This window comes from Vanessa cardui, chromosome 8 (assembly GCF_905220365.1).
Source record: "Vanessa cardui chromosome 8, ilVanCard2.1, whole genome shotgun sequence".
Taxonomy (NCBI): Eukaryota; Metazoa; Arthropoda; class Insecta; order Lepidoptera; family Nymphalidae; genus Vanessa; species Vanessa cardui.
In genome coordinates this window covers 3727564-3831638 of record NC_061130.1, presented here as the reverse complement: position 1 = coordinate 3831638, position 104075 = coordinate 3727564, and the positions used below count along the sequence as shown (strand labels likewise).

Below are 104075 nucleotides of genomic sequence, written 5' to 3'. Positions count from 1 at the left end.
AACGAGGACAAACATCATGTTATCATACAAATTATGGTAGAATTTAAAATTATAAGTTAATAATTTCCGCAAACTAATATAGATAAATTATTAATTGTTCCAAAATATTCATTTTTTTAAGAATCACCGGTGCTACAAATTTTAAATGTACGTCAATGTCAAACACTTACAAAAAGATAAACAGACAAAATTTGAAAAAAAAAAAACTTTTGGTATGTGTACCGTGTATTATACATACAAACAGACACTCTAATTTTATTGTATGTGTAGATATTTACATCGTTATCATTTTCAATATAGCGTTTATCATATCAATATTTTTAAGTAAAACGATTTAATCATTTTTTTTATTTCATTTTAAAAAAGTAAATGTATTGTAAAATAAAAATGAGGACAGGAAGTCCAAGTATTTAATGCATTGAAAATACACTACATAACAGTAGTTTTGGAAATATTATTAATCAATAACAAATAATATGTCGGAATTCAGAATTGCTAATGTAACATTATAATATATTAAAATCTCTTTACTTCCGTCAAAATTATATTTACATAGAAAATATTAGCGAAATTAATTATTTCAAATTCCATACGTCAAATGCTAACTTTTTAATTTGAAAATGAAAACATTTTAGCGTATTCATGTCTTTTATTATCTGTCTGATTTAAAACTGGCAAACGTTTTGTCTATTTTTAACTTATTAAACAAATTAATGTTAACAAAGTAGTTTTATGCAGGAATGTTTTAATACAACATTATACTTAAATAACTAAATTATACTATTCTAATTTATAAATGCAAGATACAGTGCTTTAAAAGCACATTAGTTACAAGTTCAACTGACTTTATTTACAATGTATGTTTTTTTAATCTATCCAAAATATTATACTATTGTATTTTTAATAATGACATTCATATTGAATTTTTTTATTATTAAGACCATTTTTTTATACAATTTGTACGACACAACTTAGATGTCACATCGGCAAGATTCGTAAAACCGATCACATCCGAATTGAGTCCGCTATCCCGAATTATCAACATTTATTTCTCATGTGAATATGATCTTTGCACAAACGTAATAGCTTGTAATATCATATGACCTAATATGTTTGTCAATTTGACGCGTGGATTTACATGCACTTGCTTTCTCTGACGTGTGAATTTATAGACACGAATAGCCTCGAATGGCGCGATAGGGAGCGATAGATATTTCTATTGGTTGCGTCGGCAGTGATCGGTTTTAATTTAATTACATTGCATTTTCCGATGCTACATCTAATTTGTGTCCTACTATACGTCCATAATAGAGATATCTATAATCATTTAATGATCAAAATTGCATAAGTATACCATCAATCATTGACGTATACGTACATCTTTGATTTTTAAAATTTTTGTGACATTTTGCAAGTATTCCTTATTAAAAAATATTTAATGATTTTTTTTTATCATCTGAAGAATTTTATAATAATGGAAAGCGGAGAATTCCCTAAGTTGCGTCGTCTTCTCGACTGGTCTGGCATCATCCCCGACGATCCTTTGCTGAACGGAGTTTGTCCATTCGTTGAGAGAAAGTAGTTTCCACGGGCTCTGAAGACATGTTTAAATAACTATTACGCATTTATCCTTAAAAACATATAATAAACTATTACGCATTTATACAGATAAATAAAAGCCAGATTTTTGAGACCATTCTTATTTATTTGTATCGAAAGAGGTTGGAATACCATTTATTTTAGCACAAAATCGACTCATTATTACATCATTTGCGTTAGAGTATTTTTGAAAAAAAAAAAAAAGGTTTAAGTTTTTTTAGTTTCAATAAAATCTCTCTTAGTGCTATATTTCAGTATATATGTATTATCTATGGTCCTATATGGGCTGAGCAGAAAAGTTTATAACGGATTTGAATCGCGTATGTTAATTATTTTTGGCATCCCGCCGTTTCGAGCACTTTACAGCGTTCGTGGTCACGGGTAGACTGTTATAACTAGTTTTATTTCAATGTGTAATCGCGAAAATTTAAGACAACATTAAGAAACGTTTATCTTGAGTCTTGACCCGCGAGTAAACGCGCGAGGAGCAGCTTATATAGATTTACATATTAAAAATATAAACAATATTTTTGTTGCCAATTTTTGAAAGTTTCTCTGATTTATTGGGCTTACTTATACATATTGTATTCTGATTTATTAGGAAGGTTGTATAACATTGACATCATTCCACGCGAACATGATTTGTGCAGATGATATCGAGTTATCTTCAATTTGATTTGCATAAACTTATTGTGAAAAATGTATGTATGTAAATTACGATAATGACGTAGTATTTGTTTATTATTTATATAATTATCTAGATAGACTGTAAAAGCTGGGTAAAGCTGGGTACGTTGGCGGCGAGCATATGGGCCACCTGATGGTAAGTAGTCACCCATAGACAATGACGCTGTAAGAAATGTTAAATATTCCTTACATCGTCAATGCGCCACCAACCTTGGGAACTAAGATGCTATGTCCCTTGTGCCTGTAGGAACACTGGCTCACTCACCCTTCAAACCGGAACACAACAATACTGCGTACTGTTAATTAGCTGTAGAATATCTGATGACTGGGTGGTACCTACCCAGTCGGGCTTGCACAAAGCCCTGCCACCAAGTAAATTACGTATATAACTGCTGCGTCCATGTTCAAACACATTTATTCGAAAACCCGTAATGAAGATCAAGAAAAGTGTTTATTTGGCTGTTGTACTCCTATGGTTAGAATAAACTATGGATATATAAGTAATCTGAATTTAAATTTAAAATAAACCGTATATGACGTATAAATATTTAATTCAATTCAAAACAAAATCACTAATTAAAAATATTATACCTTTAAAATGGGGGCATATTAACTCCGGTTTTTTTGTTCGGAGTACGTAGAAGTCTATTTGATTGAAATTCGAGCAAGGTGATTTTTTAGCAATTAGCTAACTTATGCGGGATAAATTATAGTTTACTAGTGTGTGTATAACACACACTTATATTTATAATCAAATCGCATGGCCACGCACACACTGACATATTACGTGCTTTCCGTCGTAATGGCATTTAACATTAAACATTTTGACCACTCTCATAAAAAAACTTGCTTAACTTAGAAAACGATATTTTTTGTGTTTTCTTCTAGTATTTTATAATAATTAAAGTTAATGTTTTACACGACACCCAATTACATGATTTATTTTTACAATCAATTTTCCCGCCATGACGAATATCTGTCAATGTTTATGTTGATTAAAAAGACAATACTTTAATGATTTATACAAAGTGACAGACACTCGCCTGTAGTTTTTACATGATAATAATTCATATCAAATTTAATATTATATTATTATTAATGAAGTCTTACAACCAGGAATATGTCAAATTATTATTAAAAAATCGATAAAATTGTCTAAAACTGAATAATGATAATATTAAAAGTTGTTTTGAGCTGATGTTGAATATTTTTAAAATTGACTAAAATATTTTACCTATAACTGTTCATTGACCGGCCAGGATTTAGGGCCAGGGCAATAAGATCTAATAGCAAAGCAACTAGGAGCATCATATTATTATCTAACTTTTTTGATCATATGTATATAATTGTAGGTTATAAAAATATTTGTAACCTACAATGTATATCAATATATACCTACATAAATTTGTAACAATAAATAATCAGACGTTCTTTTTAATAATTCCTGTCTGAAAAAACGACTGTATTCTAAAAAAATATACACAAATCTTATACCTCTCAGTTTCAATTGTTTTTTAGATTTTTTAGAATTTATGACTCAAGGCGTCCTTCATTTACTTACTTGGTATTGGTTAAATCTCCCATGTAATTAGTGACGGCGGGAGGAGTTTCCATCGCAAGCCACGTGTTGTAGTTCTCAGCCGCCGCTGCTGGGAATGCTGTCCCGTAACGGATGGACTCTACGAGGTAACGCCACGCGCGATCGTGGCTGCAGAGATCTAGAAACGTTATTCCATGACACTAATTGATAAACGAAATATTTTGGAACAACAACAACAGCCTGTAAATTGCCCACTGCTAAGGCCTCCTCTTCCTTTGAAGAGAAGGTTTGAACCACTTTCCACTATGCTGTGCCAATGCGGGTTGGTGGAATACACATATGGCAGAATTTCTATGAAATTAGACACATGCAGGTTTCCTTACCATGTTTTCCTTCAGCACCGAGCACGAGATGAATTATAAACACAAATTAAGGACATGAATATTCAGGTGGTATTCATTGGTACTTGCCTGGGTTTCAACCCGATATCAACAGTTAAGGTGCAGGCGTTCTAACTATTGGGCCATCTCGGATCCTATTTTGGAATTTTCTTATAATATTTATTAATATGTAACAGCTTACCTTCCGGTGTGAACATGTCGAAATTTCCACTGGGACATCCGGGTTGCACGCCGTCATCGGGAGAATAGTTCGGCCACAAGTCCACGGTGCCAGTTGACTTACTGGTCCCGTACGATCCAGGGTTTGTGTGGATAATATCCACAAATTTGGCACATGTGCGGTCCAAGCCGGTCTGTATCGAGAATGTACCCTCAAATAAAGCACGGGCCGGATCAAGACCTGTGATCCTGAAAATATAATATAATATATAAAAGTTTTTAATAAAACGCATTTATGATAAGTTTTGTCATTAAAAACAAATGTTAAAACATTTTTCTATAATAGGGACTTTTATTTATTCAAAGATCGCCAGGATTTGATCCAATTTTGCAATCGGAACCAAAATTATCAATGTTTTCTAAAATGTGTTGATTAGTTAAAAATAACATTAATTTCGTTTCACGGTCGAGTCCTTTATGCTTTTGCATTCTCACTGCTATTAAGTTTATGCTGTTAAAATAAAAGTGTATATTTTCACAAATGTCATATAATTATATGTACAACACACTTTTAATTGTATCTATCTCACGGCAAGACGGAAGATAATGATTATTTAATTAACCTTTTTGGGTATGTTTTATTGACTGTCATAAAATTAAGTAAATAAAAGAAGAAAATATAAACGAATACACGTGAGGCTCAATTACGATAAATTTTATAATAATATCTTAAATTCTTAGTACTTTAGTACCTGGCTATAACTTTTCCCCTTTTTCTCGTCCATCTGCCAGCAAATGCCATGACATGGGCCCCCAAGGAATGTCCCACAAGATGCACCTCAGTCATATTCAGACCTACTTGGGAAAGAGTTACTAAGGCGTCGCCGAGCTCGTGCCCGACCTGGAAATATGAAAAATAATACTTCAAGCGACAAAAAGGGACAAAAAGTGACTCGTTTTTCGTTCTTTCTCTTTTATTTATTTGATAATCGTATCTCATTACGCAAACTTATAAACAAAATTGCAAAATACTAACGATAAGCAATAAGTGTAATAAAATATGCGCAAATGTTCGTTTATTTATAATAGGTTGGGGAAAAAGTCTTTTCGCATATTGTATGTATGAACTTGTAATAAAATCTCTTTGGCTATACCATTTGTATCTGGTTGGTTTTGGTATCATAAAAAAGTTTTAATTTTAAAAAAGGCACTTCCAAATTCAAATTAGGAATTTGTGTGATTTTCATTTGTTTTTGTTGTTGTTAAAATGAGTGAATCTAAAGAAGAAATTCGATATATTTTAAAATTTTACTATAAAAAAGGTAAAAATGCAACTCAAGCCGCGAAAAAAAATTTGTGATGTTTATGGACCTAATGCAGTATCTATGAGAGTAGCGCAAGTTTGGTTTAAGCGTTTTCAAGCCGGAAATTTTGATATCAAAGATGCATCTCGCTTTGGTCGCCGGTATTACGGACAAAATTGATGCCATTTTTAGAAAAAATGGAGCAAGAGGCATATTAGTAGTTACGATGTAGCTGAAGAACTGGCAATTGACCACAAAACGGTTTTGACTCATTTGAATAAAGCTGGGTACACAAAAAAGCTCGATATATGGGTGCCTCATGAACTCACTGAAAGAAACCTAATGAACCGTGTACTCATTTGTGATTCTTTATTACGACGTAATGAAACCGAACCATTTTTGAAGATGCTGATAACTGGTGATGAAAAGTGGATCACATACGACAAGAACGTGTGAAAAAGATCGTGGTCAAAGGCCGGTCAAGCTTCACAGGCTGTGGCAAAACCCGGATTAACTCGCAACAAGGTAATGCTGTGTGTATGGTGGGATTGGAAGGGCATCATTCATTATGAGCTGTTACCGTCCGGCAGGACCATCGATTCAGAACTGTATTGCGAACAATTGATGAGATTGAAGCAAGAAATTGAGAGAAAGCGGCCAGAATTGATCAACATAAAAGGTGTGGTTTTTCACCATGACAACGCTAGACCTCACACATCTTTAGCCACTCAACAAAAATTACGAGAGTTTGGCTGGGAGGTATTAATGCATCCGCCGTATAGTCCTGACCTTTCACCTTCAGATTTTCATCTGTTTCGGTCTCTGCAGAATTCCTGAGGCAGTGTCAGGTTAACATCACGAGAGGACTGCCAAAACCACTTGTCGCAGTTTTTCGATCAGAAGCCCCAAAATTTTTACAGCAATGGGATCATGTCACTACCAACAAGATGGCAAAAAGTTATGGAACAAAATGGCACCTACATACTTTAGTCAAATGTAAATAAACTATAAAAACAACTTTTTGAATTTTCATATAAAATACGAAGAAACTTTTTCCCCAACCTATTATAAATGGTTTTTTATTTTACTGCTATTAAAATAAATTGACACTGGAGAGACTCCAGTGGTTAGAACGCGTACACATTAACCGATGATTGCGTATTCACACCCAGGCATGCACCACTCAATTTTCATGTGCTTAATTTGTATTGAGATGGCCCAGTGGTTATAACGCGTGCATCTTAACCGATGATTGCGGATTCAAACCCAGGCAAGCACCGCTGTTTCATGTGCTTAATTTGTCTTTATAATTCATCTCGTGCTCAGCGGTGAAGGAAAACATCGTGAGGAAACCTGCATGTGGCAAATTTCATAGAAATTCTGCCACATGTGCATTCCACCAACCCGCATTGGAACAGCGTGGTGGAATATGTTCCAAACCCTCTCCTTAATGGAGGAGGAGGCTTTATCTCAGCAGTGGGAAATGTACAGGCTGTTACTTACTTACTTACTTACTGATTTGTATTTATAGTTGATCTTGATTTCGCCGGTGAAGGAAAACATCCTGGGGAAACCTGCATGTGTCTAATTTAAACGAAATACCGCATGTGAATCCAACAATCCGTATTGGAACTACCCCGTATATCTCAAAGGAAGAGGAGGCCTTAGCTCTTAAATTACAGGCTATAACTAAATAAATTGCATTCAATAACTCATTGTAAAAACTATCAAGATTAAACTTGTTAATTATCATAATTTTTATTAAATTTCCTTATGTTCTAAGTTTGAATTAGAGAACCGACTTTTTAGTGACGAATGACACTATTTTTATTTAGTATCGCATGCTAGTTTCGAACGGTCATAAGACATTTAAATGAATTTACAAGTTATTCTTATACGCAAGTCGTACTTGACCTGCTTATTTATATAACATGGAAAACAAACTCACTCGCTTAGCATTCGGTACAGCGTACAGCGCATATCCAAGGGGTATACCCAAAACTCCGCTCTGAGCCTCTTCCTGCCAGTCCAAAAGTATCACATTTCGTTTCTTGGTTTCCAAGTAAGTGTTGAGTACTGCCATTGTGGCTGGACCGTCGGTCTTCCCTCTATACCCAAATGTATAGATGACAGTTCGGAGGTTTGGGTCTAGGCATGGATCTCTCATCAACGGTGTTGGGTCACTCAGTGACGTCACTGCGTATTCGTTAAGAGAGCTGGAAGTATTGTTACGTGTTAATTATGTATAAGTAATTTTAATGATATAATTGCAATGTTTATTATCAATTAGTAACTTGGTTTACTTAGCTACTTTTCTCAATTTACTATTTAATTATTTGATGTACTCCTAACAGTAAAAAATCTTTTAACAAAGGTATTTTAAACTCTGTATAATTATGTAATGTTATGTAATCATATAGGTACAAACAGAAAACCAAAATAGAAAAATATAACAATATTAAAAATGTCCTTAACGTTTACGTAGCTGAGGCTATTAGTTGTTAATCATATAATATTATTAACTAGTTATAGCCTGCAGATTCGCGTCGCGTCGCGTGCGTTTTAGGGTTTGGGCGTCAAATGTAAGTAGCCTTTGCCTTTCATTGGAGTTCCTTGGACTTCACACCAAATTTAATTTCATTGTCCTTGAATAGTAAACGTCAGACGGAGGTATATTCGCGTTTGTAATATTTGTATAAAAGTATAAAATTATAATATATGTATAACGCGTGCATCTTAACCGATGATTGCGAGTTCAAACTCAGGCAAGCACCATTATATATATATGTGCTTAATTTGTGTTTATAATTCATCTCGTGCTCGGCGGTGAAGGAAAACATCGTGAGGAAACCTGCATGTGTCTAATTTCATCGAAATTCTGCCACAAGTGCATTCCACCAACCCGCATTGGATCCGCGTGGTGGAATATGTTCCAAACCCTCTCCTTAATGGAAGAGGGAGCCTTATTCCAACAGTGGGAAATTTACAGGCTGTTACTTTGCTTACTTAAATACTGTTTTGTGATTGTAATCTATCAAGCATTGTTTAGCCGTAAATTGGTTGTAAAATTTATACAATTGTCAATGCGGGCGTGAAGGTTTATGACAGTGCCGTGAACGGATAATTATTAGGTGACGTGTGAGTCGTTATAGATAATTGAAACGCCAGCAATGTCAATACTAATTGCTAATTAAAATTGTAAAATGAAATACAATTCTATTGAGATAAGTATAGCGATAATCTATACTAATATTATAAAGAGGTAAAATTTTTAAGTTTGTAAATTTGTATGTAGAGGGTAATCTCTGGAAGTCATAATCCAATTCTAAAATTTTTTTAATTGGAAAAAAGCTACATTATTCCTGAATGCTAGGCTATAAATTGTTTCTATAAGATGTATATTAACCGAGCTATCACAACTTTTGTTCTAGCAAGTTGGAAAAAATAGCTCATAAAACAGAATTATTTGCGTGCGCTGTCTAAACAGTTGCTTAAAATTAAAAACAATGTATGGCTACCTGGTTCGTCTGTAATAGGCGAGGGAAGCGGCCGCTAGTATATTAATAAAGAATTCATTTTGTTAAACTTTCTGAAGAAATATATGCGTTAGTTTTCTGTCTTTGATTTTTTTTATTTCGATTTTAGTGAATGATGCACATGATGTGTTTGCCTCAATTAAACAATATTATTAAAAAAAAAAACAATACGCAAGAGGATGGTTAGTAACACCAATGTCTATTCATTGCGAAAAAGATTTTCCTTTACTATTTCATTAGAGCTTGTAATTGTAGATTGCATTTATAAATTATTTCTTTATTTAATGATATAGGTATATTTTTATAATGATTAGATATAACTAATTACTTCTGGATTTATATATGTACCTATGCGCAAAATCGAAAATTTTGCATATTTTTTTTCTATCGCTTGAACCAGGACCAGTGGCGATTCCAAAGAATCCTTTAATGCTAAGTTTTGTTATTAAGGAATTCGATATGTATTATTTTTTATTATTTAAATTCATAGTAAATATGTTTTTATTTAAATTCATAGTAAACAATAATTAAATAATCATCAGAATATAAATCTCGATCCAAGGCTAGTTGCGAATGCAATCTTCTTTAACGTCTTGATTACGAATTTATAATCAGCACTTTAGAACATAAAATAAAAAAAAAACAGAATACATTTAAATTTAGAAAAAAAAAACAACAGGAACAGGAACAGGAACAGGAACTTATATATTTCAATAAAGAATACTCGTTGTTTAAAATTAGTTCGTCGTATTAACATAATTGTTTTAGTAATAGTTTTATATTGAATAATCTCATTTAATTTTTATTCATAGAACAAAAATCAAAATATATTGCATATTTAGTGAATGTAACCTGAAAATAAAAATGCAAATAACCAAGACATACTAAAAAAAATACAGTCAAAATAATCTATAGTAGTTTATAAATGCAAAATTAACTCTGTATTTTAAGCCTCTGAATCGATTTTGATGATATTTTACACGCATTAAATTAAAACCATAAGAAAATACTAGTTCGGCTAGTAGAATATAAGTTAAACCATTTTTTATTACTAGAAGTAAAGTTACTACTGATTTGTACTGACGATTCTACCAAAAAGTACCCAAAAAAAAAGTTTCTAGTGATTGTTAAGGCACAACAAGAGTGTGAGTTTATTCTTTATTAAAAAAAAAAAAACTCAATTTACGTTGCAATCATTATCAAGTGCTATCTTAATATGTATTTGATAAAAGTGAAATGGTTCAAAAACATTTTGCTGTCTTTAATTAAAGGGACCTTGTATAAAGACATTGTCAAGTCTGAAGTGCCCAATAACCATCGAGGAAATTAATTTATCAAGGTCTTATCATAATGTCCCCGTTACGAACGTGAAATTGAACGCATAACTTGTCTGTTATGCGTGGAGACGAAAAACCGGTAACTTACGTGATACGCTAACAATTTGGAGTCAATAGATCGAAAAGAAAGCAGTCATGTTTATTTTGATGAGTATGTTATGCAATACGTTTGGATAATATATAATATGAATGGAAATATTAATCCACTTTGAAGACCTTGATTATGAAATCGTCGGGCTGTTCTGATGTCAGATTTAACTGCTTGGGTCATTGGAGTTTGAGGAAAATTAAAATAGATGTCATTGAATATGTTTGGAACAAAAATAATTTGGGATTCTGTTAGATATATGAATATATTGTCTCCAAAACAGGGCAACAGGTCAACTATAATGCAATTAGAAAAAAAAAGTTTAATTGCGCTATTTTTTTTAAAAAAAACATCCGTCAGATGGATTCTGTTGGATTAATCCTTAATCCTAAAGGCAATTTAAAAAATTACTTTATAAAATAACATAACAACCCTAGGGAAAGGCTTATTTATAATTCATAGATGTGTGATATACATGCATATATGTCAATGTTATACATTTTGCCGCAAATATATATGTATATTCTCCTAAACGCATCAGTATGAGATTATGACCAATAGCAAAATCGTCCCTGGATATCTAGGAGTAAATCTGACTCTGATATAAAGGAGAGGACACACCTCCCAATCGTATTACACGAAAATTACATTTTTACCATGAAACATTAAGCAATTGATTCCGTAAGAACATTATATATTGTCTATTTTCAATAGTTAAATACGTTATAGATATTAATCTATATTAATGTTATAAATATGACAGTAACTCTGTATTTGTCTGCTCTTTCAAGGCCAAACCGCCGAACCGAATTCGATGAGATTTGGTATGAAGCAAATTAACTCCAAGAATGGACGTAGGCTAATTTTATGGTTAACACATGACTGAATAAAACTGTTTAAAACTGTGTTTTTTAATTATGATAACTTGTTCAATTGATTTTTCAGGTAGTTAAAAAAATATGTGTCATCTTTGGGCGCCCGACAGAAGTAATAAAATAAAAGTGTCTGTCTGGGCAGTAACGCGTTACGTAACGAAATTCCTATAAGAAGTTATCAATTCAAATACTAAAATTGTTTTGCGTTTTTTATAACTCTAAGGATATACCATCACTGAATTGCATGTAATTAATTGTTGCGCAATTAATTAAACCATAATTGATTAATAACTGTCTGTTTACATTATTAGAATTATTCATGAATATAAACCAATATTTTTTAATTATATAGAAAAATGATTCGATAGATTTTAATGACGATCGTAAAATAATATGCAAATGAACGAGATAAATATTTATAACGAAATGATAAGTATAGAAAGTAGAAATATTACGGAAATTAATCATTCGATAAATATCATTTTTATAAGTAAACTTTCGGCGGTGCTCAAGCTTCCTCTGCATTCAATTTATTAATAAGGAAAATCAGAAGTAAAGCAAGAAAATATTTTTTTCTTTACATATTTGAAGTAGAAGATAATTTTTTCTAACGCATTGTAACTCGAATATTATAGTACGTAAATTAATTTATATCAGCACCCAAAACGAATTGGACTTTGGCTTTACAAATAACTCATTTTTTTACTACCTTGTATCTACCAAATACAAAAGTTTTTATTTGTGTCCGCGGTAGCATATGTGTATCTAAGAAGATACACATATGCTCCCGCGGATTTATCTTTATAAAAACCTTTTTAAAGAATTTTCTAGTACATTCTTAGTTGTATCTTAGATATATGAATATACATAGTTACTGCGCGCGTTACACGTTACTGCTCCAAACACATGGATCGTAGTGTGATGTTATAGTCTATAGCCCAAAAATTATAGACTACATGCACATTAATACCATAGGAACAACAAAAAATACCTGAAACTAAAATTGTAATACTGTCGGGAAGTGTATTTATGCAGGCACACTAAAATAACAAATACAATTGAATGATTACAACAAAAATGGCCGAGATGGCTCAGTGGTTAGAACGCATACATTTTTAATTTCATAGATATTCTGCCACATGTGTATTCGACCAACCCGCATTGGGTCAGCGTGGAGGCCTTAGCCCAGCTGTGGGAAACTTACAGGCTATTGTTGTTTTTGTTGATTACAACAAAACTACTGACAACATATCTATGGAGTTACAATTTGTGTATATAGAAAATAATACACCGCAAAGTATTCAACACAATAATATATACGTACATACGTCAGAGTCATGACTGGTCATTTGTATTTAAATGTGTTTCTTCTATAAGATTGCACGGTTTTTTACTGACCTGGCCTATTAATAAATATAAATCTCAACAACACAACGTTGTTTAATTTGGGTTTATTACTCATGTAAAAAGCGAGCATTTAAATAAAAGATAATTAATGAATGTGACTCTATTTAATTACGATATATATAAGTTAGATACTACTTATAACTCATTATTAAACAATTTATGGAAACATAAGAGAAGTTCTTATTCTCACATTGGTGGTGATTTCATTGTCTTGGTGGTGGTCTTTGTGCAAGCCCGTCTGGATAGGTACCACCCATCAGATACTCTACCGCCAATCAACATAATTTAGTATTGCTGTTTCGGTTTGAAGGGTGAGTGAGTTATAACATCTTAGTTCTCAAGGTTAGTGGCGCATCGGTAATGCATAGAATGGTTAATATTTCTAACAGCACCATTGTCTATGGGCCGTGGTGACCACTTACCATCAGTTGGCCCATATGGTCGTCCTTCAACGTATAACATAAAAAAACACTCAGTTTTTTTGGCAGTTCTTTTCGCTACAATTTACATTCGCAACCGGTGATAGCTTAACGATTCAAAACTGTTCTAATAAGCTTGAATGAATAAAACATTTGATTTTATAAGATACAATTGATTTAATTATAATATCCTAAATTATAAAATTAAAAAAAACAATTGCGTAACAGTTATAGCACACAATTAAAAACTATTTGAACGAGACCTTTTTTCTCTGAACGGCCATGACGTAGGTTCGACGATGTAGTTCATGATTTTTTCCATCCTTTTTTTTCAAATATCATTCAAGAATTAGATGGTAAATTTCCATATAAAAAACTGGTTTTGAAGCAATTACTTATATCAAAATCAATTAACCGTAAACTTATGATAGAAGCGAATAAAACAATGGTCCAAGGCTTTAGGTTCGGAATGAATGAAGAATATAAATTCTATTAGTGGCTTAACTTCTGATCTCTCTAAAGGTTATAATGAAGTGTAGTATATATACGACTAGTAGATATATATGATAGGGTGAAGATCCTGATGTTCTGGGTTTATACCCCAAGTCAAGACCTTTGAGTTGGGTTTTTCTATCGAATAATTTACAACAGCGAAAGTAACTACTTTCGCCTGTGTTTCTAGTGTCAGGTTTTTTTCAGAATCATCAGAATTAGTGTTTAATTTTACTTTTTAATTTACTTTATTTAATTTTACTATTTATTAGTTGTTCTAAGCAGTCGTTGTTGTTGTTAATTTCTTGTTTAGTTAATATCTCCTATTTTATTATATATATTTTATGTATTTATTTATGTATGTATGTATGAAATATAGTATATATGTATAATATATATATTTATTGTAATTTGTGTATTGTGTACATTTACGTCAATATTATGATCCTTTACCCAAAAAATGCCTGGAAGAGATCGCTGATTAGCGATTAGGTCGCCTGTTGCACCTCATGCAACTCTTGTGTAACAAAAATGTTATTTTTTATATTTAAAATTGGGTGCAATAAAGAATAAATAAATAAATAATTCAACCATCAGTAACTTTATAGTAACTTTATGAGGTAAAAGAATTTCATCTGATTTGAATTGGTAGTGTGTTCTTTTTCGTGCCTCAAAATTTTGTACAATCTTTGGTCTTGTACCTGTACTCTATCCGATCGAGTCAAATTTGCCATCTCATCATATCATGACAGTGAGGGTAAAGTGCAACTGTGCATTATAATATGTTCTATGTAATGTAGCTTGACTAATTTCAGCGTCGTGACCGAAAGGGTGGGTCAGTTCTGAACTATATTTCATAATTTTGATTTACTTTATTCTACAGGATTTTTTTTCCTTTGTGGCTTTTATTTGTGACATAAAGACACAGATTATTTCACCAATGTGATGTGCAATGGAGAAGACACGATAGAGATTGATCGGTACGATACAGGCTTAAATTAATTTTGAAGGATTACAGGATATAGTCCTAATGATGATTATCTTCAACAATGTAGCTGATCACGAAAGATAGCTGTCAGTTTTATTTCTTTCGTCAAATCTGACTAATAAATATTCATAAAATTAAATACATTTCCCGTGTTGCAGTTAAGAATACAATTATGTTATAAAATTATATAATATTGTGGTTAATGTTTTATACATGATAGTTATGTATATAAGTATCCAAAGGTAAATAATATCTGCTGAAAATTAATATACAAATGATTATATGCAGTAAGGGTTATTGTTTTATTAATATTACTCAAGTGACGACATTATGATTATCATAACGAAATTTTCGAATGAAAACGGACTAAATTGCTGAAAAATTTTCAAGTTATGGTCTTTTTACGATCGATTGACCAATAAATGTTTTGGCTCATTGTAAAGTTTTATTTATGTTTACGTTTAAATCAAGTATTGAAAAATACATAATTAAATTATGCTTACAACGCTATGCAACCTATTTATTCTTCTGCTAATTAACACTAGTAAATAATGAAAGCATAAGACTTGCCGAAATGATGCGTTTTCTTTTTTCAATTCAATATATTATGGAAAAGCATATATGATAGGGACGTCATATTATATAAGAAGAGTATTTGAAACAGTATATAATATACATTAGCTATTAGATGGTTTCCGAAACTCGATTTCTAGGGGAACGCTTGTATGGCATTTACTAATAGTTTTATGGTGGGAATTTAAGAATCTTAAACAAACATTTCACTTGTTATTTAGTATATATGTGCCGTGCCTTACCCCTATGGTATTTTATCATTAGATATATCTATTGAAATATTGTAATATACAAACATTATGTTAACTTTAAACGTTGTATGCGATAACACACCCAAATTTCTTTCGAGTATTGCTTAAACACTAAACCGTAATATTTTCAAATATATTTTTTTAAATAAATAATAATACTCGATTTTAAATAGTCGGTACTAAAATTTTATGAATGTTTACTGGGTTATATACAAATTATGTGTATGTAATTTAAATACATAGGAAAGTACTCGCTATACTTTTACCATCGTATGAAAATTCTCCTACACATATAAATGTTTGTTTAAAAACTGTAAGCCTCTGTACTAAGATTATATGTTTTTATGCTATAGTTTGGACGAGTGTATGGGCCATCTGATGGTGGTTACTACCGTCCATAAACAATCGAACTGTAAGAAATAGTAACCATTCCTTACATCCCCAATGCGCCACTACCTATACTAAGATGTTAAGGCTTACTCAGCTTTCAAACAGGAACACAAAAATAGTAGTGTACTAAAAGTACTGTTGTTTCGCGAAAGAATATCTGATAAGAAGGTGTTATCTACCCAAATGAGCTTGCACAAAGCCCTACCACTACCTAGCACATATGTTATTGTTATATAAAATTTAGTGCATTATTTATTGCTTTAATCCACAGAGATGAGAAAAATATTTTTCTTTCACAGATTACTATAACAGAGTGTTTATTTTAGCTGATCGTTTATATTTTACCAAAATCTGTACCTGTCAAATCTATACTATTATAATATAATTAAATATTTATTGTATGTACTGGTTAATCTCGGGAACTGATATATTAAAAATAACACTGTACAAGTGTTTTTACTATTACTACGTTAATTCTTGGGATATAAAATTAAATATGTAATACTAAGTCATAGTCCATATAGTTAGTATTATATAATTTATTTTATTCATCAAATTCCCTAGTGTAAAGCTGACGTCGCTAGTGAATTATAATCAAGATTCAAATACAGTCTCATAGGCCATTTTCCTCTCAAGCTATAATCGTTAGTGTAATAATTATGCCAATCATTTTTAGTCGAATAATTAATATAGTATTGTAATATGTACACAAATATACTTGTTACTGAATTATAAGTTGTTTGTGTAAAAAAAAAAAACCATTGAGTTGAAAAAAAAACAAACACTTACCTTCTATAACACCTTAGCCAGGCTGTTTGCGTATTGTCTAGAAAAAAAGCTGAAAAAGTTATTTATTATATTAAGGCACTTCGACATAGTTCCATCGTTCGAATTTTGAAAATTGACAGATTAAAAACAAATGAATGTGAATTTCGATTAACTACAATAACAAGTTTATATTTTGTTGTTTATTATATTAATTAGAATAATAAATTCGTAAATTTTTACCAATAATTACAGCGAATATCCAAACATATGATTGTATATAATACATTTTCACAAAATCGTGCGAACGCGATATTATGTATACAAATAGGATTGCGCGACCGCTGATACCAGCGTCTTCACAACCGCACTACGCTTCGAAAACTATACGATAAAGCAGTCACGATCTATCTTACCCCATAACCGTCTTCAATGTTATATACGGAAAAAAACCTTAACACATGCCAGGAATTTCAATGAAAAACATTTCGAAGAGAATCGAATCGAATTTGAATTTCAAAATTATTTGTTTTTTTTTTAACATTGCGTTTGAATTACACTTTCTTAAAAGAATTCAAATATTGAACGCGTTCTTAATTACGATCGTGTTACGTCCGCCTTTATTGAGGTTGATAGATATTTTTATTAAATACAGACGAATTATATTCTTATGACATGCTGTATAAGTTATAACTTATAGCTTAAGATGATGATCTTGTCATTTTAAAAATCGAATTTGATGAAAGTTCGTCTGTTATATAATACGGTAAATTATTTTCGTTTGCTATATTAGAAATATATTTAAAATATTATTTCAAAATAATATATGATCCAACGGCTATGTAAATAACACGCAATTTCAAATTTAAATGTTTATAATACATTACATACCTACTTATTTTTTTTTATAAATTAGTCAAACGATCATACACATTAAAGTTAATTCGTTAATTCATAATAGTGGCCAGTATGGATTGCATCATTACTTTTGTTTCGTAAACACTAAAATTTTATATGAAGAATAATAACTGCTTACATTTAACATTGAAAATATTATTTGTTAATTCTTGATTACGTTAGAATAAATAAAAATAAAATACGTTTTACGAGAGAAATCTAATGAATAATTATGCATGTACAAGAAATTTTAGAAGAATGAATAATTTTTACAACAACAAACAGTAATATGTCAAATAAAAATTTAAAATTTGACACATACTAGAGAGTGTGGGCAACATTGACAATAGGATTTTTTTATGTAATAGCTTGGCGGATTAGCTTATGGGCCACCTGAAGGTAAATGGTCACCGTCACCCATAGAAAATGATGCTGTAGGAAATATTAACTGTTCCTTATATCGTAAATGTACCACCAACCTTGGGAACTAAGATGGCATGTCCCTTGTGCCTGTAGTTATACTGGATCACTCACCCTTGAAACCGGAACACAACAATACTGCGTACTGTTGTTTAGCGGTAGAATATCTGATGAGTGGGTGGTACCTACCCAATCGGGCTTGCACAAAACCCTACCACCAAGTAAATAGATAAAGGATAATATAATATTGACTACAAACAGTATATATATTTATTTTTAATAATAAATATATATTGGACAACATCACATACATTGCTCTGATCACAATGTAAGTAGCTAAAGCACTTGTGTTATGGAAATCAGAAGTAACGACGGTACCACGAACACCCAGACTCAAGACAACATAGACAACTAAAGAACTTCTTCTACATAAACTCAGGAGTGTATCCATGAAAACCGGTGCACACACTGAACCACGGAGGTCGTCTTTATAGGTATTATTCCTTAGTAAATAGGATCGGTTTTATTAGCTTGCATTGGCTGGTTACAAAATTCATGAAATAGCAAGAATTAGTTGTAAATTCGATCGGTACGATCTTGCCCAGTGATTATATCCTAGCACAACAACAACAATAACCACAACAGCCTGTAAATTCCCACTGCTGGGCTAAAGGCCTCCTCTCCCTTTGAGGAGAAGGTTTGGAACATATTCCACCACGCTGTTCCAATGCGGATTGGTGGAATGCACATGTGGCAGAATTTCAATGAAATTTGTCACATGCAGGTTTCCTCACGATGTTTTCCTTCACCGCTAAGTACGAGATGAATTATAAAGACAAATTAAGCACATGAAACAGAGGGGTGCTTGCCTGGTTTGAAACCCGCAATCATCGGTTAAGATGCACGCGTTCTAACCACTGGGCCATCTCAACTCAATCCTAACACACTTGTATTTAAATATTTCAATATGCTTCTGGAACGATTTGGGAATTGTATATTAAACATAAGTAACGAATAAGGTTACATTAATTCATTGTCATTCATTGTGTTCGCTCACAATGAATTAATATAACCTAATTAATTGTGAGATTAAATATGTCGCCACTTTATTATTATTAACAAAAATTGTATTTAAAATTTGTATTCGCTTATAATTTTGAATTCTTTATTTCTTCAATATAATGTTTCGCGTGTTCCGTTTGCCTTTTTTTATAAGCTGCGTTTAAAGTTATGTAAAACTAAGTGTGGCCTTAGATTTCGCAAGTGTAGAGTGGATTAAAACAACTTAGATTATTTATACATATCTAGATAGTGTCTACACAATCATGTATAGTACGACGCAACTTAGATTTAGCATCGGCAAAATTCGTAAAACCGATCACATCCGAATTGAATACGCTATCCCAAATTATCAATATTTATTTCTTATGTGAATATGATCTTTACAAAAACGCAATAACTTTTAATATCAAATGACCTAATATATAAGATTTTAAATTAACATGGTTATTTTTACTACTAAAGTTATTAATTTCGGGACATTTAGCATGCTTTTATCTACGAATGTCTTGTTCACGAGTCTCGTGTCGAAATATCGAGCTCCACCCAATAAAAATGAAAAACATGGTAAATATGACGAAATTAATAACTTTAGTGACCTAATATATTCGACAATTTGACACGTCGATTTACATGCACTTGCTTTCTCGGGTTGAACTGACGCGAGAATCTATAGCGACGAATAGCGTCGGATAGCGCGATGGTGAGCTATTTCTATTAGTTATGTAAATCAGCAGTAATTGGTTTTATTGAATTTTCCGATGCTACTTCTAAGTTGTGTTAGCGTACTAAACGCTATACAATAACAGCTTTTAAATTCCCACTGCTGGGCTAAAAGCCTCCTCTCCCTTTGAGGAGAAGGTGTGGAACATATTCCACAACGCTGTTCCAATGCGGGTTGGTGGAATGCACATGTGGCAGAATTTCTACGAAATTTGTCACATGCAGGTTTCCTCACGATGTTTTCCTTCACCGCTGAGCACGAAATGAATTATAAAGAGAAATTAAGTACATGAAACAGCGGTGCTTGTCTGGGTTTGAACCCGCAATCATCGGTTAAGATGCACGCGTTCTAACCACTGGGCCATCTCGACTCCTAAATGCTATACAATAACTAAAACAAAAGAAACAACTTTGTTATCTTAGTGTGATAGTTACTGTAGATACTCGCCGAATGTAATACTTTACTAGTATGCGTGTACTAAGTGGCCAAATGTTGGCTTCTACATTTTGACGCATTTTCAACTTTGATCGCCTATAATAATATTCATAAGAATAAATAATAGTCTGGCAACCAACGAATACGTCAACATGAAAAAAAATGGGCTGTCATAAAATTATATCAATAAATTAATTTAAAAATATCTATAATAATCTAAAAGAGTGTAAACATATATTTTTAGACCATTAATAATAAAATACAACAACAAAATCCTACAAAAATGAACAAATATACATATAATAATAATTCCACCGAAAATGAAAGTGACACTGTCAAACTAAAATAAATAATGTATAAAACCCAAGAAAAATGTTGACAAGAGCCAGAAAACGAGCGCACAATTATCCATCCCCGGACCCGCCGCTCAGCTCCGCCTCGCAGGCACAGGAATCCGCACAAGGAAGTAGTCTGGTGTCTGCAGCTGCGTCGAGCTCGAGCGACGAGTACTTCTCACCGCCGACGTCGCCAACACCTGTACGTCGAGCGGGGAGACGCCGGCCACCGACGGGCTTGGGAGCCAGAGGCCAACCGGTCTCGAACAGGGTCCCCGCTTCCGGTGGTGGTGTGCAGCGCATGCGATGGACACAATCCATTAATGAAAATGTCATGCGCGCATACTATGGGGCTACAGAGGGGGGAACTAACCTCACGGCGTACCGTGTTAGGATGCTCTCTCTGTTTCAGGCGCTTGAACCAGCTATCAACGTCTCGGCTCAACGACTGTCGGATCAGGTGCGAGTCATTCTGCGTAACAACAGGCTGAGTGCCGTAAGTGCCGAGTATCGTAACACTCCCGCTGAGCTTAGGCCACGATTGCCACGTTTGCCCATGTCTAAACGGAATAGGGACCTAGTGTGCACTTTGGATTCACTGCTCGCAGATTATTTTGAGAGCAGTGAAAATCTCGAGGATACGCACTCAATTCTGTTTTGTGCGGCTGTTGCAGCATGTCGTGTAGCCGGTGTTACATTTGAAGACACCGAACGAGCTACACGACCATAGGCTGCTGCACCGGCCTGGCAGAGCAGGATTGAGAAGCGAATTAGTGAGACCAGGGTGAGCATTGGAAAACTATATTGTTTTAAGGAAGGGAATACGCGTCCACGTGTAATGCGTTTCGTGGGGCGGGCATTCTTGGGGACTGGTATCGGTCCGCAAGAGTATCCATCCCATGTGGTGGAGCGTATTGACTTCCTTAAACAAAAAGTGTATGCATGGGCAAGCCGCATTCGTCGGTACAGGCGGCGATTGGACCGTTATTACTTGAATCGCAAATTCCAGAGCGATCAAAGGTGGGTGTACAGAACATGGGAGCGACTCGACCAGGATGTGAGCGATGGGTGTCGCCCAGATGATGATGCCACGAATACATTTTGGCGCAACATCTGGTCGGTACCCGTCGACCACATTGAAGGTGATTGGATGCTGGAGGCCAGGCAAGCGTGCGAGCCTTTGGAAGTGATGGGAAAAATTTCCATCGCTTCTGAAGATGTAGCCGCCGCAGTTCGCTCTGTTCCCAACTGGAAGTCTCCGGGACCGGATGGACTGCATAGCTTCTGGCTAAAATGGCTGCGCAGCTCGCATGAATGCTTGGCATTTCAGTTCCAGTCAGCTCTAGAGTCTGGGTCGCTACCACAGTTCCTTACCACCGGAGTCACCCACCTGCTCCATAAGTCAGGTAGTGCAACGGATCCTAAAAATTATAGACCGATTACTTGTTTACCGACGGTCTATAAGCTCCTTACCTCCATTCTGAGAGATAAGATTAATAGTCACATACAGAATAATAGTATTTTGTCTGTCTCTCAGAATGGATGTAGGGGTGGATCACGAGGCACTAAGGAGCTACTCCTCATTGATATGACCATTAGCCAACAGGTTCGTCGTTTTCGAAAGAGTCTGTCGACATGCTGGATAGATTACAAGAAGGCCTATGATTCCGTGCCGCATACATGGCTCTTGAGGGTGCTGGAGTTGTATAAATTAGATACAACTCTATGCAGTTTCTTGAGATCATGTATGAGTCAATGGCGGACAGTTCTTCGCTATCCAGGATGCCGAACGATTCATGGTGATGACGAACCAATAAGGATTAAGCGGGGAATATTCCAGGGCGATAGTTTGAGTCCATTGTGGTTTTGTTTAGCCTTGAACGCTCTAAGTACTCTGTTGGAGGGTTCAAGGCTAGGCTATCGTTTGCGGAGAGCAGGTAAAGTAATATCCCACCTACTTTACATGGATGACTTAAAGCTCTTTGCACCTTCAGGTTCACAACTAGTGGAGTTACTAAAGGTAACAGAAACTTTTAGTAATTCTATTAGAATGGAATTTGGAGTTGACAAATGCGCGGTTATGCATGTAAAACGAGGAGAGATTATGGAATCTGACGGATTACAACTTTCAGATTCCATAAACTTTAAATCACTGTCCGCAAACGAATCATACAAATACTTGGGTATGTCGGAAGCGTTAGGCATCAATGTGACCGACATGAAACAATCATTGCAGGAGCGTTTCTTTGGTCGCCTGAAAAAAGTACTCAAAAATCTTTTATCAGGTGGCAATAAGGTTCGCGCCTTCAATGGTTGGGTCATGCCGGTCTTGATGTACTCTTTCGGCATACTCAAGTGGACTCAAAAAGAACTAGACGCCTTGGATAGGAGAGTCCGTGTCCTGCTGACTGCATATCGAATGCATCATCCTCGGTCTTCGGTGATGAGATTGTATATCCCACGGAGATATGGTGGCCGTGGCTTTTTAAATGCCAAGACCCTACATAACCGTGAGGTATACAAACTCAGGGAGTATTTCCTCCACACTGACTTGGATATGCACCGAGATGGAGTTATAATGGACAAGGGGCTAACTCCGCTCTCCTTAGGCAAAGAGAACTGGCGCAAGCCTGTAGTACTAAGTACTGAGAACCGCAAGGAGGTATGGAAGAGCAAGGAGTTACACGGAAGCTTCTATCGGGCCCTTCATGGACCCGATGTGGACTTTATGGCGTCCGTATCTTGGCTACGGTTCGGTAACCTATTTGGTGAAATCGAAGGTTTTGTCTGTGCGATTATGGACGAAGTTATCATGACGAACAATTACCGGAAGTATATTGTGAGGGATGGCACGGTGGACATATGTCGGGCGTGTCACACTCCGGGCGAATCCCTTAGACATATTATTTCCGGTTGTTCTCGTCTTGCTAACGGAGAGTATTTGTACAGACATAATCAAGTGGCCAAGATTATCCATCAACAACTTGCACTTCGATACGGTCTTGTGGTATCAGAGGTACCATACTACAGGTATGTGCCCGACCCAGTTCTCGAGAATGGTCATATCACACTGTACTGGGACCGATCTATAATCACTGACAGGACTGTTGTCGCCAACAAGCCTGATATAGTGGTGATAGGTCGGTCAGAGCGCCGCACGATAATTGTTGACATCACCATCCCTCATGACGAGAATCTCGTGAAGGCTGAGAAAGATAAACAAATAAATATCATGATTTAGCTCACGAGGTTGTCGACATGTGGGATGTGGATACAGCAGTTATTGTGCCGATAGTTGTTTCAGCGAATGGCCTAATGGCCAAGAGCCTCGACCAACACCTTAAGAGGCTCTCGTTGGGTAGCTGGGTAAAAGGCCTGATGCAGAAGGCAGTACTCCTCGGCACGGCTCGTATTGTGAGGAAGTTCCTCTCTCTGGAGCCCTGACCACCGGTGGCTTGGACCCTGTTCCCGCCACTGGTTGGCCTCTGTATTTTATATTTTTATATATATTTTATATGTTTGTATTTTATATTTAAAAATATAATATTATATGAGTGAAAATAAATAAATAAATTCATAAGAATACATACCTTATTTATATTATTGTACAAAATTTAAATAGTAATTATTTTATTTTTATACAGAAAAATAATACATATATAGAAAAAAATGGATATTAATTAAAGAAAATGTTGTTAGGTTTATAAGTTAGTTAAGTAGGAGCGTTTTGGTAGCATGTCAACCGAAGAAATGAAGTGGGTCCGATATACCTTCCCAACTTTATGTGTGTGTGTGCGTGTTTGTTCATGTGTGTGTTTTTTTAGATAAAAAAGGTTGTCGAAATGAATAGACATGTATACTAACATATCGTATAATAAACAACTCATTGTAGAAATAACAACATCTGTTTGTCGTGTCCGCATGTTGGTACGATTTCAGTCGGGCGAATAGATTTTCTAGCAACAACTGTTCAACGAGATTGGAACAGATTTTAGACTGTGTTATATCAATATTTCTAAAATAAATTATCGACTTATATTTGTATTTCACCTTCACTTGTTCACGGGTCCAGGCTGTGAACCCACTGCGCCTAATCCATATGGCGATGAGGAGTTGGTCCGTAAATAATAGTTGCCACGCGCCCTAAAAACAAATATTACTTTAGTGCAATCGACTGAAATTGTTAATAATAATCACTATATTATTTCCAATTCTGCTAAATAAATAATAGGACACTTGTTACCTCCTTAAAAAAGGTAAGTGTGTGTCTATGTTTCAATGTTCCAAAGACTAATTTTTATTTTTCGAATGGATTCAAAACTCTATATGTCAAATTATATTATAAACAAAATATTTGTGTATGCTTTATTATTAATGAAGTTGCTTATATGCTGAGGTAATTCTATAAATATTAAAATGTACAATATTTTCATATAAAAATAAATAACTTGCGGCACTTATTTTGGAAGTATTTACAGTTATTATTTATAATTTCCTTATCAATGCTCAAATACGGGACTAAAAAATAAAAATAAAAAAATAAATATTATTAGATACAAACTCTGTGTCAATATTGTCTCCCAAATATATTGTTTGATTCCTGCCTTCTCCCTGCTTCCAAGCGTCGCAGTCACTGGCAGACCGCGCTAGGAAGGCGGTCGGTCGCTCCAAAGCTTCCGCGAAGTACTTCCACGAGAGATCGTGACTGCACAGATCTATAAATGTTTACATATGGACCACATAAGTAATACCAACATGATAAAATTAATATTTATACGTATATATTTAATTATCTATATCTAAATCAAATTTTGGAAGTTGCATTTTTGACAAATTTTGAACAAATCTAAAAAACGTGATAACTCAAAAACGGTTCACTTTTGGATTATGCATATGGGCGTTAAAATTATTGGAAATAGTCACCCCAATCCCCTCCTAACGGATATACGTCGATATACCAATAACCCTGTATATAACATAGAAAGGTGGACGGCTAATGTCACCTGATAGTAAGTGGTTACCACTCCTCACATGTATTAATGCTTTAAGGAATACTTATCATTATTTACATGGCCAATAAGTCTTGGGAAGTTTGATCGTTCTGATGCGTGGGTGGTTAGGAGAGTGAATCTTAGATAGTGTATTTTGCACTCTATTTAAATTTTAATATTTATTTTTATGTTTAGAATTTATTATCTAGAGAAATCTCTTATCAGAATTCGTGTTAACGCTAAATATCCATAAAACCTTCTTTTCCGTAATCGTGTCCCAACCCATTCGCAACTAACATCCATAAAAATCTCCGATTATAAAATAAGGCGGACGAAGTGTGCAGAACGTTTAAGGGAAGCCATAAAAGTGAGTAAGTACGAAATCAAAACTGAATGTATATTCCCAGTAATTTTTGCAGTTAATCATCTTTTAATATGTCAATAATTAATAATTGAACTACTACTTTTGAAGTATTAACAAAGAGATTCTCACAACCCGGAAATTAAATTCCACTGTTGATTTTTATTTACTATAATGTTCAACGCGTTTCGTCTGTCTTCTGTTTTAAAAAGTTGTGATGTGAATATTATTATATGAACGCTAATGAACAGTTTTTATTTAATTATAATTTAACATTAAGTCCTTAAGTATCTATATTTAATATTGTTTTTGTATAAATTTTGACCGCGTAGAATGTTCTCAGTAATGCTAATAAATAATAGGCTATTTGACTGGTTTTAAAATCCATTTTATATTATTTAGTAGAAATTAAGGAACCCAGTAAAAGTTGAGTTTTTTATTTCTCGTACATATTTGCCGAAAAATATCATATTAAAAATTCCATATTTAAATAGCGCGCAAAAACGCTCCTTGGACAATATGGGGTCGGTGAAGTCACTTTCCTGTATTTTAATATGTGGTACATATAGTAGAAAAGCAAAGTTTACAAGAAAGTGACTTCATCATAAGCCCGGTCAATCAGGAGCGTTTTGTGTCACGTGACAAACGTTTGAAAATTTGCATTTTTATTTATGGATTTTTGACTAAATTAAGTACTTATTATTTTTAATTTTCGTTAGTAAATAACCATTTTTAAACTCATAATATACGCTGATTACAATGATTCATACTTTATTTTTCGCGTTGTCAAATAGCCTATTGTAAAAAAGTTATTATAAATCTGCTAAAGTGTACAAATTTAAACCAGTGTCATATAAGTATAAAAAAAGTGAGCATGCAGTGTAAAAATGTTATGCCATTAATATTTATAATTAATATATTTATATATTATTAATATTTTATGCCAGATTTATTTCGATAGAGTTAATTCTCCAGTTTTTTGATAATGTGTATACCGTGTGTTCTCTAAAATATGATCTATATATTTTAAATAGTTTGAAAAACATAAGGTACGGTCTCATGAAGCTTTTCAGTTCCCATCAGATTTGGTCTCCCATAAGATTATAGAGTTCATAGAATATAACTTGCACGTGTTTTCATAGGGCAGTATAACATGTCATACTTAGATGGTAGAGAGCACAGCGGTTGATTTAATTATCATTCTAAAAAATTTATCAACAACAACAACAACAGCCTGTAAATTCTCACTGCTGGGCTAAACGCCTTCTCTCCCTTTGAGGAGATGGTTTGGAACATATTCCACCACGCTGTTCCAATGCGAGTGGGTGGAATAGAGATGTGGCAGAATTTCTATGAAATTTGACACATGCAGGTTTCCTCACGATGTTTTCCTTCACCGCTGAGCACGAGATGAATTATAAAGACAAATTAAGCACATGAATCAGCAGCGTTTGCCTGGGTTTGAACTCGTAATCATCGGTTAAGATGCACGCGTTCTAAAGACTGGGCCATCTCGACTCTTTTTAAAAAAAATTCAATATGGTAAAAAATATAATTACTTTCATTCGAGAACAATCCCAAAATACCAGACTCCTCGCAGCCTGGTTGCACGCTATTCCCACAGTTCACCCATATATCGACGGTGGCTACAGCTTCATTTGTGCCCAGCCGACCAGGGTTAGTGTGTATCGCGTATACATACTCTGCAACGGATGCGTCAACTCCAGGCAGCGATATTATACCATCATACAAAGGGCCTGCTGGTTCCAAACAAGTAATCCTGTGGAGAAATATAGTATGTTAATTTAAAAGTAAATATTTAAGTAAAAAATAATATATTATTATTAATCTATTCATAGAATAAAATTGGAGTGTCTGTTTGTAATATTAATAGCCCGTTTTTTACTCAATGCATATGTATGTATGCACTGTACACATACACACATAACTTTTTATTTATTTTTGTCTGTCTGTCTGTTTGTTCCGGTTAATCTCTGGAACGGCTGGACCGATTTTGACGGTACTGTCACTAGCAGATAACTGATATAATACGGAGTAACTTAGACACAATAATATTTTTTTTCGGTCGCGGGCATAGGTAGTGTAATATATTAGTAATATGTAGATATTCTACTGCCAATACAATACAATACTTGGTATAGTCGTGTGCCGGTTTGAAGGGTGAGTGAGCCAGTGTAACTACAGGCACAAGAGACATAACATCTTAGTTCCCAAGATTGGTGGCGCATTGGCTATGATGGGAATGGTTAACGTTTCTTACAGCGCCATTGTTACTGACAGTGGTGTCCAGTTACCATCAGGTGGTCCATAGGTGGTCAGTGGTGTCCAGTTACCATCATCCATCCGTCTTTGTGTTTTTTTATTATTTGAATTTTTTTCTCATCTTTTCGTTTCAATTTTTTTTATACTGAGTAATTATAATTACAGAGAATTATAGTTAACAATGTAGTAGAGTTAACGAAGAATTTGAACGTCTGTTTACAAGGTTTAGTTTTTACGGTCAAGTTATTTTTATTTTATGTTTTTTACATTATTACATCACTGAATGTTCAAATACATAATTAAGGAATTTAATAATAGCTTAGTAGCTAATAAAAGTAATATATGTAATATGACATTGAAAGATGCAGTTTTTTTTCTCGTCGGAAAAACGTATTACACGTTTCCCCCACGCGCAGTGGGGGGGAGGGAGATATGTGGGATTCGCCATTGCCCTGGACTATTATATTATTTTTATCGAGATATTTTGTATTTATTTTTAATTATGACTTTTGCTGTTGTAATATTATTGATGAAATAAAAACTTTTTCATTCAAAACTCTATCCTCACTCAAGTTACCGAGGCGTGTTTGAACAGTTGACTTATCATTAATTGTGTTAGTTTATCAGTTAGTACATTTTAATGAGTGACGTAATCCTTTCGAAGGTTTCTTTTATTACTTATAATGTATATGCTTTCTTATTTTGCTGTAGTTCAGTTTTTGATAGCCTCATTGGTCTAGTGACTAGCTATGCTCAGCAGTGGTGACGAGGCATGCCCCTGCGAAAACGTCATATCAAAGAAGGAGGCAGCGGAACGAGAGCTGGAGTTTAACCCTGCTGCAGACCCGTTGCGCCGAAGAAGACCATGGAGGCGGGCAAACCTTTTTGGCGCTATGGAAGCATGCGAAATTATCCCGCCGAAAAGAGGAAGAGCGTACCGCTGGTGTTTAGTGGGTATTTCGGTCTAGTGGCTAGAAAAAAATCTGCAGATCCCCAAATGCTGGGTACAAACCGCAAGACAAGCCGATAAAAAGTTAATAAATAAATAAATATGAGACAACATCACATACATTACTCTGATACCAATGTAAGTAGCTAAAGCACTTGTATTATTGAAAATCAGAAGTAACGACGGTACTACAAACACCCAGACCCAAGAAAAACATAGAAAACTAATAAAATCTACATTGACTCGGCCGGGAATCGAACCCGGAACTTCGGAGTGGCGTACCCATGAAAACCGGTGTACACATCACTCGACCACGGAGGTCGTCTAAGTTTTTCGTCTGAGTTTAAAACCCTGCTGCAGACCTGTTGCGCCGAAGAAGACCGTGGAGGATCAATCGTTTTGGCGCTACGGGAGCATGCGAAAGTGATCCCGCCGAAAAGAGGAAGAGGGTACCGCTGGTGTTTAGTGGGTATTCTGGTCTAGTAGCTAGAAAAAATTCTGCAGATCCCGAAATGCTGGGTACAAACTGCAAGACAAACCGATAAAAAGTTATTGGATTTGTCTATCGAAAATTTTTCAATAACTGACCTGGTTTTGGAAATCGGAAGGGTACTTTTCCGTTCCTCGGAAAGCAGGTAAAGTTATCGGTCTTGCATCTGAATTCTTTCCACTTGTCAAAGTATTATGAAAGAGGGGGGGGGGTGTAATAGGGAGTAGGCCTGTGTTTGGTCACTTCGAGATTCGACGCAGAAGCCAAAATCGGCCTGGATTACGTCATCATCGTAATCATTATATTTTTTTTTTTGTTTAAGTGAATGCTGAATTTATTTAACTAGTTCTGGGATATCACTATCCGAATTGGTGGGGGATTTTTGAAGGGGATGGTAAGTAATTGAGTGTATGCTTTATTATTGTTTGAAATCCTTTGCTCGATAATCTTTAATCTTAAGAAACTTACTTTTTGATTATCTTTCCTTGTTTTATGACCTCCTCTCCGGTGTATCCAACGAGTTGACCTCCAAGCGAGAATCCAATCAAATGTACATCTGACAGACTTAAGCCATTATTCGAGAGTATTATCAATGCATTGGCAAATTGTACACCAATCTAAAAAAAAAATCACATCACATCACACATCAACAGCCTGTAAATTATCCATTGCTGGGCTAAGACTTCCTCTCCTTTTGACGAGAAGGATTACAGCATATTTCACCACGAACGCAAATAAGTCACATGCAGGTTTCCTCATGATGTTTTCCTTCATCGTCGAAGAATTACAGACACAAATAGAGCACATGAAAAGTCTGTTGTGCTTGCCTGGGTTCGAACCTGTAATCATCGGTTAATATGTACGCTATCTAGCCACTAAAAAAATAAGAATATTTAAAATAAAATAGCTTTTCTTTATGCAGAGCAACTTCATTAAAAAATACAGACCCTTTTCGCATTGGGGATAGCCGTCACAGCGTACGATATGGGACCAAGTATGCCGACCGCAGCTTCTTGTTGCCAGTTTAAAAGTAAAATATTAACTTTATTCAGGTATACGGTTATCATTCTCTCTACAGACGGCCCGGTAGCTTGGCCATTATACCCAAATACGTAGAAAACTGTGATTCTGTCGGATTGGAAGCAGGATGAATTTAAAAGGGGGGTAGGGTCGTCCAGTGAATACTCTTGGTAATTCTCGAATGACCTGAAACATTGGTTAAGCTTCTTAAATAATTATTTTTTTTTTTTAAAACTAGATTTGTATTAGCGGTATTTATATTGGCAACTTTTGATAGCCCTTTTTTGTACCAATGCTCAGTAACGTTCAAAGATAATTATTCGTGATCCTTGGTGGTAGGGCTTTGGATAAACTCGTCCGGGTTACCGACTCCTTACGTATTCTACCGTATGAAACATTACTTGGTATTGTTTTGAAGGGTGAGTAAGCCAGTGTAAGTTCAGACACAAGGATTCGTCTTAGTTTCCTAGCCAGTTCGCTGGTTATATTCATAATGGTTAATATGTATAGTTTACCAAATTATTATATAAATATAATGGATTTCAGAGAAATATTAGTTACAAGTTTTACCCGTCATAGCAGCGTAGGTCAGCACAGCTTGCAACCGCAATGTAACCTGTAAAATAAATGAAAGTAATATTAGAAAAGGATAAACCGAAGTCAATAATCTCTTGGCCGTTTTTTGGTGCGTGAATGGAATGGCGATGGTGGAATAGCGTATTTTTTTTAATAATGATTTATTTCTATTTTACTTCTATTAATTATTTTAATTACAAAATCTAGCTAGTAAAACAAACTTTACTTTTACAACAAATAACTTATAAATTATGAAAGAAATTTTAGATGGTCGTCATATTAGTCTGGTCATCATAGATAGATTATAAGAATAATCTATGTTAAAGATGGCCGGTCATCCAAGTGCGAATAATTGGTTTATACCAAGTAACGTTTGTATCACTCATAGCAACCAACGAAGTTGTAGTAAACAGATATGTTATTAACGCGTAAAAAGTGAAGACTAGATAACGTCCTAATTGAGACGTTTGCCTTTAGTTGCTTTACGTAGTAATACGTTACAATACATCATAATTACGTAGTAATACGTTTTGCGTAATTAAAACATCTAGTTATCCCTTTTACTTATTGTTTTTATCAAGCTATCCTTTTTACTTTTAACGAAATGTAAAAATAAATTAAAATAAACGGTCCCCGGCGCGGCACACTTTTTTCTGTTGTTTAGTATGGATATAACATATCTGTTTATTAGAATATCATTGATAGCAACAGTAACAATGTTTACAAAAAGCTTTCGAAATATATCTTCAAAAATGACGTGCAATTTTGTTTGTGTTGAATGTGTAGTATATTTGCATGTATGTGTGCGTTTCTTTAATGTAAAGACTATATAAGCAAATAGGAATACACAACATACAACAGATAATAAAAATTCTTATGTATCGTAAACGATAAGATATGGAGTTATTGTCTGTACAAATACTTAGAAATATTTTTTTTGCAGATAATTAAAACAAAAAGATGCCACTTTTGTTTTGCAAAAAAGGGCCAAGGTAGAAACATTTTCGGCTTAAATAAGTTGCACAGTTTTTTTTATTCCCCGGATCACGTTCATTTAAATTAATACCACTTGAAAAAAAATTATAATTTATCGTAATATTTACCCAAAGCTATAAAAACCTTTATCACAAAAGATTTTCCAAATAGCACCATTTTGTAAGCGTCTTTCACCACTTAAAATTTACGTATTTTTTTTAATTAGGTATTTTCGTTCGATTCACAGACATTAAACGGTTTTCCTTAAACTTAATTCACATTTTTATAATTCTTCATTGTGTCAAGCTTGAATTCAATTAAAAAATAATGTTCCGTACATGTATCGTTTTAATGAAAGATTTCATACTTTGTTTCAAAAAACATGACAATATACACTATATGAGCTTCTGCCTGTATTAAAATTTTTTTAAATTAAATGGACATCCGTGGACACTGGAGCTGTCAAAATTATTAACCATTCCTTATATCACCAATGCCCTATCAACCTTAGAAACTAAGATTTGTGTCCCTTGCTGATTGTAGTTAGACCAACTCACTCACCTTTCAATCTGGAAAGCAATAGTAGGTATTGCTGCTTCGCCCCGGCTTCGAACGGGTGCAATACTGATACTAAATGTACTACAGAATTTGTTTATATACGACATCACATTACCAACTTCTAAAATTACTCTTTACTATATTGTCTATGTATTATATACAAAAACCTTCCTCTCGAATCACTCTATCTATTAAAATAAACCGCATTAAAATCCGTTGCGTAGTTTAAAACATTTAATCTTACAAAGGGACATAGGGACAGATAAAACGACTTTGTTTTATACTATGTAGTGATGTAAATGGGCTTGCACAAATCCCTACTACCAAGCAATTTGTATCGTTTGCGCGTTCACACCATAAACTCCAAAAAAATGTTGTATAAGATAAATTGTGAAAAATATATTGGTTATGGCGATGCCGTTTTCCTCAATTGTTTCCTTAATTATGTACATCTATTGTACATTAATATTGACTTACATTGCATCCGATAAATATATTATACGAATGAATAATTTGGAAGATATCGTCGATTCCAAATTAAGTGCCATCAAAAATGTTCGTTACGTAACGGATAAATAAAATTAACAATAAAATATTTACCTTCGAAATTAAAAATATTCCAATTTCACTCTATAAACTATTATGATCAATGTTTCACAAACGAATTTATATTTCATTGATTTATTGCTACGAATTTCACATTTTATTTATTAATAGATCACGCGGCTCACTATTATTGAAAAATAATTGATAGGGTAATTAATTTATTTATTCGTACACGTTTTTACTTAAAATTAATTAACTTATATGAATTAGTTATATATAAAAAGTAATGATTAGATAAACGTAAATTAAAAAACATGTAATTTATATGTATTATAACGAAATTTGCTTAGTGCGCCATGGCGGTGACTCCTATGCCTTGACCGATACCAACAAGATGCTCTTTTATGCATTCTTCATTTCTTTTTAGTAGAGCATACTTCCAGTTGACAGTGAATTTCTTCTATCGCTATGTTTATGACCACTGTGTGGTCATAAACATAGCGATTGGAAAAGTAATTTTTTCCAAGATAGTTAGAATTTGTCGAGATCAATTTTCTTTAATTTAAACAGACGTGGTACTGCTTTCTAACCGGCCAGTATTTTTTCCAGCTCTCTAATAAGTATTAAATATTTGTTAAATTGAAATCATTTAGTAAATCTTTATATCTATGGCTCTTTAAAATTAGGTTTTAATATGTGTTATTTGTAAAGAAATTTGACATATGATTTATTTGAACAGAAAGTAAAGAAGTCTAACGCTTATGTTTTATTTTCAGTCAAAAAAGAATCTATAATTTTTTTTTGGTGTAGCCCTTTCCCTTAAGGGCACTTCCATACGCGGATGAAGTCGCAGGTAAAAACTATTCATCATATCATACACATAAATAAATATCTTATTATTTATTCACGGAACTCTAATGATTGATATAAGAAAGATATATTGATATAAGACATATACGTGCCATTTGTACAAATATATCATAAAATAATAATCCATTTTATAATACTCGTTGTCATACAAATTACTGCTAGTGAGGTCGTCTGCTTGGTGATTTTGTTATTGTTTATAAAAACAAAAGACTTTTAAAGTTTTGATATCGTGAAGAGATTTTGTAGAAATCTGTCAGAATCTATCAGTAAAAAGTGTTTGCGTCAGCCTGTAAATTTCCCACAGCTAAGTTAAGGCCTCCTCTCATTTTGAAGAGAAGTATATTCCACCACGCTGCTCCAATGCGGGTTCGTTTATAGATGATAAAAAAGCGTGGAGTTAATACCTGTTGACTTCCAAGCAGGATACATTTATTTAAATATTTGTATTTAATTAACATGACGTTGTATTTTTTAAATGTTAAAAAAGAGTAACTACTGAGTTTCTTGTCGGTTCTTCTCGGTAGAATCTACTTTCCGAACCGGTGGTAGCTTCACTTAATTGTAAAATGACGATTCAAAAGTGCTTGTAATAGCCTACTTGAATAAAGTTTATTTTGATTTTGATTTTTTTGATTTCGTGAATCGACATATGGCGGTATTTCGTCGAAATTAAACACTGCCTGGTTTCATCACAATGCTCTCCGTCACCGCCGAGTACGACATGAATTATAAACACATATTAAGCACATGAAATTTCAGTGGTGAAAATGCAGTGTCTGGGGTTTCAACCGTCAATTATCGTTTAAGATGTACGCTCTCTAACCACTGGGTCATCTCGTATAGTTAGTATGTATTTGTTGATGATGACATGATATTTACATTTTAGTAATTAAATCAAATGACCATTAAAAGTCTTGGAATTTATTCCACCAATCTGCCTCCTATTGTTACATGTATGTACATATAAGTACAAAGTGTCTTCCTAAAAAAATGGTCCCTTCTATATACCCGATTGTATTTTTTCCTTATTACAAAATAATTCTTAAAAAGAGATTATATCTTCATTTCATTTGTAACATCACTAACATTAAAATAATCATGCACAAATTTTCTTATCAACCTTAAGATGTTATTCTCATGAATAATAGCTATTTCGTGTAATATCCAGTTCACAAATAAGCTATTACTTTCGTTTTGGTGAAATAATTATGTTTTATCTTCGTATTTAAGAACATCTCGATAGAAAAGTTCTTATGGCATAATTTTATTATATGTTATGATATTTAAATTGTCTATAATATATTTTTTTATGTTCATACTATATATAATTATATTTGCATGGATAATTATAATATTAGCTAATAATAATAGTCAGTTTTAGCAATGAATTGCTACTCGTTTTTACTTCACTACATTTAAAATTTTGGGTTATTTTTTTTAATCTGAACCTACGGCGTTATCTGCGCGAAATTTAGGAAACTCAATTCTCCAATCCCTGTTTTACCTTCTTGGATGAGGAGTTTAGTAAAATAAGCAGCTGACCTGACAATTTTTAAGTTTGATAGGTGCTATAGTTTTTGAGTTTCCTTAATTAATCAGTGAGTATTTCGCCTTATGTATATTTATTATCCCTGACAATGGAATACATATATATTATATTCCATTGTCAGGGTCATTCACCTTTTTCCGCTTACATAATAATTATAAATACGTGACCGCATGTCGTGTTTTTGTCGACTTTAAGGCAAGGAGGAGATTATGCGTATTTTATATTAACTGTTGTAATTTCAGTAGTTCGGGATGGCCAAAATAATATTATCGTTTTACAATGATGCTCCATTCTCTCAATCTTTTGTTAGAATGCCACGCTATCGTCCAATTGTTTTCTAATGACAGCTCAATCATATTTAAAATAAGAAATAGTGTTACATGCCAGTAGTAAATTCTATGCCATATAAAATAATATTAATTACAGTTTTACAAATTATTGATCGATTAATTACTACAATAATTGTGTGTAATAAAGTAAATTCAATAGCTCATGTAACATTGATAACATGCAATAATAATGTGATATAAATTATGATATAGAATCAAATGTCATAAGACCGTATTGAAGGCTAAGGTTACTCTCGTAACATTGTATTATATTGAGGTAAGTCCATACTAAAACTGTCGGGTGCTAGTCATCATGACTGTATTGGATATCGATCAGGTAATATTCACTTATTTTACAAAAGGAGAATATATTTAAACTATGAAATAAAAATAAAATTATTTGGTATATATAATACATATGTATTTATTAAACTTATATATATTATATGTATTTTGTTATATATTATTTGTATTATTTAAAGATTAATTTTTAGTTGTTTAAGAATAAAACATGCTTGTTTGCACCATCCCGTTTCCCACGGACAAATTCTTACTCTAAAGGGTTGTCTGTAAGAGATTGCTTTAAGCAATAAGACCGCCTTTGCACACTTCTTTTTTCTGTTATAATATGTTCTTGTAATGTTATGTACACTGTATCTTTTGTCTTTTGTGTGTAATAAAGTGTTTATAAAATAAAAAAAAATAAAATAAAACGATTCTCTCTTTTGTTATTTAACCTTTTAAATAATATGCTCAGAAATGCGCAATTACATTTAGGACAGAAGGAACTCATATACGTCTGTATTTGAGCAGAGATTTGTAAACTATAATTATGTATTATGTATCCTGTACGCAATTGCCCTATTTATAAAATGATTCATTGTCTAGTAAAGTTTGTCAAGAAGTTCTTCCCAAACAAATCATATGTTATTTTCCTTTCGCATATAGAAAATAATATTTAGAATATGAATATTTATTGGTGTTTTTCAGGAAAAAAAACTATACAAAATGCTCGAATTTTATTTGTTACAATTCAGTACGGAAATACACAACGTTTATTTACAAAAATATCATTACCCGTAGCTAATTAGCCTAACACTCGTCTCTAATTGTTAAAACGAAATATTTACAAAGGCTATCGTATTAAATGGAAAAATATTCTGTTAAATTCCCACTTATAATGTACTGACTAAAAGTAAATCTACCTTAAACTATATTTAAATAAATAAAAAGATCTCTTAATAAATGACTAGATTTTAGACTAGGATTAATCGAGATTAAATATATTTAATAATAATACATTTACAAATTAACTTATTACTTTATATTAAAGTTTATATTTAAGATTTAGGACACAGTAATCCACGTAAAAAAATGTATTATACAAAAAACTTTAAGCTGATTTCAAGATGCTTAAATACTGTTAACAAACACAAAAATGTTCTTTGCGTTCACTATTATTCACTTAAGAAATTTAAGACACGACAGACGTTTAATTACATTAAATTAATTATTTCATTGCCATTATTATCATTTTGTAATACTGTTTTAAATCAGTCAAACAAAAATCACATGAATATTATTATTAATACTGTTAAATATTTGGTTTATTTATTAATAAGTCTTAAGATTGCAATGACTAAATTATTAGAAAATAATACTGATATAAACACGCCATCTCTGTAGATATGTAGATCTTTGGGATTTATCACCAATGTCATTGAATTGATGTTTCAATTGTTGAGACTTTGAATATATACTTCGTAGACTCTATTTTCTTATAAACCGTGTAGTCTGCTTTTCAAAACAGATACATCGTTGTTTCAAGGTGGCGCCGCAGCGACATTGTTTGGTATTATTTCTGATTCATCATCAACTGCCTCCGTTTCGCTGTCCTTGTTCACCGGTTCATCAGGTTCGTCTCTCATCAGTGCTCTATACTTCTTAGCGATTATCTCCCAATCAACGACGTTTTCGATTCTCGTCATATTGCTGAAGCTCAGCTGTGAACCCAAAGGACTGAGGTGGACCACCGAAAGACGCGTCGAATCTGGAAAGACAGACATTTGTCAGTACTTAGTATTAATTGAAAAAAATAATTAAAACTAATACCTATCAGATAACTAATTATTAACGTAGCTTTAGTGTAATATACTATCCGGGCTCGCGACATTGCACGCATATGAATTTAACAAAAATACATATATTGTAGGCTAAGTTACTCCTTGTTATATCAGTTATCTGCTAGTGAAAGTCCCGTCAAAATCGGTCCAGCCATTCCAGAAATTAGTCGGAACAAATAGACAGACAAAAATTATAAAAAACGTTATTTTGGTATATGAACCGTGTACCTATACATACATATGTATTGAGTAAAAAAGGGCTATTTTAATATTACGAACAGAAACTTTAATTTTATTATATGTTTAGATTAAAAATATATCAAGGAACCTTTTGGCACAACTTGTCCTCTCTTGACCTTGGACAGCCACTTGGCGCCGGCTTTCGATCTTGCGCTCATCTGATCTTGTCGCTGCATCCCGATCATGTGCACTAGGCTAGGTCGCTTCTTTTTACTTAAACGCTCCTAAAAAAAACAAACTTCTTTACAAGTAAGTTATGTTAGTTTACCGATTATAAGGCTAGTACAAAGTTACACAAAACGGAAAAAGTGTTGTTCTGCTTGGACCAATATGATTCGTCTTATTGTTACATATTTTAGGAAATTAGGACATCAAATGGTTACATTGTCATTATGTATAAACTCCATAAACCACCAATGAGTGATAGAATTCGAAATAATATGATTATGGACTATTGAAAATGATATCTATGCATAGTCCAGTGGTTTAGCAGGGTAACTGGTAACACATAAAGGTCATTGGTAAATCCTGTAATTTCATCAACATCAGTAAATTTCCCACTGCTGGTTTGAGGCTTCCTCTCCCTTTGAGTGGTCGGGTCGGTGGAATAACATATGTGGCAGAATTTTGTATTAAATTAGGCACAATCTCACAATGTTTTCCTTCACCATCGAGCACGAGATGAATAAACACAACCCTTTGAAAGTTTGAACCCGCGATCATCGATTAAGACACACGCATTTTAACCATTAGGTCATTTCGATTCCAATCTAATCAATCCAGCTTGAAGTCTTACCTTACACCTATGTATCAACCACATAAGCCACGTCGTCACGAGATTCAGAGGCGACGGAGCTGTGTTCGTGCGATGCATGTTACGAATTAACTTCGACAAACCATACTTCCACTCTATGTCTGATTGTGCCTGAAAGATTGATATTCTTATAACAAAAATGTTATTATTAATTTTTAGTTTAAGTCTTAACAGATAATAAAGCAAGAGTTATACATATCAATAGGCTAATTACTCCCAAATATTGCTCTGAGCAGGTTTAAATCCTGAGGTTTTACTAAAATAATTTCTTAGATGGATGAAATTTTTAGTACAATTGCATAAATTTACTTAATATTACTTAGCTTAACGTAAAAATAAATTATAATAGATAAGAAAAATAAATTCGAAAAAAATATACATGACATTTTTGGTATACATTGTATATATTTTTCAAATTTTACTCGATCGTATCGCATACACATGCTAAGCCGTTTGAATGAATTTGCTTTATATGAATATAACATTTAGACATTTTTTTATTTACACCAATTGTTCTTAGTCACAATAAACGTTGAATATTTAAGTTAAGTATCGTTTTAATTTTTTATTAGCGTTTGCTATTTATAAATGCATACAGCGTATAGTTGCACACCAATGGTAGTTTGTTCACGTTTACATTACCTGTATCCTCTGATACGTGTCTGACATCATGGCAATGAGTAGATTAATCAGTACAACCACCGACACCAACATGTAGATACCGAAGACGATTTTGAATAAATAATTCGTCCAAGCCGGCTGCGTGTTGCTGTCGTTGCGGTGAACACGCGTCTGCTCCGTCGTCGTCTGACCGAAGACCGCAAAGAACAGCAACTCGAAGGAGTAAAATGGATTCATGGTAACTGTGAACAATCGATTTGGAGTTGACAGCAAAGTTACCTGGATGCGTTGATAAGTGTCCGACATCATCGCAATAAGGAGCGTTATGAGCACCACGACGGACATCAACAAGTAGGCGCCGAAGACAAACTTGAACAGGTTCTGCGTCCATAACGGTCGTACACTGGATACGTAGTTAAGGTCTGACAAAGTAATCTGGCCGAAAAGGGCGAAGAACAATTTCTCCAAGGCTTCGATCGGTGTCAACGTCGCTAGAAGACAACACTCAAATGGACCTTGTTCTTTTCTCTATGTCATGTAGGGGTATGTTAATGCAGACAGAAAAGTGTAGATTTAATTGTTGATTCTGTTCAGTAACTTGTAGTGTAATGTAAAGAAAGTTTAATCAGCATCAATTTACCCCTTCATTTTGGACAATATGTTCATAAATTATGTTACATTACTTGATTGAGTTTAATCTAAAACATTTAAGGCGGTGCTTTATATTTAGAACAGAACTCTGGACGTTAAAACGCAAAGAACCACAACTATCATATTCCACAACTAAGTTGCTAAGATTATTTTTAAATGTGCGCTAAAGGGGTAGATTGATATGTGTGTGCATGTATAGTGTATCCAATGATGTACCTACCTCTTTTGGAGATAAAAAATATTAATTTTGTTATGACTTTTAGTGTTTAACTTTTTGGTTCCTATATAAATTTTGACAATCAAAGAATATCCAATTATGTGAATGCAATCATCAATCTACCCCCATCCCCTAATGGTGTCAAAGATGACGGCGTGGACGCAACAATGCGCCACATCGACGACAATCAGCCAAACATGTTGAAACATAGGATACCTCAAAACACCGGTTTCAAACGCAGGACAAAAGCCAGCCACGGCATGCGCAAATCAAACTTGCTCCATTGAATGCGGTGAAGTCGGCCACTCATTCCACTAAAACTAGTTACGTGATGCACAAGGCATTTTCTGTTATCGTTTTAATTCCTGCAAAATATTAATAATTGTTACTCATTTTTATGAACAGATCAAGCCTGTTATAAGTTGCTTTAACAGAAAATGCAAAGTACAATACACTGTTATTAATCTAAACGTAACATTTAAATTATGCCATCGTTTATCGGCACTGTTCACACTGTATGAAAACATGCCACAAATATTTAGCGAAATATGTGTATATATACTATGGTTCGTAACCACTTATATTGTGTTACTTGCATTTTTTTTTTGTTCAAACAAATTAACTAAAACGGACGGACGATGATAACATTCTCGACATGGTGGCAAACATTCAAGCTTGCAAGCAGATGGAATAGAAATAAAATAAGCACATCGATATAATGCAATCATCGTGTAAATGACTATTTCTTATAACTAAATGATATATTGAAGTACGTTTTTTGAACGTTTTTACGTCTATCGCTAACATGAACTTACGACCCGATATTCCCTGTTTCCTTCGATATGATTCACCGGAAATCCAGAATTGAGAATCATAAGCTTGTCGTTTTATCCGAAGATTATTATCTATTATATAAGAATTTTAGTTTACATCATTAATTATTTAAATACAAATCACGGAAGTCAAATTTAAAAAAGAAATATTGTCAAATAGAGTCATTTAGTTTCATTCATGCTTGATGGAAAAGTTAAATGATAAATTCAATTATAACAATAGTATAACAAGTTCCTTACCGTCTGAGAAAAGTTTTCTTCTGGCCGTTCTGGCGTATTTATTGTCTTCCGGTTTGTATATATTCCTAAACGGTTGATTCAGCGCCACGATATGCATCGAGAATCCGAATACAAATATCGCTAAGACTGCAAGAAATCGTCCCAAGTCTTTCATGAGATCACCAATAATAATCGCCCAAGGGCCGAACAAATGGTGGAAGGATAAAAAGTCTAATATCTGTACACACGCTAGCAAAAACGATAATGCGAAAAATTGATTTCTACAATACATTAGAGTTGGCCAATACTTAGGTAATACAAAAATCCATCCAACAACATGGGTGGCGACACCGATCATACCCAATAACAAAACTGCAATTTTTATCCAACCTAAACCAGATTTATCACTAGGGTTTGTTAATTCGAAGAGTAAAAGACCACTTAGACAAACTAGTAGCATCCACTCATACCACCTAGGTACTAAACTCTCTCTAAATATAGAATTGTAAATCGGCGTGATTGCCACTAATGATAATAGAACCATAAGGTAAATATGCGACGTAAGATATGACATAAACTTAATTATGGGAACTTTATTATATTTATGACCTAATGGAAGGGAAAATACTAGCCACACTGGTGGACAGATTATAAATGCAAAAAAAAGGAACATTATTTTGATGCCCGTCCATTTGAGGCTCCCCCGCCAGAGTTCCTGAAATAGGAACGAATGTTAATAATTCGGCATATAACCGAATCGAAGTATTGCTGTAGTAGACGAAGTTACCTATTTTTTACCTGAAGATATCTCTGTACGACCGTATGCGCGATGACCTCTTTCTGTTCGTTTTCTATTAAAACATCTAAGAATTCTATATTTCTATTATCTGTTGCTGTTAGAATATGACCAGCAGAATCAGCGCCAGCTGCTAACGCTAACAGTTCTGTAGCCATGGCTTCGCATTGTTTTCCAGCTGCAATGAGGTCTTTGGCACGCTCCTTCTCCTGTTGTATGATATAACATGTCAAATACATATTTATTTATTGAAAATTAAAAACATTTTGTTTATTACTTGCCTTAGTTGATAAATTAATATACAAGTTAGACAGTTTCGCTGCCGTATCTACAGGTGCCGGTGAAACTAACACAAACTCTTCAATGGGTATATTGTTGTGATTTTTCGAACACACCATTAAATTATAGATAAATCTTTTGTCATCCATCAGTGATTGTGTGTCATGCTCCTTATGTAAAAGGTATTCTAACACGTCATTGTGATTCTCCGAAGCGGCAAACCAAATTGGCGCACAATTCAAATTTGTTTCACTTTTTGGCGATGCTCCTGATTCGCATAGTAATTTTACAACGTTAAGATACCCAGTTTTCGCTGCACAATGTAATGGCGTCCAACCATTTTTGTCTGTTGCGTTAATTTCTGCTCCTTGCCCCAATAACACTTCGACCATTTGATAATGTCCGTGTGTTGATGCTATATGTAGACCGGTTTTTCCGTGTCTGTCCGTACTTTGAAGTAATTCAGCTGATCTACTCAAAAGTAGTCCCACTATAGACATATGTCCGCCGAAACACGCTAAATGAAGGGGATTATATCCCTGAAAAATTAAAACAATACAAATAATTTACATACTATTAACAATATGTACAGTCGGGGTAATACAGGTCCGTCACCTCAAGATCTATTTTCGTGTGCTCAGTACGAGCGATGATCTGCTTTACCGATCGAGAATGACATATTGCGTCGCAATGATTTGATGTTTAGATTCAAAAGGTACTAAAAGCTTAAGACTTGATAAAGGAATTAATTTGAAAACTAACGAAGGTTTTCTTACTCTGACTGTACTTATATTGCTTGCATATTAATAATGCATTAATCATTTGAGACACTTACATTTTCGTTAGTAGCAGCGTCGACTTGAACACCAGCGGAGTTGAGTAACAATCGCACAACATTTTCATTACCATTGTAAGCGGCTAGGTGGAGTGGAGTGAGGCCCGATTCTGCACCTAATATGGGTACTAAGGATACTCCTGTAGGGGGCTCAGATTTGACTGTTCCCGGGACGTGAGATAGAAGTTCACGAACCGTTTCTGAAATTATTAACAATGATTAACATGTTTCTTATATAATAAAATGTGGTTGTATTAATTAATTAACTGTTTTGTACCTGCTTGACCGTAATAAGCTGCAATATGTAAGGGTGTTAAACCTAACTTTTTACTCGAAATCCTTAATGTATTAGTGGAGCGCATTACGTCTAATACATTGGTGTGACCATGTTCAGCAGCCAAGTGAACAGCTGTTAATCCAGATCGGTTTTCTTCCGAGCATGACGCTCCAGCTCTCACTAAAACCCTGACTACGTCTGCATGACCTCCTTCTGCGGCTAATTGTAAAGGCGTCGAATCATTCAATTTATTCCTTGCTGATATCACACCAGTTCTATCAAACTTCATCAGTTCTTCTATTACTTTTACAGATCCTTGTATGGCTGCTATGTGCGCACACGTGTTTCCATCTTTAGTAGTGGCCATCACAAGATTCGGGTGCTGTTGCAAAAATAACTGCACAACTTCAGAGTAATTATTTTGAGCAGCAGCATGAATCGGCTTCTGTCCAAGTTCATCTGTAGCGTCTATATTGGCACCAAGTTCTAACAACAATTTACACACTTCCATTTGTCCACTTGCTGCTGCTAAATGTAATGGAGTTTGTTTCTTCAAAGTTAGGACATCTATCATCGCATTATGGTCTCTTATTAAAAATTTAACTAAATGCGCAAAACCGTTCATAGCTGCAAGGTGGAGAGCTGTACGTCCATTTCTCGCTTTAGAATTGATGAAAGCTTTATTGGTTAGTAAAGCGTCACATACTTGCAGATATCCATGTTCAGCGGCTAAATGTAAGGCGGATCTTCCTTCAATATCAAATACGTCCACTCTAGCGTGATTAGTGAGTAAAGTATTTACAAGTTCCATGTGACCACGATTACATGCGATCAGTAAAGGGGTCCATCCGATTGAGTTCTGCTTATTGAGAGCTCGACTAACATCAGCGGTTGACATATCGGTAATCATTTCCGTCAATACGTCATTGTTACCGGCGATGGCGCAAAAGTGAAAAGCCGTTTCGTGATTATGTTTCGTTTGCAGAGATACATCTGCACCGTTTTGCATGAGACACTTGACGACTTCTTTATCATCAGAAGGTATTTTGACTTCATCTTTCGTTATTTGACCGGAAAAGTGTAATGCGCTTGCTCCGTCGTCATCAACGGTGTCAATGTAAGAAGTTGCTACTTTTTCACTTTTATGTGTTTTGACGAAGTCTATTAAATGTCGTACGACATCTGGTTTACAGCTTCGACAAGCCATATGAAGAGGCGTTTCACCCGACTAAAAATTTTTGCATAAAATGTGTGTATTATTAATAATATTCATTTGTTTCTTAGTTTACTTTGTTATTATGTATTATTAATCAATACCTTTGTTTTTCTTAAGGGGTCTCCTCCATCTTCCAAGAGGAGCACTAAAGTAGTGAGATTTCCGTATTTCGCCGCAACATGTACCGGCGTCATACCATCTTCAGTTGCTTTGTTTGGTCCAGCGCCTGACTTAAGTAACATTAAGGCACATTTATCACCTGAAATAATATATCAATGCATTAAATATAACAGACATAGCATAACATATATATCTAGATGATTTATTATAGATGCCACATTATATATACCATCAGGGATCCTAGCAGCGATGTGTAGTGGAGTTTCTCTCTGCTTGCCACCTCGTATGTGCACATCAGCACCGTAACCCAGTAAGGTCTCCACCACAGCAGGCTTACACGACTCCACTGCTATATGGAGGGCTGTGTAGTTGTCCTGTAGAATATATAAACATTTGTACAAAAGTCAACACAGATTTAACCCTAATGAGGTTTTATTTAACGTAATATAGTATTCTGATTAATTTTTTTGTAGATACATATTCTAAGATTATTTTTGCAAATTTCAACAGAATAAAACTCAGACATAATATGAGCTCGGAATTTTTTAAGATACTATTTCTCAATCACCGTAAGACATTGATAAAAGATTCCATCGAACGATTATAGCAACTAATTTAATTTTATTAACGAAATAAAAATAACTTTGGAGTGTTTTTTATTTTTGGCTTCAGTCTACGAAGTATTTGAATAAAATTTTACGAGTAATTAAATATTATTTATTATTTTTGAAACATTAATTTTTTTGCAAAACTTCTGATGTAACTAACAGGTTTTTTTTTTAAATTTATTTCTTTAAGGCATCATGGTTTCGTGTCTTCGTCCCAAATTAACAAGTAAACAGAGAAAAAGTATTTGTGTAAACCTTTAAAAAACATAAATGACATATCGTTTTGAAATTGGAAAAAAATATAACCAATTTGATAGGAACTGCCTTAATGTTAAAGTTATCAATTGACAAATGCATAACAACATTAAATTGCAAAAACGATAACAATACAACTACAAACGATTAATATTCAATAGAATTATGTGCGAGTCATTGAACTGGTAGTCGAAATAGATTAATTAATTAATTAAAACGATATTTATTACCTATAGCGAGTGCCACAGACTAAAAAAGCAGTAGGTTCGATTGTATTTTAATGTAAAGATTTTCGACGGTCTATTGCAAATTTGGATTGTTTTACTTCATCGTCTTCTAAGAAACCGAATTCGGTCATTACAAAAGTAGCCTTTATTTATTGGCGATAGGAATATTTTCAATTAAATTTAATAAACTTGAGAAGCTTACCGTTACCAATCAAAAATTAAAACTGTTAGCAATTTTGTTTGATCGTTTTGTGGATTAGTATAGTACGACACAACTTTGATGTAGCATCGGCAAATTCAATAAAACCGATTACTGCAGATTTATACAACCAATAGAAATAGCTCCCTAGCGTCATTCGACGCTATTCGTCGCTATAGATTCTCGCGTCAGTTTAACTCGAGAAATCAAATACATGTATGAGTCAAATTGACGAATATATTCGTTCATATGATATTACACGTTATTACGTTTGTGTAAAGATCATATTCACGTAAGAAGTGAATATTGATAATTTGGGATAGCGTACTTCTTTCGGATGTGATCGGTTTTACGAATTTTGGCGATGCTAAATCTAAGTTGTGTGGTACTATGCTATATTATTTATCAGATTAAAATATTATATAGACAGTATTTTAGGTCATTGCATATTTTATATGAATGTAACTCTCAAATTCAAATGCAGATATCACATACATATTGTGTATATGTTGCAGGCAACCAGCACAATTAGCCATTCAATTAAAAGTCTAGACATCTTATTCAAGGTTGCCGTTCAACCAGGGAATCGGTCAAGACCAAGATTATCTGGTTGCTGTAAGTGATGAGATAATATATTATGTGTTCCGTTTGACGTCTGAAGTCCATTATGAGAGAGAGTACATTGTTCTTGTTCCGCCGCTAGCCGCCAGAGGTCTCCGTTTTCCCTCCAAAAATGACTGCTCAGTGGCGCCCTCAACTTTCTTAGCGATTTTTCGTTCCACAAGCCGCCATATTTTTTCGTCATTGTTGCGTTGTTCTTCGAACCGCGTGCTAAAGCTGCTTATCGAAATTTGTCTATAAATTATTTTGAACTTTTGAGAAGTGAAGTAAAAAGTTCTGTTTTCGTTTTTCCTATTTCGTGGTCGTGATTATTATGGAAACTAACGACCACGAAAACGTGACTGCAAATTCGCGAAAGCGTCGTCTTAGCTCGATTTCGGATTCTCGCGCCGGTATCGTTAACGATACAATGTCGGAAGGTGCTCTGGGCACCACGCGTTTGACTGTTCGTTCTAGACGTTCATCGAGCCCTAGTGACAGTGATAGTGACGAAAGTGTTGTGAGTAAGGAGTCACAGCCTACACCGAAGCGCGTGCGCCGCTCGCGCGGCTCCCGCAGCTGCGTTTCGGGCTCTACGGTGAAAGACGACGAATTGCATCAAAGGTTTGAGGCCCTCTCGCAACATCTGGTGAGTTACATCCAAAATATTATGCAACCGGGTGCTGCGCAAACACCTAGGGCAGTAATACCCTCACAACCTGCATTAGAGGAAAGATCGACACCTTTTCTCGTTAAACCTATTCCTGACAGTCGCGGAGGTGACCTACCCGCAAATTTTAATAAGTTAGTGGTAGGTGATATAGCGAAGTTGGATCTTACTATCAAAGAACCCACAATTGCAAGAGCCAATAACGAACGCGTAGCTAAAATGATGTCGGTACAACGTTTGGATTCTGAAGACTGGAACTCTGTGCGCTATACCGAAACTCAAAAGAAGTACGTCGCGTTCCCGGGCTTCATGGAACTAAAAGTGAACGAGGAATTGCGAAAATTTGATGATCCTAAGGCTCCATTGCGATGGTTTCAAATGGAGCGGAGTTTTGCAGCGTTGTCCAATGCTGTTATGGCTCAAAATGAGTCCGTAAATGAAGCTTTACAATCTCTCATTGATTGGTCGGCGGTAAACCAATCTCAGCTCTCTCCGTCATCCATTTATGAGAAACTGAAAGAACTTTTCGGAACCGATTCGCCCTATAAAAGCGTAACACACGATATTTTTCAAATAATTTGCGGAAAACGTGCAGAGGTGTTGGAACTTCGTCGTCGTGCTATTGTCAAGGCTATTAAAGGTACGTACGTTCGAGAAGACATAGAGAAAATACCTCCCTCGGCCGAATATATGTTCAACCCTGAGGCTTTATCTGCGTATGTGCAAAAAATAGGGGGGGTGGACAAGCTACACAAACAATATGCCGCATCAACAACTTCTACGGTTTCTCGGCCTGTGTCCTCTAGCCCGTCAACGTCTAAAGACAATTTGAATTTTCGTATTCGCCCTGCAAAGCCGGGAACCAATACAACCTTTAAAAAAGATAGAAAAGACTTCAGTGCTCATCGCAACCAAATCAATTCTAGCTCAAGCCAAAAGGGAGGACATAAAAGCCACAAGCAAAGTAAACAAAACTTTAAAAGTAAATGACTCGAGTGGTTTTACGGGGGGGTGTCTAAGGCTCTTTCAAAAGAAGTGGGCCGCCTTGAATCCTCCACAGGCTATATTAAAAATGGTATCTGGTGCCCGCATTCCTTTCAACCAAGCGCCACCATTAATTCTTCCAACAAAAGAAGTTTTGACGGAATACCAGACTCCAAAATCGACGTTAATGTCAATCGAATTACAGAAGATGATTCAAACTCGTGTTCTAGAGCCTGCACCCCCTACCCCAAGTTTCATTTCCCCGTTGTTCATCATAACAAAGAGCAATGGAAAAAATCGAGTAATTTTCAATCTGAAAGCCCTAAATCGATACCTGACACCAAAACATTTCAACTTGATAAATCACCATCAGACCCCCAACTTCCTTCAATCAGGAGACTGGATGGCCAAGCTAGATCTCAGCCAAGCCTATTACCACTTGCCTATCAAAGTACAGCACAGGCGCTACCTACGCATCAGCTACGAAGGCAAATTGTGGCAGATGACCTGCCTCCCGTTCGGCTTAGCGGCGGCACCAAAAATGTTCGCATCCCTAACGAACTGGACTGCAGAAATGCTTCGAAAGCAAGGACTCCGTCTAATTGTCTACCTGGACGACTACCTCCTAGCTCATCAGTCCAGGGAACAGCTGGAAGCCCAAGTAAAAATTGCTATCAAATTCCTAACCAGTCTCGGATGGTATGTCAACTTGGAAAAATCCATCCTCACTCCGACGAGGTCAATAGAATTTCTGGGTATAAATTGGGACACACAAATCAACACCAAGTCCCTTCACCAAGAAAAGGTCTCAAAAGTGGGTCAGTACATTCAAGCTCGGCTTGCAACAGGCAATTGGACCCTCAAGCAGGCTCAACGCCTCTTAGGGTATCTCAACTTTGCAACCTTCATCACCCACCGGGGAAGGTTGCACTGCCGAACTCTGCAACGCCACAGCAACAAGCTTCGTCTGAACCCTCGAGCCCCAATGAAGTTCTCGGAGGAAGTCCATCAAGATTTGGAATGGTGGTTGGACAAGATACATCAAGTGACTCCAATCCATCACGAGATGATGACAACGAATTACATCGTTACGGACGCATCCGATATACAATGGGGAGCTCTAGTCAACAGCAAGAGATTACAGGGTGCTTGGACTCGGCAACAGCAAAGTTGGCATTGCAACATGAAAGAAATGTATGCAGTGATCGCTGCAATATCAGCCGAAACAAGGAATTTGAAAGACTCGACTGTGATCCTGCAGAGCGACAACCGGACTGTGATAGCCTTCATAAGAAACGAAGGCGGAACCAGGTCAGGGCCTCTCTTAGAGCTGACCAAGGTTCTGCTGACGTTAGTGGACAGCCTCAACATTGTACTCCTCCCACACCACCTCCCGGGAGTTTACAATACGGAAGCCGACCACCTCTCGCGCAAGCGCGTCGCTCCCGAGTGGCATCTATTGCCCGAGGCTACAGAAAAGATTTTCGGCGTTTGGGGAACACCCGTAATCGACCTATTTGCGTCAAATCTCGCACATGTTGTTCCAACATATGTCTCATTAGACTTGGCAGACTCGAACGCTTGCTTTCACGAGGCTTTCAGCAGGCACTGGCATTACGATCTGGCCTGGATTTTCTGCCCACCCAGCCTCCTGCCTCGAGTGCTCCATCATCTCAACTCAGCATCAGGCAGATTTATAATAATAACGCCCAAGTGGAAGAAACCATTTTGGCGCCCAGACTTCAAAAACAGATCACTGACTCGACCGAGGAAGATTCAGGACTTGGAGACAAATCTCATAGACACATCCACAGGGCGTCCACCGGCTCAAGTGGACAGACTGAACCTGGAAGCTTGGCTCATTTTGGGTGGGATTCGTTGACCCACAACTGGTCTGTGGAAGAGAGACAGCTTTTGTCATCCTGCTGGCGCGGTTCCACATTTAAAACTTACATCCCGATATGGACGAAGTGGTCGCGCTGGTGTAAAAGCAGTGGCATCGATCTGCGTATGCCCACGCCAGCCGAGGTCGCACGCTACTTAGCCCACCTACACATAAAAGATAATTTAGCTTATCGTACCATATTAGTGCATAAGAGCGCAATATCAACAATCTGTGAGACTATCTCCACCGCGAAGATTTCCTCCAGCCACATAGTTAAGCACGTGCTAAAAGCTATCTCCATAGCAAAACCTCCTGCGCCCAAGATCCCTATTTGGGATGCAAGAATAGTCATCAGGCATCTAAAACTCGTTAACCCAGATCCTACTAGCCTTTACGAGGTTTCGAAACACACCGCCACGCTTTTGTTGTTAGCATCGGGGCGTAGGGTGCACGATCTGACCCTTTTACATTGTGATGCAAATCATTTCGTGGACAATTCAGACTCAATCACTCTAACACCTTCGTTTGGGTCGAAAACAGATTCCAGATCACATTGTCAATCAGACTGGATACTCTCAGCTGCACCTGAAAGAAATATTGATCCGGTATTTTGGGTAAGAACTCTAAAAGAAATATCAAGAAGCTCGAGAGGGTCTATATCAAATCTTTTTATTACTACTAGAGGCGTCGTTAAGCCAGCCACACCGACTATAATTGGTGGCTGGGTAAAGAAAGTTTTATCTGAAGCTGGCATCCAAGCTTAACCAGGTAGCTTCAGATCGGCGGTTTCATCCTTGAACTGGCTGGAAAACTATAATATTAATGATATTCTAAATAAAGCTAACTGGCAACACGAAAGTACATTTAGAAAATTCTATTGTAAACCAATTCAATCCGCCATGATTGTAGATTCAGAAAAATCCTTATCCCGATTTTTCTCTTCTAATTAATCACTTACTAATTCACTGATTATTATTAACTTAATTCTTTAATTTTGTTCAATTAAGTGTAAATTTAATTTTTCTTTGTAATCATACATTATATTTTTAATATAAGCAACCATTATCACATTGTTACGTTGTTTATTTTTTAATAAAATTTCATCCACAAGCCACCAGGAGATAACAAACAAGTCTCTCATAATGGACTTCAGACGTCAAACGGAACACATAATATACAAATTTTACCTAAAAAATAAAATTTTTATTATGTTTCCTGGGACGTCTGAAGTCCAGGTGATGTCTTCCTGGTGAGCCATCATCATTATGAACTCCCAATGACGAAAAAATATGGCGGCTTGTGGAACGAAACATCGCTAAGAAAGTTGAGGGCGCCACTGAGCAGTCATTTTTGGAGGGAAAACGGAGACCTCTGGCGGCTAGCGGCGGAACAAGAACAATGTACTCTCTCTCATAGTGGACTTCAGACGTCCCAGGAAACATAATAAAAATTTTATTTTTTAGGTAAAATTTGTATATTATCTACTACTAGAGTTTACCTAATGAAACTCCTGACCATTTAAGTTGTGATAGTTCGGTAGTTCTACTTACATTGGTGGTCACATCGACGCTCTCCCCTTTTTGAAGTAATGTGTTAATGATTCCCACGTGGCCATACCTTGCCGCTGTATGAATACTCCGGGCACCGTCCTGTAATACGAGAAATTTTCAAGGTCATGGAAAAGAGTTCTCCGTAGAATGTACTTTCCGAATCGATGGTAGTTTCACTTAATATACATAGTTGTTAAATGACGATTTAAAAGTGCTTGTAAAAGCCTACTTGAATAAAGTATATTTTAATTTTGATTTTGAAATGGTTATAGCAAAAGAATAATGCACACAATTCGGACATATAAACGCAAGGTGGGTTTAATTACTTGTATGTATACTTTATATATATTAATATTCTATCTATGATTATTTTTAAAAATATAAGCAAAAATGACCTAAGGCTTTCATGTTATAAGATATATATGGCGTTAAAAAGTACCACAGTAGTACAATTATATCGGCTGAAAAACGTTTGGGTATACTTAAATGGAAAATGAATAATAAATATTTACTTAAATAAATTAAGGAAAAATACGACGTCTAAATAAGATGTCCTGCTCGTCTGATCAAAATGAAAATATGTACTAAATTATGTGATAAACACACATATTACAACAACAAGTTTTGTGAGCTGCCTATATTACCACTTATTTTGGCCTGACTATAATTTTCCAAATATCTGGAGTACAATAGAGCTTTATCCAAAAAATAATTGAATTGTTATACTAGTTTTATTTATAAATAAAAAAGTGTTGAGTAATTTCGTATTTCTGATGGAAATGATGACGTTTTCTATTACATCAGATAAACTAATATCCATATTCATAATCATTTCCATATTCATAAGCCGCGGCACCAAAATTATTTACACTTTGGCCCCAATTTTCTAACCCAATGGGCTCTATTATCTAATCTATCCAATATAATGTTTTTGAACTAATAGGAAGAGCAAAATACAAATTGTTATCATGTAAAAAATCCTGTATCTATCACCATTATTATAAATGAGAAATAATTATGTGTGTGTTCTGTTGATGAAATTTGGTAAGGAATAACCTTGACCTCCAAGGAAAGACATACTTTTTATACCTAACACCTAATGATCCATGAGAGCAAAGTCGCATTCGAAAATTAGTTGTTTTATAAAAATGTACGCCTTAGACGTAGTTTAGTTTAGAGATGACCTTATGTTAAGTAATGTCTGCGGGTTCAAATCTGTGGCAGATTTTTTTGGAATCATCGTGAACTGCACTGAAAATTTGTCTGGCTGGTCGAATTGATCGATTAAGGTTGTAGCTATATAGATATCTAAAGTTTATTTATACTTTCTGTTTGTGGATTGCAGGGGGGGAGGGAGCTGTAGTAAAAAAGACTCACAACAGTTACGATTGTATTGAATATGCAAAGGAAAAAACAATACATACACAAATGTGTATATGTGTGCGTGATCGTATACACGTGTATTATCGATGAAATAAAACATAATTAATGCGTTATAATTATACAAGAACTGATAAAAATCTTCCAAAATATCCATACTATATTACGTAAGCTGTTATAGCATTCTATGTTATGTTTTCACGATCTTATGATTTAATTTCCTTTATTGCCAAGGACGTTCCGTGTGGTAATTTGGTTTCGAGGAAAGTAATCGCCAAGTTTCTATATACCATACTTATACTTATATATAAGTCATTTATGAATATGTATAAACATAACAAATAGAGTTATAACCCGTAAATGTATCTTTACTGAAACTGCTGGATAAAGATTTAACTCTCAAAATACCCACGACCTTTCCACCTCAGAATCATCATCTTAACACAGTGTACCTAAAACAAAGTCGCTTACTGCTCTGTCCCTATGTATGATTAGATCTTTCAAATCACGAAACGGATTTTGTTGCGCTTTTTTTTTAATAGATAGTGTGATTCGAGAGGAAGCTATTTGTATATAGTAAAATGATACTAAAGTAAAAAAAGAAGAAATAATCTGTAGTATATTTAGTATCAGCATTGAACCCGTGTAAAGCCGGGGCGGGTCGAGTAGGTAACACTTAAAACCAAATTAAAAACATACGTAATACAGCATTTGTAGCAACAAATATTACCTCAATTTAATTGTACTTATATTAACCTATAATTCAACTTGCCACCGCAACATATTTTATGGGCCTTTGTTGTTTCGCGTGTTACATTTGAACTGTATGTCGTAACTACCGAATGAGAATATACCTTATTGGGCATGTGGAGATATACGCCCTTCTTGAACAGCATCATGGCGCAGTCAGCGTGGCCGTTTAACGAGGCTATGTGCATCAGTGTGCTTCCATCTTTAGTTCTCTCGAAGATAGACGCCTTGAACTTGTCAGCCAGAAGTTCAATGATTGCTGCGTGGCCGTTTTCAGCGGCAAGATGCATTGGAGTGCGATCTGTTATAAACATACTTATTTACTTTTTTTGAATTAAGTGGTGCAATTTAAAGAATATATTTATATTAAAAAAATGGTATTTTTTTGTTGTATTTTCTATTTTGTAGTGCAATAGTCAAGTGAGTTGTTTTACTTGGGTCAACCCAAACTTTAAAAAATCATAGCTATGGTAAATATACATATTTTTTCAGTAAAGAAAAGATAAGGAATTTGTTTTATAAGAAATATACTTAAATTAGCTTACATTAATCTTGAAGGTCTATTTTCAATGTTGCAATGCAGCTTATAATTAATAATATATCGCCGTCCCCGGGGAATAAAAAGATAACTAACAAAACGTAAATTTTCAGGAGAATTAAAAAACATGTTTTCGTCAATAACTTTTTAAATACTGGACATAGAAGCGTGATTTAAAGTTTTTAGAAAATTAGATTTTTAAAAGCTTTAAGTTAATAACGAGAAGAACCTGTAACCTATGTTGAAACGAATATATTTAAAAAATAAGAAGTTAGCCGAAATCAATCATCACCTGTGTTGCCTAACGTCCGTTATCATTTTATTCACAGTATTTCCTATCCAAAGTCAAATATTGTATAACAGCTATATCATTTTATTCTTAGGGTTTCAACAGTCCAATTGCAAAAGATAATACAATAATATCATTTTGTTCTCGCAAATATTCATTTACTATTTTATGTTTAATGACTGTAATCGATTTTTCTTGTAAAATTTTGATATGGTTATCACGTTTAGTTTTGCTTTTCTCATGATACCTTTTTATTAAAACAAAATTAAACCAAGGAAATACAACAAAACGTCCAATATTTTTCATCTGTTCATCTGTTTTATTTTAATCCTTCTTTAAATCGAGTAAATAAGTAATCCATACTTCCATATTATTAATTAAAAAACGTAATACTCAACTGCAATACTCAACTACCTACTCAAACAAATCAGTTTTAATCAACAACTGAAATATTAATCATGATTTTCTTCCTCGTCATCAGCATTGCTTCCAGAGTTACCCTGATGAGTTAGAAACTTGATAATGCTTGAGATATGTCCTGACTTGGAAACGCACATAAAACCATCACACATAGCCTTGCTTACTGGAGAAAGTTTAGTATACATATGTACAGCACTGGCAACTCCGTCACATCGCTGGGGTTTGGACTCACTATCTGTCGGGTATCTCGTTTCATACTGATTCTTCACAGGTTCTATGTTTAAATCATATCTGTATTTTAATACTGATTGCTGTGAATAGGTAACACTCTCTTCTATAATTTGATTCCACAATATTCTCTTACCATCTTACCAGTTTTTTAGGCTGCCCCTTAGGTTGTAAAACTCTGATTTCAACATTTCCTTGACGTTATATCTGTCGCCATTAACACATGTGTTCCTAACAATTGAGTAAATTTAATCGGTAGTATATTCTATTCTATGTTTCAGTTATCCCTCAATATTGAAATGCATCGAATCTCCCACACTTTGGTCTTGGCCGATCTCTAAACATCTGTCCGTTGTATTAAATCCAAGCTTTTGTGAGGTAAATATATATCAAACTAAAATAAATCTGTTTTTATTTTGACCGTAACACACATCGGAGTAAAATAACATGTGATTGACGCCTCTTTTCTTCTCATGGAGTAGCAATTGCCTCAAGCAAGCACCTTTTTCATTAGCACCTCTTTTCGCAACCTGAGCATGCCAAACATAGCAATACCTAACAAGCCTTTACAATCCCTTTACATGCCTTTTCTTCTCTGGTGTCAATCTTGCACGAAGTCTCGACGAATTCCAATCCCCTGGACAGGTTGGGTTTCGGACTTGTTTGGTAGAACAACCTTGAGAACGAGGCGAATAGAAAAATTCAGCTAGGTTTGGCAGCGATTCGGAAGTTACGTCGAATCTTTACATCGTCGATCCTACAGTGCCTTAAGACGAAAGTCTTCAATCGGTGCCTCCTACCCGTCATGACATACGGAGACAAAACGTAGTCACTCACGTCACGACAAAGCTGGTCCACCAGTTTAAGACTTTAAACCGGCTCAGCGTTTCTCTGCGGAATCACATCAGAACAAACATCATCACAGAACCGATAACCGTTAGGGAAAAAGTGTTCTAGAGTAGAGACCGCGTTTCGGCAATCGTAGTGTAAGACGTTCTCGGGCGCGGTGGAGTGACGATTTACGCAAGACGGCTGGCAGGAGCTGGATGCGAGTAGCCGAAGAACGATCACAATGAGTGCAATTGGCCTTTGTCCGGCGGTGGACGAACATGAGCTGTTGATGATGAATACATTCAAAATCTTGTTGCTCTCGTATGCCATATTCATTAATTCCAATATTTCCTTTTGATGGATCATTTTGATTTTGAAACCATTCATTGGCACCTCCTTTATAATTTTTTTAAATTCCTTGATAATATTTTTTTTTTATATTATAAATCTTAGTTGGAGCCAAGTCAAGAACACATTCTGTCATTGTTTTAGGATGATCTGAAATTTCATGAGCTTCGTATATAACTCATAGCGATTCTATGATATTTCTTGTGTTAAAAAAAATAAATTTTGGATATTGTTTACAATTTTTTAGTTGCATTTTCTATGTAATCCGAATTGCCTCCAGTACTTGACAGACAATTGAGTTGCAATATTTTTGATGTCCTATGTAGACTCGACTAATACTCTGATTCGTCAGCCGAGAACTCTTCAGCTATATCATTTTCCTCGTAATAAATTCCTTCTTTTGGGCTCTTTTAACATACAACATGGTATGAGTTATCACTACTTCATCAAAAGTAGTATTATAAATCCACCTTATACGAAACGCGTAGACTGTTTTGCACAAGAATAAAATGATAACTGCTTTTATCACAAGCTAGTCGAGAAGTTTTTACGAGAAAATACTTGTTAGGCTGTTTGTCCTACAGTAAGAAATAAAGACATTTAGATAATAGTACAATATATTTTTGTTCTTGAAATATCAGGCATGAGTATAATCGTAGAATAGTAGTGTAATATTTTGTAACTTCGTAAGTATCACTACAATATTTATGAAAAAAATTGAGCAGGTGTATTAGTATCCAAAGATCTCAAAAATGACAAAACACTAAAACGATGATAATGGAAGTTATCATTTTGTTCCCCGGGGACGGCGATATGTAGTTCATTCGGCAAATATACTTAAATTGATATGGAGATAGATATTGAAACTGATGAATATTACGTGAACTTCGGTTCGCGTGTTCCAAAAGACTTCGAAGTTATACAATAAGATGGTTAATTAGTTTTTATTTTCGAAAATTAGTAAATTTGTATTTTCATATTGTTGCCAAACTCAAAAGTAAGAACTACTCTGACTAAATCCACGAAAAATCATAAAATTAACAGACTTCGTTAAGCTAAAGCTTCGTTAAGTTGAATAAAATATGAAAAGTTAGTGAAATAAATTCAAATTCGTATTATTATGAATATATGTAAAATGTTTACCAGATTTCAAATATTCTGGACTTTTTGAGTGTTGCCAAATTTATTACAGGAAAAATCAAAAACGATGATCACATTACATGTCATAATGTCCTTAATGCATTATGATTTTGTGACAAGGCTTGATTTTAAAGTATTTAAGTAAGTTTAATAATAGTCTCTATTACTATAGCAACTGGAAATCATTTAGGAAAAGGATTTTAATAATGACGCCGACGAAGAAGGTAATACAGCTCACCTTCATTATCAGCTATGGCTGCGTTGGCACGAACGCCGTAGAAATATTTCACAAGCGGTTCATCCCCTTCCGCCGCTGCTATATGTAACGCGGTCTGACCAGCCCCGTTGACAGCATCCACAGCGGCGCCGTAATCTATCAAGATACGGGACATGTCCACATCTCGTCTCCGCGCTGCCAAGTGTAAAGCCGTGTCCCCCGCCGGAGTGGAGGCCTAGATACAATTACTTTAGATCAGACAAATTCATGTCCTATACCTAATTTACTAATATTGTTAGTTATGCGCTAATCAATATTAATATTATAAATCTGAAAGTGACTCTGTCTGCCTATCTGTCTGTCGGTCTTTCATCACCAAACCGCTGAACCGAATTTAATGTAATTTGATACGAAGCAAGCGTGAACTTCAAGAAAGGACATAAAATATATACTAATTTTAGTTTCCTATTAAATTATTTACAAATATCAGCACATATAAGAGATTGCTAAAAAAAATAAGCAGGCGCAAATCTTACCTTAAGCTGTTCCGCTGTCTGAGCACTGAGCAGCTCTCGAACCATGCTCTGATTGCCGGCCTCTACAGCCAGCAGCAACGGGACCTTACCCCTCTGGAACACCATGTCGCGAATTAGCTTTTTCCATTCCTTTTGGCGCGCGCGCTCTTTATTCAATTCTATGAAACTGAGCTCGAGTTTCTGCTGGTCCCTAGATTGAAGATTCGCGGGTGGACTGCGTACGCCCGAACGAAAACTTAGATTCGCGCTCGTAGGTACGTCCCTGCCATTATCAGACATGGCGAGGGCGTTTTTGAATACTTATTCTCACCCGCACTCGAATCCATACGATGCAGTGTCTATGCACGAACTACTCACGCTAGTGCGGTATGCCACAGCACGGAGCTTCCGAACCGTCACGATGCCAACAATACTTTCGACTTATGTGCATTGCAATCTTCGTAGGCGGTACGACATAACATAAAATCGAACGGCAATCGTTACTCGCATGCAATAACCTAACCGGTGACGCCGATCTAGACGTATACGTACTTGGTCCTCCATCAGAACTGTCCGCCAGTTACAAAGGCAGCGTTTGACGACATGCTAAAACTGCCTTTCTCTAGTCGTGTCGTAGGGCGGACTGAGACTTATTGTATTAAAATTACTAATTTTGAATTTCAACGTTATAACTAATATTCCGCGACTGATTTGCAATGTAAATTTTGCGTTATGACGTTTACTCGACGGCTAAAGCTCGCTGGATAATTAGCTAGTTTCTATTCGAGGGGGTGCCGGGTGGTGCGTTTTACTCGTTTTTTTGACGTTGTTTTAATTATTTACCGTCACATGCGTGATGCGTCAGGTTGGAATGCTGCTAGTGTGATCAATCTTTTCTACTTTTCGTACGCTATTGCACGAAATACGTTAAAAAAAATTAGCAGTTTTAGGCAGCATGCTTTGTGTAAACAAAGCAAGCTTGTTTTCGAGGGGAGTCGCCGTCGAGGATGGTAGTGCCAGGCGACAGGCTACTGCACGCGATCGTCATGACCAATGCTGCATCACTCCAAAAACTACTAGCCAATCAAAACTTTAAAGTCATCAACATAAAGTTTGTAATTTATTGTCTTCCGTGTGATTCATTGATGACGAAATGTCTTCTATATTTATGAGCGATGGGCACAGATTAAATTGCTTTATGCGAACATAAATATTTATGATATACATTCGGTATTGCGTTTTTTGTAAGGCTCATAAATTAAGCACAGGGATTAAACATTATTTTTTTAAATATGTACGTTCCGTTACCATCTTACGAGCATTATTCATTTCACGTATTCATGCAAAGTAATATTTCAAACGATTTATATATATAGATAAATCATTACAGTAATTATTCGTGGAGTCAATAATTTTCGTTTTACAATGTTTAACATGAGTTTTTTTTACTTTTTTAAAAATAATAATAAAATATTACTGTGCCATTAAAGAATTAAAAAGTGAAAATAGAGCTCATACGTCCATAGACTATAGAGGCCAGCCATTGTAAATAGACCCCATGTACTCATCATGTCATAGGCTGTAGAGGTCTTTAAAAGCTATGGTGGCTTATAGAAACGTACACAGACATACATTAATACATTAAAGCATTACACTCCTTATTTAGGCTGTTGTAAAGTAACCATCCAATAAAGATGTACTAAATTTAAACATATGTGTATGTGTTTAATTCGACCATCAATAAGATAGTGTAATATGCGTCTATATTGAATAAAGGAATTTGAGTTTGAGTTTGGTGCGTTTGATAACAAATGAAAATAGACATGCATTGATATAAAACTCTATCATGTAAATATAAAATTATTTTTTAATATCTTTTTTTGCTTATCAATAAAACAAGGTCGCTTTCTCTGTCCCTTTATCCATATGTATGCTGAAATCACAACGGATTTTGATACGGTTTATTTTAATAGATAGAGTGATTCGAGAAGAAGGTTTTTATATATAATACATGGATAATATCGTAAGGAACACTGATAATTTTAGAAGTTTCCACTGTGATGTTATATCATTGCACACGCGCGAAGCCGAGTCGTTAGTAAAGACTAAATGATATAACTTACACCATCCGTTCGTAGCCTTATATCTTTGCCGGCGGCTGCGAGTAGCGCTCGGAGGATGCTGGTAGCTGTTCCTGTTTGTCTGCTTGCTACTAAATGTACCGCTGTTTGTTGACGACTCTACATAAGATAGAATACATTTTATTAATAAAAGTTCAATCAATAATCATAGAAATTGAAGAGGAAGATTAATATAATATGAAACAACATAACATACATTACTCTGATCCCAATGTAAGTAGCTAAAGCACTTGTGTTATGGAGAATCAGAAGTAACGACGGTACCACAAACACCCAGACCCAAGACAAAGAAAACTAATCAACTTTTTCTACATCGACTTGGCTGGGAATCGAACCTGGGACCTCGGAGTGGCGTACCTATGAAAACCGGTGTACACACCATTCGACCACGGAGGTGGTCAAGATTTATATGTAGAATAGATTTATATTGTAGTAGAGAAGAGCCGAGAGTTATTTTATTATATAATTATATCTACTCTGAAAAATGATAAAAAATTTCAATCAAGTGAAATCAAGAGTCGGGTCGGGTGTAATGTTATAATATATTAATCATCATTATCAATATCAATCATTTTTGATCACCAAGTGCTCTCACTTCATGTTGTCTTAAATTTTCGCGATTATTACACATTTAAATAAAACTAGTTATAACGGATTTTAATCGCGTATATTAATTATTTTGGACATCCCGGGTAGACTGTAGGTTCGTGGTCAGTCTACCCGTGACGACGAACGCTGTAAAGTGCTCGAAACGTCGGGATGTCCAAAATAATTAATATACGCGATTAAAATCCGTTATAACTAGTTTTATTTAAATGCTCTCACTTCCTCATTATTACTGTAAGTCTACTTTTAATAAAATATCATGTAAATTGTTGAAATATCGTACAATGACTCTTACATGACCACTTATTTAGCTAATGAAACATCTTAAACGGAGTTCGTCCTCTCTTCATAATTACGTTAATAAAACGGTACACTCCAATGGTTTTCTAGATAATATAATTTAAACCAGCTCTAAACAACCGCGCTGTTTATACTGTGCTGGACTGTCTGTATTGTACTTGCTCCTATTTTTTTAAAGTGGTTAGTTTGACGTATCTAATATATCTGTAAACATTATGGGATACTCTCATACAAAGTTTTCCCTTATAATTTATAGTCTAGGCTGCGTTGTCCGTTTACCTAGGCGATTCTTTACATTTGAATCTACTTTCCAAACCAGTGGTAGCTTTATATTTAAGACAATACATCAATGCTGTATCATGACGATCCAAAAATGATTTTATGAGCTTTTTCGAATAAAGAATATTTAGATTTGATTTCATTTTATAGTCTTTTAGTCTATGATCGTTCTGAAACTATAGTACTTATCGTAAAATACCTTCTCATATTAAAGTTCCACGTGAATGAGATTTACTATATTTTGCAATAAAAATCAGTAATACAACAACGGTAATAACAGAGGGTTCATTTGAAAGATTTTTATGATCCTTTAAAAATATAATGTCACCGAAATGATACAATTTCAATCGTAAATTTTAATTCAATTAATTCAATTTAAATTTATATATTTTATTTGGTCATCTCAAGCTCTATATTGAATAATATTTACGTGTTTTAAAATAAATGATATCAACTTAAAACCGATGTGAAAAAGAAATGGCTTTTAAACGTCGCAATACTTGACAAAGAGCCTCTTATCTCTTCCTGAACAAGTTATTTATTTGCAAGGTATTGTATTTTTAAATACTAGATAAATTAAAAAACAAATGAGGTACATGAAAATTCAATAGTGTCGTTAAATTGACTTTCTTCGATTAAAATCCACGTCTTATCAAAAAGGCCATATCGCAAATGCACGATTATGTAAGAGTACGTTAATATATAAGGCAGAAGAACTAATTTATTTTGAATTATTTTTGGTTGTTATGATTTCAAAATTGCCAATCAATCCTGTAATGCGTACTTTGGAACATAATATAAATCTTCCTCTTAAAAAAAAAGTAAAGTAACAGCCTGTACATTTCCCATTTCTGAGATAAGGCCTTCCATTATGAAGATCTTTGGAACATATTCCACCACGCTGTTCCAATGCGGGTTAGTGGAATGCACATGAGGCAGAATTTCGATGAAATTAGACACATGCAGGTTTCCTCACGATGTTTTCCTTCACCGCCGAGCACGATATGAATTATAAACACAAATTAAGCACATATATATAGTGGTGCTTGCCTGTTTGAACCCGCAATCATCGGTTAAGATGCACGCGTTCTAACCACAGGGCCATCTCAGCTCACTATCATTCTCTTATTCAAACAATTCACATATAAACGATAAATAAATGGATTCGCTCACCCCTCCTGTAGCGAAAGGATCTACTCCTCGTTTCGACAGCAAGAGTTTGACGATGTCCTCCCGTGAATACATGGCGGATATATGAAGCACATTGTAGTTGTCCTGTGAAACAAATACATCAATATTAATCAACATTTCATTGTACAACAACAACAGCCTGTAAGTATCCCACTGCTGGGCTAAGGCCGCTTCTTCCTTTTGTGATGAAGGTTTGGAACATATCTCACCACGTTGTTCCAATGCGGGTTGGTGGAATGCACATGTGGTAGATTTTCTATGAAATTAGACTCATACAGATTTCCTCACATATCACATAAACACAAATTAAGCTCATACATATAGTGGTGCTTGCCTGGGTTTGAACCCGCAATCATCGGTTAAGATGCACGCATTTTTGGATTTTTTTTACATACATATATCTTCTTGATGGTTAAATATTCATGCATCGAAAATATTCTCACACACTCCCGTCATTAGAATAGGCTTTTGGAACTCAACTTGGAAGCTAAATGGAATTTCTTATCAAATCTCATTTTGATAAATTTTCTAATCTTTTTTTGCACCTTATTTATTGTTTATTATTTTTTGGTGTCAGAATATTTTATACTTTTTATAATTGTGCCGCATCCATTTAGGAAGAACTCTTAGAACTAATTAAGGAACTAATTTTCTATCTCAAAAAACTTTTTTCTTTTTTTATTCCTGTTCTCGCATTTCAGCAGCGAGATTGCGATACAGAATTAACTCCGAATATTATTTTCAAGAAGAAAGAAATCTTAGTTATTTCACCACTAGATAGTGATACCACATATTTTCGATATGTGTATCAATTTTAGTTCGAAATTTAAAAACTAAAAAACGTGACCAACGCAAGACAAAAATTTACTTATTTTATCATACTATTTCTCGCTCGCGGCTTCGCTCACTAAATCGAGAGATAAAGAGCATAGTAGATCACGTAAAGAGATAGTAGGCATGAAAAAGTAGCTTATGTTCCTTTGAGTTCAATTACTCTCTTTCATTTTTTATGGAATAGCTTGGCGTACGAGCATATGAGCCACCTGATGGTAAATGATCAGCATCACCCATAGACAATGACGCTGTAAGAAATAGTAACTATTCCTTATATCGTTAATAAACCACCAACAACCTTGAGATGCTATATGTGCCTGTAGTTACACTGGCTCACTCACCCTTCAAACCGGAACACAACAATACTGCGTACTGTTGTTTAGCGGTAGATTATCTGATGAATGGGTGGTACCTACCCAGGCGGGTTTGCACAAAACACCAAGTTAATTTAATTGAATCTTTAGTGCTTATGCCTTGAAAGAGTAAGAGCCACAAAGTTAGTTTCTCATATAAAATATTAGTACATATAGATATTCTACTACACTTATCAACAAAGAAGCGCAATTTTCTCACCATCACGTTCGTGTCAAGCCGTTCTCGACGCACGCCAGTCCCCCCCTGTTCCCGTGTTACAAGATTGACTCGAATTAAACACAGGTGCATCGCGTGATAGCAATCTCCATTAGATATAATTGGAAGGAGCAAATATAGCTGGAGATTTCAAATTAACATGGTTATTTTTATTTTTTTATTTTCCGTAGCTCGATATTTCGACGTTATCTACGAATGTCTTGTCCACGATACTGAAGTTTGCGGGTATATGTTGTTGCTAGAAGTGCCCATATCGGACTACCTCCTGCCTCTTACATTTGCGTAAACATTGGTCACCACTACTATTGTCACTTTCACCCCTTTTTCCAGTAATAAAGTTATGATCCTCGAAAGCCTCGAAAAATAATATGAAAAAACGCGAACCGATACGGTGAGTTTTTCTCTAAAACACCGATCAAGTGTCGAGTGAACGTAAAATAAATAACACAAATATAACAAGTGACAATAGATGGGTGATGGGTGTTTACGTAGCAAACGTATGGGAAAGGGGGTAGTTCGATATGGACACTTCTAACATTATCAACATCTACCCGAACACTTGAGTCTCATGAACAAAACATTTGTAGATAATGTCGAAATATCGAGCTCCACCGACAAAAAAATAAAAATCCTGGTAAATATTCCCCATTAAATAACTTTATGAGCTGAGATGACCCAGTGGTTAGAACGCGTGCATCTTAACCGACAATTTTGGGTTCAAACCCAGGCAAGCACCACCATATATATGAGCTTAATTTGTGTTTATAATTCATCTCGTGCTCGGCGGTGAACGAAAACATCGTGAGGAAAACTGCATGTATCTAATTTCATCGAAATTCTGCGACCAACCCGCATTGGAACAGCGTGGCGGAATGTGTTTCAAAACCTCTCCTTAAAGGGAGAAGAAGCCTTAGCCCAGCAGTGGGAAATTTACAGGCGGTTACTTTACTACATTACCAAACAACTTTAATAATAAAACCTCGGGTTAGCTTGAGACGCATTTTCAAGTATGTAATTTGCAGGTTGCGTGCTCTAGCGGTCAACTCGTGAACTAGATGTTACGGTTTTCGTAATGTCACGGGTTTATGATTCAAATGTGATTCATAAACTCGTAAGTTTCGGTCTTGATTATACTCAGAATAGGGGTTACGAGGTTTTTCTAATAATAACGGTGTTTCCGTTATATGGTTTCTATGAATTTTTATATGGAAATGGTGTGTATGGTAATTTTTGTATTGTTTTTGCGTTAAAGTGGATTTACTCGTAATTCATTAAGATAATCGAAAGTATGAAAGGAAACTAAGTACTTTTATAAACACGACATCAACTTATTTATGTAATAAGTATATACACCTGCAGCTAGTATTCTTTCGACTTTATGTCCCTTCTATAGCCCTGCCAATTATCAAACTTCGGGCTATTGTCTCGAATTTTTTGAGTCAATAAACTATCAAATATCGGGCTATATCACATTTGTATACAATTCTACTTTTAATAGATATATTAGTGAAACATTACTAGCACCTAAATTTCCCCCCGCTGGGCCTCTTGTCCCTTCGAGAAGAATATTTGAAGCACATTCAAGGCTTTAATGCCGATTGGGGGAGACACATGTAGCCAAATTTCGTTGAAAGTAGATATATGCTAATTTCCCCACGATGTTTTCCTGCACCGCTGAGCATGAGATGACAAACCCGCAATCATAAGTTAAGGAGCACGCGTTCAAACCACTAGACCATCTCGGCACTTGTATTTGTGTATTTATAGTTAATTTAAAACGAGAAGTGCATAAATCCTGTTGGCTGCGATCTAATGACTAGTTAATAGCTTAATTATAACTATTAAGACTGAAAAAAACATATTTATTATACATAAAATTATGCAATATACAAGTGGCGCGTGGAATCGTGTCACGAATACTATTTTAATTTCCATTAAATCCTACAGATTCTTTTGTTTTTGAATGAACAAGCCTTGATACAAAGATATCTAATATTTAATTATTTAAACTAATAGTCACTTCGCTTGCATTTAAGGAGATCATGTATTAGCCAAAAAAGCCTACTATGTTCTTCCTTGGACTTCGAGTTTGTTTCATACCAAATTCCATCGTTTGATCGTGAAAGGGCGACATACTGACAGACAAAGTTACTTTCACATTTATAATATTAGTATACAAGTATAGATTCTCTCTTTTTAAAATAGTTATGTTTAAAAATAGTTTGTGTTATATGTCAATGGTCAATTTTTCTTTTGAATTATTTAGATGGAATTACTTTTTATGGAATTATTAATTGTCGTGCTGATTTTTTTTCTACAATTGATTCACCTATGAATATTGTATGCTTGTTAATAAAACGAGTTTTTAAAAGAGCATTTGAACTTTAATTCATATACGTAGTGTGAACAGAATAAATAAAATTTTAACAAAAAGAAAAACCGACTTCAAACAAAACACTATTTTAAAACAAATGAATATGCACGAAAAAGTAATAAAAATAATTGCGTATTCAGCATATTTTTTAGAGTCTTCCTAAGTTAAACGAAATGAAAAATATTAGACTACTTAAAAGTCGATTAACGATTATATCATGTAGTTATAGTTATTGGTATATTTGGAGCCGGTGTCAGCCACGGTGCCCTTGCCCCAACAATCAAAAGAAAGAAGCGATACGAGCCCCTTGATTGATCCAGTATATTATTGTGTAAAAGGTAATTTGTAAAAAAACATATTTGTTAAAGTATTCTCGTATTGTTTTTTGATAGATATACTGCAGGGTTTTATTGGCTGACACCGACTCCAAATATAACAATAATTATAACTACATGATATAATCGTTAATCGACTTTTAAGTAGTCTAATATTTTTCATTTCGTTTAACTTAGGAAGACTCTAAAAAATATGCTGAATACGCAATTATTTTTATTACTTTTTCGTGCATATTCATTTGTTTTAAAATAGTGTTTTGTTTGAAGTCGGTTTTTCTTTTTGTTAAAATTTTATTTATTTTTTGATTTTAAGTGAAGCTGATGTTGACTAACTATTTTTTTTTAATATGGATAGATTAAGCGTTCCGTTTATATGAGTCAGAAACTACTTCGAGGACAATTTCAAAGGAAACTTGCGAATAAAGCAAAAATAGACTTTCGAAAATGCGGATTTAATACGTCACGCGGCGTAAACTACAAGGATCCCTCGAAAGAGCTGTAATCGAACTCAGCAAAAAAACTTTGAAAAAGACCAACTATATTTCGTACATCATATGACATCACATCACAAACACAAAATTTGATTAAAGATAGTAAGAAATTCTGCCCCATATCGCACCCTAACTGCGAGCCGTATAGGAGTTCCATCACTACATAGTATAAAACAAAGTCGCTTTCTCAGTCCCTATATCTTTAAATATACGCAACGGATTTTGATGCAGTTTTTTTTAAAAGATAGTGTGATTCAAGGGGAAGGTTTTTGTATATAATACATGAACAATATAGTAAAGAAACACTGATAATTTTAGAAGTTTGCGATGTGATGTCGTATATAAACAAATTCTGTAGTATATTTAGTATCAGTATTGCACCCGTGCGAAGCCGGGGTGGGTAGCTAGTTGATTATAATATTCGACTATGATAATTACATAAACATAACCACATTACGGAAGGTGACTCAAATATCCAAATAACCTATAAATAAAAGATTCGACTGAGTATCGCTAACGTGCTCCTTAGAATTGTTCCGTTCCCTTCCGTTCCGTTACTTTGTCATGGATCCTGTGCTCAGAACCTTACCAAACTTTCACCAAATTACCCTTGAGGTATATATTTTATAGTAAAAAAAGAATTATCAAAATTGGTTAACGTGATTTTCAGTTATTCACCTATTTGTCGCGCATATACATAATGCAAATTTAAGACTTATGTCGTTTTCACATGGATACCATCATCGGAAAAAAAAATAAAAAAAATGGGACCCCACGGGAAGCACTACCTTTCAAACAAAAAAAAATTATCAAAATCGGTCCACCCAGTGAAAAGTTATGAGGTAACAAACATAAAAAAAAAAAAAAAAAAAAAAAAAATACAGACGAATTGATAACCTCCTCCGTTTGGAAGTCGGTTGAAAATAGTGCAGTTTTGAACAATCTCTTTTCCCAAGAATTGATACAATTTTAAACGTGGGCAATAATTAAATTAGATAGAAATTTATATTATAAATATATTTCTCTGATATTAAGCATAAAGAAAGTATTTTATCCCAGTAGAGCTATATTATAAAAACTCACTTCGAATTGTTTCGAAAAATGTTGGAAAAGATATTGGGCTATTCAATTCTCGTATATATAAAAAGTTATAACTACTGTAGGTAATCTTACTGTATTTAATGTCCCGTACATCTTTTTTAACGTTGAGTTTAGAGTTTTCTTTTGTTCATCATCAATAGAGTTAATAAAAACGATATTTTTACTATTTCTTCTAGCAAATCTCTACAAATATTACATTAAGAATTGGTTTATTTTTTAAACTACCAGTACATATATAACATTGTCAACCGCTGCAATGATTTGTGGGTAAAATCGTGTGGAACAGCTAACACAATATAAAAAGTTAATTAAGACAATTGTATCTGAAGATACCAAGTACCGAAATTCTCACGCGAATCATGCACCGTGTCAATAACTGTACTCGTATGTACACCTACACTCAAATTTTATTCAATACTTGTTTTCGATATCAGTAGACGATTTAAAAACCGCTGAATAAACTATAAAATTAAATATATGCTATAACTACTGTTTTCGTTGCCTTAAGCCTCATTTTTCTGTAGAATCTACTTTCAGAAATGGCGATAACTTCACTTAAAATTGTTGTTAAATGACGATTCAAAAGTGCTTGCAAAAGCCTACTCGAATAAAGTATATTTCGATTTGATTTTACTTTATTGAATGATATAGTTACATTGTATATAGGCAGCATAGACAATGGACAATTACAATGGAGTATAGCGCTGTTGGAAATTTTAACCATTCCTCAGAGAGTCAATGCGCCACCAACCTTGTTCTCTATGTTATGACCCTTGTGCCTTATGTGTAATTACACCGCCATTCAAACCGGAACAAAACAATACTGGGTTTGAGCTCGAGGATATATAAAGAGTAAGGTGCCTAGGTAGGTACCTTACGAGCTAGCATAAACTATTTGGCTCAAGGATCTTATGAGGAAGTGTAGAACCCAGACGGGCTAGCATAAAGCTACCACCAAGTAATGAAGGCTTTTGCAAAATGTTTCACACTTACGTTAAATATCATCAAACTGGTTCGTACTAGTTACTCGTTTCTGTTTCGCACGGGTCCACATTTAACGGTTATAACAAATTTTATTTTAGCTACACGGTGCACGCTAGCAAAACTTTCAATCTGCATGGTTTTTTCCAACATCTAATTTAACTTATATATAAATATATGGCCTAAAATCATATAGACACACATGGGCCTTTGATTTATGCAATAATATGATCACGCGTATTTCACGCAAAAAAATAATATATTAGCCAGAGATAAATATTGCAGAGTTATGTACAAAAACGGTCTTATCTCTTAAAAAGCGATGTCAACTCATCCGACCTTTGATTAGAGGACGAAGTATATTTATACATATTAGGTATAAAATATGCACGTACAATATATACTTAATATATATGTAACCATTGTGCAAATAAAAATATCTATTTCAACCCAATTTAAGATGTTTTTGTTTGGAAGGGTAAGGAGTATTGGACCATAAAAAACTGCTAAGCTACTTTACTCTAAAACGGGCACTAGTCAAATTAACTAGACAAAATATATTAAACATTCTTGAGATACATATATGACATTATACAGGGCTATTGGTAATTCGACGTACATCCGCTAGGAGGTGATAGGGGTGACTATTTGCAATAAATTTAACCAATTTATGCATGATCCAAAAGTGAACCATTTTTGAGTTATTACATTTTTAGCTTTTATCAAAATTTCTTCAAATCAAAACTTCAAAAATTTATTTAAATAAAAAATTCAATAAAATCTATTTTTTTCTTCTGAAAAAAAAAACGAATAAACACTGGATATTTTTCAATATTTAAACAATCATTATCAGCCCAAATTTAAAAATGGGTGACGAAAAATGATTTCAATTTTTTTTTTAATTTTTTGCCTCAAAAAATGCCTAAAAAACTAAAAAAATCGTTACGAAACTTGTTCGGAAGATTATTTTAAAAACAACCGTTTTCTTAGCTTTCCAAAAATGTATAAAAACTAGGAATTTATTTCAAAGCAGCCGAAATAAAATGACCAGAAAAGACGCTGGTGGGAATTTGTATTAGCCGTCGAATTATCAATAACTCTGTATATTCCATAACTGCAGACTTACTATATTGTAGGTATTTTATAGTTTCGACAAGTGCAGTATTTCTCACGCTGTATTGTTTCGCTGTTAAACAAGATTAAAAAAAACATATTTTCATATTCTATCAAAGCTAAACAAAATCTTTACTACTCTATATTTACATATGTTTCCAGTTTGTTGAATCATCGAAAATATGTATTTTAATTAACAGTATAAAGCAAATCGTAGTATGGTAATAACTGAACTCTGTATTATTGTGTCGGTCAATAAGGGTTAACTCACACTGTGAGAATTTCTAGTCAATATTATTGATAACGTCTATGATTGTAACGAAATAACTAGCTTAATTTTTCGAAATAACGTGCTTATTTTTTATTTTAATCATACTGAATTAAGGAGTTTAGTTAAGTTTTATTTATTTATTTAGCATTATTATCCTTAATTAGTTTTATTTTTTTTATTTTACTCTTCTTTTAAGCTTATTACTTGTGTTAGGTTAGGTTGACGACAATAGCCCAAAAGGTCAAAATCGACTACGACTACGACCTACGACTTTTTACATCGCTAGGCGACCCGTAAACCATTGGGCTATTGACGTAAATTATCATTTTTATATTCATTGTTGTTTCTACAATATTCAATGTCAAATGTCCAACGTCCAATGTCCAACGTCCAACATGAATACTAATGTTGCCGCTAGATCAGCGTGGGTGTGTCGTGATTAAGCGTGACCTCTTATGATTATAAATTGCCCAGGTTTCTTATCAGGCATCTAACTGTGGGCAGGTATAACATTTGCTAATGTGCTGCCCTAAATCCATGTTAGAGCTTTGTGATTTTATTAATTAACTTTATTTTTACGAAGACCGTGTATAAAAATAGCACATTATAATAATGTAATGACGTCAACTCATTTTTAGAGATGTGTTTACTATTTTAAATATTTTATAGTTAAATGTAAAGTTTATTAAGAATTTTAACAAAAAATAAACTCTTTTCTGAGTAGTATGAGTGAGCCAGTGTAAATACAGTTAAAAAGACTGATGGAAAGGAAGGGATGACATTCTAGTGGTCAAGTTTGCGGATAAATTGACGATTTACTATATGATCAATATTTCTGAACTGAGATGGTTCAGTGGTTAGAACGTGTGCATCTTAACCGATGATTGCGGGTTCAAACCCAGGCAAGCACCACTATGTATGTGTTTAATTTGTGTTTATAATTCATCTCGTGCTCGGCGGTGGAGGAGAACGTCGTGAGGAAACCTGCATGTGTCTAATTTCATCGAAATTCTGCCACATGTGAATTCCACCAACCCGCATTGAAACAGCGTGGTGGAATATGTTCCAAACCCTCTCCTTAACGGAAGAGGAGGCCTTATCTCAATAATGGGAGTTTACAGGCTTTTACGATATTTCTTACCATTAACCTGACGTTACGATGTTGTTTTGTCATTCTACTAATTGAAACAAAATTTGGCACTAATACAGTAAATTACAAAATTACAATCTTTAAAATATCAAATACATCAGCACGGGACATTTTCAGCTATTGTATATTCTGTATTAATTATTGAAGCAACGTCTAAAATTGTATTCAATTGAATCATCATATCACATACAACTTATAGTAACAAGTATAATTGAATAACAAACAAATGTCAGATTTGCAGACAAATGGAAAAAAAAGATGGAATTCGTTTATGTTTTAAAATATTTCAAACATCAAACTAAGATACTAAGATAGAGTGTGAAAATTACTATTTTGATAATGTGTCATTTGTTAATTATTTGAGTAAACACGAATAAATAACATAAAAATAAGGCAACATGGTAATTTCTTAATAAAGAGTTATTATTGTTAATTGTCACCATGTAAATAGAAAATATATATGATACTCCCAATATTTATAAAAAGTTCTATGTTACATTAAAATATTATATAATTCCATCTACTTGTAGCTGATTATTATAAATCACTGTAAATATTGTAAGGTTCGGATCGAAATACTTGTGAGAATGGTTATGTATTTGGCATATATATATGTAAAACCTTGGATTATTATCCGATCAATTAAAATTTCGATTATTGGATGTTAATTTGAATAAATGTGCGATAGCCAATCAGAAGCGTTAGCCAATCACAGCGATGTTTTGATCATAGTTGAGAACGGCTGTATAACAACAGGCATTCTTGTCTGAGCGCTCAACGAGGATACAAACATATAGTGTTATAATATATTATAATTAGAGAAAGTAATTACAGTATTTAATTGACTGACCTGAGACCCCTTTTAATGTGTTTTGTAATATAAACATTTATTTTAATCTACAGTTATTCTTTTGGTAGATCTCTAACCATTGAAAATATACCAACTGAACATGCGGCTCACAGAAAATGAAACTTCCTACCCCCTTTTACAGCTTAGCGGTGGAGTTTCGTACAATTCGTAGCAACTTGCTTTATAGATTAACTTACATTATTCCTCGCTCCGACGTCCGAACCGAGTTCAATGAGTCGCTCGACGAACGACGTGCGGTTATCCTTCACAGCGTACATGAGGGGTGTCATACCGGTTGTCTGAAACAAGGCAATTACATATAATTGATATCAAAATAAATTAAAAATAGACTACAAAATTTATATAAGGAAAAGAGATCTACATTCCGAACCAGTGTTCCACATTCAGTTTAGTAGAATCTATAATTTGATTTTTTCATTTGTTTACATAAGTGTTAAATTGTTAACAACTTTATTTATCAAATAATTTGAACAAGAACTAATAGTCTTTGTTTCAGTATATAATTTATTTCATTTACTTGGTGGTAGGGCTTTGTGCAAGCCAGTCTGGATAGGTACCACCCACTCATTAGTTATTCTACCGCCAAACAACAGTACTCAGTATTGTTGTGTTCCGGTTTGAAAGGTGAGTGAGCCAATGTAACTACAGGCACGAGGGACATAACATCTTAGTTCCCAACGTTAGTGGCGCATTGACGATTTAAGGAATAGTTAATATTTCTTACAGCGTCATTGTCTATGGGTAATAGTGACCACTTACCATCAGGTGGCCCATATGCTCGTCTGCCAAACTATACCATAAAAAAAATTATAATGTTATAATAATCGGTTAAAAATATTGAGAAGGAATCTAGAAAATCTAGTTGCAACTTGTAATTATCCCACAGATACAGGCGTCGTTTCCTCTCGGCAACAAGATTGTGTGTACCACGATGCATTATCAATACGGGATAGAAGTGCTGAAAATATAATATCAAAATATATTCAAACATATGCAGATTTCCTTAGTGTTTTCCTTCACCACCAAACAAAAGAATAATGTGCTTAAAACAAAATAAAGACATCAAAATGTAGTGATGTTTGCCAGAATTTGAACCCGAAATCTTCGATTAAAATGACATAGGACCACCTCAATTCATCTATACATATATCTGCTACTATTAGCAAGTTTATGGGTGATTGTTTTAGAAATGCACAGTTGAGTTTCTTGTAATTTAATTAGTTTGCGGAATTATAAATTCGCGTGCCACGTGTACTGTGACACTATAATGGGTTTATAATAGCGGACCACTTAAGACAATTTATTTCGAGTTGAGCGTGATTTTAAATAATTATAATAAGCATTTAAAAAGCATTAGCTTGCTTTTTTTAAATTATTTCCTTACATTTCATATACGATTAAAAGCGATCTTGATCCTTAAATACTATGAATTAATCGAGTGAATATAATATCGATTAAAACTTTTTTATTTAATTAATATTTGTTTTTAATTTTGTACTATATTTGTGGAGATAAGGTTTATGCAATAATCAATGATATTCTAATAAACAGATATGTTATACCCATACTAAACAACAGAAAAAAGTGTGCCGCGCCGGGGACCGTTTATTTTACATTTCTTTACAAGTAAAAAGGATAGCTTGATAAAAACAATAAGTAAAAGGGATAACTAGATGTTTCAATTACGCAAAACGTATTACTACATAGTTATGATGCATTATAACGTATTACTGGCATAATTACGATGAATACGACTAAAGGCAAACGTCCCAATTAAGACGTTTTCTAGTCTTCACTTTTTGCGCGTTAATGACATATCTGTTTAATAGAACATCATTGGCAATAATGCATAAAAATTTTCTTGTTAAAGTATTTTTCTTTGTTATGTGATGTTAATAATTCAAGACTGTGTTGCATCTGATCAGAACAGAAGAAAAATAACCGACACATGGAACTCAGTGGGATTATTTTCTTCTAAGATAAAAAATAATTATTATTGTTCGTAATAACGTGACAATATAATTTGAATCGGCCCGTTAAGTCGTTTTATTCCCAAGGTCGGTTATTATTTATAAAGTATTTAGTTCACTAATATCCTTTAGCAAACAAACAGAAAAAAAATAAACTTCACATTTTAATAAAAATAATACCTACCTACTTAATGTATATTTATCTTATAGTGTATCAAAAATATAAAATGGTGGGGGGGGGGGGGTTAAAAATCTGAATAAATAATAGACCTGATGACAAGTCACTACTGCAGACATTGATGCTTTAAGAATCTGTTATAAATTGTTACTTATTTTACCAATGCGTCACAAACTTTGGAAAATAACGTGTAGTTGTAGGCACACAGACTCATTCAAATTGGAATACAATCATACTAAATATTGCTGTTTGGTCGTTGAATATATAGTGGGCGGGTACCTAGAAAACTAGCAAAAAGATTAGTACAGAATTATTCTGAAAACAATACTTAAACACAAAATTAATACGAAAAGTTAAATGTTATTAGTTCGTAATATTGTTACCTATAAATACTTACATTCGCATTAGTTAAATGCGAACGGTAGGTGGTATTGTAACTATAATATAGCAACATTAGTGATATTGAATAAATAATTTTACGAAGATGCTTTCACTGTCATCAAAGAAATACTTTAAGATTAAAATTGTAATTATTTATAAGTATTTTTTAAAAGCTTTTATTTAACTTCTAATGTATGTATGTAAGGATTTGGATTGCAACCCGATTTTGTAGCAGATACTCTCAACTATTTAAGCTGAAATTTTGAACCTTTAGATTGGATTGGGCAACACACGATTATGTGACGTCATTCTAAATTCAGTATGGCGGACGATCCAAGATGGAGGAACGGTAATTTTTAATGGATTTCTACAATATGGGTATCACTAGACAAGATTTTATGATTTTATGAATTGTGTATATATGCTATAAGTCGACAGTTAAAATTAGTTAGTAAAAATTTATTTCCTTCTTTTTAGGGCATTTAAATAAAAGCCTTCTTAAAAAGATTTTTTGTTTACAACAAACAACAACAGCCTGTAAATTCCCACTGCTGGACTAAAGGCCTCCTCTCCTTTTGAGGAGAAGGTTTGGAACATATTCCACCACGCTGTTCCAATGCGGGTTGGTGGAATACACACGTGGGAAAATTTCTATGAAATTTGTCACATGCAGGTTTCCTCACGTAGTGTTCCTTCACCGCTGAACACGAGATGAATTATAAAGACAAATTAAGCACATGAATCAGCGGTGCTTGCCTGGGTTTGAACCCGCAATCTTCGGTTAAGATGCACGCGTTCTAACCACTGGGCCATCTCGACTAATTTTTTGTTTAATTTTTACTTATTACTTACAGTTTACAATACCTAATATATATGTATGTATAATAGACCAGAAAACGGAAAACGTAATCATCTTTAGAAAATCTGCACATCATTCCGCACTGCAGGAACGTGGTGGAAATAACACCAAATGTAATAAATGAGAATGAAAAAGATTTGGCCAGCAATGTTAGATTATGAGGCTTTCACTTTATTTCCAGCTAGTTGTCTTACGAGGCTTTGCTTGAAATTTTAGGGGCTGGTGGTGAGGTATTCGAATAAGATGCATATGTCCTTTTTAATTTAAGCTATCATTATTATTGGGATCATGGTTTCACTGGCGGACCAGCTGTTTGTAAATTATAAGCTATATTCATCATTTCTTACATTGCCAATGCGCCAAACTTGGGAACTATGATCTTTTGTGCCTGTTACACTAGCCTTTCAAACCGGAATACAACAATATTTAGTAAGTACTGCTTTTTGTGATGTCTGATGAGTTGGTGGTACCTATCCAGATGGGCTTGCACCCTACCACCAACATTATTTCACAATTGGCAATGAATACAAACCTAACTTACATGATACGTGCGAAAGAGAATCGAATGAGAATTGTATATTACACTTTAATATCTTAACAACTCAAACTATCATCATGATACACTCGTCAGGTGTACAGAATAGGTTACCAAATACCTCACATAGTCATGCAGATAAAACCACGTCAAAATCTAGTGTCATATATAGAAGCGAATGAGTATTTGAAGCTCGTTGTGACCCATTGATGTTTTTTCCTTGAAATAAAATCGTTGTACGTTAATATCCAATTTCCGATTGTCCTATTTTTCGGGGTTACCGCAAAACCTCACAATGGGACTCCCTATAGATTGCAATATCCGTTATGGAAAGGCTTTTAGTTAGATTACGACGTTGACCAGAATGCGTATTCATTATAACATTCATTCGCTTACATACATCTACATACAAATACTATACAATACGTAGTTTACAAAACATTCCTACATTTTAGAATTAAAAATATTGATAGAAATGAAAACAACAGAAAATTCTTGGAATGTGTCAAATAAATCAAACAATAATTATATTGATAAAATATGAACCGACTTTGACTTTGTTGACTTAGTGGTTGGTGTGGTGGTCTTAATCGATGATAGCGGGTTCAACCCAGGCAAAGACCATTGAATTTTCGCGCTTAATTTGTGTTTACTTTCACCTTGTGATTGGCGGTGATGAAAAACATCCCTAGGAAATATGCATGTTTCTAATTTCAATGAAATTCTGCCACATGAGTATCCACCGATTCGCATTGAAGCAACGTGGTAGAACATGTTCCAAAACCTCCCCAAAGGGTCAGGAGGTCTTAGCCCAGTAATTGGAAATTTACAGGCTGTTACAATATGTTCAAATATTACTCAAAAATAAACAATCTTCATATTTATATAAGGTCATGGGTTTTCCCGAGCCGAGATGGCCCAGTGGTTAGAACGCGTGTATCTTAACCGATGATATCGGGTTCAAACCCAGGCAAGCACCAATATGCATTAGTTTATAATGCATCTCGTGCTCAGCGGTGAAGGAAATCATCGTCAGGAAACCAGCATGTGTCTAATTTCATCGTAATTCTGCCACATGTGCATTCCACCAACATGCATTGGAACAGCGTTTTAGAATATGTTCCAAGTCCTCTCCTTAATGGGAGAGGAGGCCATTAGCCCAGCAGTGGGAAAATTACAGGCTGTTACATGGGTTTTCCAAAGCAAGTAATTTGATTCATCTAAAATAGCGAATCGACAATAACAATGTTCATGCTTCATTAATAATTTAGAAAACAGAGACTAAATGAACACTAATTAATAAAAAAAAATACATTAACTTTAATGCCATAAATAAATATTTTAAATTAACTGACACTTCTTATGTCATTAATAAAAATATGATACGTTTTTTACTGAGACGACCTCCTTCGACTCAACTGCTGACGCAAAGCTTACATTTTTATATTATGATAAAGAAAATAATATTATTCCTCATGCATATCAATAACAAGTGTAACATACTTCCATAAATATGATTTTGCATATACATTTGCAAGTTTTTTAAAACTTATAATCATTAAAGAAAAAAAATACATACATACCTAAATAATATGTATGTATCATGTACATATGTATATATGTACACATACCTACACATCTTGATTGGGCTATATAACTATATACTAATTGGCCATCTGGGTATCACACGAGTCATCTAGGAAGGAAATCCAGCCAGGAAAGTTGATATATCACCTTTTTTCTATTATAATAAGAATGTATTATACATAAAAACCTTTCAATCACTCTATTTATTGATAAAAACCGTTTTAAAATTTGTTGCGTAGCTTAATCGATCGGGAGTTCGAAGACGGCGGGAAGCGAATTTGTTTTATACTATGTAGAGATTCACTTATGAATGCCTTTCTGAGTTAAATGATCAGTGTGCTTTAGAGTAACGTTCGTCCTTATAAGATGTATCCGTGTGTGTGTGTGTATAATGTCTTAGTGTGTGATGCATTCGTGTGAGTGAGATAACTAATGAATGTGATGAAAAAAAAAAGAAAAAAGAGCTAATAACTTTACATATATTTGTTAAGGAACGCTGATTACATTTAACTTGGAGTTGCGCTATAGTTAGTAAACAGATCTATACTTATTCAGATCACGCCAATGTTACACGCAAAATGTTATTTCAGTTTTCAGTTCATTTATTTTGTTTATAGTACTCTTACTTTTTTATTTTTTTTTAAGTCAACTCTAAACAGTAGATTTTCTATATTGTGTATTACTAATTATGCCGTTATGCAAAATAATTGTCATTGAATTAATTTCAAGCAAATTATTTCGTTATTATATAGGAAGTAATTTAGTACATAAGTCAAAAAAATAATGGTACATTGTAAAGCTTTCATGTATAATTACAAAATAACTTTCTCGTACAAACAGCGACAGTAATTAAATACCGTAACCCACTTGGGCACGTCTGCAGACAAATGAATTATTCATGAACTATACAGAAAGTATAATAAATAATTAGGACGTATTACGGAGGGTTTGCAATAAATACTTAAAACAGAATGTGAAAATTAACCAAACAAAATACGGGTAATTATTGTATACATAAATATTTCTGACTGCGTCGTTGGTTACTGGCTCATGACGTATAATTCGAGACCTTGTATCCAAAACCCCCAGTCGAATCAACTCAGGCTAATAGCTAGTCGAGATGGCCCAGTGGTTAGAACGCGTGCATCTTAACCGATGATTGCGGGTTGAAACCCAGGCAAGCACCACTGTTTCATGTGTTTAATTTGTCTTTATAATTCATCTCGTGCTCAGCGGTGAAGGAAAACATCGTGAGGAAACCTGCACGTGACAAATTTCATAGAAATTCTGCCACATGTGTATTCCACCAACCCGCATTGGAACAGCGTGGTGGAATATGTTCCAAACCTTCTCATCAAAGGGAGAGGAGGCCTTTAGCCCAGTAGTGGGAATTTACAGGCTGTTGTTGATGTTGTTGTTGTAATAGCTAGAGCATTGGAAGATCAAATCACTTAATTCGTTGGAAACATCGTGTAAAAATCCGTTTATTATTTTATTGCCTTCAGAAAGACATACCGCGGCTAAGAATATGGGATTTGGATTATATTACTTTACTAGCGACACGTCCGGCTTCGCAAAAGTGTAATACTGATACTAAATATACTACAGAATTTGTTTATATACGACATTACATTAGAAACTTCTAAAATTATCAGTGTTTCGTTGCTATATTGTCCATGTATTATATACAAAAATCTACCTCTCGAATCACTTGTATCTATTAACAAAATCGCATCAAAATCCGTTACGTAATTTTACTAATTTTATAGATCTAAGTATACGTAAGGACAGAGAGAAGTAAGCGACTTTGTTTTATACTATGCAATCATAAATTGATTGAATACATTTCCTAATGAAGACAATGTATACGTTTTTTATTTAATTTTATTTGTGTTTTAACGTAACTCGTAAATCTCTCTCGAATTTGTAAATGCCCTTGTATATTTAGACAGGTCAGCGATTAACAAGGATTCGTTAGAGCCAAGGTCGGAAATCTCCCATCGATTGCCCTGAGCTGGCACGCAAATCTACCTTACCCTTGACACACTGACGGACTCTAAGTTGAACTATTAACAAACGAAAATTATGTAGGCCAGGCGAAAATAATGTTTCAAAACGGAAGGTGCGTTTCGTTTCGTTTTCCTCACGGACGTTGCTCTTGGGGGCATGGGTGGGCAGAGCTGGGACACGGGGTGTTATCTTGAAATGAAGTACCTACAGTTCATTATAAAAATAGGTTGACAGTAATATCATGTTTAATTATACTTATAACTAGCTGTACCCGTTTTTACGCGTTTGAATTTAACAAAAAAATTATTGTAGCCTAATTTACTCCTTATTATATCAGTTATCTACCAGTGAGATAAGCCGGAATAAACAGACATACAGACCGACAGACAAACCGACAAAAATTGTAAAAAATTTTATTTTGGTATATGTAGGTAGGAGTTGTCAATTATTTATTTAATTAGAGGAAAAGTTAATCTTTAATTAAAAACATGATGATTTTACATGTATTAATTATCGATAGGGCTATGTTAATTAGTACTGTATCTGTCTGGATACCACCAACTAATTAATGTTACTCAAGCAGCGCTTATATATGTATATAGTTTTTATTCTTGTGTTCCCGTTTTAAGAGTGAACAAGCCAGTGTAGTTACAGGCACAAGGGTTATACCATCTTTGTTTCCAATTTAAGGAACGATTAATATTATTAATGATTATTGTTCCACACACTACTGATGATATACTGTATTTTTTTTATATGTTCAAGCAAGTTCTCAATATAATAAGCGTAGCCAACATTAGAGTAATATTATACGTTACTATGATGTATGAATGTTTTGTAATTTGTTAAATCGTTGAATGTGAAGATAAGACCCTTTGAATATGTAATCGTTCGCGAGTATCTTGGTCGTGTAACTTGTGAATAACATGACTGATTGAGGTCATACTCATGCAGTACATTTGTTTTATGGAGACGATCGATTATAGCTGTGCTGGAACCTGAATAGATGACGCTGAAGACAAGTTATTGGAACTCGCATTAAAAATAAGATGAGGAAATTAAGTCGAGTAAGAGTCGAGATGGCCCAGTTTCACGAATTTTGCCGATGCTACATCTAAGTTGTGTCGTACTATACGTTTGTCGCTCCCTAAAGCGGTTGCCCAAACCTATCGTTGTTGTTTTAATTGTTTTAAGGTGCAATTTATTTTCAAACTAAGTTTAATTGACTTGAAAGCAAACTTATTTGCTTTGATAGAATTTATTTCATAGTGTCATATTTATAGTGAATAAATAAATATGAGACAACATCCCATGCATTACTCTGATCCCCATCAGATTTATTAGTTAAAGAGGGAAGAGTCGAGATGGCCCAGTGGTCAGAACGCGTGCATCTTAACCGATGATTGCGGGTTCAAATCCAGGCAAGCACCGCTGATTCATGTGCTTAATTTGTCTTTATAATTCATCTCGTACTCAGCGGTGAAGGAAAACATCGCGAGGAAACCTGCATGTGACAAATTTCATAGAAATTCTGCCACATGTGTATTCCACCAACCCGCATTGGAACAGCGTGGTGGAATATGTTCCAAACCTTCTCCTCAAAGGGAGAGGAGACCTTTAGTCCAGCAGTGGGAATTTACAGGCTGTTGATGATGATGAAATTAAACTAAATTCTGGACCCGATAAATGGCACATCTAATATTATAAAGAAAAAAAAGTCTCTCACGGCGATCAGCTTTTTTGTCCTTTTCTGACCATAAATCAGAAGATTAATAAGAGTAGTTTATCATTTCTCACAAACATTATTGAATATAGCCCCGTTGTATTACGGTTCGAAGAGGAAGTCAGCCAGTGTAACGACAGGCAGAAGGGTCACTGACAATGGTAGATGAAATGTAAGGAACGATTAATATTTTACAGAGTCTTTTGCATTCTTCATGTACGTCAGCAGTCAGTTCTGTAGTTACAAAAATTTTACTTATTCAATTATTATTATAGAGCTATGATAACCCAGGGGTTACAAGAGGTGAAGTTTAAACGATGAGTTCAAAGTAAGCGAAGAAAGCATCGCAAGGAAACCAGCATCTGGTGGATGATCTCTCACGTGTGTTCGCCAATCTCTTTGAGAGCAACGTGATGCATTTAGCTCCTGGAAAAGGATTGAAGACATTATGTGTCCTACACGAATAAACCATTTTTATGTTGTTCTAAAATTATTCACGTAAAAAACTGTGATTAAATAGGAGTTAAATTAACCGTAAGTTAATTAGGGAATGTATTATTATTACAAAATATTTTTGTTTTTCTAGTTAAGAGTATTATATGTTAAGAGCTAATCAAGTGCTCCCTCTTTTTCCGCCCTGGGAACAAGTCTTTTTTTTTATGGAATAGGTTGGCGGACGATCATATGGGTCACCTGATGGTAAGTAGTCACCCATAGACAATGACGCTGTAAGAAATATTACCTATTCCTTACATCGTCAATGCGCCACTAACCTTGGGAACTAAGATGCTATGTCCCTTGTGCCTGTAGCTACACTGGCTCACTCAGCCTTCAAACCGGAACACAACAATACTGCGTACTGTTGTTAAGCGGTAGAATATCTGATGAGTGGGTGGTACCTAACCAGGCGGAATTGCACTCCTAGTCTTCAGCGCTGCTTACATCATAAAATAAATCTATATAGTACAAGTTTTGGGTACACTTTGCTTACCAGGAGGAACAAAGTATAAGATCATTACTTACAGCAACAAACATTTACATCAAACAACCACGTTTGTCTTACCTTAACCGTCAATATTTTAATGCATTTTAAATTCATTCGAATTTTAAATTATAGTCTCGTTAATAGCAAGACTTGTTTTCGAGTGCACGGCTGTGTCGCATTTGATGGGTGATTAAAGTGAAGCTATCACGCAAACATAACCTGTGAAACACTCGTTCTGGTAGACTAAACTATACTAGAATACCTTAAGTGATTAATTTATTAATGTCAAATTTGTCGAAATCATTATACATGTAATTATCGGTAAATATTTACTTACGACGTTTTAGTATCAAATTAATCTGATTAAATTGGGATCGTGGATGTTCCATTTTTGAATAAATGGGCAATTTATTATAAGATAAAGGCTAATTTAGAGATGGTATTTAGGGTATGATACTTTTCTGTTTCCCGGGGGTAATGTAACTAAAATTGAAAAATAATATTCTTATTTACTACGGAACTCAACATACCATGTGTATAAAAATCTGTGATTACAATATTACTGTATTTAATTTATAATAACTATTTAAATATTTTTTATAATCAAAACAAATATGAATATTATTATGCCTTAGGTAATTAATTACCTAAAATACTTTAGCGGTGGCTTAAACATCTAGTCGATATAAGACATATCCTGGGACATAAATTGAAGCGTATAACACCAACCCGTATGAGAGCAGCGTGGTGCAATATGCTCGTGACCACCTCATCAAAGGGAGAGTGAGGGAGAGAGAGAGAGAGTTCTTAGTCCAGTCATGGAAAATTTACAGGCTGTTCATCGTCGAGAGGTGATAACAACATTCAAATAAATACTTATAATCAATTCATCTTTCTTGATATTTTTAATGTTTTGGCTACTTAAATATAAAGAATAAATGTTTTATAAATTAACAAAATCTATTTATTATATATAAACTATAAGCATAATATTATAGCTAGTTAAACGGGCGAGGTTTTAACTTTAACTACGTGTTCGGACGTCGCTCGAGCTTTCATGTTATAATGCTATAATAACCTTATTTTCTCTGGTCTTATTTTTTATTGATTACACAAAATCTCTTCAATAACTACCAAACAAAAAAGAAAATATTTTTACAAAGGTATGATAATACTGTTAATATAGGTTTATGTTGACTATTAAATCATCCATAATTAATCCATTATCATAATAATGAGAAATTATACAAATAATTCATTTAAAGATAAAAAATAATATTTGTTTTATTTTTAGATTCTATCAGATAATTTGTTATAAGTAATATTAACAGCCTGTAAATTTCCCACTGCTGGGCTAACGCCTTCTCTCCCTTTGAGGAGAAGGTTAGGTTAGTTCGTATTCTACCACGTTGTTCCAATGCTGTTTGGTGAATTCACATGTTGCAGAATTTCGATTAAATGCAGGTTTTCTCACGATGTTTTCCTTCACCGCCGAGCTCGAGATACATAACACAAATTAAACACATAAAAATACATTGATGCTTGCCCGGATTTGAACACGCATTTATCGGTTAAGATGTACGCTCTCTAACGACTGGGCCATTTCTGTCTGTTATAAACAAACTAACAATATTGTATGACTTAAAATACATGTTAATATTATTTAAAAAAATATATAACTAGTATTAAGTCCCTTCCAAATTCCAAGTTTCAACAGATTACAACACATTTCAAATTGTATGCAGTTGTATGCAGTTCAGTGACCTTCAAAGCGCAACAAACAGACTTACGGAGCTCATATATTCGTAGACAGAATAGAAATATAAAGTAAAGCAAAGTGATGTAACAGCCTGTAAATCTGGGATAAGGCCTTCTCTTCCATTAAGGAGAGGGTTTGGAACAAATTCCACCATGCTGTTCCAATGGAATGCACATGAAATTTTCGATAAAATTAGACACATGCAGGTTTACTCACGATGTTTTCCTTCACCACCGAGTACGAGATGAATTATAAACAAAAATTAAGTACATACTGGGTAAATTAAGTATAACACTGGGTTTGAACCCGCAATCATCGGTTAAGATGCACGCGTTCTAACCACTGTTCCATCTCAGTTTATATATATAAATATAAGTAAACTAAAATACTATTAAACCTTTATAAGTAAATAGTAGTACTAGAAGAATAGTTTCCTTTCGCTTGCAGACTAATACACATTAAACAAATAATAATAGTAAAATGTATTTTATATTTTAATTGATTTTTATTTTTTAAATTTTGATTTGTGGGCTATTGTTTATGTTTTTATCTTGAAATTATTTTAATTAATTAACCAATAAAATTTAAGTATAAATCATTTCTCAAGTTAAATCATCATAGTCATCTTTAATTTTATTGGTTAATAAAATTAATATACATATATATATTGAAAATATTTTTACCAAAAAGGAGTTGGCTTTGGAACCCCTGATTTCTTTATAGGCTGCTCTTAGAAAGTTTTAATTAATTATTGATTGATACAATTAATTTTACAAAGGAAAAGAAAAAGCAAAGCTCGTATAATTAAACATCAATTGTCATCAATTAATGAGTTCAGTGAAATAGTAAATGTCAATTATAATTCTCTCTAGAAATTTAGTCGATATGCAATTGACCAATTAAACTATTAATCATAGTGAAATTGTAATTAATGTTTAATTAGTATTTAGTTCAATAGTTTTCCTTCGTTATATTTTTTTTGTTATTGATGTTTACAATATTACTAATCATTCAGATGGCTAGTATTAATAATATGATATTAAAATTATATTATGAATTTAATTATAACCTGCATTATTATGATTGACTACAGTTTTATCTTTATTTCTTTGCTTTCTTTAACGACTTATTTTATTCTTATTTGAACTCTACTACAACTGGTTCAAAAACAGACGAGCATCTTTGAATTTTGTCCTCATTACGTTGCTGATTCTCATCCGAAACATGCAGGCTACCTCACCGACCTATCTTCAACGCCGAGCACGAGATGAATCATTAACACAAATTAAGCACATGAATATATTATAAGATATATTTATTATAAATAATAAGATATTACTTGGTGGTAGGGCTTTGTGCAAGCCCGTCTGGGTAGGTACTACCCACTCATCAGTTATTCTACAGCCAAATAACAGTACTCAGCATTGTTGTGTTCCGGTTTGAAGGATCAGTGACCTAGTGTAACTACAGGCACAAGGGACATAGCACCTTAGTCCCCAAGGTTGGTGGCACATTGACGATGTAAGGAATAGTTAATATTTCTTATTCTTGCTAGCTTCATTATCTATGGGTGATGGTGACCATTTATCATCAGGTAGCTCATATGCTCGTCCGCCAACTTATATCATAAAAGATAAAACATATGCACTGTTATAATATGAATAAAAAGAGCAAAGAGCGGTATAAAACGTATATAAAACATCAAGCCGTATTAATTCAAAGTGCAAAAAACTGCATACACCGTCAGTTAAAACAATAACATAAATCTTACGTAACCGCAGCTATATCTAGTTTTCTTTTAACAAAGTATAATTAGTTTTTTGTGAATTAGTGAATCCCGCAGTAACCTGCTGCAGTTGTGTTAAACGTTTTTACGTAATAGAATAACGCGAACGGTGAACGAATGTAGGCGGAAATACGAGTACATAACAGCGGCACGCATTTCCGTACCAGTGGGATCTACATTGATAATGTCCTACTGATATTTTTATCATACGTTTCGTCCTCGTAAAAAAATGTAATATGATAATCTCATTGTTATTTTTTTTTTTCACTAAATAAACATCGTATATATCGGTGAAGGAAAACATCGTGAGGAAACCTGCATGTGTCTAATTTCATAGAAATTCTGCCACGTGTGTATTCCACATTGGAGCAACGTGGTGAAATATGCTCTAATCCTTCTCCTCAAAGGTATAGGAGGCCTAAGCCCAGTAGTGGGATATTTACAGGCTGATGATGTATATTTACCGCTAGTTTCGACTTCGCACATTTGCGATACTGATAATAAATATACTACAGAATGTTATGTACAGACTTCATAGCTTTTTGTCATTAGACAATACAAACCGTTATATGTCCCTGCATTTTAAATCCGTATATCTTCAAAATTATGAATTTAAATTACATACTGATTAATGGATAAGGATGCTTTATGCTGAAATCGCTTTGAAAATAAGAATTGAAAACCTTTTTACGTTATATAATACTGTAGTACATTATTTTGATTTATCTTGTAGGGTTCAGCCAGGGTTTTCAATGTAAGGGCAAACAAATGCGTTTGTTTACATATCATAAGAAACACGTTTTAGAATTTTAAACATCTAAGCACAGGGACAGACTTGCTTGGAGCGACTTTGTTTTATACTATGTCATAATAAAAAATATTCTTTGTCTGTTTACAGTAAAAGATTTACATTTTTAATAAAGAAAACTATTAAACTAAAATAGGAAGCATATGCAGAAAAACAACTCCAATTAATCGGTTTCGTCTAATTTACCTTTAAATAGAATTTCAAGACAGTTAAATTCAAAGTACAAATGGAGTTCAAATGTTTTATTTATTAACTTCACGTGAAAATTATTTTAAATTGTATTATCTAGTTTAATTTGTACGATAGTCTTTTCCTTTATATCTCTTTTTATTATTCCCTAGTCAACGCTTTTCTTATCTATACTCATGGAAGGAAATAAATATTTTTACTATATTACCAGTTTTTATCTTTGATAAAACATTAGTCGAGTCGAGACCCAGTGGTTAGAACGCGTGCATCTTAACCGACGATTGCGGGTTCAAACCCAGGCAAGCACCGCTGATTCATAATTAATTAATTTAATTTGTCTTTATAATTCATCTTGTACTCAGCGGTGAAGGAAAACATCGTGAGGAAACCTGCATGTGACAAATTTCATAGAAATTCTGCCACATGTGTATTTCACCAACCCGCATTGGAACAGTGTGATGGAATATGTTCCAAACCTTCTCCTCAAAGGGAGAAGAAGCCTTTAGCCCAGCGGTGGGAATTTACAGGCTGTTGTTTAAATTTGTTATACAATGAAATTCATAATAGATTGGAAGTGCTCAAACTAAATAATTGTTTCAACGATTATATTCTTTTTCTAGTTGTCGCCCGCAGTTCCCCTCGCGTTTTAGAGGTCGGTTGTCAGGTGTTAGGGAAAACAGTAGCCTATATCCTTCCATGGAGTTGAAATTTGCTTCTTACTAAAACTCATCAAATTCGGTTAAGCGGTTTTGCAGTGAAAGAACGACGGACAGACAGATGTACAGAGCTTCTTTCACATTTATTATATTAGTAAACATTAAAAAAAAAATGATGAAAAAAATCTAGAGTATTTAGAAAATAGCAGATTTTGTATATAAAAAAACAATTGAAGTACAAAAATCTTTAACAGTTTGACATTTTTTTTTGTTTGAAGTTATTTATTCCTCTTAATATGTTATATGTTATACGTGGTGCTATACGTGTATAGCATTGGTGAATGAACGAGAAGATAGTAATACGTAACCATTAATCGAGCACAGGGACTATTTTCCCACTCTCCAAACCTAGCTAAATTTCCCAATATTTAAAATTACTTTGAACCTTTGAAAATGACTTTGACCTGGGTTGTATTATTTATACAAAAATAATCTTAGATAAATACAGAATTATTTTGCTGGTATATAACTTTCAAATTTCAAATGTCAACATCAGAATCATGACCCAAGAACATATACTTAGGCTATGAAAAACTGGTTTTTTGTTTTTAGTCTTGCCCGATTAAGGGTAGTAGGTGTTATCCCTGATGATTCTAGATGTTTATTTGTTAGGCTATAGTTGTATTAACAGTTCAGTATCAATAATTGGATAGGTGCCAACGATTAGGAGCTGAGATGGCCCAGTGCTTAGAACGTGTGCATCTTAACGGATGATTTCGGGTTCAAACCCAGACAAGCACCACTATATATATGTACTTAATTTGTGCTTACAATTCATCTCGGCTTTAAAGGAAAACATCGTGAGGAAACTTGAATGTAAATAATTTCATCGAAATTCTGCCACGTGTGAATTCCACCAACTCGCATTGGAACAGCGTCGTAGAATATTTTCCTAGCCCTCTCCTTAATGGAAGAGGAGGCACTAGCCCCGCAGTGAAAAATTTACGGTCTGATACTTTACTTTACAAAGATTAGGTCGGTTACCCCCTAGCTTTAGTAAGTCAGCTTCGTATCTTTAATCAATGATAGCAAACAGATTAAAAATTGCATTTTTTGTATCGAACACCTGTTCCTTTTAATCATTAATTTTTTTTACCTGTCACTGTGACGTGACATGTTTATATATCACCTATTTTTGCGTTATCGAATTATCAATGACATATTAAATTATTCGTTTCTATAGTAAAATTACACAGATATTTTTAACTTTGCCGTTTCATAAATTTAAATCATTTTTAAAAAATACTTTGTCAAATATTGCATATTATTCAATGTAAGATTATGCAGATTATAAAAAAGCGTAATAATACTTGTGAACTAATTGTAATTAAATAACATGACTGTATTTTTTAATTCTGAAACAGAGCAACTACTTAGTTTCTTGCCGGTTCTTCTCGATAGAACCTACTTTTCGAAGCGGTAGTATCTTCACTTACAATAGTAGATAAATGAGGATTCAAAAGTGCTTATAAAAGCCTACTTGAATATAATATATTTTGAAAAAAAAAAATTGTCCATAATAACTATTAAGATTTTGTGATGATTGCATTCTTGTATTTTGTTATCGAAACTACGAATATACTACAGTTTGACGTAGTCGACGGCGCCTGACACACTTTCCTCACGCCATCAACGGCACCGGCCGGTAAAGATTTGGATTTTAATTGAGCCCTTATAATATACGATTACCTTACCAGCACGCTTTGAGTCGTAAATGTTACGTCATCAAGAAACAAACGAATGTGTATTATTATGGATTATTGTGTTGTAAAAGCAAGATTATGACTATTGGGAAATGATAAGTGTACCAATATAATACGCACAGATAAGATATACACTTACATAATATAAGATGATAATACACACGTATAAGGTAGATGTAGCTTTATATGATATATAAATTTGTCGTACAGGAAGGTAAGAGTCGAGATGGCCCAGTGGTTAGAACGCGTGCATCTTAACCGATGATTGCGGGTTCAAACCCAGGCAAGCACCGCTGATTCATGTGCTTAATTTGTCTCTATAATTCATCTCTAACTCAGCGGTGAAGGAAAACATCGTGAGGAAACCTACATGTGACAAATTTCATCTAAATTCTGCCACACACTGTGTATTCCACCAACCCGCATTGGAAAAGCGTGGTGAAATATGTTCCAAACCTTCTCCTCAAAGGGAGGCCTTTAGCCCAGCAGTGGGAATTTACAGGCTGTTGTTGTTGTTGTACAGGAATATTAATATTAATATATTTGTTGTAATGATATGTTAAATAGCGGAGTGAAATAACACAACACCAATGTGTTATATTTTTCATAACAATTTTATATCTTCAAGTATCTCTAGTAGCTGTCTAACGTTGTACCGAGCACGATTATTTTAAAAAATTATAACTACAAGTTGATGAAGTTTGTGTGTTACGCACAATTTTTGATGATAATGTAAAATGTTTCCTGGCCGATTTCGATCATGGCAGACTTTTTAAGCACACAACAAACAGATGCACAAAGAATATCATAGTGTGCCCTGTTCTGCACACTTTTACACAATTTGACAGGATTCAAGAGAGTTGAGACCAAAGACCAACTGAGATCCGTTGATCTTAGATTATGAAGTGTCTTGTAATGTATTTACATGATTTCCAAGACACAAACAATAACAACATCAAAAATTAATCCTGCTACAGAGGACCAATACATCTGCTTTATTACCAGAAAAACCTCATTTTTATAAAACGGGGTTTGAACCCAGTACCTCGATATATAACCTTTTAAACCATCACCTAGGCCAACGAGGATCAATGATATGATTTAAAAATAGTAATGATTATTAATATTTTCAACTAGATGTTTTAAACCGACAAAATATATTAGTATGACACAAATTAGATGTAGCATCGGAAAATGCAATGGAAATCGCGCTATTCGTCGCTATAGATTCCCGCGTCAGAGAAAGCAAGTGCATGTAAATTGACGAATATATTAGGTTACATGATATTACAAGTTATTACGTTTGTGTAAAGATCATATTCGCATGCCAAATAAATATTGATAATTTGGGATAGTGTACTCAATTCGGTGTCGTACTATACTAGTAGTCGCCCGCGGCATCGCTGCATTTTAGTGTGTTAGTTGTCATGTGTCAGGCAATAAAAGTAACCTACTATTAACAAAACAAAATTACTTTTATAACAAATTTATTGCAAGGATATAAAATAATAATCATTAACAACAAAATACTTCAATCAATTTTTGGTTTTCTAATATTATTACAAAAACATTAAAACAATGATACGCTTGACCGTATTTCGCGCCACCTCCCGCCAAAAAGAGAAAGAATTTTAAAAGCCATCTGTCAGCTTGACGCATGACGTTCGGAAAGTCACACTAATTCTCCTTATACTATGTTATTTCTTGAAGTTCAAATAATAGGGTATTTGATATTATTATTTTAAAATAATACTTAATTTATTCAAAAATCAATAAATAAAAATTAATTTTTTCAAACGTTTGTCACGTGACACAAAACGCTCCTGATTGGCCGGGCTTATGATGAAGTCACTTTGTTGTAAATCTTCCTTTTCTACTATATGTACCACAGATTAAAATACAGCAAAGTGACGTCACCGACCCCATTGCAGCGCCATATTGTCCAAATAGCGTTTTGTTATTTAAATATGGAATTTTTAATATGATATTTTTCGGCATATATGTACTAGAAATAAAAAAATCAACTTTTACTGGGTTCCTTAACCTCTACTAAATAATATAAAATGGATTTTAAGAAACAGTCAAATAGCCTATTGATACATATATATGAACGAAAATTATTGTTGTTTTTTTTTGCTCCAAAAATTACCTTGGTAATATTTATAAAACGCCATTTTTTACTGAACGATGAATAGTTACCCTAAAAAGATTATCTTAATATGAACTATACGTTAAAACTGTGAAGGGTTGCCTCAACCTTGAGTCATCTGGGTTAGTCATAGAAACTTTTATTTCACTTGAATATGACGTAACCTTGACGTTTCACTAAAATGATTTTAGTGGAATATTAATTCGAATGTATATGAGTTACCAAGATACTTACGACCTCCAATTTTCCTACTTCTGTATGTTTAAATCGTTGATATTAGTATACATAAGCCATTGAACTTTACCAAACTTTGTATATTTTTTGATTAAAAAAAAAATATATCTTTTAGAAACAATTTGAAAAATTTAATAAGTAAGTAAGTAATAGTAAGCCTGTAAATTTTCCACTGCTTGAATAATACCTCTTCCATTAAGGAGAGGGTTTGGAACATATTCCACCACGTTGTTCCACTGCGAGTGCACATTGCACATGTGGCAGAATTCCAGTGAAATTAGACACACGCAGGTTTCCTAAAGATGTTTTCCTACACTACCGAGCACGAGATGAATTATAAACACACATTTAAGCACATATATATGGTGGTGCTTGCCTGGGTTCGAACCCGCAATCATCGGTTAAGAAGGCGCGTTCTAACCACTGGGTCATCTTAGCTCTTTTTTAACATTTTATTTATTTACATTCAATAAGGGATTCAAGAAACCTGAAAAAACCAGACCGTCTTGTTTTATTTTGTATATGAATGGAAAGTTTGATGAAATTCAAATAAAATTATTCAATTTAGAATTCAACAACATCTTCGATTCCAAAACTCTTTGAGAACATTTTTAATTTGGTAAGGTCTTAAGTCTCGAACCGAGCCCTCAAAATAGGTCTTTTTAATGATGTAAATAAAACCCAATTTGCTTTTTTCATAAATAATTAACCATAGTAGAAGAGAATTATCTTTAAAACCTCGTGAATATTTAAAAAGTGTATTCCATTTTTTGACGTCGTTGGTTCTTAAAAATTCGGCTATATTCCGAGCAGGGGGGTGGCTGTATGTTCGATAACATGGCAACGGATCGCGTGCTAGCATTCCGCAAGACATCTTTTCAACTTTTTACTGCTTACCTCCCCTGAATCTGATCGATCAAAACGATTGTCATGTATGATTTGTTTTGATATATTTATGTAGAATCATCGCCGATAAAATTCGCCTTCGATTTTCAAATATCACGTTTGATTATCGTTCTTATTTATATAATCTATATTAATATTATTAACTAGCTGTGCCTGCGACCGTGTTTTAATTTAACAAAAAAATTTGATTGTAGCCTAAGTTACTCCTTATTATATCAGTTATCTGCCAGTGAAAGTCCCGTCTAAATCGGTCCAGCGTTCCAGAAATTAGCCTTAACAAATAGACAGACCAAAATTGTAAAAAATGTTATTTTGGCATATGTACCGTGTATATAATATATGCATTGAGTAAAAAAGGTTTATTTTAATATTACAAACAGATACTCCAATTTTATTATATGTATAAATGTGAATGTAACTGTGTCTTTTTATCGCTCTGTCACGACCGAATCAATGAAGCGTATTTGATGAAATTTGGTATGAAACCAAACTTGAAGTCCGAGAAAGGATACAGGCTACTTTTTTGCCTGACACATGACAACCAATAATCTAAAACGCGAGGGTAACCGCGGGCGATTACTAGTAGTAAATAAACGCAAATGCAGACAAATCGCAAGTGTCAATTATTTTAGTTCTACCAAATCTTCAACCATCAGTACTCAGAAGCCTCAATATAAAGTAATCAGAAGAACCGTATGTTTTAATTTCTAAATGTATTCTTCAAAAAAGAGAAATATTGTTCTGACTACATTCGAGATTAGCGAACTGTGCTAGAGATAAAAATGCACAACTGTATGTACAACCACAGATGGACTAGTCCCTACCGTCCGAGGTCCGAGGGAAAGACAATCTGTCGACCTCCACGGTCGCGTGGTCGGTTTTCATGGGTACGCCACTCTGAGGTCCCGGGTTCGATTCCCGGCCGAGTCGATGTAGATTACCATTCGTTTTCTATGTAGTCTTGGGTCTGGGTGTTTGTGGTACCGTCGTTACTTCTGATTTCCATAACACAAGTGCTTCAGCTACTTACATTGGGATCAGAGTAATGTATGTGATGTTGTCTCATATTTATTATAATCTAAAAAGACCTTGAGATACCAGCTCAGGTTGGTTGACTTATCGTGATATCTGAACTATGGGACATTCTACATCCTTGCTGATACTGAGAATTTCTTTCCAGAAATAAATATAAAATAAGAAAAAAGATCTTTGAATTTGAACCTGGGACCACCTTATTTGCACCTGTTTCAGCTATCCAGTAGTGAGTAGAGCAACGTTAACTGACTTAACTAATCGTGCAACAGCAAAGATACTTCGATTCAAATCTTCTAATAACTTGGTAGAGAAAATTATTTCGACCTTGTGATAAGGAATGAACTTATATAATTACGGCATTGGTCAAGATTGGTCTTGGAAGGTCAGACGGCGATAATGGATAGCAGCAAATTACAATATAACTTGTTAAAGAGTTCGTTATAAGTATGGGGGATTATATTTTGCACGCCAAGCTACTTTCTTGATTGCATCGTATTTACCGATTTGAATTTTCAATTTTCATACAAAAATAAAACCCCAAATAATTAGCTATGTTGGTATATTCCGTGGTACTGGGTTCCTTGGCAAGCCTTTGAAGTTAACCAGAAGAAAAAGTCCAAAAATCCCTGTCTTTGAAAATAGAACATTCTGCATGTCATAGAAATATTAAATTTATAACATTTAATATATAGTTTAAAACTGTCACTTTAAAAATAAATATGAATGTACTCATTAAGTCTTGTTAGTCGCATAAAATTAACTATCAAGAAAAAATTTTTTTGCGCATTTATAGTAGTTGATTTTCAGTTGTAGTTACAATTTATCAAATAATATTCTAGAATAGCATCATGGAATGCAATTTGATTAATGTTTGTATAGCTTACTTGCGGCCGTAAGTTTTAAAAAAGCTAGATATTTTAAAAATAAAATTTGACTTTGCACGGCCTTGTTGGCCTAATAGCTTCTCTATAGAGCATGCAATGTAGATACATTCTGGGCGTAAAGGCAGAGCGGTTTTTCTTAAAATATTTTCAGGGTTTGCTGTCAAAGGATCTTAATATCATCTTCCTTCTGCCCTTAATTGATTGCTATTTTAGTACTAAATTTTAGAAATTAGTATTGTCACTGCACATGGATGAAAAGGCTGCCACTGAAAATCAGTTTCTAGATATTTCCTAGGTTATGCTGAGTGTCATACCTTTTTGAGACATAAGCTGCAGTCTTTAAGTCTTTGGTTCTAAGTATGTTTTGCATTTTTTTATACTTTGGTTTTATTTTAGTTTTTTATTTTTTTATGTTATTTTTTTTGTACCTACTTATATAATAGTCCTATTATATTTTGTTTCTTGTCTTCAATATTTGTCAAATATTTATGTACCAAATAAAGATTTACTTACTTACTTATCCCAATTTTATTTGGGTTCGGCGCAGCATGTCTTCTCCTTCCATACTTCTCTGTCAGACGTCATCTCACAAGTATCTCATGTCAAAGGTTCTAATAGTAAACCGAAATTTGGGAGATGACAATCCTTACAATATGTTGCATTATTTAAAGTTTGTAAAGTCTTAACCTCTGAACACTCTCCAGTCGTGTCTGATTACCGTTCCATTAGCTTATAAGAATCGAAGAAGGTGTGACACCTGCCTTTGCGTATATACTCGAAAACTTATATAAATTCTGGACATTAACATTTATGTACACCAAAATTCTACCGAATTGTAAGTAAAAGATTTTTCAAACCAAACTCTAGTTATAGCATTAACCTATTTAGCCTTGCCATAGCATTAAAAATAGTCTAGAGAAGGCATATTCATTACGATATGTCAATTATTCCTTATCGTATATAAAATCAATAAATAAATCAAGATAATAAAAACATTGAGATTATAAGTAATTGTGTATTCCGATTGTGATATCAATAACGATTTGTTTAACGTTGCATTGATCAGCCAATTTTATCTCAGCAAGTGCTGCTCGGCGCGATTTCACACGAGTTAAATGTCGTTTTATAGATAACATTGTAAATAGCATAGAGTTATATAATCTATAATTATAACGAATATAAGCGTGTTCAAGTAAAAAAAAATCAAAAATACATAATATATACTTAATAATATAGATGTAATGTAAAAGTAAATCTGTCTGTCTGTCACTCTTTCATGACTAAACCAATGAAGCGAATTTGATGAAATTTGGTATGAAGCAAACTTGGAGTCCGAGGAAGGAGATAGGCTACTTATTTGCCTACCACATGATAACCAGCCCCCCAGAACGCAATCGAAGTAGCGGGCGACAACTAGAATTATAAATGTAAAAGTAACTCTTTGTGTCTCTCTGTCGCTCTTTTACTACAAAACCAATGAACATAATTTGATGAAATTCAGTATGAAGAAGACTTGAAATCCAAGAGAGGACATAGGCTACTTTTTTAATGTGATATATGTCTAATATATGACAACCAATCCCCTAAAACGCGAGCGAAAACTACTTATAATATAGATTTAAATTTTCAAATAAAATAGAGTGACCCAATGTTTTACCATAAAAGATTAAACTTATTCTATTTAAAATAATATAGTTAATAAAAGTCCTGATACATAGTCGATATGCGTAGGATGTAAACGTTATCAAAGCTTTTATGGTTATCAATTATACAAGGATAAAATTGTGAGCCACCTCTGATAAGTTGTCAGTCTATGGACCTACTTAACATCTACTGTAATTGTGATATACGAAATTAAAATGATTAATGCCCGGTTACTATGTTCAGGAGACGATTGGTTCTTCGCGTAGATGGTAGAATTGTCTACGAAGCGTAATAATGTAGCTATTGACTACGGATTTAAATGCTACGTAAGAAAGTGGTAGAGCGAAAAAATATTTTTTCTATTATTTATTATAACAGTTATAATTCTTCTTGATTCTGTCTTTTTTTTATTTGAATGAAGTAAAGTTAAAGAAAGAAAAAGTAAAGTAACAGCCCATAAGGTCTCTTCTTGAAACATTTAGGCTTGAGGTATATTTCACAACGCTGCTCCAATGCGGTAAATACATGTGGCATTTTTACATATAGATTTCCTTACGATATTTTCCTGCACTTTTTAGCATGAAATGATTATAAACTTTGATAGACCAAATATATTTTTTTATTGCTCGCAAGCTTTCAAGAAACGGCAGATTATAGATATTCTTTACTGTTAAGAGGGAATATATTTATAATTTTACTAATAGTTATATTCAAATATTAATACAATAATCTTTAAATATAAAAAAGTCCTGAAGATTGATTGTCCCAAAAATATTTTACATTTTGCCAATATTTGGACTCTTAAGAAAATAAAAAAAAATGCCCACAAATCCTTTGATAAAATTAATGAAATTATATTTACTTTCGAAGTGCGAATCTATGACTATAATTATAATCTACATATATAACTAGGAAATTATAATTAAATTATTTTCATCATAACTATTTTCAGAATATTTTCTCGGAATCCCTGTCGAGCTTTGTTTTGATTTTCTTTACAAATTTAGACTTTTAGTTTTTATTCGATTAATTATACAATGGCATTCTTATTTATAACGAAAAATCCATAATATAAAAATAAATAATTAATGGTGAGGCAAAATAGAGAAAAAATCCTTGTACACTTTATAAGCTATAAAGCATGTACCAGACGTTCGGTTGTTATCAACGATGAAGGAGCACGACATGCATAATATTAATAGTTGTAGTATATTAAAGTGGGTTTATGTATTACCAAAATACTAACAATTAACCTCCATTTAGTATTGTAATATAAGAAAGTTAAGCGCGGATATATTTATAATACTGTGTAACAATTAAATAATAATAATTGTTAAATCAACCGAGAATGCGTGACTATGACTCAAATATAAACTGACCTATACTATATTATAATTTTTTAGATTATTTTTACCGGGTCAATTATGCCAGCCATGGGGACGGACACGGCATCTTCTCCACCAGCCGCCACCAGCTTTTCCAGCACCTTAAGGGTTTGCTCCACAGCAGACCATTCCCCCTTCTGCGCCAGCACCAGAATCTTCGCCGCGGCTTCCCGCATGTTGACCCCCGCACTGGGAGGCTTGGGTACATCCCCCATCCCGTTACCTTCCTTAATCTCCTTCTTATCCCCATTGTTCGACGATGTCTCATCTTTCTCTTCAGCCTTGACAGTTGCTTTTTCCTCCTCGGGAACCTTCTTCGGGGGTCCCTTGCCGCCCTTTTTCCCGCCCGGGGCTTGAGACATTCTCACATTACCAAATCACAAGGCACTGCACTGTTTCGCGACTGACCATGGTGGTCGGGCTAGCGATGTCGATCGTTGGGCGGGTGGAGCATGACTGCGGCGGTTGCGTAGCCCAGCCGACTTCTTGCATGATTTGAGTAAATAAAGGCGACAGCAACGCGAGCTTGATTTACAAACAAACTTACCGAAGCGATGTCTCAAAACGTCTCATGCATTGACCCATTTTTATTTTTTATGGGGGGAAATATTGATATCTTCCAAATTTAATTTTTATATCGAGAATAAACTTCCATTTATGGCCCCTTCATTGTTTACAATTTTCATTTCTTTTTGCTTTGTTGTTTATTAAATAAAATTTCCAAATCATCGACTGAAACTACCCATGTATATGAAAAAAAAATTATAAAATAAATTATTTCATTAAAGTAATATTTCTTGAAAATTTGTGTTTCGATATAAATATCAAATCAGTCAAATCACTAACGCAAATGAATTAATATAATAAAATTGAAAAAAAAAATACAATTTTTACTAATGTAACATATTTTCTTTTATTATAAAAACACTCTAGTATGGGATTAGCTGCAATACTATTGTTCCTTAATCCCAATACAAGACGGTCGCATAAGGTCATAAGTGTAAATTTGCCCGGAGAAAGTACAAGATCGTGATTTCGAAAAAAATGGGACAGTTCACTCAAACCAGCACTGGCTGAGGTGGCTAGAAAAATTTGCATGTTTCGTCACAAGCTACCCACGTCGCGTGCCTCGCTCGACTTCCGTAGGGTGGACTGGGCCGGGCTCGGCCTCGATACAGCCGAGAAATTGCTAAGCGCTAAGTACCTAAGTATAATTTTTTTGCTGTAACGTAATGAATGGACGGCCGAGAGCAATATATCGAACGATCAATATATATATTTCTATCTATTCTATTCTATTCTATTCTATTATATATTTTTTTAATTTTTGATATCCTTCAAGGAGGTTCTATACGGCCTCCAATTGTTAAACTTCTGATCTAAGACTTCTTCTCCACGTGACGTGAATTTGGAGTTTATTCCAACACGTTACTGCATTTTATTTAGTGGTAGGGCTTTGCCCATCTGGATAGGTACTATCCATTCATCAGATATTCAACCGCCAAACAACAGTACCTGGTATTGTTGGGTTCCGGTTTGAAGGGTGAGTGAGCCAGTGTAACTGCAGGCACAACGGATATAATATTTTAGTTCTCAAGGCAAGTGGGGCATTTTTGATGTAAGGAAAGATTAAAATTTCTTACAGTGCCATTGTCTATGGGCGTTGGTGACCACTTACCATCAGGTGGCCTATATGCTCGTCCGCCAAAATGTATCAAAAAAATATGCGGTCTGTATGTTGGTTGTATGTATTTATGGAAGGTAATTTCGGTATAATTTGCCAATTTTCATAACAATGCCGTGTGAGTATATTTTAGATACCCTATGCATTTCTAGACGTCTTAGTAATTTATACAATTATAATTATGATCATTTGAGTAATTAATACTTGAACGCGTAAAAAACCGGCCAAGTGTGAATCGAACCTTCACACGAGAGGTTCCGTACAATTATTACTAAACACGGCCAAAATCTTGTTATTTGTATGGATGCTTTCTTTTTACTATTGGTTATTATAGTGTCCACAGATATACATCATATGTAAAAACTTCAACTGACTAATATAACTGTTTATGAGATACATCCTCGTGATATTAACTGAGTTTCTTTCGCCGGTTCTTCTCAGGTCAGGGTGTTCCTTTTTCCGAACCGGTGGTAGTATTTATTTGACAATCAACAAGTAAGTGTGATGCTTCTATATTGAATAAAGGAATTTGAGTTTGAGTTTGAGTTTGAAAGATGGGCAGACAGACGGACGAACAGTGGATTAATCTCTGATTATCTTAGTAATGGAGACCAATTAGTGACAATGCATTTTATCATGGGATCGTATTATCAGCTAATTGAATATAAGTATTACTCTATAATACTATTGATAATGTTTTTTTTAATAATTGTTTTTTTTATCAGTACTTATAAATGCCACGTGTCTTTATTAAACGGGATGAGTAACTAAATGCAGTGCAACCGCAGAATTTCGTTGTGAAATAATGAATTTATAAATATATTTAATTTATTTTGTTGGATACAGTACAGTACATAAACAGTCTGTAAATTTCCAACGGCTGAGGTAAGGCCTCCCTTAGAGGTAAAGCTTTGGAGCGTATTCCACAACGCTCCTCCAATGCAGGTTGATGGATACACATGATTGAAATTAGATATGCAGGCACATACAGGTTTCCTCACGATGTTTGCCTTCACCGCTGAGTACGAGATGAATTATAAACACAAATTAAGCACATGAAAATTCAGTCTGGGTTTGAATACGCAATCATCGTTTAAGATGCACGCGTTTTAACAACTGGGCCATCTCGGCTCACATACAATTATTTAATTTCATAAATTAATTTATAAAACTGCTGGTACAAAGTAAAAGAGTACTTGTCGTTGATGGTAATACTATTTGAAGAAAATGTACTCAAAAAATTTATTGTTTTAAAAATAGCTTATGTTTATGTACGATAGCAAGATATCCACATTTTCTTAAATAATAGTATAGTACGACACAACTTAGATGTCGCATCGGCAAAATTCGTAAAACCGATCACATCCGAATCGAGAATGCTATCCCAAATTATCAATATTTATTTCTTATGTGAATATGATCTTTACATAAACGTAATAACTTTTAATATCATATAACCTAATATTCGCCAATTTGATTTACATGCACTTGATTTCTCGGGTTGAACTGACGCGAGAATCTATAGCGACGAATAGCGTCGAATGGCCAAAGGGGGAGATTTGTATTGGTTGTATAAAGCGGCAGTAATCGGTTTTATTGAATTTGCTGATGCTACATCTAAGTTGTGTCGTACTATACTGTAGTATTATATCAGTGTTGATTTAGTGCAAACAGCTTGGCCTATCGTAATACAGAGTAAGATAAGCAAGCACATTAGCAACAGATAAGCATAACGCTACGATAATAAAAATAACAAGTGTGTAAATTATATTTATCCCATTTGTAATCATATAAACGGACAGTGTGATGATTTTTTTTGGTACCAGGTCGTCCAATTACAAATACGCAAATGTTACTAGTAAATGCGTTAAGCGTGTAATGGTTACACATGTCGTCTGATGGTAAGTGGTCACTGCTCAAATACTTTGGAGATATATTAACCATGAACAACAATATCCAACAATAACAGCCTGTAAATTTCCCACTGCTGGGCTAAGGCTTCCTCTCCCTTTGAGGAGAAGTTTTGGAACATATTTCACCACGCTGTTCCAATGCGGGTTGGTGAAATACACAATAAGCACATGAATATTCAGCGGTGCTTGTCTGGGTTTGAATCCGCAATCATCAGTTAAGATGCCCGCGTTCTAACCACTGGGCCATCTCGGTTCATATAACCAAGTATATGATATATGCAGAATTTCTGTATAAGTCCACGTATCCGGTATCGCTGGATGCAGGCCGCTACTCAGTGGTCAAGGTGGAAGTCATTGGCAGAGGCCTATGTTCAGCTGTGGGCGTCTTACGGCTGATGTGATGATGATGATGATGATATGAACCATTTCTTACATCTCAACAATGCGCCAAGAAAAATGTTATGACCCTTCTGCCTGCAGTTGCTCTCTTACAGTTTAAGCTGGATCACAACAATATTACTTATAGATTGGTAGTAGAATATCTGATGAGTAGGTGGTACCTACCTAGACAGACTATAGCATGACATGACACAAGCGACAGTGGTTACTGCTGTAAAGAATAGTCTTTCGTATCTCAATCTTAAATTTTATTTTAGACATTTTATATACGAAATTCAACATTGTAACGACCTCCGTGATCGAGTAGTGCGTACACCGGTTTTCAAGGGTACGCCACTCCGAGGTCCCGGGTTTGATTCTCGACCAAGTCGATGTAGAAAAAGCTTATTAGTTTTCTATGTTGTCTTGGGTCTGGGTGTTTGTGGTACCGTCGTCACTTCTGATTTTCCAAAACACAAGTTAGCTACTTATATTGGGGTCAGAGTATGTATGTGATGTTGTCCAATGTGTAAAAAATCTCGGCTTATCTGATCGCTGGGTATCATCACTTTGTAATTAATTTTTGTTCAGTAACGATGCACAAATAACAGAGGAACAAATAAAGAAGCAAGCGAGATCTCCAATTTCTTAAAAAATTTTTCATTTAATGTTCGTCATCTATTTTCTCTTCTTCGATGATGTTCTCGACAGGCTGCAGATTGTTCATGAAACCCAGAAACTTACTTGTTAAGATGACATCTCCTCTTTGGTGAATCCGGAAACATATGGTTCATGAGTATTTTTTCGTTGGTGTAATCTATATGTAAAGTTGATTGTACCTTATTATTTAAATTTCTATAGTCTGTAATAGTTCACACATTCATTCATCACACCAACACGTCGAAACTTGCGACCACACGTCGAAGCATCTATGGGCATATTCGTACATATGCCTTGGACTTCCAGTGTATTGTCCAATATCAACATTGCAA

The 104075-nt window shown here is 34.3% G+C and overlaps 3 protein-coding genes across 4 annotated transcripts; all 3 read right to left on the bottom strand.

Moving 5' to 3' along the window:
• Positions 1–1452: 1452 nt before the first annotated feature.
• On the bottom strand, positions 1453–17534 carry LOC124531746 (phospholipase A1 VesT1.02-like). The gene is made up of 7 exons (XM_047106259.1): positions 17055–17534; positions 16836–16872; positions 7639–7906; positions 5139–5287; positions 4409–4635; positions 3848–4004; positions 1453–1594 (listed from the first exon to the last, which is right to left on the bottom strand). Exons 1-7 carry the CDS (start codon positions 17098–17100, stop codon positions 1453–1455), a joined length of 1026 nt encoding a protein of 341 aa, XP_046962215.1. The 5' UTR covers positions 17101–17534.
• A 7004-nt stretch (positions 17535–24538) lies between these two features.
• LOC124531724 (pancreatic lipase-related protein 3-like) lies at positions 24539–32589 on the bottom strand. The gene is made up of 7 exons (XM_047106235.1): positions 32455–32589; positions 31346–31391; positions 30703–30961; positions 30224–30372; positions 27593–27813; positions 25243–25396; positions 24539–24824 (listed from the first exon to the last, which is right to left on the bottom strand). The coding sequence occupies exons 1-7, from the start codon at positions 32501–32503 to the stop codon at positions 24734–24736; spliced, it is 969 nt and encodes a 322-aa protein (XP_046962191.1). The 5' UTR covers positions 32504–32589; the 3' UTR covers positions 24539–24733.
• Positions 32590–37196: 4607 nt separating this feature from the next.
• LOC124531918 (serine/threonine-protein phosphatase 6 regulatory ankyrin repeat subunit B) lies at positions 37197–99548 on the bottom strand. 2 transcript variants are annotated; one of them, XM_047106489.1, is made up of 19 exons: positions 99138–99548; positions 73859–73960; positions 63553–63654; positions 61177–61293; positions 59075–59167; positions 58560–58773; positions 54632–54828; positions 52398–52496; positions 45649–45793; positions 45401–45558; positions 44084–45311; positions 43807–44006; positions 42974–43510; positions 42695–42901; positions 41918–42611; positions 39998–40467; positions 39338–39466; positions 38630–38765; positions 37197–38228 (listed from the first exon to the last, which is right to left on the bottom strand). In XM_047106489.1, the coding sequence occupies exons 1-19, from the start codon at positions 99468–99470 to the stop codon at positions 38002–38004; spliced, it is 5388 nt and encodes a 1795-aa protein (XP_046962445.1). In that variant the 5' UTR covers positions 99471–99548; the 3' UTR covers positions 37197–38001. The 2 variants fall into 2 exon arrangements, with proteins under 2 accessions (XP_046962445.1, XP_046962444.1); XM_047106488.1 differs by having other exon boundaries at positions 39998–40218.
• Positions 99549–104075: the final 4527 nt, after the last annotated feature.

Excerpts from the sequence above, each read along its gene's own strand:
- LOC124531746 (XM_047106259.1), bottom strand. The coding sequence starts at position 17,100 with ATGTATTATATACAATCATATGTTTGGATATTCGCTGTAATTATTG. Across the intron at positions 16,873-17,054 it reads GATATTCGCTGTAATTATTG|ACAATACGCAAACAGCCTGG; the intron begins GTAAAAATTTAC and ends CTTTTTTTCTAG. Across the intron at positions 5,288-7,638 it reads CTGTACCGAATGCTAAGCGA|GTCGGGCACGAGCTCGGCGA; the intron begins GTGAGTTTGTTT and ends TCATATTTCCAG.
- LOC124531724 (XM_047106235.1), bottom strand. The coding sequence starts at position 32,503 with ATGGTGCTATTTGGAAAATCTTTTGTGATAAAGGTTTTTATAGCTTTG. Across the intron at positions 27,814-30,223 it reads CAAGGAAAGATAATCAAAAA|GATTACTTGTTTGGAACCAG; the intron begins GTAAGTTTCTTA and ends ATTTCTCCACAG. Across the intron at positions 24,825-25,242 it reads GGAGACAATATTGACACAGA|GGCGCGTGGCAACTATTATT; the intron begins GTTTGTATCTAA and ends ATTTGTTTTTAG.
- LOC124531918 (XM_047106489.1), bottom strand. The coding sequence starts at position 99,470 with ATGTCTCAAGCCCCGGGCGGGAAAAAGGGCGGCAAGGGACCCCCGAAG. Across the intron at positions 73,961-99,137 it reads TGGCTGGCATAATTGACCCG|ACAACCGGTATGACACCCCT; the intron begins GTAAAAATAATC and ends GCCTTGTTTCAG. Across the intron at positions 42,902-42,973 it reads ATATTAATTTATCAACTAAG|GAGAAGGAGCGTGCCAAAGA; the intron begins GCAAGTAATAAA and ends ATCATACAACAG.